The sequence below is a fragment of the Lonchura striata genome, chromosome 3 (assembly GCF_046129695.1).
Source record: "Lonchura striata isolate bLonStr1 chromosome 3, bLonStr1.mat, whole genome shotgun sequence".
In the NCBI taxonomy this organism is placed as follows: Eukaryota; Metazoa; Chordata; class Aves; order Passeriformes; family Estrildidae; genus Lonchura; species Lonchura striata.
Genome location: NC_134605.1, coordinates 59862627 through 60006805, shown reverse-complemented (window position 1 = coordinate 60006805; position 144179 = coordinate 59862627). Strand labels below are relative to the sequence as shown.

Sequence of the window (144179 nt, the reverse complement as noted above, 5' to 3'; positions counted from 1 at the left end):
TTAGGGTTTTACCTCTAGATTATTTCTATATGCAGAGCAGACTCTAAAAATGATATTTTCTGGTTCATTCTGCAGATGCTCTAACATCACTAAGCATGAAGAGTGATAGCAGAATATGTGCCAGTTTCTCAAGAAAATAATACAGCATCTTCCCATGCATGCCTAAAAACAGTAAAAGACTTATGGGTACAACAGGAGACACTTGGTCTCTGCTGCTTTCAGAGGCTTCCTAAGTTTGCACCACCCCAGCTGCTGTCTGCCATTGCCAGTACTTGTGTGGCTGCCAGTCTTTAATACCATTGGCCTGAGCAAATGTACTTGACACAGTACTAAACCAACTGCCCCTGCTACAACCTTGTCTTCATTAAGGTTTCCAATGTTGCAAAAACTGGAAATGGCGGCAATGAACTTTCCCTAGATTAGAAAATTCAGGAAGACTTCAAAGGAACTGCTTCTTTTTTCTTCTTTTGTCAGCAAGACTTGGACACTTTTGCTCAGAATCCCAATTAGAGGTACCTCCCAGAGCTTTATTTACTCTCATATTTCTTCTCGCACTGGTTTTAGGACCTTTGTTTCTGGAGAAATCTGCTGCCTTATTACAAACTTTGCTTCTCTGATCTGGCAGTTTCATTAAATTAAAAATCGATGTTGCCTTTCTTTAAGCAACATTAAATGTAATACATTTTTTGGTGTGTGTGCTTTTCCTGAATTTTCACTGTGGGACAAACACGTCCTAAAGAGGAGAAGGATGTAGAGAATTTCTTAAGCAGAGTAATGGAACATCTGGGTGGCCAAATAAAGTCTGTGTCATTCTGTATGCAGCATGTCAGGTGGTGATTTTCATAGTCCTCTGATTTTCACAGAATGGGTGAAGTTCAACACAATGTCTGATCCAACCTCCTTGGTCAAAGAGGATCATCCTAGAGCACATTGCCCAGGATATTTCTTGAATATCCATTGAAGAAGATTCCAGAGCCACCCTCACAGAAATGAAGTTTTTCCTCATATTCAAGTGGAACATACAACATTTTTGGAACATGTACTGTGCTGTACTAGCACAAAAGCCATTAATATAGTTTGAAGTATTTTTCTTGATCTCCTTTTCACTTCTCAGAGTTTATATCTAAATTTTGTGTAGGTGCCACAGTGATAAGTACTGTTACCAATCTGTTGTTGCAGTCAATATGCAAAATTTCTTTAAAGTGCTGATACAACCTACACGCTGTTTAAGAGATAGAAAGGCTGCAGTGTAGGAACTGCTGCCTATGGACTATAAATCCATAATCAAAATGGCTGTCTGAACAACTCTTGCACCATTTTGCTTCTTGGCATTCCCTAAATGATACTTTTATAATATTTGTTCTGTAGTCTCCCCATTAATCTGTTGGTACAACCATGAACAGTGTCTGTTACAAAAGAAAATAAGGGGAAATCTCCATTGCTAATTATAAACTATGTGATGTTAACAGAAAACAAGACATAAGGAAAAATACTTATGCTGCCTTCTTGTATGTAAAGATGTCTCCTTTTCAGAGATTTTGAAGAAAAAAATTAATGAGAAAAAGATCCCAGAAATGGCTGAAGTAAACATAAGAAAACTGCCTAATTTATTCCTGGTAAAATAATAAAACTGGTTTAGTTACATTCAGTTAGTTATATTTAGTGACTAACTGCAGTTACTCAGCAACATCATTGTGGTTTCTAAGTAGATTCCTGAGTGGTTCCTAAGATGAGTAGATTCCTGAGTGGTCTGGAAGCTGGTCCTGAAAATTGTCTCTCTTTCTTCCATGAAGTTTTCTTATAGGAAAGAAGAAAGCTTCTAGGAGGCTGTTTTCTGGAATGGAAATATATTTTTTGCCCAGAGGCTAGTTTGCTGGCAAGTCTATTGGCATTCAGCAAGGTTCCAAGGCATTGGATTAATGGCTGAAAATATCTTCCATAATGAATAGAAAGTATGCTACAGCATAAAAATGAACGGTAGGAGAAGATCATTTTACCTGCAATTTTACTGTGATAAAAATGCATAATTGATGAAGACACTTATCATGGACAATATTTTCAATCTGTTGGCACAGGACACTTCATGTGCCCAGTAATATCATTTGTATGCAGCATCTGGAGCTCAAAGTTACACAATTTATGCACATGCATGATGTGAAAGGTACCCTTTGGCATCACAGGAATGGATGCTGCCTCTACATTTGATTGCTGGTCAAGGAATGCCCCTTCTGACTGGGTACTTTTTTAATGTGTGATTCTGCTTTGTGCTTCTGGCAGTAGAACAGTGCAGCAGATTCTTTCTGGCCCCAGATTTGACATATAAGATACAGCCCAAAACAAGAGACGAGTTATATTGCTTCAGTGTGGAGGCATGACTTTTCTCACACTCCAGCTGTGAGGGAGGACAAATGCAGCAATCCCACTCTGACAGCTCTTGTATAGTAATTAGAAGCTGATAAATGTAATTGTGGGGGTTTGGAATTAGTAAGGTTCTGATCTTATAGACATTACTGGTTAAAGGACTCATTCCTATGACTGCATCTTCTGAATTGCTAAGATTCTTCTTGGTTACTGCTATAGTGGCTTAAGAGTTGGCCTCAAGTTAGGACATGTCTCTGTAGATGTGCACTGTTGGACTGTTTCATTAAAGAAAAGAAGCCTCTATTTATCTCTGAAGAAAAGGCACACCTTAAGGGCCTTTGCACCTTTCATAGCAATAGAAGTTGTGGAGTCTGGAGTGCTAAAGGAAAATCACAAAATACCAGAAAATCCTGAAGATGAGCAGTTTATGTAAGATAAACACAATTAATTTAAACTTTTAATTCAACTAGAGTGAAGGGGTGGAGGGGGAGGCTGGGGGAAGAGTAGAAAGAGAGGAGACAATCACATGGGACACCACGTTGGTCATGAAATGAATACCCACAGGTTATACTTTTCTTTTGCCTTTAGATTGCCCATTTGTTTGATTCTGTAGTATTGTTAAGTGTCAAAATCAAAGCCACAACATAAATTCCACTGAACAGCAGAAAAACAACTAGTAGTTCAAAGTGACTGCTGATGTGAAAAGCCTGTGTTCCCTTGATGTTGCTGCTTGGCATCACTACCGACTGGGTAGTGAAGCGGATAACAAATATTGGCATGGGTAAGTGGCAAGTGTTGCTGAAGACCTAGATTTTGTTCGTAGAGCAAACATCCACAACAGATGGAAAGATCCAACCTGGCAGGCCAAGTAGGGCTCAAAATCAGTTATGCCTAAAGAAATGTAGTTGAAACATGATTGTGTGGTAATAAAATAGAGGATGAAAGCCATTAAGGAAGAAAATAAGTTACTTATTTCACAGCTGTACCAAACCAACCAACAGAAACTCCAGAGGCATCTTAAATCAAGCAAAGGAGGTGTATCTTCTCAATTAGTATACAATCTCTGTTAATATGCCTAAAATGTTTCTGATTCTAATATACTAAGCAGTGATGAAAGCTTCTGGACTCCAGCTGGAGAGAGCTTGTGTCATAATCAAGTTTTGTGAGAGAAAAATAAATTCACACTTAGGTGAAAAAAGCTGTAGGTAACTATCAGATTTGAAAGGTATTTTCATGGGGCTGATAAATAGAATTTGGAAAATGTAAGCTGGGAGGGATGTTTTTTATTTATATTGGAGTCTCATGACAGCTGTGCCAAATAGGTTAAGGTCCCACCCTGGTCTCATTGTCCTCAACAGTTAAATGGATATTTACATCACCAATATAGTGTCTATTGTACATATTCCTAAAATCATCCATCTTAAGATCCTGAGATCAAGATGTGGGAAACCTTGCCACTTACAAATACTGAAGAAACTGGGGATGATTGTAAGTCAGTATAAATCACTAAACACCTTGTAGGATCAGATTCACCAGGATTATTTAAGTTTTTTTATCACAGTGTCCTGTGGTAGGAAGCCAAGACATTCACTGAGAACGCTTTGGAAAATGTGTATCACAGTGTGGCAGACCACGCCACGAGAAAGAGGACATTGGTTAACTAGATGAGTTCCATGCTAACCTCATGACTGAGTGGAAGCCTTGGCACCACTACTTCAATACAGGCAAATCAGAATATAGATGAGAATACTTGTAAAGGAATAAAGTCAATTTTCTGCAATAGTTTTGAACAGAATATTTCTTTACTTTCCAAAAATTCTAAGTTTCTACCATCCCTGACTATTTTCCTGCTATGTTTTGAAACTTTCCAATGGCAAAAGGATAGGAATTCACAACATAGGTACAAAATCAAATCAGCAACACTTACTTCCACCCCCCAAAAAAAAAAAAACCAAAAAAAAAAAACCCACACCAAAAATCCCCAGTAGCAATGGTACTTATGGTACTTAGCCATTTCTTCTCACAATTATAGCAAAGGGGGAAACTCACATGTTTGATATAATAACCAACCATTTACCTGTTTTCTGAAACAATAATTTAACTTTTTCAAAATAAAAAAACATATCCAGCATCCATTCTGCTTCTCTTCTTTAGGATATATGCTGAGTATGTTCTAAAGCAAGCTTTCCCAGGACAGAGTACTGGTGGCATGGATCACTTCTGGTTCCATTTGTGGAACACACAGGGCCAACCACAGAAACTGCTCCAATGGAAAAGTAGTGTTAAGAAAATATTCAGTCTTTCCTAAGTGTTCCAGCTGTGGTTCTGGCCTTCACTTTCTCTGTGAGGACAGTGCATATAAGAGGCAGTTAAGATACTTATATTTGTCCCATTCCAAGTGTTAAATAACTTTTCCTGGATACTCCTCCAAGTAACTGGAAGCAAGAAAGCAGCTCTATGCATCCTATCAATTATCTACAGACCATTAGAAAATTGCCTGCTCACTCCATCTTTGAGATTACTGCTAGGGAATAAATCCACTTCACTTGATTGTGACATAAAACTTCTCCAATAGTTCATGCTTATCAATAGCTCAATCCGCTACTATGAAGATCCAGATATTTACAGAAATACCTTTTTCTCATACTTGTTTTTAATAGGGAAGGCATTTGTAGCAGCTGAAGAAGACAGGAATATTAAGGTTGGTGTTAATATGTAAAAATAGCTTAAAGTTTCCTGACTGGGAGGGAGGGTGGGAGTGAGGAGGCACTTCTCTTCATAGAAATGTGTCACTGGAAGGATAGCAATAATGTGGTTTTGTGACACTTCTTCACAACTAAGAGATAAGTTTTTTATTCCAAATAACTGTGAGGTTTTTTTTTACACAGTCTCAGTGTTTCTCTCTTAGTTTGTCCACATATTTTTCTACAATTATGTGTGTTTTTGTAAGCACACATTTCCAGTATCTCTGAACTTGCTTCCCAGGGTATGACCCAATCATTAAGGCTGAACTAGTCAAGTGATTTAACATACGAGGATTTCAGGTAGGGTGTAACCGGAGGAGAAAATGCAGCCCACCCAAGTCTGAGACTGTGAATGCCAAGTGCAAGTAAATTTACTAGCAGGCTTTTTCCTTTTAAACCCAACCCCCCCCCCCCCCCCCCCCCCCCACCAAAACATATAATCAAAAGGTGAAGAGTTCAGTTATGGAACAAACAGGACCTCTTTAAAAATATGTAGCTGGCTCTAGCCAAAGACAAACTATGATGTCATTGGGTGGGAACTTCCCCTCACTGTATGCGTGCAACATCGGAGTGATGCGATGCAAGATGTGAAAAAAAATTACAGGAGTGATTTTAGTATATCTTGGGGTATAGTTGTTGCAATTAAACTGCAGTATCAGTGATTTTCTGTTTCATACCTTTGAATGTTGTTCATTTTCCACAAATTGGTGCCCACACAATTTTCCATTCCTAGCCATGCTATGCTCATAGCCAGACTGAAAGCTAATCTGATTTGCAAAGTTGTCAATCACAGCATTGATTAGATAGTAGATAATGGTGTTAATGCAATCATTAAATGGCAAGCAGCTTTTGCAATGTTTTCTTTGAATAGCTTGTGGGGCCCCATCTATGTTACAAACACAGCTGATTTGGGGAACCTGTCTACAGACAAGTTATCCTATACTGAATGTTAGCATTTATATTGATTGATCCTGCAGACAGTTTGGTACCTAGTTCATATTTATGTCTGTTTGCAGAACTGGAAACTGGTTTTGCCCACAAGAGATTTCCCATGCAGCCAGTTAGGCTTAGCTACCTTTACAGCAAACTGGTTGAGAAAAGGCCTTATGTGCTGCTGTCAGAAAATGTGTCAGAAAAATGTGTTTTGCAGAAAAACTGGTGCTTACCCTGATGTTTCTAATTCTCAGCATTCTATGTAAGACTCTTAATGGTGACAAAAGAAACCAACAAGGTCCAATCCTGGATTCACCCTATCACTATAAATCAACCTTTCTTGACAGCACAGGGGGCCTCTATTTTATCCCATAGTATGGCCATCAGTGTGAATCAACTAATTTACTTCTGCGAGCTTTGGCCAAAATAAGTTAAAGAAGCAAAAATAGCAAATTGATTATTTTTCCCCACTACAATATGGGCATAGAATTCCACACAATCTTTTCTCAGGATTGATTATTAGAAACCTAATTGGTCTGTGGTGAACTACATTATTATATATATAGTTCAGATATGTAGGTTCAGATAAAATATCTGTCTCTTCTTCATTTTGCTTTTCCAAAGGAGAATGGAATGAATGTTTCCTTTTTAATTAATTTGACTTTTCAATTTTGCTGATATAATTTTCTTTTTTATTAATCACACTCAAGAAGACATGGTGACTAGATAACAAACAGCTTCACAACTGGCATTGATTTTCAAAGAAATCTGTTAGCATTTTTCAAGTACTGTATTACAAATGCCAATAAGCTTAAAATGGACAAACTCATTGTCTAAGCCTATAGACTGCTAAGGGGAAAATGTGCTTCAAGAAGTGCTGATCCCTTTAAAATCATCTATCTCAAGTCTTTGCCTCAGGTAACTTTTTAGCATTACAAAAGCATACCACTATAGCCATGACATTGCCAAGACATCTGTGATGTCTTATTTAAAAAATAATGAATATCCCAATTTTCAGATAACATAAAATTTGTCCGACACACAGCCAAACACTTCACACTCATCTTTTTTAGATATGCATTATTCATTTTGTTTTTTGAAAGGAAGAAATTACAATGAATATCAATATTGGGCCCAAATATCCAATTTCAATTTTTTAGTACTTCATGATTGTTTTATTAGAAATAAAATGTTTAATCAGCATGGTTGCTCTACTGATATTTTATCATGACACTAACTTTGACTATTATCTATACGACATTTAGAAGTATTTCAGTTTTATACAAGTAAAAGCATCTTTCACACTTAAAAGTTTATGTGACTGGTTTATTGTTATTAATGAAAATTATTTTACTGTATGCAATTCTAGATTATTGTGAATTAGGGAGTGACATTGTCTTTTGGGTGAGTGCAACAGCCATTATATATATAAAATCAGAAACAATGTATTTGTTGACATCACTACTGTTCAGCCTAGAAACTCTCAGAAACTAACTTTTGCATTGTACATACAAAATAACATCTGTCCATGCAAGCTGTGCACAGACCAGGTTAGAATTCCTTGCAAAATCCATATGCACTACATAATTTCACTTTATTTGAAGAGTCTGCACAGCAGGTGTGTGCTAAGTATTTAAAGTGATTCAAGGGAGACTAGGAGTGCAATTCCCTGTTTGGAGCAGGCCTGCTACAGCATTTGAAAAAGAAGCAATAACAGCGTCAGCATTGCTCACAATGTCCTTTAGAGCCGAGCAGAGCGGAGGTGCCCCTGGCAGCTCCTTCCAGAGACAAGCGTTCCGCTGCGCTACTGAGCGGAGCGGGGAGTTTGCCTTGCCCTGAGACATGGCTGACTTCCCCTCAAATGCCCTCTCAGCCCGTAATCCACAAACCCCACTAATCTGCACTGGGGCTTCCCTGCATTACCATGGATTAGTGACGTGCTGCTGTATCATATAGCATATTTACGCACTGTTTACAAACCCTGGGCAGTTTAACCCATGACAAGCATGGGTCTGTAATCTCATGTGCTGTCAACCTTGTTTAGTACAAATATAAAAATATAGATATAAATAGTGTTATGCTTACTTCACAGGAGAGTTTTATACAAACTACTGCATGTATACTTTATAGCCAGCTTTTCACATTCTTGGAAAGGGAGGTTGAGTATCACTCGGCACATTCAGCCTTTCCTTTGCACAACAGCAGCCTCTCACAAATCTGTCAGGAGGCAGTGGTGTTCAGGGACTTCGCCTGGATTCCCCTTTACTCCACAACTCTTTTCTAGTGGCTTGGCTTCCAGCCTAGCAGTGTTACTTATTCTTCGTCTCTCAAATAAAATCTGTAAGCCTCTATCCTGCAGGAAGCCTGACAGCCTTAGACTCCCTGCTCCTGAAGGCTTCAATTACCCTGGTTTTTAAGGTCTACTAGTAGTCATCTGCCAAGCATGGCTCAGTTCAAAAGTAGTTGTGACTAATTCAAAAGGAGAAGCAATTTAAAGGATGCACTGAGTTCCTTTAATCTCACCATTTTTTTTCTCTTTTCACTATGCATCACCATTATATTGTCTCTTTTCCTTCATTTTCCTGTGGTGACCCAACAGAATAGTTACTGTAGAAAGATCAGGAAAATTGGAAGTGTTCTTTGCTAGGCTTTTCAAACTTCTTCTGAACTTCCTGGGCCAGATGTCTGGCACCTAAGGCCGTGGCCCCTCTCCTCCCCCTTCCACCCCATCAGTCCACAGTCTCTCTGTGCATAGCTCCCACATGCAGTTGCCATCACCAATGCAAAAATGTGCCCACAGGCCATATAGAAGGACTGGCAGCACTGAACTGTTTTCTCTTTTCAGTAAGCAGGGCCAGAGCCAAGCAGTGGGGTGCAACATGCAAGATGCAGCAAGGAGTAATAGGGTGTTATGGGAAGGACAGTAGGGCAACCATGCCAGAAGAAAGAGTAAAAAAATGCCTTCCTAAAAGTCTGCTTACTGATGTAAGTAAGTAAGTTACTATGGATAGGCACACAAACAGCTCTGCATCTCTGCACTTCACAAAAACCTATACTACAAATTCCCTAAGTTGTCCTTCTATAAGAAGAAAAAATACTATACCTGGAGATTCTCAGAAAGTCATGTCTATCCATTCCTTCAGGGCCCAGATGGGGCACCCCTTTTCCTTTTGTACCTCACTTGACACCACCTCTCTCCTCTGCAACCTCCTCCTTCTCCTCCTTTTCCTGTCTGACTGCTGCAAGACCCTGTATTCAGTCCCTACTCTGCTAAAGCTTCAGCAAAGTTATAAAATGTGGCAAGGACAAGCATAGTGGAGATTCTGACACTGGTAAGATGTACAAGCCTGAGTCACATGGATCACTAATTTTTGTGGCAACAAACTACTGACTATTGCTGTAGTCTTTAGTTTTAACGCTAATTTCACTATGAACAAATTGCTGCTTTTTCTATAGAATATATTCCTTCTCTAGGTACTCTGGTGGCTTGCTGTGCTGTATGTACCGTTTTTCATTAACAAACTTTAAATAGAACCAAAAGAGATGCATATTTCTTTCTCTTCTAATATGGATGTAATTTTACGTTTCTTCTTTGGTACATCTTACTTTTTACCAGGATTGTAACTACACTGAAGGCAGGAAAAGTAAAATCAAATGAGATTTGGGGTCTATGAATCTCTGGGCTACTTCATCAGAGTGTTTGGTGATAATTACCTCTTTCTTCTTCCCTTCTCATTCCCAACGCTTGGGGTATTTTTATTGTGCACACTTGGGGAGTTGGCATCAGGAAAAACTCACATGCAGCATGTAATGACAGAATTGAACTGTATTCTCTACTCTTTGAAAAATGCAAAGGGATGTACTGGGATGCTGTGTCTGTGGAATCAGAACCATTAATGCCTGTTGAAGTTATCATCCTTACTGAAGTTGTTTTTTTGCTGACTTTGTGCAGCAATCTTGGAGAGGCTTCTGTAACCTGCATCTCTGTTGAATTTTTTACTAGATGCAGCATTTACCAGCATTTCTGAGGAAATTTCTAGGCAAAATGAACTGCAAATTTGCTTTATATGTGACTCTGGCATACACTAAGAAAGCATCTACTTTAGAGAAGTAGTGGGAACACTCTTCACACAACATGCAGAAACCCTCTTATGATTTAAATGTGAACAGACCATGTATCTTTGCCATGTTAGCTCAATAATCCAAACTTCCCTCGGGCAAGTTGCCTGTGTGTCTAAACAGCACACATCTGTTCTTTTCCACCACTTGTTTACATGTTCTTCCTCTCTGTGTGCTTGCTCCATCCTCATTTTAAAGGCATTCCTTAATGTTTTGTTTATTTCCCATGTACATTTCACAACTGCATGTTCTAAGAGTAGTATGTGTTGAGTGCTGGTTTCATATAATTTATGATCCAGTGTTTGTTTTTTAATGTATTAGTGTGTATGAAGAATAACTCCATGTAGTCATTCAAGGTTAAAATCAAGCTTTCTAGCTTCAGGCTGACTGGGCAGCATTGCAAAATGCCACATTGCATGATAATGTATCTAATGAATCTACAGTGATACATACTGTAATACAGAGTAGGGGATTTAGGATAGGAGAGGAAAATCTAATTAAAATTAGCAATTTAATAGTGTCATCCAAAACATTAATATATTATTTTACTAATTTTTTACTAAGCATAATAACAGGAAAAATGTACACTGAATTAAGAAGAAACATAAATTTTTTAAAATAATGACATCTTCAGTCTTTTGTTCTCAGGTATCAAAGAGTCTGACTTTCAGAAATGCTGAGTAAATATTTGTTCAGTAGCACTAAAAAATAAGGTTGGATAGGTGAGAGGGAACTTCTGTAAAGTCCACCATTTTTGCAATGTTAGTATAATGTTGTACAAATACCAGGACGATGAAGATGCTTATTTTACCCTAGGACTGGAGTAAAATATTCATGCAGTTTGAAAATTGTTACTAGAGCTGCCCAGTTCAGAGAAGTGTCTTACACGCCTTTTAGCTTAACATTATTTTGTGTTTTCTTTTTACTGTTTAAAGTGTTCTACAATTAATAAACCAGATAGCCTGAAGTGGGTTGTTTGTTCCTCTACTGAAATGACAATGGGTGCTACCAGCGCTCAGCACAGGACTTGTTTACGTGTTTAGTCTGCTTGCTTATCATATTTGAGTGCTGATCAGTGCTGCTTTAGTCTCGTTTTCCAGAGCCTCTGGTTGCCAGCCTGGAGTAGAGCCTACAGTGTGGGTTTTTATGAAATGCTTAACAATGAAAGTAAAATTCAGAGAAATATTTTCCCCTTTTTTATGTAGAAATCTCAGCAAGAATATGAAAAAGTCTATGACATTAGGAATGGGCACATCTGACATTTCATTCCTGTAAAATGCGCCCACAGACTAACAATGCATCATTCAGAAAAGAAACCAAGTATTTCAAGGTAGAAACATAAGCAAAAAAGCATTCCTGTATATAAATGAATATTACTGTAGGAAAAAAGGTTTCTGCTGGTTGATCTGTTGAAATTACAAAACTCTATAACTGACAGAAGAGATTCAGTGTGGAATTAAATTCAGTGTGGAATTAAAAATCAAACACTGAGGAACTCATTGAGATGATGATTTGTGCTCCTAGTTTTTTTTCTTTTTGGGGGGGGAAGTAACTTAGCAATGCAAGTCTCTTCTATTTGTGATAGCTATAAAAAAATGCAAAAATGCTTTTTAAATGTGTATAAATACTATTGCATAATGCCATGTTGGTCTCTGATCCTTGTGAACACAATTATTTCCTTTGGACAAAACCCTCTCTTCATTAGCACTGAATGGTATTTGTCAGTCTTTTTCCTGTTTAGATAATTTGTTCAGTGTTGATATATTTAAAAACATTCAATTGGTTGGAATAGTATCTGCAGCTTTCCATCAAAGGAGTGATGGCAGTGGCTGTGGGTCTAAATCTCAAAGCACCACTCTGTAGACTTCCTAAGTGATTAGTACAGAGTATTATCGCTCTCCACCATCTGGCTATCTAATATGGAAACGATATTAAAGGAATCAGAAGACCTATACAGGCTTCATCACATTGGATGTACACAATGTCACAGCAAATATGTGGAAGCTACATTTAAAACAACAAAAGATATGCTTAAACATAAAAGAATTATTTCTATTTGCAGGGAAGACGTACGTCTGTCTTCCCTCATTTTAATTATTTGCAAGTATATAAAGCCATACATATGTAACCTGAGATAATGCAGCTTAGCACACTTAGGCAGGCTACATGTTTAGCATGCTAGGAGTGAAACCTGTTTAAATTAAGCATCTCATTTTGGTTGTGATGTCACTTCAGTTAGTTGATAGGTTTCTGAGGCTTTGATTCATCTATTCTTTAAAGGTTTTGAAGTTAAATGCTTTGGGTAAGGCGGAATTAAAGAATCATCAGAAATTTCTGTGCTAAAGCCTCACAATCCAATACATAAAAACTCTTGTAATTCAGTGTACTGTATATCTTTGTGTATAAAAATATCCCTTTATAAGGAAGAACAAAAGATACGCTTCTCCACTCCAGGAACATTACATGGAATAAAGAGCCTCTGAAAACCTCTGAAGCACAGAATGCAAGCTTGTGCTGCCAGACAAAAGTGAAAGCCTATCCTGTTTTCTCTCTCCCTGATGTAGTTGCTGTGTCAGATGAGGGCATCAGGGCAGATTCAAAAGTCAGAATGAAAAAAAGAGAAACAGTGCAGAGAGAAGTGTGGTGAATTTAGTCCTACAAACACCTAGGTTTTCCCTGTGCAACCCCAGCTATAGGTTTTTTAATTTGTTTGTTTTACAGAAGTGCAGATAAAGGTGGTAATTAAAAATGGGTTATCAGATTCCACTCATTTGTAGGTGTTGTGCTCCGGGGGATTGTAAGCCCCGTATCCGGCAAAGAGGAAAGAAGAAAAAAAGGGAGGTCTTCTCTCCTGTTTCCTTCAAGCTGTTTAGGAAGTTATTTCTTTACTTCTTTTTAAATGGTTTTTTTTTTATCTCACAATGAAAATCAGTTTCTTTGCCTTGCCAGAGAATCCTGAGCTAGTGGCTTTCTACTCATGTCACAAAAGTGCTGTAGTTGCTTATGAGGAAACAATGTTTGGCTGAGCAGCACAACTGTTAGAGTATGGTTTGGTAAAGATTTATGTCTTTTGGTTCTGAAATCTCCGTCCCCACTGCAGTGATCTCAGGTCCTCCTCCGTGGCACCTGCCTCAGACAAAAGACAGCATGAACTACAGCTAACCTGGAGGAAGGACAGTAGCAGAGCTGAGAAACTTTCCCTCTGCTAAAGAATTATTTTCCTTTCTCTTCTTGCTAATGGTAGGGTTTTTTTTTACAAAGCTTGTAAGGCATTAATTGTCTTTAAGATTACTATCCTCTTGCACATATTGCTGAAATTGGTCACTGACTTCAAATGATAAAGAGCAGTGGCTGACAGCAGTCACATGGGCCTAAGAAAACTAGGCTATCAAATCACTTCTAATATGTGGTTTTATATTTTATGTTCTCAGTGCTTTTGACCACAGTTCTGTGACCTTTGGCTATCTTCTTCATTAATTCCAAGGAGCATAGTAAGTAAGAAAACTACCAAAACACCATCTTCTTGTCCAAAATTTCACTTCTCTTTCTTCTCTATGTATCATGAAAAGAGCACAGCATCTTTTCCCTTTGTTTACAAGCTATTTATTATACACATGAAGGCTGTAGAACTGTGTAGCACTACTTTTGGCAGCAAAGGCAGCTTAAGTCAAGTTGATGAGCTTTGTTTACTGCTTCCAGTCTGATCAAATCTACATCGTACTTTGCATCCACAAAGAAGTTGTGTAGACAGAGCTGTGTCTGGACTCTAGGATAAGGTGGATCATTAAAATGAAACACATTAAAAACTCTACAGAATAAATTTTTTAAGGTATTGTTAATCCAATTTTTTTTCAGCATTCTCATTCTCATTTTTTCTGCTTCAGCAGTGCAGGGGCAAATGTGCACTGCTGGAGTGGGGAAAGGAGCTGGGAGATCAGTTTTAAAGCAGATCAGCTACCAAAGTGGAATAATTTTGAGTTATTCCTGAAGTGTGAAATTCTGTTCTGACTGAAGATACAGAAAGTTTGTCTTTTACTGCAGGGTGGGTAGAATTCCATCTTGGGCAGCCACAGCACCAGGGCAACAATCCAGGCCCTACTGACATCAGGAGTAAAATATCCCATGAATTCAACGTTGTGGCACTGAATAAATGCCAGTAGTTGCAACTCTGTTCTAGGAGAGCTGTAAAATCTATGAAACATTATCTGTCAGTTGAATCTGCCCTGCCATTACAAATTCCAATCATAACTATGGAAAAAACTATTAAAGGATCAAAAGATACAATTAAAATTACTCCATACTTAACTGTCCCAATCTTTTCAGAAATTATTTAGGATACAAATAACTTTCAATTCTACTGTGCCTACATTTGCATGCATAGTTTAGGCAAATATTTTAAGAGAGAATTTAAATTTTTTTGATAATTTTTTAAAAGCCAGTGTCAATTAGTACAGACTGTGACCCATTTTCCATAAAATTGGCACTAACAAGGCAGACAGGGACACACAGTTTGACAGTACTAAAGACACAAGTTTCACATACCTAAAAATAATCAGGTGCTGGCAGAATATATAAGGAGAGAGAAGAATTGTCAGCCTCTGTGCAGGGTTCAGCCAGTTCCTAATAACTTTCCATGTCTGGTTTGTAATGTACAGGACCTGCTCATGAAGTCCTACTTCTGGCAAAGATTCCTTTCCCCTGAGTAAGGAGCATAAAGCAACCCACACAGTGAACACTTGATAACAAGGCCTATGAAAACTAGCACTAGAAAACTAGAAAGATTTTGGTATGGAAATATGCATTTCCCAAACAACTTAGATACTTTATTTTCAGTTTACACGCAGAAGTATCAACATAGTCAAGACATTGTAATAAGCTAACTCAGTTAAATGTATTTATTCTCAATTTTAACTCATTGTTAGGCATGTACAGTCTATGGGTGAAAGCAGGAACACAACAGCAACAGTGTTTTTTCTGATCCTAAGAGGACAGTATTTTTGGCAGAAATTGCCTTGGTATTCCAAAAACTACTGTGTCCCTCCAGTGTGCTAGTGGTCTTGTATTAACTGTAAAATCTCTATACAGCATAATCACAGTAAGCATATACCCCTTTGTCTGCAAAGAACTTATCAAATAGTCTACTGTCCTCATTATAGAGAGGCAATATATACATTCCCTTTTTATGGTGTAAATTAGAGAAAGAATATAAAAATGCCACTTTCAAAAAAGCAGATTAAAATAAAATATAAACCATTTTATAATTCTCTAGAATTTTCCTTCTAGTACAGCTTTTATTACAGCTTTACATCCCAGATTTCTACCAACATAGATGTCATCTCATGCAATTAAACCGGCTCATTTTCAACAGTGTTGGATGCAAAGAATCACTTGGAAATCTTTATGAAATATACCTGGGGGACAGTAAATTTTTCAAGTAATAATACTTTAAAAGATTCAGTAATAGGTATTTATAATAAGACAATTCTTTTATGACATATGATTTATTGTAATTCTTATGTGTTTTTCTGAAATTATCTACTAGTAGTTTAAAATAAGATTTAAAAATGAAGGTTTACAAAGGATACCAGCTCTTTTGCCAAGGCTTGATACTTATCACACAAACAAGAAGTTACTTTGTCCAGTTCTCATTAGACAGATTTTTGTGGTGGCCATTTCTTTTGTTGTAAAGCAGAGAAGCTCCATCTGAGATAGACAGACTGGCATATACACCAGAGAGCCATATGACTAGCATTAAACGGCTTAGAAGATTGTCTTAGTGCATTATTAGTTCAGCAGTTGTAAGGATTATTGCTGTTGTTGTTTGGGGATTTTTTTTTCTGGCAATATCATAGTAAACAACAGTTTAAAGGAGAACAACAAAGTCATTTTGCTGGTGCTAACAGCAGTATTTTTCCAAACAGAAGGAGTGCAGGAAAAAACCAGAGATTCCATGTCTGCACACTACTAACACAGCATTGCCCACGGATATCTGAGCTGCTTTTGAATGACTTAAATTCACACTGGGAGCAGAACAAATTAATTAGTGCAGTATTCTCGTTGGGCTGTTTGCTTGGCTAAGAAGACCAGTATATTCAGCCAGATGCACAGCCACAGTAAACACAGCCATCCAGGTCCCAGTACCCAAGGCCAGTTGTTAAGATCTGGACTCTGCTTCTCTTGAGCCATGCAGGCACAAGTAATAGCTCCTGTTTAAATTACAAACCTTGCAGAAAAAGAAATCAACCTTCCCAGTATTAAGTACAAGACAATTAAGGCAGGCATTAACCATAAAGTCAAGACATCTAAGTTGTGTGCTAAAAAACAGAAGCTGAAGAGGAATTTAAGATAGGTTACACTGCAAAAGTTGAAATTGTAGAAAAAATTACCTTTCCAAAGACTTTCTAAACTATTGTACAGGGGAATTAAATTGCATTTCTCAAGGCCAAAGGAAAAAAAAAGTTCCAGTGCTTGAGACATAAGGTGAAATCTGGACAAGAATTTCAATAGTAAGCATTACAGTTTACATTTACAAGACTCTATCTTAGGGAAAAAGTTAACTTGTGCCTAACACATGACAGATTGAGAAAAGAGCTTTGAGAGGTTTGAGACAAACATAAAGCTTATGTGATAAGCACTAACTGACTGGCAGTAGCTGTGCCTCCAGGTGACGGAAGGAATATGGAGAGCAAGGACGAGAACAAACCGTGTTTAATGATGCTGCACATGGGCTGAAAGCCAGACATCCACAAGGAGATGGTCAAATTCAGGCTGAGATCATAATCTGAAAAATAGGAAGAAGAGAAAAACCTGAAAGTGCATTTGATAAAGATAGTAACTTGTTCATTAGATGGAAGAAATTAAACGTATACACAAAGGGGTCAGGGAATAAAACAAATCCTCCAAAGGCAATGCAGAAATGTGGGATAATCATGAGTCAATGTTATCATAAAAATCAAGTGAGACAAGGTTTCAATGGCAGAAGTTTGACCCTGATTTGAAAGATGTCAACTAACCACAAAGAGCAATTATGGGCCTTGGGTCATTTGGGACTTGAGTGAAAAGAGATTCAAGGTAGACAATGGATTGTAGAACATGCAATTTTAAAAGAACTTAAACAACAAATGTAAACAGAATATTGACTGAGGCTGGAGATGTAAGACATAACAATTACAAAAGCAAGTACATACAGGCCCCTTAGGTTGACAGATCCCATGAGAAATCAGTGAACTCTACCTCATCGCACTCCCTTGCTCTGAAATCTCCCTAATTATCTTTCTAATTACATGGATATGACAAGGCAACTGTCATCAGTGGTACTTCCCATGAGTCTCTGGAGTCCTGCAAATACAGTATGTAATTGGAAAAGCCTGCTGTAGACCCACACATAGATTTGACACATGTGCAGCTCAACATATCCTTCAGCAATTCAGTTTGCTTTTTTCCCCCCTTGTTTTTCTGCAGGTCCTTCTCCTCATCAGTTAAGGGAACAGATCCTTGCTATACTACATCACTTCAGGAAAGCATTAGTTCTTTCACTGAATGTAGCTCAAGTGAGGGATCCTATTACTGCATTCCCAACTGCAAAAGCATAAAGCAACCTTTTTCTGAGCATGATTTCACCCTTTTTGAAACTCTCCATGCACCTTACCTGCCTTAGAGAACTGTATTGTGAGGAAGGTCATTCTTAGGATTGTAGATACCACTTTGCCAAGACATAGCAGAAAGACACCTACATGTCCCATAGTATTATTTGTCTATTTTCAATTTGCTTGTTATTTTCAATTTTGATGCCTATATGTTTGCTCAAAATCTTGATGATGTTTTTAGGAACCAGTGCAAATTAGAAGGAAAGACAGCAGTTCTGTCACCCTGTCATGCATGGGGGACAGAACATGGGGAGTTACAGCATTTGGCCACAACACAATGCATGTATATCTCATACTGAATATTTTGAACTGAGTATGAGTTACATGTCAAAAAAATTCGATGATTCCCTGGATGCCCACCAAAAATAGAGTTTTTGATACAGTGTATTTTAATGTGTGCCTGAGCTCCTTCCTTTCAGTGTTTCAAAGCTTTCATGATTTTTAAACCGTAGACTGATTCTCTTACATATAAGCAAGTCTGACCCTCCTAAAATGAAAACCATCCAGAAAGTGAATAAAAATAACACCAAATAATACAATTTTTTTTTTCTTCCCTACATGGGTACAAGTTCTTGTGGTAAGACCAAATAGCTGTTTTGATCAGACCAAATGAACTACAGTTCGTCTGGAACCCTGGGGAGATGTTTTTCCCCTCCATCTCCTCTCTTTACACTAGCTGTATTAAACACCTGTTAGACCACTATCACAGATACATTATATTAGTCACATATTGGCTTATGGAAACAGACTGGATGCCTGACAAAATGACCCAAACATGGTTCTTTCAATAGGGCTGTTTAAAACATCATTCTAGACTGGATTGAAAGCTAGATGTACTACTGGAAATGTAAATGTTTTCCTCCCTTTCAGTTATTGAAGATCATCTAGTGCCAGAGTGTGAAAGTGAATGGAAATGTGGCTCAACAAAAGTCTGCAGTATTGAATAAGATCTGTATGATATAATCTGTTAAAGACATAACAGTGTGCTAATCTGGATAATTAAAAAAGTGTCTCTTTCCCCGTTAGTCAGAATGTGTTTTCTTTCATTGCATTTGTTTTTTTCATGCTTTGTCACACTAGAATGTGGACAAGAGTAAATTAATGTCATTGATCTAGGTTAAAATAATTATTGTAAATAAGGGAGCTTTGAACTGGTTCATCCTTGTGATTTTATAGATTAAAACCTTCAGCCTCAAGAACAGGATCAAGAAACTCCACCATCAGCAAATAGCCTCAGATCCATACATTCTGATGGATCCAATAAGTCTTAAGAGATTTCAGTGACAAAAACTGGATGCCAGGTGACATTGCTCCAAGTCTGAGTGGTAGCTGAACCAATGTTAGAATTGAGATCTCTCATTTCTGTTGAGGTCAGGGGTGCTTTTATTCTTCAAACAATAAGTTACTGTTTCCCTGAATATCTCGTAGGAAAGGTATTTTGAGCATCACTGTTTTTTTGTTTTAGACATTAGGTTAAACATAAATAGACATCTTAGGAGACTGCTGATGTGAGAGGTGAGGAGGATTTTTTTTCATGGTTACACCCAGCAACACCAGGAGTAAATCAATTTCAAAATTCATGTGAAACATAAAACAACACCGCTTAATTATTTCTTCCTAGGTAGGCTCTAACTTGGCAGGATCATAAAACCTACACTGCGTGACGTTTTCTGAGCACTCAAGCTTTGCAGCATTAGCCATAGCCATAGCAGGTTCTTCCATCATGATGAGAGTTAGTATAACAATCAAAAAAGGCTGTTTTGACTCAAGTGTTTCCACTTAGAGAGCAGATGTTGAATTTAATTATCTGGGCTTCAAAAGGCTTTGCCAGAACAAGTACTGGGCTAAAACACAAAGTGGTTTTCCTAATTCTAAACCAGGTGATAACAAAATTCAGGTCTTGATCCATTTCACCCAACTTTAGCCTTTTAAACAACATGCGGATTACAGGTTGTGTCTAAGCAAGACACAATCCTGGTTGTTCAGGGAGAGTAGAGCATGTCTAGAACAACTGTTTACTTATTATATGAATTACAGTTCACATAAGCCTCTGTTTTTATTGACTGGTGAAGAGTCATACATTCACACCTTAGGCTAAATGAGCAACTGTCAGAAGTTCTGATAGTGCTTGTGAACTAATGTCTGGGCTCCTCTTAAGAAAAACAGCAGGTACAAACCAGAAATGCATGAAAAGAGAATGGTGAGCTGAACTTCAGGAAGAATTCTAATATGTTCTGGCAAATAAGGAACATAGATTTGTTTTTTCTTAATTGGACAATAGGCTGCATATAGGTGCAGGAAAGATACTGCCTTTATTCCACAGGCATCCTAACTTGATAGAAAATCCATGGATAAGAGAAGGAAATAGATACAAAGCCACATACAAAGCCTGCATAGTGGTCATAAGTGCAGTCTGTTTGTGCAGTACCTGAAGCTCGAGAAGGTAGGAAGCCAGAGCTTAAAAAAAACCCCTAGTATCTGAAGGTAGAGACAGACAGAAGAACAAGAGAAGACCAAGAAACAGAATAGACCGGTGGCGTAAAATCAAGAATTTTCAGTTTAGTAAGTAAATACGTATTTCCCCCACCCACATCTGGAATAATATGAATTCTGGATTCAAAACTGCATTCTTTATTTGCTTAAGACTCCCAGTAAAGTGTCTTTTGCTCAAGGAATGCAGGATCTAGTTAGTGTCTCAGCTGCATGACTTCTGCATGTAGTTGGCCATATTCACTCAAACTTTTTAATTGCAGGCAGTGTCTTCTCTTACTTAAACACTTTCCATCTACTTTTTCCCTACACATGCCTGTTTTCCAAATCTCTTTTTCAGTCAGAAAAAAAGAGCAGCTCCAGGAAACTGAACATTCCAGATCAAACCTAACTTGACCTCTAGAGCTAAAAAGTGAAGTGGGTTTAGTAAAGTTCTAAAAAGTGTAATCTGTTTTTATTTCTGTGTACAGTCTCTCATATTGCAGGAGTGTGAAGGTTTCCTATCAAACTGAATGTTGTCTTCACTCTGCTGACTGGCATACTTAACGGTCTCCAGGACAGGCAACCTTTTGCTTAAATCCACATTATATGTGTCAATAATCAGAAAAACAAGACTGTGGTAGTCAAAATCACTTATAGTTATTTTCTATATTATAGTTTTGTTTGCATGTATATAAATATTTTTTTAAAAATGAAAAAGAAAGATATTTACTCACATTACAAAAGATGAACTACTGGAGATGTTCCATTTTATTATTTGTATTTGAATTACCTCACATTTTGGAAAATGTAGTGATGGAATTTGTGCTTCTGAGATAAAATTAAAGAAATTAATATCTTCTGTCAAACTGACAATGGAGCAACATAGGGAAGACTGATTTTGTTGACTAGAAAAGGATGATATAACTCTGGTACAGAATGAGGATTCACCTACATGATTTCTGGTGGATTTTCTGTGTTGAAAAGTGAAAGGAAGATTAAATTGGGAAAAACATAGATTGGGAAAGCATATTCTATGTCTGCTGCTTGAAGTATTTAAGACGAAATATTAAAACTAGCCAATGAGATAAAACTTGCAAGGTGAATGGGTAAAGCAATAAATTAGGTTTAATAAATGCTATGCTCAGGGAGCAAATTCTGTAGGAGTTCATGATAGAGATTACACCTAACAATAACACCAAGTGAATAGTCCAAGTTGGTAAAGTATGCCAATGGACCATTAAGTTAGTGCAGATGTGCATCCAGCCATTTTTGCCAAAACCCATGAGGCACTAGATGCAAGGCTTTACAACTGTCTTTGTTGAATATCATGTAGCAAGCATGTACTGTTCCACTTTTCCAGCCTATTGGGGTCCCTCTAAATGCCAGGCAATCTCTGCCATCATGCTATCCTGCACCTGCTTTCCCATTATCTACCACTACCTCTCTGTCAGCACACCAGCTTCTAGTTCTTCAGTTCTCTTCCAGTTCTCTTCCATCTTAAGTCTGATGGGACTGCTTCTCCATCCTTCAACTAAACCTAGTTTAAACCCATCCTTATGAGGGTGGCAAGCCAGCTGGCAAAGACATTCTGACCCCACTTTGTTAGGTGGATCCTTTCTGCAGCAACAGATGTCATTCCTCAAAAATCCTGGAAAAACCTGGAAGTGTCTGAAATACTACATTGACATTAACAGCATTTGTTTGTCTATGCTGATCCTTAGCCCATGTCCCTCATAACAGGTTGCTATTCAGAGGGTAGCGAGTGACGAACTGCTGCTCTTGGTAAGCAGTTGATTTATCAGCTGCTTTCTGCTGTTCTGTTCCCTCCCCCTGAAATGTAAATGAACTGCCTGTGATCAACAGATCATGAAAATATCCATTTATATTATTTTTTCATGTCAGATGTCAATCAAATACACTTTCTATTTATTAACTACATCTGATAGCACCTTCATGCACTCCTTCCTTTTATATCAGTTATTGTAGAGACTCCAGACTACTTGCTTTTTGACCTTTGCATTAAATTACCTTATCCTAGGTACCCCTCTACCTCTCATTTTCCATCATCTGTAGTACTGCAGCTCAAACTTTTCTTTGTTTCTCTGGCAAATCTCTAATTACTATCAGGTCACGGTCTGTTATTCTTCCTTACTTGTCAGAATACAAGATGCTGCATCAGCAGCAACAGTAATGAAGACTTGTTTTGTATCAGTTACGTACTCCCTTCTTATCACAACAACCCAAGCTTCCCCTACAGCTTCCATGCCCTCTCATTACAATACCCTCAACTCCCTCCCATGTCCTATACAATATCCCAATGTCTCCTCTAGGCTCCCTGCAACATATCCCGTTCCTGCCTTTTTACTACCTAACTTCCCTCAGTGAGTCATGCCCCAAATACTCCTAGCTCATAGCTCCCCTGTATCTCTTGCTTGACTAAGATAAGACATAATACGTATTGATAATATGTGCCGTGACCTACAGTGTAAGGAGCTGGCCAATACTCATGGATAGCCACTCTTGGAAAAAAAGACACACAGCACTGTTTCTTCTTTCCCTTATTTGGGAGCGAAATGGATCTTTCTTTTCTCCCAAACCACCCACTTTCAGGAAAGGTGTGGGAATATAATACCTCTGAATCCTCTAATACTCTACAGAATTTGCCTAAAATTAGTGGGTGGATAAGAGGAGGAAAGGTAGGTGAGAGGCTAACAGGCACTGGCAATGCAGTTGTGTAAGCAAATACAACCACAGAGCTGACCCTGCTTCCTCTTTCTGTCAGCGTCACTCAGCTGTCATAATGTGATTTTTTTTCTTTGAAGGGACAACTGTACTGCTGAGAGGTTAATCAGAAACTTTCTTTAATAAAGGCAAGGCCACAGAAAATTGATAAAGTGCTGGCTTCAGGCCAAACCTAAGCAGTAATGAAAAGCAGTTTCTGCCAGGCACCAGGTCAGTGACCTCAGTGAAACTTGTGCATTTAGTATTTGGGCAGGCAGAAAAATCACAACTTGTTACTTCATATTTCTAGTCCTCAATTGAACATTTCTCTCCAACACCACTTCTGTGATTTGTAGGGACAATTCATGGGAACTGCTACCAGCTCCAGCTGAGGTACTTTTCATTTCTCACTTCCTCTCATCCTGGAGGTAGTATATTTAGGCAAGTCGTATGACCAAAGAATACAGCTACAGGCATCATTTTAATGCCAGGCTAGTGGGTGCTGGTTACAGACAATTTTAGCTCCATAAAAATGCACTGCATTTTTATTTGTTAAGAGCACTATTAAATTCTACCTTAATTTAAACATCACATTGGTCTCTTCTGTCAATTTTACAAACAGAAGTGTTTTTTCCTAAAGTTTTCTTGCTGAAGATTTCTGCAAAAAACTTAATGAATTGATTTGGAGCCGTTTCAGATCCAAATTGCTTTTAAAATTCATATTTACAAAAAGACACTTAATTCCAAAAATATTTTCTTCCAGTATTTGATCTGTAACTGTTTAGAATCAAAGTTTGATGGAAGTATTGTACTTGACAATGGAAATGGGCTAGGAAGACATGAACACTTATGCATTTAGTCTCCTAATGATAGCTGATATTCAAATGAAATGGAAATAAAAATTGCCAGCAGACTCATCCAAAAGCTTCTCTTGGATCCCACACAACTTAGACTTCTGCATCACATCCATCCTTTGGCCTCTACAGAACTATGCAAATCAAATTAAAAATATATATGAAAGGCAAACACAGCTCAAAATGGATCACAATAATGGCAAAAGGAGCAGCCAAAGACAGGAACTGGCCCCATTTTTCACTCTTCTTTCAACCAGCTTCTAACCTCCAGCAGTTTCCTCCAACCATCCTATTTATTTGCTTTTTCCATCTCTGGAGAAACGGACATAAGCATTTTTTGTCTCAAACATTGTGACTGTTACAATGGGAAAGGTCTGATCTAAAGATGTAGAGGTGGGGCAGAACTGTTCTGACCCAGCTTCCTGCTTCACCTTGACACTTGTGCTCAGTGTCCCTGTCCCCACTCACCTCCTGTGGGAGGGCTCCAAGGGCTGGCTGTGCACTCATCAACAAAACAGGGCAAAAGATATGGTTTGTGTAAGAGGCTTGCACCAGGTTATCTAGAAAAGAAAGCAGGTCATGCCCTCTCCTGCTCTTTTCCCTCTCTTTGTCTTTCACTTTCTTTCTCGTGATCCCAGCTCCAGCCCCTCCAACACAGCAGGATCAGTGCAGGATCTGAGGACTGGTGATATTCTTTGTACTCTCCTTCCCTTTTCTTTCTTTATTTCCCCCCCGGCCCTTGCTTTGCCTGGCAGAGCATAGCCACAGCCAGGCATATTCTACCTCCCATACTGAACTTTGTTGTGGGTGTAGGGAGCTCACAGAAGTGTGAAGTGCGTTGGGCCTTCTGAGACAGCACCTTTGAGTGGTTTGTTTTGCAAGTTGAGAACATAATAAAGTGTATGGTATAAAATTAAGGACACTTTTGTGGAAATGTATTGTAAGGAATTTACGGGCTTGTTAGCCAACAACTTGAGGCTCAACAGTGGGCTGGTTGCCAAAGCTAAAAATGCAAGAGTTCAGCCTGATGACAATTTACAACTAACATCTAGTGATGTGTCATGACACTACCCCTTACTATGTGTTCACAAATGAAAGTAGGAATCTTTATCTGCATATACATCACCTGTTCCCTCAGATCTGGTTTACATGGATAAAGCAAGTAGCAAAAGCACCAGGTGGCATTTAGCTTGGCTTCTCCCACCCAACGCCCTGACAGGATTTGGCTTCCAAGAGGCACCAAGTCTTTATTTACGCAGGAAAAGACCGTCTCCCCTTCCTTCCTTCGGACAAGCAGCCTCTCCCATACACAGCCCTTTTTATCTGTCTCTCCACCGGTTCCAGCCACTCTTATAACCCTGTGCGCATACCTTTACATCCTTTTATCTTTCTTTGCCAGCCAGTTTTTAAAGTCTATTCGGTAACTTCAGAATTTCTATATTTATGCAATTTATTACCCTTGAGGCCATTTCCAACACGAGAATACACAGTCAGAGCAGAGCCCTTAGTGCCAGCGGTCACTGTGGCCGGGGCTGCGTGAAGCAGAGCACATTCAGAGCAAGACTGTCCATTCTCCGCTGCTAAATCACTGTTAATCACCGCTTTGCCGCCCTGAGCCACAGCCGGTTATTGTGAGGGACGCCACATCCCGTGCGCGGGGCTGGCGCTGGGGCAGCCGCTTCTCGCTGCGACACCGAGCGGGAGCCGCGCCCGACCCGCCCTCCCCGGCCGCGGCCCCGCCGCCCGCCGCGAGGGGCGCCCCGCCGCCCGGAGCGCGCCGGCCCGGCTGAGGGCAGGCCCTCCCGCCGTGCCCGCCGCGGAGCGTGCTGGGAGCTGTAGTTCCGCGGCCGCACGGGCCCGTTGCCCCGCCGCTTCCCCGAGGGGCGCGGCGGCTCCGCCAGACGCGCTCCGGCCCCGCGGCTTCGCGGCGGGCAGCGCTGTTCCCCCCGGCCGAGCATGCGGCCGCTGCTGCGGCGGCTTCTCCCCTCGCTGTGCTCGGCAGCGGCCCGAGCCCTGCTCGCCCGGCGGGCCGTGCCCATGGCGCTGCGGCCGGCGGAGGCAGCCGCGGAGTCGGCAGGGGTCGGAGGCGATGGCCGGAGCGCGGCCCCGGAGCACGGTGAGCGGCGCGGGGCAGCGGGCAGGGCAGGGCGGGAGGGACCCCGCGCCCGCCTCCCCCCGGGCTGCGGGCGGGCGCTGGGGCGTGCGGAAAACTTTTCAACTTAATTATTAAGTTATTAATTGTTAAGTAGGACTCTTGTTTATAAGGCTCTGGCGCTTTCCTGACTGCCCCGCTCGCTCCCTAGACTTGCCGACAGTGTATACATCCGACCTGACTGAACACTAAATCTACCTTTTTAACCCCTAAGTTTACTACTACTCCTTTTCTTCTTAGTTCCCTGTGTATGTGACCTGGCTGAATGCTAACCCTGCCATTTTTTCCACAAGAAGCTTTTATTATTATTATTATTATTATTATTATTAGTAGTAGTAGTAGTAGTAGTAGTAGTAGTAGTAATTCCTTAGCTATGTTAACTGTAGTGCCAGTACCAGAGGTTCAAAATGCATCGACACTAAGACCATCTACTTCTACAGCAGCTCTCAGTTAAACTGTCTCTAAATGATTTATTTGTTGTTAAAAGTATGAATAGAAAGCAGTGAGTGAAAGCTCAGCAAGAGTCAAGGAGCCCCAACCCTCTTGCCATCAGGCAGATGGGGCGAATGGAAGAAGGTCCCTTCTCAGAGAGGTGGAAGAATCTGCTCCTGGCATCCATTACTTCCCTAGGTCCTCTTACAGAATAGGTAGGAGGCTCTGGATCTGGAGGGTCAGGCAGACAACAGTGGAAAAGAAGGTTTATCTGGAGGGTCTTCCAGACCAATGCAGTCAACCAGGCAGATCACAAATACACTTATTAAGAAAAAAAAGAAGGGCAGCTATAGTGGCTGACTTGCTTCTGAGGGGAACTGAGGGCTCTGTATGCTGGTCGGACCCATTCCACAGGAAAGTCTGATGACTTCCTGTGGCCCGGGTAAGGGATATTACCAAGAGATTCCCTGAGCTAATTCTGCCCACTGGTTACAACCCTCTGCTGGCTGTCCAGGTTGACAGCGACAAGGCTGATGAGACATGTACCAAGGTAATGAAACAGGAGTTCAAGGTGCTGGGTTGTCTTGTTTAAGGGACAGGAGCATAGGTGATGTTTTCCTCGATTCCTTTGGTATCAGAGATGAAGGCCAGAAAGAACAGGAAAACCCATGTGATCAACAGATGGCTTTAAGATGGTGCCATTGGTGGAATTTTTTTTTTGTTTTGTTTTGTTTTTTTTTTTTTATTGTGGGGAGATTATGTGGCACCAGGCCTGCAGATGGTGTTCACCTGTCTAACAGGGGCAAAAGTGTTCTAAACAATGAGTTGGCAGAGCTGACTGAGAAAGTTTGAAGGGGGAAGGGGATGAGACAGGCTCACCAGGGACAAGCCTAGGGGCTGCATGCCAGAGTTAGGAATGAAATCAGTACCTAGCTGAAGTGCATCGACACAGTGCAGGCGGTGTGGGTAAGAAACAGGAGGAACCAGAGGCCATCGTGCAGCAGGAAAGCCATGATATAGTTGCCATCAGGGAAATGTGGTGGGGTGACTGTCATGACTGGAGTGCTGCAGCAGGTGGCTACAAGCTCTTCAAGGAGACAGGCAAGGAAGAAGAGGGAGGGGGTGTCTCTGTACCTCAGGGAGTGCTTTGACAGCACAGAGCTTGAGGATAGTGGTGATAAGTTTGAGTGCCTAGGGCTGAGAATCAGGGCAAAGGCTGGTAAGCCAGATATCCTGGTGGGAATCCACTACAGACCACCCAACCAGGATAAAGAGGCAGATGGAATATTCTGTAGGCAGCTGGCTGATGTTACACCATCACTAGACCTTGTTCTTGTGGGAGACTTTAACCCGCCAGTGTCTGCTGGAGACCCAGCAGTGGAAAGGAGTCAGTCCAGGAAATTTCTGGAGCATTTGGAAGATAACTTCCTGACACAGCTGGTGAGGGAGCCTACAGGGGCAGTGTCCTGCTATACCTGCTTTTTATGAACAGGGAAGGGCTGGTGGGAGATGTGGTGGTCAGAGGCTGTTTTGGGCAGAGCAACCACAATGCGATAAGAATTTTCAGTACTTGCTGAAGTAAGGAGGGGCATCAACAAAACCGCTATCTTGGACTTTGCTAGGACAGATTTTGGCCTATTCGGGACACTGATTTAGAGAGTCCCTTGGGAAGCAGCTCTTAAAAACAAAGGGGGCCAGGAAGACAGGACATACTTTAAGAAAGAAATCTTGGAGACGTGGGAGCAGGCAGTCCCTGTGCGCTGAAAGACAGGCTGGTAGGGAAGGAGACTAACCTGGCTGAGCAGGGAGCTTTCACAGGAACTTGGAGGAAAAACAGAGGGTGTATCACCTTTGGTAAAAGGGGCAGGCAACTCAGAAGTATTTCAGGGTGTTGTTAGGTCATGTAGAGAGAAAATTAGAGAGGTGACAGCTCAGAACTTACTCTGGCTACTTTTATTAGGGAAAATGAAAAGTGTTTTTATAAATACATTCATAACAGAAGGGGGCCAAGGAAAACCTCCATTCTTTATTGGGCATGGAGGGGATTATAGTCACCAAAGACGAGGAAAAGGCTGAAGTACTTAACTCCTTCTTTGTCTCATTTTTCAACAGGAAAACTTGTTATCCTTGGGGCAGCTGGCCCCTGCTGAACTGGTAGACAGACAGGAGAATCAGAATGGACCCCCTGTAATCCAGGAGGAAGTAGTTAGTAACCTGCTTAACCACCTATATGCTCACAAGTGTATGGAGCTGCATGGGATCCATCCTAGGGTGATGAGGAACTGGCAGAAGAGCTCATTAAGCCTATGTCCATTATCCATCTATCATCAGTCATGGCTAACCAGGGAGGTCCCGGGCAACTGGAGTCTGGCCAGTGTGATGCTCATCTACAAGAAATGCTGGAAGAAGAATCTAGGGAGCTACAGGTCTAGCAGCCTGCCCACAGTGCCCAACAAGGTGATGGAGCAGGTCATCTTAAGTATGAGCATACAGCACAGGCAGGACAACCAAAGGATCAGACCCAGCTAGCACAGGTTTAGGAGAGGCAGATAATCCTGACCAACCTGATCTCCTTCCATGACCAGATGACCCACCTGGTGGATGAGAATAAGGCTGTGGATATTGTCTACCTGGACTTCAGCAAAGCCTTCAACACCATCTCCCATAGCACACTCCTGGCAAAGCTGTCAGCCCATGGCTTGGACAGGTGCACTCTTCTCTGGGTTAAGAACTGGCTGGACAGCCAGGCACAGAGGGATGTAGGGAATGGTGCTGCATCCAGTTGGCAGCTGGTCACTAGTGGTATCCCCAGGGATCAGTGTTTGGTCCAGTCCTGTACAATATCTTTATTGATAATCTGGATGCGGAGATCAAGTCTTCTACTACCAAATTCACCGACAAGATCAAGTTGGGTTGATCTGCTGGAAGGTAGAAAGGCTCTACAGAAGGACCTGGATCGATGGGCTGATTTCAGTGATATGAGGTTCAGCAAGACCAAGTCTTGGTCCTGCACTTTGGCCACAACAATCCCCTGCAGTACTACAGGCTGGGGACAGAGTGGCTAGAAAGTGGCCCAGTGGGAATGAGCCAGCAGTTTGCCCAGGTGCCCAAGAAGGCCAATGGCATCTTGTCAATAGCCAGCAGGACTCAAGCAGTGATTGTCCCAATGTTTTTGGCACTGATGAGGCCACACCTCAACTCTTGTGTCCAGTTCATGGCCCCTCAATTAAGGTAGTATATTGAGTTGCTGGAGCGTGTCCAGAGAAGGACAATGGCACTGGTGAAGGGTCTGGAGCACAAGTCTGATGAGGAGCAGCTGAGGGAGCTGAGGGTGTTTAGCCTGGAGCAAGAGTCTCAGGGGGATCTTATCTCTCTCTACAACTACCTGGAAGGAGGCTGTAGCCTGCCCAGGTAGGGATTGGCCTCTTCTTCCAGGGAACCAGCAACAGGACAAAAGGACACAGACTTAAGCTACACCAGGGGAGGTTTATGTTGGACATTCAGAAGAAATTTTTCATGGAAAGAGTGGTTGGCTATTGGAATGGACTGTTCAGAGAAACATTGGAGTCATGTTTCTGGTTTAAGGAAAGACTGGACATGGCAGTTAGTGCCATGGCCTTATTAACAGTGTGGTATTCAGTCACTGGGCTCGATCTCAGAGGTCTTTTCCAACCTAATTGATTCTGTGATAAACCTATTAAACACATAAACATAGTGAAAGGGAACAGTGCCTGAAGATCAAGTCTCACTGTGATCTGTGATACTTACATGTCAAATAATAGAAGATTGTTCTATCTGAAACAATAATCTGAATATGTAGAGAAGGCAGCTGGGATCAGATATGGTTTGTTGCTCCTTGTTTTTGTGGTCTCTCCTTTATGAGGTAGATGTATCGTGATCTTTTTTTTTCCTGCTGGAACAGATGGCAAATGCTGGTGAAGATCAGCAGTCACTTAAATACAAATAAAGGAATAATGGATATACCTACTCATATATGAAATTCAGGCAAATGTAATTAAACATGCAATTAAGAAAAAAGAGAAAAAGAGCTTATCCTATAACAGCTTGATGGTCAAGGAGTTCCTACAGAAGCTAGCTTTGTACTCTAGGCTTCAGATTATGAACATTATGTCAAGAAGTCTGAAAAATCTTGTTTTCAAGTTGTATTAGTAAGTAGAATGCAACTCTTGAATTTTGTTGCTGATTTCTTTACTTAGTATTTTCAAAGAAGTGTGGGAGTTTTTTTTTTTTTTTGTAGAAGCACGACCTGTGCTTTAGACACAGTGCCTGTTCAGGTCAGTTTACTGAAAATGCATAGTTAATTACTTCAGCTGTGCCTTTGCCATTGTGAACAGACTGCATTTTGCAAAGTGGTGCAAGTAGGTTGCTTTTTGAGCAGACAGAGCAAAGGAAACCCGTTATCTGCAATAGACATCCCTCAGATTTATGCGAGTCCTTGTTCTGTAGCTGATGCTACCTTAACAAACCCCTTTTACTCTCAGCTGGTGATTCTGCACTGCTGAATTTCGAGGTTTTCTGCCCCTGCCCCTACTTGTTTGTGAGTTTCATGGACCTCTGTCTTGTCCTTCACTTTGAGATCTCTTTGGATCCACAGTTTTCTGTATGCTTGTGGATACCAGAAACAATGTTGTGTGTGAGCTTTAATCTAAATGTTAAGTAATTTTATTATTGCTTTAGCATCTGTTTGTTATGCATAGTTCTTTAGTGTCTGCAGAGGAACAAGTAACAAATCTAAATACTTTGTTTCCTTTGGATAGCCTGTGGGGATAAAGTTAGGTGTCAGGCTACAAACAGAGAGTGATTTATGCTTCCATACTTTAGCCTGGAGTGAATTAGCATTTAATCAGGTTGTTCTTTTATTTATCTTCCCTAGCATAAAATTATATGTGTAAGAAACATTCCACAGGGTGATAATCACCCACACTGGTTCTGAAACATTGATTTTTTACATGTATATCCTTGCATGCCTTAAGCACATAGTGTACACTTTTGCTGCTGAATTTTCCTCTTAGGCCAGATTTGGGCCATCTGCACCAGTCATGAGAGGAGCTTTGAAAGTGTGTTGTCTGTAGTAATGAGCTATCCTGGGATAAACTGCAAGTCTAACACACAGCTCCTCCCACTACAGTAATCCCATTGTGGAGTTGTCCCAAAAGAGTATTGCTGGGTTCCTGATTATATGCCCATTGTTTGATGCTAGAGAAGATTTTGCTTATTCTTTTATTTTAAGGTATAACTTAATATGCCAATGTTGGGGTTTACTGATGCAGAAGTGTGAAGCAGACATAAGGAAATGACTCATGCTCAGTTAGTAATCTTGGGAAGAAAGACTTTTTAAAAAACTAGTTAATGGACATTATTCTGTCCTGTCTAACTCAAAATATTCTGTTATTGTGGTATTACGCTAAGGTAGAACTTTATGTATATTTTTGTACATGCAAGATGTGTTTTCATTTACATTGACTTCCTTCTATAGCTCAAATACTAGAAGTCAGTTTTTAGAATATGAAATTCAGATAATTGTTGTCTAAAACATGCTATACTAAGTGGGAGATGCAGGAATACAGTAATCATCTCATTCCTGAATGACAAAGTCAGCTGAGAACCTTTTGTTATATGTGGAATGCTAGGATTCCCTTCCTGCTGCTTCTTCATGGCTCATTTTCAGTATGTTTACACTGGAATTAATTTGCCAATGTTTGTCTGCACTGAGTTTCATATGCCATTACTGTTATCTAAAGTGACGCTATGTGATGTTTGAAGGGTATTATTTTTTATGCTCAGTTACAATTTTGGTTTTTTTCAGTAATTTCATTTACTTGGAACCAAATGAGACCATAGGTTATTAAATTATAGAAAGCAGAACTCTTTTTTTTTGCTACTTCATATAAAATGTTGAGGTATTTTTACTGATCTGTTGAGAAAGAAGAACAGGATCCTTGCAGGGTTATATGTCAATATTTCTTTGCTGATAATTAATGAACTGTTTACTTCGTATATTGCTTATGTGTAATGTCTCTTAGCTGTTTTATATATCAAAAACTAAGATCCAGTGTGTTATTTTAAATATATTACAGATGGGCTGGAAAATATACAGCAAAAGAAAATCTTTAAAGAGAATAATGAAAAAACACAACAGAGTGAAGAGCCATGTGCTGCTGATTCAATAGATTCTCTAATGGCAGAAATGCCATTTGTGGACACAGATATTGAAGATGAATGTGCTAGTAAGTACATTAAACAGAAGTAATGTGAAAGCATAGACACATCATGGACTCAGTTCTTGGTCCTACCTGTGTTGGCAGGCTCACATGGGTCATGTACATGGAACAGTCTCCCTGAAAACAGGTTACAGTCCAGAGCATCTCTTATTACTATTCAGTCCTGCAGTACTTGAGCACGTTAAGAATTCAGCCTTTTGTTATCCTGTTGAGCAATGAGTTACAGAATAAAGAAATTTCATATGTCAATTCACATTGATATATGTGAGCTTCTGAGGTGATGGGTTGTGTGAGCTGTCCTTCAATATGTGTATTCCCAGCATGAGACTGGAAGTACACTTCTAATTGGACAGTGGATGACTGCAGCCTGGTGGGAGAGGGTCTGCAAAGGCTCAAGGAAATTAGCCAAGAGAAACACAATTATGTGTAAAGGAAGAACTGAGGACACACATATTTCTTTCACTATATCAGAAGGTATCTCTAGGAGCAGAGGAGGTAGAGAGCAAATCTGTCTGGAATTACATTTTCTTCTGGGCTGGATTTGGTTAATTTGTGCTATTGGTTGATTATTCTTAGTCTAGTACAACTTTTAGTTTTGATAATCCTATATATTACTGTGTTTTATATTTAAAAATGCAGAATGCATGGGATTTTTGAAGTTTAATATTGGCACTTCTGCTCTACAGTCATGTCCGTGTTCAAGTATGAACAATTTGCAGGCCTGCTGTCCTGCTGCATATGTTGAGTAAGGGAGGCTTGGTGGTTTGGAAGCCATGTGTCTGTCTGTGTTAGCAGCTTATAAACTCTGCTTAGAGGTGTAGGCTGTTAGTTCAGGTGTGGTACTTCACTTGTATGGCTACATTAATTCAGGTGAGTGTTGGATCCCAGTCAGACAGTTCAGAGCAAGGGCAGAGTAGGTCAGTGGGAAGACAGGCTCCAGTCAGTTGACTCAAGTCCAGCTCCAGTTGGTTAAGAGTGTCTTTGTTTAAATGTCTGTGTGCTGAAAGTGACTTTTTTTTTTTCCTCTTCAGTGCATGCAACTTCTGAACTAAGTATTAAGAAGAAAAGAAAGCGGACTATTGGAAGGGAAATTGAAGAAGATGTTGAGAGAAAAAAGAAAAAGAACAAACAGTATCAGCCAAATTATTTCATTTCTCTTCCAATTACTAATCCAAAGGTGATATTCTTTATTATACTAATATGGTATAACCAGAATTACTTCAACAGCTGCATGTTTTTCTAAGAACAGTGTTTGATATTGTGCAAAACATTTTTTTTCAGGTACATTTAAAGAAACATTTGCAGTCTATTCAATGAGTAATGCTGTGTTATGTAACATCTTTTTGTGAGTAAAATTGCTTTTCTAAAAAAGACTGGAGGAAAGATACTTACATTTTTATTCAGTTTGTCAGTCTTATGGATTTCACTGAATCTTGCTGAGATTTCCTCTCTGCAGTGTTCAGTATAGCCTATTTTGTTATTCACATAGAATAAGGGGGACATTCCTATTAAATTTAATAAGAAAAATTCTAGCTATATTTTTAGATTTCTTTATAGATACAAATTTTTATTTGGATCTGTTACTGTTTTAATTTGGCAGTTTGTAGTTTAGCATTTTACAGTAAAATGGTTCATCTTATTTAAAATTCGAACAACTGTTGTTTTAGTGAGATGTTGTTCACATTAATTCAGGAAATGCAACGAGCTCTTTAAGAAAATGTATTTCCTTGCAGTCACATGAGTTGTCTCATTTAGGCAGTAAATGAAAATGATTTATTACATGCTGCAGGTTGTCTCTGGTACATCTTTGATATCTTTTGTGTCTGAAACAAGGAAAGTAGGTGCCTTATGTTTAAAAAGTTGAACCCAACAGTTTAACAGCATTTGCAAATTTCATTTGTCTTTTTTTTTAGTATCAGAAACTATCTTAGATGATTTTTAAGTCATCCTGTATCTGTATTATCAGTTCTCTGAAAAAATAAATAAGATTAAGAAAATATGAAATGACACTAAAATACGTTTGAAAACAACACTGCAGTCTTTGATTCTTCAAAACATAATATGTGAAGAAGAGATTGTAAAGCCTGGTTTTATAAGATCCAGGATAGCCTGTTACAAATATTGTAGGATATCTTTTTTGACACCTTATTTTAAAATATCTTTTCTTCAAGATCTGTTTAACAGATTCCATGATTTAACAAGTGCAAGAACAATGTAGGGGTTATATAATCTTGTAATTGAGAATTCCTGCTGACAATCATTGCTATGCCCAAGAGCTGGTTGGGAAGGTCTTAAGTATGCTCAGTTTTTTATATGTGATTATTTATTCATATCATTTACAGAGGTAAAGAAACAACTCTTTAAATTTAATCTCAGAGCATTTGGGAGCTCCAGGACTTTGTTAGACAGTTTTGTTTATACTTGCCTTAGAGGTAAAGTTGTTCTGAAACTAGAAAATACACATTGGAATTTTTATAGGCAATATTAGCCAAAATTTAAATGCCTGTTTCTTGATAGCCAGAGTGAATCTGGTAATTGCTGGTAGTATTTCAGTTGGTAATGAAACACCTTTATGTTTTGAAGAGTTTATTTTATTCCAATGAAGTATTTTAAGCATTAGTGTCATTTATTTGTATTTTCTGTAGTTATTTAAGCTTTACACAGAGGAAATTTTTTAATAAAGGATATTTCCGAAACATTTAATCAGCTGTTCCTCTTGGAAAATGAACAGTTTCCTTGTTTTCTTTTTAATTGTTTTGAATCTTTAGAAAAGTATTGTTCCATTAATTTTGATTTATATTGAACTTTGCATTATTATTTGTATAAAACAAGTTAAATAGATTATGATAATTGTATTATTTTCTATTTGTTTGGGTTTGTTTTTTTTTTTTAAGTTATGACTTACATGATGTGTTATCACTTGGTAGGGTAGCTTTTCAGGGTTCTCCAGTCTTGACTATAATTGCTATTGATCTGTTAAATCTTAAAAGCTTTACATTTACTTTACTAGTAGTATCCTTGTAATAAGCAAAATGGTGTTATTCTATTGCTTCTCAGAATAATGTACTTCAAGTAATGGGAAAGGAGATCTTGAAATCAGTAGTTGAGGCCTTTTTTTTTAACTTTTTTTAAAAAATTCAGAGGGAGGAATTGTTAAGTGTGGTCAGCCTTGAAAAAGCTTTTGAATTATGTTAGGACATTTAAGTAAAAATAAATAGCATGGTAGCAGTAGAAATCTAAAACAATACTTTGTAAGGTAATGTAAATAACAGGTTTAATAGCAATATAAAGTGGGTCAAAGCTTATTATATAGCATTGGAAAAGTCCTAGTTTTCTTCATTAGAATAGTACACTCAAATGTTAATTGCAACTTAGATTTATTGGAGAAAACAGAACAAATCTGAAATTGTGATATGCATTGTGATGGCACACCTGTTTAATAGCTCTTTTGTTAGACTTTGATCGCATAACTTTAGGGAAAACATCTGAAAAACAAGTTTCTGAAATTCAGAAAAACTTACTTGAAAACTTTTTTTTCTTTCCAGATTATGTTGATTGTGTAGAGCATTGTCATTTAGAGAGAGAGAGAGAAAAAGAGGATGTGCTCAGCCTTATTTTTATTTTACCTATATCCAAAGGGCAGGATTTTTTCATACTTTCTTGATGGATTCAGCAATAACTTTTCTTTGGAACTGATAACTGGCTGTCTTTGGACTTAATCTTATTCCAAAGCCATATTATATTTTAGGTTTTTAGCTTTGTTTCCTAATAGAGTTTATGCAGCTATGAGCCTATCCATTGGGATTTTTTGGGTTTTCAACCTGTTGTCCAATTTTGGACAGAAAATTTGACATCTCGGAGGTATTAATTTCCTACAGTTTTTGTGTCATTGGTTCTTGCATAAAAGAGTGAGCCTTGAAAGAGCATGCTTTTGTGGAAGTACTACTAAGGAAGCTGTAGGAGTATGGGGATGTAGGGTATTGGCTGCTAAACTAAATGCTGAGTAATATCGATCTCTTTCAGAGCTAGGATGGTCTTTACTGCTCTGATAACACAATGCCACATCTGTCTTCTGTACTCTGAAGGGATTGTATGCTTACGTTTATATTTTTTCCTTTCCAGCTCACAGGTGCAAATTAAATTTAGAAGCAATAGTTGAAAAGAATAAAATTGTAATTACTATGACACATTTAATTTTTGAGTTTTGTTTCTTTTTTTTTTTGATTGAGCTTATAAACTTATATATTCAGACAATACATTGTACTTAATGGGAATCACATCTACCAGTTTTTTGCTTAAATATGGATTGAATTCCTCCTGTATCTGAGACAATGAAACTGTTATTTATCCAGGAGGAGATCAGTTCTGGCATATGAAGAAAGGGTGGTCTTATTACAACATGATTTATGATAAAATGTTGGTGGAATTTTCTTCATTCATCCTACACTACTTAAGACACGTGTGGTTTTGTAAATGTCATATCCCCTTTTCTGGCAAGTAGCTTTTACCTTCTATCCTTCTCCCTACCCTTGCTAGCATCGGTTCCTTTGAGTTATAATTTAATTGTATTTATATTACACTATTAGATATCTATGGCTTATTGGGTAAAACTTTCTGCATGGCAAAACTCATTTTAAGAAATTCAGTCAGAAAAATACTGAACAGTCCCATTAGATTGTAGGATTTTTTTTTTCCCCAGCAAATTTGTGTTCTTTATGATTAACAGAGCTACCAATATACATCAATGCTTTTTTTGTACCTAAGAGCTACTTGTGCTTATCTTATAAAAGTCAAGTCTGTACGGTACATTTGTGAAGTATTCACTACTGAATTTCAAATAAGTAAACAACAAAAAAGTGAGATTGAAGTTTTCAACCTGCTTCTTTAAGACTTTATAAACCAAAGATGATTTGACTGTAATGTTTTTGTTCACTGTTTGAATTGTTCACTTTAAGAAGTAATTCATTTTGTCAGATGGTCCAGTTTATTTGACTTGATCTAATTTTCACTAATGTACTCAAGAATTATTGCAGGTTTCTGGTACTTTGTTTTTTAAATTGCTACAGTACAGCTAGTATAATGTCTAGCACAGTAAACATTTTGGATATAATTTATAGAGCATGTATAACCATATAAATAATTTTCAATAAAAAATGTAATTCCAGTATTTTTAAAGAGAAAGACCGATGAAGTTAGAACTCTGTACCTGTTGCAAAGAAATTTGTCTAAATACATTTGAAGGGAATATATACATTATATATGTCTATTGGATAATATAATCAGAATTGCAAATCAGATATCTCTACAAATTATTTCCTAAATATTCTGGTTTTGTATGTGCTCGGTCCTGCAAAGATCAGGTTTCTTTTCAGTCATTTACCTGCGCATAGCAAGACAGATGTTTAGCAGGGTGGGCAGAGAAATTACTTGAAGAAACTTTTTGTTGGTATTACTGGCAGTGTAAAACTGGATGATCTTAACTTGCTTCAGTTAGTAATACGTATGGAAGGAAGCTTCTATTAAGATGTGATGAGGACTGTACAGTGATTTATTAATCATTCTATTTGTATACCCTGTTTGGGTTCACTCAGGTCAGAGGATAAAACTTTCTTCCCCTAGAAAGGTTTTTACATAAACATTTGTTTTTAGATTGTGTGCTTTCTTGTTCACTTGCATGATGGGATACAGTAATTGTAGTGGCTAACTGTTGTTTCTGTGTCTTCCCAGATTACTGGCGGTATTCAGGCTGTCCAAGATGCAATAATACAAAAGGATCAAAGGCTTTCCAAAGCAATGGTTCGCTCTGGCTCACTGCATGTCACCATGTTAGTGATGCACTTATCCAGTGAAGAAGAAATTAGCATGTAGGTATTTAATGGAAATTAAGTATATACTAGTATTTTGGCTTAATGTGTTCATAAAGAGACTAGCAGAGTTAACTGACACTTTTTTGTGCCATTAACAGCCCTTATTTACTAGAGTTATTGAATGTTTAATGTTGCTTTTAAAATGTAATCTTAATATTAGCCATTTTCATAACTTATGGTATGTCATAAGCTCTGAACAAAGTATGTGGTTTTCCCTTGCATTTTACCTACTGTGTACTGAACTTGTATGCACATATGTCATGTTTGCTAAAGTAATTATTTTAAAACAATGTTTTTATATAGGGGGCAGGGGAATTAAAAATCTGTTGAAGTGCAGATTGCTCATAAGAAAGCAAGAATCCAAGGAAAGCAACTACCAAGGAACCATTTGGTAGTCAAGGGCATGCTTCTCATAAGTAGAAGTATTTTGGCTGAAAGCATTTGACACATATAAAAATAATGAATGATCAGTATATCTAAATCAGTTGCCTTGTTTTTACATGCTTGTTTTCTTTGAATGTTATATCTTTGAGATCTCTATACTTCTACTGTGAAGATGCAAATTTGTCAGCATCAACAGTTTAATCTAAGGGGAAAGAAACAACCAGGGACAGAGAATAAAAAGGCAAGCAAAGGATATAGATCTGGTAGAATCCCTCCCCTCTCCATGTGCCTGATTAATGAGTAAACTGTGATAGCACCTGAAAATTGGTGAGAACAACCACCAGCTGTTTATGTGAATTTTTTTTTTAAAGGGCTTGAAGTACAAACTTTTAAAAAAAGGGGCATGGGATAGTTCCTCAAAGCACATGTGCCTCTTCATGAGTATTTTTTAAGAGCCCAAAACTGTATACCAAAACAAATATTCTCAAATTCATGATATTCTACTCTGTGAGCCCCTTCTCAGTTTCCACTCTCTGAATGCCACCGAAGCAGTGACTTACAGAGTTCTTCTCTGCCTCTCCCAGCAGAAGTCTACAGTCCAGGCACTCAGAACTGTCCTCTAGTCAGCAGCAGCTTCCTCAGAGATTCACCCCTTCCCTGGCCAGATGCCTCCTATAGATTTCTAGCTCAGCTATCCTCAGGTATTCTAGATTGCATGTTCTTTTAAATGAGATTTTTTAAAAAAAATCATTACTGATGTTTTTTGTTTAATTTTCTGGGAGATCTGAAAGAGTAAAATGCTGAATTTGCCTTCTTTTTGCTTCACCAATTTTTGATATGGTTAATGGAAAGAAAGGTTAATAGAAAGAAAGGTTAATGGAAAGAAAACAAGATCCAGGCTGGTAAACAAACCTGTGTGTAATGTAAGGGGAGAGTAATCTCTCAAACAAAGTGCAGCTAGTCAGCTGGGCATCTGAGAATTCACAGATCCTTAGGTTTGGATCCATTGAGTTGCTTAGATATCTACAGTTTTTCAACTGTGTTTGCACAATAGTGCCTCTGTCTATACAGAAATGAAATGTGTTGAATGCTATTTGAAGTCAAATGCGTGATAAGAATGTGCTAAACATAACATTCAATTCAGCACAAAGCCCTTTGTATGGTATTTTAGTACATACAGCTTTCACCCTCAAAATGGAAGATCTGTATTCTAGGCCGCTCTTTCTAAGGGAATCCAGACCTGCAATTCTCATGTCAGTTTCCTAACTGATTGACTGTGGTCTAGCCTTCATGAATACACTATACATCTCTTTTTTGTAGGACTGTAGGAAATCAAGAATGTGAGATTTTGAAACTAGAAAGAAAGAAAACAATCAAGACTCATGACTACACTCCCTTCAAGCCAGGAAGTTCTACTCTATGCTAACTGTCCATAGTCATGGGATCAGGTGCTAGAAATCAGGATGCCTGCCTTTGCAGTAAATGCCTAATTATGATATTATAGTGTCAAGATTTTCTTGCTAGTTTTCTGTTAAAGATTCTGTGAATCTCACCTTTGCATTACAAATAACAGATTTGATGGAGTTGAGTTTGGCTTTGTTTGAGAGATCTCTTTTTCTAACAAGTGATAAAATTAAGACTCAGAAATTTCTAAAAAGAAACTTGGTATATTTTAGGTGCTACATTATTTACATTACAACAATATAGGAAGAAAACAGGCACTGCTTCTATAATTCTAGCGTGTGTTCACTTAGAATATGCTGTTTAATTTTATTTTTTTTTATTTTCCTTTTTTGACTTTAGATCAAAGTGCTTGTGAACTTTTTGGGTATCTCTGTGGATTAGTTGCACTGAGTGTAATTACTAGTTAGTATTATAAATACTACTTGGTATGGAATAACAAGAAAATACCACTGTTGTGTTTTTAGCTATTGACTCAGTAGAAATGTTTGTCCTTGTGCATTATTCTTACAAAGCTATTGTTAGATGTTATGAAGTAGTTGATGGAATTCAAAAGGCAAGATAGCTAGAGTGAGATGACAGCTGTTTTTCTACATATTTTAGTGTTAGCAAAATTATAAATAAAATAAAAAATAAAACTAGATCTTTGCAGGAACAGTGCTAAACTGAAAGCACACTGCACTGTGTGGATTGACCTGTCATGGAACTCGTCGGGTAGGCCTAGACTGGTCAGTGAGTTCTGCAGCAAACCCTACAGTATGGAAATATAAATCTATGTTCAGCTGAGGAACAGAGCTTTCCATGAACTTTCTGTGCACTAGTTCTCAAATGTAAAAAATCCAGAGATGGATTTTAGATACATTCATTAATACTTAAAAGCCCTCTGCAAGCTTTAACTTAATTTGACTTAATGTATTTGGAATATCTGTACTTGTTTTGGACCAATTTTTAGGTTTGTGTTGGTAAATAAATCTATGCCTGCTTACATGTGAAGTAATCTGACAGGTAGAACCAGTATTAGATGGTGTTTTTGAAAGATTTTGAAGTACAGCACATAAGGAAAACACAGGAACAGGCTTGTCTAAGAGTGATAAGAGGGTAGGTAAGTGACAGAGACTACGCTTACAGTAAAATATCTTTGCCAAGGAACAAAGAACATTGGTGTTTGAAATGGTTATAAAGGAGCTAAAGTACTTCTAGCTCCTAGATTAAAGTCCTCTAAAAAGACCACAGGAGGGCTCTATCAATGAAAAATATTCTGTCATGTAATCAACCTTCATGTGTTTCTTAACTTGGCCTAGGTTCCAGTTAATGCACTGTTCAGATCAAGAGTCCACCTTGTTAAACACAATGGGAATGTGTAGAGATTCTTGGAATTGTACAGGCTTCAATGAAATTATTTAACCTACTGTAGAGATTGGTGATTGCTTTCATCCAGCTAAAACAGAAAAAGTAACAATACCTCTTCTGAGCATTTTTAACCTATTACTGCCATCTAGTGTTTATAAAGTGTGCATTGATTTGGGGAAGGGATTAAATTCAGGTTAATTGAATAGAATTAAAACTGTGAGATGTGAGAAACCTTTTAGAAAACACTAAAAATGTTTATGTGGTTTCTGTTTAGAATTCAAATCATTTTAAGTACATGTCAAAACAATTATTTCATGTAATTGTACATACACATGATGTGGCTAATTAAGATGATTATTAAAATGTTTGTACCCTGTTTTTACAGTTATAGTGTGCGTGCCTCTTAGTTCTTACAGAAAGTAAATGTAAATTGAGATTGTACGTCTTTTAATAACAGTACTCCATGAGCTTAATTATAATTTCCATGTAATTTTATCATGTAAGTAACATATAAGTAATGTTACATCTGTTTATAATTTAACTCTTCTAACTTAGACTGAAGAAGAATCTTAGTTCAATTGATGTTATCAGGAGAGGAAAAAAATTAATTTAAGAATTGAAAACTAAATGCTTCTGAGTAATCATCTTATTTCAATGGGATTCACAAAGTGAATGGGAAAACTGTCATGTTAGTATCTGGATGCCTCAAGGACTGAGATAAACTCTTTTGAGGAATTACACCCACTGCTAAGTCTGCTTTTATTATTTGTTTGGTTTTACAGCACAGTGTATGTACCACTTTATAAAAAGGTGGTAGTAATAATAGTAGTAATAAAACTGTAGTGATAGAAACTAGTGAAAAAGTACCACAGTAGATAATAAATTGGTACTAAAAAATCTTTGCTACATTTATTGATATAATGATTAATAGCAATATTAGCACCAGAAATACACTTGACATTGGTCTTTTCTCTCCTCTCAACAGAGCAGTTGGTGCTCTTTCTGACAGCAAGTTTTTTGTAAATGATCTCCTGAAAGGAAAAAGAGTGGATTTGTCTTTTCAAGGAATTGATCACTTCAGAAATCAAGTTGGATTTGTGAATTTGGCAGAAAATGATCATACAACGCTCCTTAAGGAAATAGCAGGTACAACTTATCAATCTAGTTTAAGTGTTTCAAAGACTTCTCAACAACCTCAATGAGAATGGAGCTCAAAGATAAGTTGGTGCTAATTTAGTCAAAATTAATTTACCTTTAACAGCTGTAAATGCTACATAATTAATTTCCTAGCCTACTTTGTGTATTTCAAAATGATGTTAATGAATTACAGACAGTACTGTTCTCTGATAACTTTTTACTTAGAATATGTAAAAAACATAGTGCAGATCTGTAAGTGGGATGTAAAGACTCCATGCTACCTTGTTTTGGTCCTATTTTTATCTGCTTATGAGTCTATACTTAAGCTATGTTGTTTACATAGATATTTAATAAAAATTCTCAAAGAACAGTACTGTCTGTAATTCATTGGTGTCCTTTGAAACTATCCCAGCAATTCCAACTATTCCTTGGAAAGATTCTTTAAAAGAGTTTTTCAGTATTGATGAATTATCTTTTGTGTTCTGAGGAATGTGAGGTCACACCATTTTTTTAATAGAGCAATAACCCATTTTGCAGAGTAGCAAGGACTGCTGCTGTCACACTACCTCTTTGCAGTCCAGTACAGAGGGAAAAATTGAAAAAGTCTTTATTAATACAGTGTTTTCTCTAGCAATTCATTAGTTTAATTTCTGAAGTGTAGCTGGTTTGACCTTTTACAAAGACCTCAGTTGAATTTATTAAGGAATCACTGTTTCAGTACTTCAAGATTATGTATGGCTTCTGCTATGTTCTAATGTGAATTTTGATTTCATGTTGTTATTTTGTGTTGTACATGAATGAAGGAGAAATATTGAAAACATAGTCAATAGAAAATAGATGAAGTTAAATTAGCCATTTAGTTCTGTAAATTATACAGAAAAATTGTTTGATAATGACATCTGAATGTGGTCACTGCATGTCTGCTAATACCAGTGTAGATGTACATTTGCCAGAGATGGAAGTCCAGGAAAAGCAGAGCTAATGTTAATCCTCTGTTTGTTCTGATTTCCTAGTTATTTCCCAAAACCCATTAAAAGATATTAGCATCATTTAATTATCTACCAGGAATAGTGTTAAACAGTTCTGACAGAGGTTTGAAAAGTATTTTAGTAACTCTTTGTCAAAGTCTTTTTAGAAATTGTGCGCTTATATGACATATTACAATTCCAGAACATTTTTAAAAACTGCTGCACCAGAGATTATTTGAAGGATTGTTGTGTTTTAGTCCCAGCTGACAGCTCAGTCCTGCACAGCCACTCGCTCACTCTTCCCCAGCCATTTGAGGGAGAGTGTTGGAGGAGTGAAAGTGAGAAAACTTGTGGGCTGCCATAAAGACAGTTTAATAGGGAAAGTGAACACCATGCAGTCAAGCAGAGCAAAACAAGGAATTCATTCACCATTTCCCATGGGCAGGCACATATTCAGCCCTTCAGTGATTCAGCAGGGCTCCATCACTAAGAGTGACTTGAGAAGATAAATGCCATCCTCCTTCCTTCTTCTTTGCACAGCACGATAGATGCTGAAAGTGATACCATACAGTATGGAATATCTCTGGGGTCAGCTGTCCCAGCTGTGTTCCCTCCCAGCTCCTTGTGCATCTCCAGCCTGCTTGCTGGAGAGGTGGGCTGAGAAACAGGAAAGGTCTTGGCTCTGTGCAAGTGCTGCTCAATAGTAATCAAGGCATCCCTGAACGATCTAGCCTCTGTTCAGCATAAATCCAAAAAATAACCCTATACTAGGTATTATGAAGAAAAGTACTCAGCCAAAACCAGGACAAATACTAAGTGCATTTGGAAAAAGTAATCAAGTGCGTGGCTTTTATTTTGATAAATACATTGTAAGTGCTGCTTGCAGGTGATAAAAGTGAATCCTGTTTTTTTACCTACAGGATTTGCAGATGTTGATTTTATGAATTAATGATGCATGTTATGGTCTGACCATGAGAGGGAGCTAGTATTTCACAAACAGAAAAACTACTCTTCTGTTTATACATAAAAATGTTTCATTTGCTTTTGATCTTTTGAGTTTAAGAAATACTGTTTTGTTGGCTTAAATACTTTGATAGTTAGGACTACACTGTAGTACAACTCTCATGCTGACATGCAGTACAACTAACTGAAATTTTCTTTAACTTTAGTTGCGTATAAATGACATTTAGTCTAATCTCTTCAAATTGATTTCCTAGCAGTCCACACTAGAGAGTGAGAGAAAAGGAAAACGAGTCATACTGCCCATCTTCTTCTCTAGTTACATAACAGTTTTACTTGAGCATGAACTTACATTGCCACCATACCAAAGCAATCTGACCCCTTCATGCAACCACATGGAGAATTCAGCTGTGATAAAATTAACATTTTTACCTTTGTCAGCTAATTTTTATCCTATTTAGCTTGCCCATGAATTTTATTGTATAGCTACATAACTGTTGGCAGAAAAGATAGGAGCAGTGTCAGGCATGGGGCTGGAGAGGAACAGTCTATTCTGACAAGGATGATAGTTTAAAGCTCATCAAAGATGAGCTTCTTTAAAAATTGTGAATCCACACATTTAGCATCCATTTGAGGGTGAATTGCATTGCCCTCCCTTCAGGCAGCCTAGGGAAATAGTTTAATTCAGTTAATTTAGTTCACTTTAGTTACAGATGGCTGAAGCTGTGATAAATGAATTTTGCCTCTTGTCAGTTGTTCTTAGGTCATTTCACATGATGAAAAAATTGGGAACTCAAAAGTATTGTAATTTTCCATTAGAAGAACTGATTTGTACGAAGTGAACAAAAAGATGGCAGTCCAAATTGCTGTTGTTTAGTTAGGTGGGACTGGAAGTATTCTCTGAAATGATGAAATGATTCTCTGAAATGATGAAATGATTCTCTGAATTCATACTGAAAATGAGGACAGCAAATGCTTTTAGATTTTAATCTACACTCTTTTTCATATTGTGCTAACACTGAATTACAATAGCTCTGATAAATAACTCACTAAAATGAAGCAATATGCTTATTGTGGTTTAAAAGAAGGTACTATCGCTCCCATCTTTTTGTGGTCATAACAAACTTGTAGGAAGTATTAGAATGGATTGAAGCCATTATAAGAAGAAAGTTTTATTAGGAAGTTCTACTTATGTTTCTTTTTCAGTTTAGGCCTTTACCTTTACATTGTCACTATCTTCTAAGGCTTAGCTCAGGTACTGACATGAGCACGAAGTGGGGATTGCTATGCCCAGCTGCCCCATGCATCCTACTTTGTGAACAAGCTCATCTTTCTTATGTATATGTATGTGGTGATGGAGAGAAACAACAACCCACACATACTCCTGATAAGTGCTTGAAATAACAATATAGCTTGCTGATACATGGCAGTGGTCTGGGACAGTGACACTGTAGAAATGTCTAATACACAAGCAAGGAACTACTGGGAAACTGGTCTGACTCTGCCTTATCATTTGGCCCATCTCTTAAGAAATCCTAAGAACTTCATAATTTTAGCATGGCTTAACATGATAGTTCTAATGGTAAGTTATCTCTGCTCAGCTTTTCTTCATTTACAAGTGTAAAGTAAAAAAAAAATCAATAAAAAGAATACTGTTTCTAAATTATAAACCTTTTAATTGAATGAACATGGTTTTGAGACAAGCAGAAATTAATAGTCTGGAAGTATACATATGTAGCAGGTTTCTGAATCTAATGAACTCTTTGGAAAGAAGATGGCCGTTTGTATTATGGAATATGGCTCAATAAGCAATTTTACTATGAATTGTTCTGTATTGATCTAGCTGTTGGATTTTTGAGCTTTTCCCATGTAAAGTGGTTCTGAGTAAGCTTCATATATCACATTTCCATCCTAATTATAGGGAAAGAGTTATCTAATGGATTCAGCTGCATTCAGCGTAAGTGGCAGATAACATTTAGTAATTTTGACATTATAAAAATGAGGTACAAAATGATATTACAGAATACTTCAAACTGCATGAAATGCAGTCTGAAAACTGTCCAAAAAATTGTTCCAGGAAGTCACTGTGCTCTAAAAATAGCTTCAACATTTTTTGGGTATACTTTGAAGCTGAAAACATCAGTCAGCCTGAGGCTAATAAAGGAAAACATAGATTTTGTTTGATTTTTCACTAAGTAGTAATGATAATGTCTGGAGGTAAGATGGAGGATACTTGTTTGTCAAAACCCCTGGACATTTTCTATTTTTCTCATCACTGGCCTCTAATTTTTTTTAGCTAATGTAATTCCCATCATTAACTTTTGTGTATTTGCCAGTCGACAGATCCACTTTTTTGCTGTCTCACAAGCCTAGAACTTTCTCTTGCCCACAGCATCCATGTGTCCTTTCCAGTTTCTGTTAAGTCCCTTCTTGTAGCCACTTCTTCAAAGAGCTTAATGGATATTAATAGCATTACATTGTCTTGTAACATTTCTGTGCTCTCAGGAAAACATTTATCTTTATTTCTTTTTTTCCCCTCCACTTACTCAGATTTCATTCTATTTTTCATTATTTTTGAAGAAGGAAACATTGTGTTAATTATGTTCATAAGTTACCTTAACCAGTAAAATGTCACTGTACTTTCTGTGCATGTTAAATTCTACAGAACTGGGGCTATCTAGTCCCAGCAAGCCCAATGTCTTGAGCTGTGATGTTTAGTATGTCTGTGCCGTGACAAAGCTGTGTGTGAAGTCTGATGCCCCTGAGAACATGTGTAGACACACACCTACACACAAGTAAAACTGTTAAATTTAAAAATGCAGTCTGCCTCGCCATGCTTTTCTCTTCTGACTCAGGTTTTCTTTGTTTTTTCTTGATTGGAATTGCCAGGTATGAAAGAGGATTTTGGAAAGATAAATTGACCAGATATCGAACAAAGCTATTTCGCACAAAACGAAGACAGGCAGGCCGGTGGTTCTGTTCAGCAGGGTGAAGTACAGGTGCCCAGCTGTCCCACCCAATTCCCACACAGTCACAGCACTGTGTGATCGGTCTGTCCTGCTGAGATCCCTGAGGTCACAGATCAGAGGCACATTGCCAAGGCTCTGCTCTGGTACTGAGCTCTTCCCGAAGTTAGGAGGGGACACCTGGAGAGGTGCAATTCTTCATCAGCACAGATCCTATTTGCAGACTGTCAGATAAGACTGCATGGCCTGAGATGTGATGACAGAAAAAAATGGAGTTTTCAGAGGGGAAAAAAAAAGACTGTTATGAACAAGACTGAGTCAGAACATCACATGGTAATGGTAAACCTGGGTCAAATAAGATTTACCTTTTGCTAGAACATCAATGTCAATGGGTCCCCAAATTGTGCTATTTAGAGAATAAATACAGGAGCCAGAGAGCTTAGTGAGGGTTCAGTGTCAATTTAGAAATGTCTCCCACAAACAGAATTTAAAATAATATAAGTAGATCAGCTGTACTTGTGTTACTTGCTTCCTGATGTGATGCTGTTTCTTCCAGGTGTCAGAAAAACGACTGTTAAACTATGAAGCAAAAAAATAATATATTTAAATGAACATACATTGTTTTGTTAAGGGCTAATTAAATTTATGTGATAGGATTGATAATTTTTCCACTATTTTGATTTTAGTTTCATTGTATGAGTGAGCTAGACCTACACCTAGTGAAAAATTGGAAGTTCTACTTGCAAAGAAAAAAAAAGCTTAAGGTTTTGTAATTTTTCTGTTTTTCAGCAATAGAAATACTTTATTTGCCAGTATTATTTTTATCACAGGTTTTTTCAATTTTATCAAACCCTTTTTTCACATTGAAAGTATTTAATCTAAAAAAACCCATAGAACATAATTCAAAAGTTGAAAATATTTAATCTAACAAAAACCCATAGAACATAATTCAAAAGTTACACTGAAATTTATTTCCAAGAAATTAAACATTACATTAGGCAGAGGAGTTGTGAAATAGTAAACTAGGTCAGTGTTGTCAAGTTGTTTTGGCCTGGACTGTAAACAGATAAACAGATAAAAGTAGGAAAAGTACATTAAAAGTAGGAAATTAGCTCAGAAGGCAACAGTGAAGCTTTAAAACACAAGTAAAAATCATCAGCACACCTAATATGTTTTCTAATACTGGCATGTAAATCCAGTGCCAATACTTAGAACCAATGAATTCTGTTATAGAGTTTTTCTGAAGATTCCCACACTTCTAGTGAGAGTGGCTGCTGAACAGTGCTAATGTTGAGTCTCTATTTTGATAGCAAAATCAGACAGCATGAACACCTTTCTAATTGCCATTATTTAACTGATATTAACTGCAAATGTTTCACATGAAATATTATATCCATTTTCATGGGAAATTGTATAGACCTCTGAAGGAGTAATATGTACCTTAGAAATTAAGTAGAAATCTCCCTGCCTTTTTGTACTAATCATCTTGTTTCTTTCATGTGAAGAACCCATGACTAAAAATTGCATTTGAAAGCACATTTTAAGCATTACAGTATGTAATGCCTTTGTGTTTATGCAATTTTCTCCTCCTGTCAGAGACTATGAAAAAGATATTTCAAGAAAAGGGTATCATGGCAGGAGAAGGAAGAGCTTTTAAACCACATCTCACCTTTATGAAGTTGTCAAAATCAACAGAGCTCCGTAAACAGGTAAGCTCACATTTCATATAGCTCAGCAGCAATCTAGAAAGTTTAATTTGGAGATGGACAGTGTTGTTTATGCTGTAGCATCATATTTGCTACTTTGAACCAGCTGAAGAGGTTAGACTTTAATACTTGTCTTTTAAAGAAATAATTAATGTATCTACTGTTTAAACAGTCCTGTACTGTAATTTACCACTCTTGATATTCTCGGTTCAATAATATCATGGTCTATTTTCTGTTGGGAAATTAGACAAGACCAAAGGATAAAAGTACTTGTTCAGAGTTGCAGAACTCTCATTAGGGGGTAGATTGTACACATGCAGTTTGTTTGCTGAGTTTTGCTACTGTATAGGAGAAAATGTGCAAATAAACAGTAGAATTTCTGTTTGGATTATGCATAGTAGGCAGACTGTTAGTTCCCTACTGAATATGGTTTGGTGAATTTCAGAGTAATGAGGAAAAACTATATTAATAAATATATAAAATATAATTTGATATATCTTCTATATTCTCTCTTGCAGGCAGTTATTTCTTGCCTATTAGGGTTTTTTTTTGACAAAATACACAAATACATGAAGATAAGATATAACTGTGATAAAAATGTATAGAAGCAATACTAATGTACCTTTTTTTTTAATTTAATACTAATTTAACTGTAGTACTGTATTATTTAACACAAGGTATACATCCATACATTTTTTGCTGACATTGTGTAGAATGTTTTATGTGATTCTTTAACATTGACTAGGAAAATAATTTTCAGAAAAAATATTTTAAATAAGAATTAAAGTACATAAAACTAATCTCTTAAGCTAATTTTTCCTCAATAATGGGTTAAAGTTAATAATTAAACTTTTAATTTTAATTAGAAATATGTCTAAAAATGCTTAAGGTGCATGTTTTAATTAAGTAGTGTTTTGAAATCAGTTGAGAGAAGGTAGTGATAATTGAGATACATCAAGAAAATTTGAGGGTATGCATACTTTTCTAAAATAGAAATAGACTTAGCCTTTGGATGCAGGTGGTATATGATAGATATTATATTTGTAAACTCACAGAAGCTTTTGCTTGAAATGTCAGTTGGGTTTTTAAAATGCTAATTTTAAAAATCCACAGATCTTCTAGAATATCAGCTCTTCAGTGATTTAACTGGTTAAAACATCTGAGACAATCAGAGTGGGATTTTTGCTATTCTGTATTTTTACTGTGTTTTGGCTGGTTGGTTGTTTCATTTACATTTATCTACCTTCCATGAAATACTAGCCAGGATACATCCTTTCTGTGTTCTGATATTCACTGCTGCTGACAGAACCAGGTCAATGTCATTCCAAATCATCTTCCTGAACCCTCCATAATGTTGGATAATGCATATGATCTACTGCATAGAAAGATACTACGTATTAAAAATCTGTACATTTTTCTGTCAATTCAGTGTGAAGTATAAACATCAGTCTTTACTACAATTTTTTCTTTCATTGTGTTCCTGCATTTAGTTAGATAGTTTCATGCACTTACAGAAAACAGTAAATAAAAATACGTATCATAAAAGGAGTAATTATTTGGCAGTACATTTTAATATGATGTCTAATTGCATTTTCAGGTCATACAGCAATATGAAAAGTAAGAAAAGGGAAGTGGATGAAGGTTACATGAGCAAGCTTATAAAAGAGCAAATAGTACTGAAGTGGTTGAGTATAGTTCTCAGCCATATCTTTATACAACTATATTAATTTTTTTTAAATGTAAGCTTCCTTATTTGAAACAGTAACTCTTCTCAATGACATCTAAATTCCACCAAAGTTATATTTTGGGGGAAAACAAATCTGTTTTTTAAACCTTAATATAACTGCAATAATTTTGAAATGCATGTATTCTGTAGAGATTTTAACTTTCCCAAAGTTAAAAATTATGTTTACAAAGCAAAGAGTTTGAGAATTCAGAATTAAAGATCTCAAGAAAAAGGTTTTCACTTTGAAGACACAAAATTAAGCTAACAATGGTAAATCTAAAAAACTTGGAAAAATATATTAATAAAGGATGAAAGTGTGAAATAAAGTAGATTAGAAAAGAGCTATCTGGCTTACTGTACCCCCTTCTACTTCTCAAATTAAAGGATTTATTTACCTACTCAGAAATGGGACCAACTCATTCTTCATGCTTAGTTGGACATTTCTCAGATCAGATGGGCCACTGAACACTTCCCAAAAACAGGAGGTATAGTGTGCTCCTAGATGTCCTTGTAGAAGGAGACAAAGGGATATAATTTTCTTGTACATGTTCAGCTATTTCCAGAATAATTTGAATGAGAAGAATCCTGGGTTAACATCACTATCTTCTATGCAAATAACTTAATGAAGCACAATAAAAGAAGCAACTGGAGTTTTGCAGTTGAAGATAATGTTTCCACAATCCTGTTTCTTTCAGGGTATGTTGTGAGGCACTTCATAAATGCTGTAGGACGTTTGAAGGTCCTTTGATACCTCATACTGCCAGAACTGCAAATGCTGTGAAATAAATTTCATAAGTAGAAGATGACTGACAGCTAAATTGCTCTGATGATATCTACTTATTTAGTGCAGAGTATATCCCTAGCCTAGACAGTGGTTGACAACAAGAAATGCCAAAATGATAAATCATGAATCTTTTGTATATTATATTATTTTGTATGGTGTATCTTTAAGATGTTGCATGTATAGGTAGTAAAAGAGAATATATTATTGCAAAAAATATTTGTATTGCAGGGGCCTGTTCAAGGCCTGATCCAGTGTTGCCATTCACTTCAATGGTAACATCATATTACCAGATATTAAGCAGACAGTATTGTTATGATTGCATTGGAAATAGCATGAAATATACAACTCAGTAATTTATTATTGTATTTTTAAATGTAAATTATATTAAACTTCTGTCACTTTCCAGTTTCATACAGAAATAGCATAAGGTACTTATTTGGTAATAATAATAGTTTGCTTTATCATCAAGGAGGAAATTCCACGCTGAAACAAACCCAAAGCAGTGTCTCTAATTACACATCTTTTTGATGTATGCTGATACTCATCTTTTTGCTATCTTCAGCCAGATATACCAGATAACATGTTCAACACTGATAATTACAAAGGGATTTATTTTTTTTTTTAATGTAAATTTTCTCTCAGTTTATGTGACATTAATATTTTTGGCTTCTTGAGATGACATATAGATGAGAGATGTAGTATGTCTTTTATTTGCCATAATGTAAGTGGTTAGAGCAAGTTTTGGCAGACAATAAGCTATCTAATATCTCCTCTGTCTTATTTACATGAGGAATATCAGGCACCTGCCCGGCTGCAGCAGAGGTTATTGCTTTGATAGTGTTTAGATATGGCTCTTGCATCATTAATTTGTTAATGAATTTTTCTTGCATGTGCATACATCAAATACTATATTCAGTAAAGATCCTGTGCATGACAAGAGAAGTGAAAGGGAATCCTCCCTTTGTGGTATTAATCCTCAAATGTTAATAATTGAAAATAGAATAGAAATTTTCTCTCTTATATTATGAGATTTGTCATTTTGCCTTTATTTATACCCATGTGGCATTGACACATAGAATGCATGATACAACTGTATCATACAGGACCTTAAAAAAGAGAATAGTTCTCAGTAAAACTAAGGTATTCCTATTTATTAGTCCACACGGAATCTGACAACCAACATTATTTTTATAACTAACTCCTGGGATCTCTGGCACGAAAAGGTGGTATAAGAAAAGCTACAGAGCCATTAAATACCTCTGCATTGCTACTTATGCCAGCCTCTGTTGTCAGTGGTTTGTATTGTAACAACTGTTAATTGTTGGTACAAGAGTCTGAGCCATGTATTTATCTGGAATCTTTTATGCTGATCCTAAAATGGCTGAAATCATCACTTTGGCACAATGTGAAACAAACATGTTCCTTTAGTAGTCTTCTAAGATCAGCAGAAATGTGTTGTGATTTTTCTGCAGTATATTCTTTTAATCTGAGGTTCCAGCAACAGGGACAGAAAATGCACAAAATGAGTGACCAAACAGCTGGAGGAGGTTCTTAAAATTCTTCTTCTTCATACACTCATATGATACACCATATTGCAGGGATATGTAAGTACTTGATTTAAACAAGAAGGAGGAAGGACATAACTGCAGACAGTTTGTTACAAGCTAAATGTCCTGTGAGGTGTCATGTCATAGTGATCATTCTTTGAAGTACTGGACTGTCCATGGTAGATATGATGCAGTCTATGTATTTACACATACCCTTGCTACAGGACTGAGGCTGCAGAAGGCAACACCTCTTTAGACATGAACTCTTCCAAGTCCACTTGGGGATCGTCAAGGTCTATGCAAAGAAACTTTTCTACAACAGACTTGCATTTTTCCATCCTATCACATTTTGAAGGATTATCAAGACGTTTGATAGGTTTTCCGTTGCGAATCAGTTCTGATACTTCCACTCCTCTTTCAATAATTTTTGCTGGCATTCCCGCTAATGCAGCAATATTGGCAGCATGACTAATGGTGGATATGCCCTGTTTGATCTGATAGAAAAATATCAATTCCTCTCCATCCTGATGGGTCTCCATGGTCAAGTACTCCAGAAGAGGTGTGTCAGGCAGGAGTTCTAGCTGCATTAAACTGTGAAAATTAGTGGAGACAAAGACCTGTGGACACTGTGTTCCTTGTCTGATCCAGTACCTCAGGACAGCAGCCAGAAGGGACAGGCCATCCAGTGTGTTGGTGCCTTTACCAAACTCATCAATAAGTACCAGGGACCTCTCTGTGGCATTGTTTACAGCCTTGGCAACCTGGTTAAGATCAATCATGAACGTGGAGAGCCCTACAGAAACTGATTCCCTGCTGTGGATTCTTGTGTAAATCCCATCAATTACTCCAATCTCTGCCTCTGCTGCCGGGACGTAACTGCCGATTAGAGCCATGAACACTATAAGACCTACTTGCTTTAAGTAAACACTCTTTCCAGAGGAGTTGGGCCCTGTGATGATCTTTATTCGTCTGGTAGCCTCGCCACTGTCCACAGGATTGGCCACGAAAGTCTTTGCACATAGTTCCATGAGTGGATGCCTTCCGTCCTTGATGTGGAAGCCGTGGCGGTGAGTAAAGCAAGGTCGACAATAGGCGTTCTCCCGGGCCATTGCTGCCAAGGCTAGCAGCACATCCAGGTGTGCAGCGTACTCAATCACGCTGTTAAGTACTTCAGACTTCTCCAAGATCTTTGTCTGCAGCTGGTGCATGATGAGTGTTTCCTGGTCTCTGATCTCACAGTGCAAGTCACCCAGCAGGCTGTCTAGCTCCTTGGTCCGGGCACTTCTGTAGTGCAGTTTATCGTCTGATAAGAACATGAAGTCCAAGCCTTCAATTTCAAAGTCAGTCTTATCCACCATATTTGGTAGGCGTGGAATGGAGAGAAGGAACCCAATCAAAGGAATGTAGATCACAGAACAGGAGGGAATATGATTGTCCAAAGTCTCCAGTTCTTTTTGTGCCACTTCTGTAAGGAAGCCTGGGAGTCCCATCAGCTTTCGTTTCTTCTCATCAATTGCGGCATCTACATTTGGTCTAATAGTGAAGCGGTTCTCTAAGAGGCTGCCTTCAAAGTCTACCACTTTGCTGATCAGGTTAGCAATATAGTGCAGATCATCAGTGAAAACACATGAAATAGTCTGAAAAAGTTCAATAGTGTTGGGCAGAGAACGACATGTGTCTCTAAGGCACACTGCATTATATGCTGTCTTATACAGTGCTTGCCAGTCACTAACTTTTGTGTTGGAAAGAGTCATTCTCTTCAAAATAAGAGGCACATTTTTAATATTCTTGAGGCAGTTTTGAAGAGTGAGGACGGTTTCATGATTCTGAGCTAGCAGGAAGAAGTTGATAACATCCAGCCGTTTGTTCAGCTCTGCCAGGTTCCGGGTAGGTCGTGTGAGCCACAACCTCAGCAGTTTTTCTCCCCATTTGCATCTGCAGCGGTTTAAAATTCCAAATAAGCTAAATCCTTCTTTAAGTCCACTGGATAGCTTGTACACAGAAGGATGAATATCACTTTTAAATATCTGCAGGACACAGTAAGTGTCTTGGTCCAGATTCACAGTATCTGACAGCACAAATTTTTTAAAGGCCAAAATAGGAACTGCTATACTGCTGTCTTCGAGTTCAACTCCAACCCTTCTTCTGTCTAGAAACTTAAGAAGTCCCCCTAAGGCTCGTATCATGAGTGGACTCTCAAAAGGTATTATTGAGGACAAATAGAGAATTTTCTCTGTGGCAGTCATATGGGATGGGATAAATGGAAATTGCCTAGACAGGATCCGTTGCTTGCTGACTTCTAGACCAAAATCTATGTTGGGAAACAGGACAATTTCTGGTTTTCCTATGTCTTTATCATCAGCAGTAGCTGTTAGGTTGGTCAGGAATTTGGCAATATTCTGGTCCTGTTTTGCACTTGTCACTATGCATTGAGGGTTAAGTTCCCCAATCACTTTTTGCAATAGCTTGAGGTCTTCATTATCAAGTGTGTCAGGCATGAAGTAGACTGAGCAATCTTCTGTATCATAGTAAGTAATTGCCAGCTGCCCTGCATACCACAGAAATGACATATGTGTCTCTGAGCTCTCTTGCTCCTCTTGCTCGGGCCCAAGCGGCGGTGGCAAGGCGCAGCTTGTGGCTGATGTGGCACTCATCTGTTGGCAAGAGGTATTTTCATTCACAACTCGTCCAAAACGGCTTGAGAAGCAGCTTTAAATGACAACAGGAAGTTAACAGGAAGTCAGTCTTCCATCACTGGGGAATCTGAGATGCTACTAGGAATTAACGATAAATGTTCAAGTGAAAAGACATGGCCACCATCGGCTTCCAAGGAAGGAGTAACAGAGCTAACTACCAGCATTAGTATTACAGTTTTCCTTTGTGTCCTTTATATTTTTTTTAAATAGGTGTACTTGGGTGTACTACACCCAAGTACCCATAAATACAGTAACATGCATGGACATGTATATCCATGCACAAAACCTTCTCTCAGAGGTTCGTGACACACAGCTGCGCTGACCACGGCTCCTCCCAGCAGTGCAGCCCCAGAGCCTGGCCATCATTTCAGGGTCGCAGCCCCATATTTATTCTGCACCATCACACAGCGACAGCTTCTGGGGAAGCACATAAGAGATCGGACGTACCAGTCCCTGTCAGCACCTCACTTCCAGTGCTCTCCCACTTCCCGACCTCCCGCGCTTCGCTCGCTACTCACCCTGCTCAGCACGGCCGGGCCGCTGGTCGCAGCGGCGCGGCTCCCTGCGGCCCGGAGCCGCGGTGCTGTTCCCTTTCCCTCCTCTCCGGGGGAGCCCCGCGCTCCGTCGGGCGGGTCCCTCAGGGGCCGGGCCGCCTCTGCGGCCGGGCCGCGCCCGCCGCGGGCCCGTGCCGGCTGCCCGGGGCCGCCTGACGGGCGCCTGGCGCTGTGCTGGGCTGTGCGTCTGCCGCACGGGGCCCGGCGGTGCTTGCGGCTCTGCTGCCTGCGCTGCCGCCGCTGGAGCCTCCCTGCTCCAGGGGGGTGGCAGCAGCTACGGGGCCTGCGTGCGGTTGAACTGCTGGCATCGCGGGCTGCACCTTCCCAGAGACATGGGCAGAAAAAACAGACATTGCAGGGCTGCCACAGGCATTCTCCTGGCGCTCTGGCAGTCCCGCGTTACTCAGCCGTGCCCTTCACAGGCATCATCCATTACAGTGCTTCCTCGAGAGGCTGGTGTCTTTCCTCCTTCCCCTTCCAGCACCAGATGCTTCGAAGTGTCCTCTCAAGTACTCTTGTTTCTCACCCTCCTCCATTACAGCTTATCTTATTATCAGCATCTGTACTATTCCCATGTTGTAACAGCTTTTCTCTTGCATCTCTACAGCTCCAGACCCTTTCAGTTAAGAAATGAGCCATGACCTTTCCATGTGTCTGCATTGCTTCATCCTTTCACATCTCACTGCAAGCAGCACTCCAGAAATTGTTCCAGTTACTAAAAATATAATGGTTTTCCCATGGTTGCTTTTCCAAATACCTTTCAGTGGTGCATCACAAGCACAGCTCAATTCCTGGGCCTTCAACATTTGATTAACACCTTAGCAAACTGTCTTTGACAAGCAAAATCCCAACCTCTTGTAAATGTTGTTTTTTTTATTGGAGCATGAAGTTGTGATTTTTATCTTTTCTTCATTTCATTGCAGAAGAACTCAGGGCTTCACATTTTGACAAGTGTTCTGGCTGAATAGGTCTTTTTTTATTACTAATTGATGTCTAACTGTATTTCCTAGAACTGTCAGCCAAAAAGCAAGGAATGCTGATTTAATGACAGAATAACCTTAGTACATAAGGACTAGCCTAGCCATAGAATATAAAATATTAAGGAATTGCTGTGAGGATGGAATAAATGTAGACTTCCACGGAGATGTAGACTCCCAAATTTCTATTTCCTGAAATTAAAACCATCCACCACTAGATGTCATAATTTCAGAGATTAAGGAAATGGAAAGACATTTGACCTTCGCTAAAGCAGACTTTACTTTTCACACTGATGAGCTGCCAAGAAACTGCAGGCAAACCGGGGCTTTGCAGTTGTTGGGGATGTAAAGCCGAGGGTCCGGGATGTTGGCAGGTTGTCTGTGCAAATGCATGGGGGTGTGCAGGGGGAGAGGTTGGAGAAGAGGACAACAGAGGAGGGGAAGGTGCAGGCTGCCAGAGCAGCCAGCCCTGGTTAAAATGAGGCTAATGGGGACACCTGTCCAACTGATTGCCCAACTGTGTATGGGGAGTGCAGGTGTTCACTGCCAAACCTCAAGCTGGGAGACCTGTGGGCTCAGTAAGAGGCCAGCAATCTGGGCAGGAGTGCTGGGGGACAGAGGGGCCATGACGGTGTTTCAGGAATGCACAAACATGTACATGGAGAGAAAGTCATGTCCATCCTACACTGCTGACCTTCTGTCCCTGCCAGAAGGATCTGCACTTGTGTCTCCTGTGAGCCCCATGTGCAGGTGCTGGTGAAGACAGTGACATCCATTTAGCCAACCATGTCCTTGTTCTTTCAGCTTGTGCATGTGTCTCTGGGACATGAAAGCAGCAGGCACATCCATCAAAGACTGAGGATCCCACATGCTGGACTGGACTCCAGCAGCCAGGCAGTAGGGAACACACCAATAGGAGCTGAAGCTGCTAAAAGCTCCTAATATTCCTTAGCATAGAATAATGATATTTAAATAGCAAACAGCATTACTGGGCGGTAGATTGAAGGAGAAAATACTGAATTTCTATGGAGATCATATAGTTTTAGTGACAATGCAATGCAATGAGGACCCCGTAATTCTTAAAATAACTACTGAAATTATGTTTTCTGAAAATAGCCTCATAGAATATTTATTATATTCTGCTTCATATATGCAAAACTGCTAACGAGTCCAATATTATAAATCCCAGAAAGTTTTTAGATTTACTGAAATAAAAGAAGTCTAGTGCTAGTAAAATACAACCATTTTTTTCCTGTGGGCTGATTTTAATGACTCAGAAAACTGCCCTTTATGACCATTTGAGATTGTTCCTTGTAGCAGCATGCCCAGTGATGACAGCAAGAATAATTTCCAGTTCCATGTTCCATGAACACTGTTGCAAACCATTGGAAGTTAAAGCAGTTGTAGCATTATGTATGTCTATTTGTTCCCCGCAAGACTGAAAAGAAAGTGGCAGAAAGGAGGACTAATGACACTTTTATTTTATTGTTATTTTCTGCAATAGACAGTTCTTCCCTAAAACGGAAGATTTGGAATATGATTATTTCTATATTTTTTTTTGCATTTTGAAGTAGTTTTCCATACTAACTATTTACGGTTAAAATGAAAACTATAGGAATTAAATATGAAAATAAAGTGTCCAAGTAGAATGCCTAACCGAATTTTATGTTTCTTTTTAAAGGTGAAAAAAATTGACTCTAGTCTGTATGATGATTTCAAAAACCATTATTTTGGAGATGAGATCTTGCACCGCTTTGATCTTTGCTCCATGTTGAAAAAAAAGCAGCCAAATGGTTACTACTACTGTGAGTCCTCCATTGTTTTTGGTAAGTACATAATAATTTTCTTCTCGTCAGTTACATATCTGAGTTATATGTGCAAAAAGCCAATTTTTCTGGAGTGTGTTAGTTGATTCTTGTAAGATCTATGGAGTCTGACAGAAATCTCTCCCTCATCCTTGGCTCTGCAGGAACTCTGTGCAGTGGTTCTCTCTGACAGCTAAAGTTTATGTTCAATTATCCATCTCCACAATCCCATTCCATTTTTCATCCTAAAATGAGTGTTTAAGATAAGTGAGATGTATCACTCCCTGGAGCTGCTCATCTCTCTGTTGACTTTAAAGACAGGCTGTGTGACTAAGTCAGATTAGACACAGTGCTTATAGATGATTAAAGCTAAGTGAAATGTCTCTGGTATGGCAGAGATGTGACCTTACTTTCATGTACTACATTCATGTACAGAGAGAATTGCAGTGGTACCACAGATTTGATAATAAGTCTTCAGAATTAGACTTTAAACATTGTACAGACACCTTGCTAGGTTATTACAGTGCTAGAAATCAGAATTATGTCTTCAGGCTTTGTCTGAACAGAAATACCACTGTTAAAAATTAGTGCTGGTTTCAGGACTACATGTAGGGCTTTGGCGACGATTTGGTTTCTCCCTTGTGGTGACTTCTTTGTGCTGCAGCATTGCTGCTGGAAGTGCTTACTAGTCTTGAGGATTCTTCTGAGGATTTAAATTAAATACTTAAGCATGCCAGGCACCTCTCACATTCTAGCTGCTGGTAATGTTTTGTTTGTGCTTAGGGTCACCTTTATTTAGCTTGGCTAAATCATTACCAAAAAAAATCAAAATCAGTACAGAGGAAAGAAGTATAGGATGTGGCAAAACTATTGCAAAATCCAGATCAGTCAAAATCAATATGAGATACATTTATACATATTTATTTATCTATGTATCTGTCTTATCACATTTATTACCTTGGGTTATGTATGTCTTATAGTTATGTTTATCTTTGTGTTTGTAACTATATATATGTCTTCTGTAAATGTTTATGCATTTAAATATTATTTATATGCATCCAAATGACTGAGAAAGAAAAATTACAAGATCATTTAGAATGGTATAAAATTTTTTGATTTGGGTGAAATTGAGACTCTGCTATTTACAAATATTTTTCAGACTATTCTGGAATATGATTAAGGAATTTGGTATATAACTAATTACAAAAAAAGAATCCACTAAGTAGTATATTTGGTAGATATATTTTTCCCAAACATTTATTTAAATCTGTCTTCTTGAACTTGTCCTGTTACTGACGTCTCAGATTGCTAAAATGAGACAGTTTTTCAGCAATGTTTTGAATGTGAGTCCCATTAAATGGTTTACAACAGCAGTCAATCAACCAGTATTCAAAGCAAGAATCAGATGCTTGTTTGGCTTTAATTCAATCCCAGTATGACCATGCGTAAAGAATTTATGTGTCATTTTCACAGGCCAAACAGAACTCTGCTTTGAATTATTTTTACATGAGCATTACATCTGACTTTCTCTAGCAATAGAGAGAATGGATGTTCTTCACTGATATTAGATTAAGAAAGGGCACTGTTATTCCCATTTTTTCAGTTCTATATGGATTTAGATGCATCTTAGTGAAATATGTGCATTTAATTTCTTGGTTTTGTACATGTTAATATATATTTATTTAAAACCAACAAGTAAAGGAAAACATATTGGGATGGAGTTTAAATTAGTTATTTTGTAATTTCAGGGAAGAAGAAATTGTATTTTAAAGAATTCTGAAAAAATTTATTTTGATGTGTTTTAAAATGTGATTTGGATGGGTTTTTGAGTAATTATACATAGCTAGGGCATTAAAACAGGGGAGGTAATGTAGTTCTATTAATACATCAAAAATAGTGAATTTTTAAAACTACTTAATAGAGACAAAGTACTGTATCCAGGCCTAGTTCTTCCTACCTGTACATGTATTCAAGCACTTATCTTTTCCTTGAAGCACACAGAAATTACAGAAACAGAATTTACTTGTTTCCTAGAGTTTGGTCAGAGTTGAGTGTTTTGCATTTAATAAGATAAAAAGATCTGAAGACAAAATAAAATAGACATTATAAAATATAAAATATAATATAAATATAATATAAAAACAATATAAAAAAGACATTAAAGTATTAGAGAGTGTCCAAAGGAGGGCAATAAAGATGGTGAAGGGCCTTTAGAGGCAGCCATGTGAGGAGCAGCTCAGGTCACTTTGTCTATTCAGCCTGGAGAAGAGGAGACGGAGGGGAGACCCCACTGCAGTTACAACTTCCTTGTGAGGGGAAGCAGAGGGGTAGGTACTGATCTCTTCTCTCTGGTGACTGGTGACAGAACTCGAGGAAAAGGCATAAAGCTGAGGTGAGAGATGTTTAGGTTGGATCAGGAAAAGGTTCTTTACCCAGAGGGTGGTTGGGCACTGGAACAGGCTCCCCAGGGAAGTGGTCACAGCCTGACAGAGTTCAAGAAGCGTTTGGACACTGCTCTCAGGCACATGGTGTGACTCTTGGGGTGTTCTGTGCAGGGCCAGGAGTTGGACTTGATGGTCCTGATGGGTCCCTTCCAGCTCAGCGTATTCTATGATTCTGTGGCTAATAAGTGTCACAGCACATATCAGTTACACATTTATTTAAAAGTCTGTTTAAAAATAGGGGAACCAAAAGAGATTGATATGAATAAAAGGCAGAAATACAGTACTTGCTGAACTGCATCATTATACACTGTGGGTAATCAGGCTTTGACAGGATGTTACAGAGCAGCATCCATTAACTTCAGCAGAGCCTACAACTGCACCAAAAACTTTCTCTATCTGTGTGCTAGCCCCACAGGGTATATGTTCAGGAATTAAAAATTGGTGTGGTAGTGAAGGTAATTTTGAAACTTCATCTTCAGAGTTCAGTCTGCTGTTTAAAGCAAACAGAATAGCAAGGCAACAAAGTGCCCTTCTATGGACCACCCACCTCATGGCAGCTGTTGTATGCCACCTCAAATTCCAAAGAAGATGAGTGAATGCTGGAATGAGTTGAGCTTTTCAATATATGCTCTTTCACCTGAATGATTGGTCAGTTTTTGATATTGTGGTAAAGATGTTCAATAGATCCTCTGACTGTCAGGAGGAGCATTATGTAAATCTTATGTCAAATATAACTTTAGCATTAAGTATCTCTCTGAAATATTTTCAGGATCCATTAATGAAGATTTTTGTAGACTTGTTTCAAAAAAAATTTGTTTGTAGTATTATAATGTAAAATTATATGATACATATTAAAGAAAGTTATCACATGCCAACCTGTTTTCTGTGATGTTTCTTCTGAGTGGCTTGTAAGAAGCTTATACATCAGACTTCCCTCATGCTATCTCTGAGGAAGAGAAACTGCAAGAAGTGTGTTGCTGGGTGGAAACCACCCAGCAGATTACTGTTACTTTCTGCACAGCCAAAATTCATATTTCTGGAATGTGGACCAACCTGGACGTTTAAAGAACTCTTACAGTCCCCCTTAATCCTTGCAATCTAGCAGTAGCAATATGGAAAATAAAATATCAGACTACAAATATCTGATTTATCTGCATAAAGGCATAATCATATGGTAAAAGGTAATGCTTCTTTCTGGTCAAGTAATAACTCAATGAGATGCCTTTTAAAGTAGCAGAACACTGGTGGATCAATTTGCTTTTCAGTGGATTTATGTACAAGTTTGGTGTCCAGTTCTAACCTTGTCACCAAGGTCATTCTGCAGTCTCTCTGAGATGGGAAACACCTGTAGAAAGTCATTCTTCTGATCCTAAATGGAGTGTCTAAGTCAGGATCTAAAAAGTGTGATAGCCAAGCTCTGAGCATAAGATACACTGCGTGAGCAGTTGTTAATATTTGTTAATTGACATGCTTGCTAATTACACATATGTGTATATATAAAGATACAAGTCTTCAACAAAATAGCAAAAATTTGCATTATATTTGCAGTCTTTATTTCTGAGAGAGATCAATAACATTGTGCGCATAACATGTTATAAAAAAAGTTAATTCTTGCCAATTGCTGGTGTTAGGCTATTAAAACCTTTTAAGTAACATTTTTGTTCCTTTAATAAAATTAATTGGGCTTTCGTGGTGCAGTTTATGCTTCCACATTACAATTCTAGCTGTACAATGGCAGCTGCTCAACACCCATGTCTCAAACAAAGAGTAAGATACTTCTGATAATAAGTTTCATATGAGCCCTCCAGACTGAAAATAAGTTTGTCAGCAATAGGTTTGGGAATACCCACAGGGAAAAAAGAATTACAGAAGAAAGAACAGAAGAAAGACTCATCTGTACCTGAAACAGAAAATAGACATGATAGTGTCACTCTATGAACTCTGAATAATACTGAGAAGAAACAGAAGACTGAAAATAAAGGAACTGAAAATCAATTGATAGTTGAATAAGTCTGCTCTTGATAAAAATGCACTTACAGTGTCAAGCAAAAAATACAGTAGCATTTCACCTTCATCATCAAGGATGAAGATGTTTCAAATACAGTATGAAATATATATAATAAAGTATGCAATATGAAGTTTTGCCAGTTTGTCTGAAAGGTTTTTGTAGTTGCATGACAGTGTCTGAAAGGGTTTTATAGTTGCATGACAGTGAATCCCTTTTTGTAAATAATGATGCATTCTTTAGTTTTACATGTTATTTGCCCTTCTTTCCTCTTTGCAATTTCAAAATTCCCTTAGGCTTGTTTCTTTCACTTAATTTTCTTTTATTGACAGTCTATTTGTAGCCTAGCTTCTACTTTTTCCAACCTATTAGGTTTTGATTAACTGTTTTTGAGATTCATGCATATCTGTGGCACTTCTACCAAATTTTAATTAATTATATGGTAGACATAGTGCTTCTGGATAAAAATGTCTTGGGTGGTTTCCCAGAGGCTGTTTCTTAACATTTGGAATTAATAAATAAATCACTGTTTGTGTTGAGTTTATCCAGAACTGCTGCAGTCCTGTGTATGCAGGGTGCTGAATAAGTATTTGCCTAAATAAAAAGCAGCAGGTATTGCATGCTAATCAGTAAAGTCTTTCCCTAAAGCACTGTTTCTCAGCTGAGTCATGTGGTAGAATATTGACTTATAAAAAAATGGTTCTCTTAAACATGGCAGAGAAAAATTAACATATTGGTTATTAACCTAGAAGCCATGCTCTTTATGGATGCTAACTAGAAAGTTGTGATCCAGAGGTTTCTTACACACATCAGATATTTTCCTAATGACAGCAGAGTGGTGCCCCATTGATTCCTTTTCACTACTTCTGCATTAGAACTTGATGGATGGGGTCTAGCAATTTATCTCATCTTGCTACACTGGGCACTTGCATCTGTATTTGGTAATTTTCTGCTATCAATCATTAGTATCGCATTTTTCATAATGAGATAGCATTTTTATATTTGTTTTGTAATATCAGTTGCAGCCTAAAAGCTGTATGGATACTTACTGTGTCAGGATAAGGAGAAGAAGCTAGTTAAGAGGGAGGTAACCAATATGGTTGGAAAATTAAAGTTTTCATTTCAAAGTAATATTTCATTGTTCTGAGGCAGATGCTAATATTTGAGCTTTAATGTTGGCAAATGTATGACAAATTCTTCATGAGACAGTGAAAGGGAGCTTCAAAGACAGGAACATGATGTTTAGAATTCAATCATTCATCTCCTAGTACTGAAAACAAGAAAAAACCTCATCACTTTCTATGATAGTGAGATTTATTTTTTGTACTTGATTATGAGATTTACTTTATTGTACAGGATCATTTTTGCTACACTCTTTCAAAATATCACAATGCAATTCTGTTCAAAAGACTTATTTCCTTTGTTTTTCAACAAGAGTATTTGAAGTAGTGATGTGTTTTTATGCCAGAGCTGTTATCAGTAGGTGAAAATAAGTCAAAATAAGATTTACTAAAATGGTTTTAAAAATATGTGCAAACAATGGGATAAAACTGATGAACTAAATCTAACAGGAGAGCACAAAGTCTTATTTGATGTCAGTAAGATTGTGATTCATAGCTGAAAATTCAGTTGAGTATGTTAAAAAAGCAGAATTGATTTTTCATAACAGAACATAGTGTGCAATAAAAATACAATTTAATAACATCCAGCAGGTTTTTAGTGTCTTAAGTACTTATGCTTTAAAGATATTTTCCTCAGCAGACTTTGGTGTTCAAACAACTAATTTATTTCTAAATTTAATATATTAAAAATACATTGAAAATGTGTAAAGCATTGATTTCAATATACCTTAATTGCAAAAAAGTAAACAGACCACTTAGGTGTAATATTTTTTATTGAACGGATCAGTAAATGTATAATATTTTTTCACTGAATGGATCAGTAGAAGATAATTAATTTATATTTTTAAAATTTTTCTAGCTAGCAAGGTGCTTTTGTTGATACGTATTACTTGTATAGTGTTGACATCAAATAAAAGGTATGTTTGATTTACCATAATCAAATTTCACTCTTTCTGCAATTTCTGAGAAGTCTTTTTCAGTAGTTTGAAGGACCTGGAATGAAAGGACAACCAGTTTTCCACTGCTCAAATATCGCCATTTTTTAGGTGTTTCTGGTTAGTGTAGAACTCTTACCCAGTGTGCAGCATGGTTCCAGAGTCTGTAGGCTTCCTACCTAATCCTTATGAGTATTCTAAATAAGATACGGTTGCAGCTCAGTAGAGGTCTGTACCTCAGGGATTATGACAAATGCTGACATAAAAATTTAGGTGTTGGGGAAAAGGGCTTGTTTTGAGTAATACCACAAGTTGCATTTCTCTTTCACAACAATACTCAGCAATTTATGAAAACGGGTGTTTTTAGGATAGAAACAATAGGTTTCATATTCTGACTGTGCATAAAATATTTTCAAGGCCGCTAATATTTTTAAATGTGCATTCTTTAAGTGAAAATAATTTCAAGATAAAATGTGATAGATTTTAAAGTTGCATTGTTAATGTGGCTTGTAGTGTCATTTCTTGTTTCCAACAAAGCCATAATGTGCTGTTTCTCATGGAAGCAGTAGAATGTAAGAGAAAGATTACATCAACCACAGGCTACGACATAATATCATTGTTTTAACAACAGTCTGCCAAGTTACTTTGTTTTAATCTGTTCTTGAACACAAAAGAGAGTGTCGTCACAGTACCTGCTGAATACGTAGTATGCGATCTTCTGTTTTTTAAATGAAGATATTTAAGATCTGCATTAATATTTGATGACAGCTAAGAGACCTGAATCTCCTCTCTGTTTATAGGACAGTTAGGCAGATATGTTGGATACAAAAGGTTGGAGATGTCACTCAAGCAGTAAAGACCTTTCTGGGAGGGTGTAACATGCAATTCACAAACTTGTTGCTCCATTACATATGTGAAGAGTTTTCATTTCTTCTTAATGAAGTATATCTGAGTCTGTGTGTCGTCCCTTTTTTGTCAGCCATCCACCCAGGGACAGTCCAGCATTGCACATAATCCTCCTGCCCCACACATACCAGAGGTTGTGGGGTTTTTACACTGTCTTTCATGCTAGTGGCAATTCCTTACCTGCTCCATTGCAGGACTGAATGTGCTAACCACCCATGGCATAAGCTATGTGGTATTACTCCAGTGTTTGATGTACCTCACTCACTTATGCTATGGAAGTGGCGGGGAGAACTTGAGATCACATGGAGATGACAATGCTAAATGCAGCTTTTCTTAGTGCTTCTCAAGTGTGGGTGCCCACCTCTAGGCTGATGCTATAATCTTTAGCTATGTACTAATTTCTGTACCAGCAGCTCAGGAGGTTTTCATGGCCAAAGCTGTGGTACCCACGCATAGGTTGAACATGCAAACATACTCATACTTACTAGACATACTTACAAACATCTGAAGGTAAGCTTCCAATTTTTTAACTTTCTAAACATGCCTACTCTTTATTTTCTGAGACAGTGTGGGTTCACACTGCTTGCATTCTGAGCAAATATCTGGGCATATGTGGTACTGAGCCGGAGTACGGAGCTTGACAGTTTCAGATGGCAGCACAGATTTCTATTCACCTGGATTTGGTTCAGCTATTGGTACAGCACTGTGTCCTCTCTAGACTGTGTGGCTTTACTTTAGGTAAATAGTTTACTTTCTGAAGTCCTAAGACATTATAGTTGACCTATACTTTTAAAAACCTCTGCTGTTACTTCATGTTTTGCAAAGAGCAGATTTGACTTATGGAATTCTGAGTAGCCATCCATAGCCTAGGGATTTCACCAAAAAGTAATTGCTGACTGTTTGAAAAACCTTTTGCCTTTTAAATCATTTATTTAGAGAAGCAGTGAAAATGGCACTAATGAATTTTAATACCTAGGCTGCCTAGCTTTTTTTTTTTTTTTAATATTTAAGATGTTTTGAATCAGAAACCTTAGATACTGAACTTTATTGGTTTAATCAAGAGAACAAACAAAAGCCTTTTTTACACATATAAATGCTCCTAATTAAATGCTTTTGGAAAGTGGGTCAAGCTGAACAGGAACAAAGCACTCTCTTATTCCAAAATAAGAGTGTTCACATATGGAATTATTCAGAAACAGCTCTTAGTACTTTAAAATTCCCAGGCAATGCTAATCTGTCTTATCTTTCAAATGCAGGCAAGCTCTATAGTTTTTCTTCCCCATTCCTATTATTCTGCAGACACAAAACATACTGGATGTTAAAATTTTTCATCACTTGATTATGTTGTTACACCATGTCTGAAAGAAAGGAGGATTTGTTTGTGTATCTTTAATATTAGAAATATTATTTTCACATTAAAGCAAGTAAAAGCAATAATTATTTTGCATGGGATGTACTCTTCCAGATTATTATGTTAAATTCTTTATTACCTTTATTATTGGTAAATTCAGCTTTCTATACATTGTAGTTTCCTTTCCCGATGTATACAGTATCTCAAATAACATATCATCCACAATCCAGATTATGGTTATACTGTCTTTTTCCAGCTGACTTGCAGTTAACTAATCAGAGCTTCTCTTTTTAATTTTTATTCCCAGACAAAAATATCTGGTTTAACTTTATTCATAATTCATTACTTGGACTGGTTTGAATGCACTTAGTGGCTATCTCCAGTCTTGGGATAGCTTTGCTTAATTTCTGAGAACACAAAACACATGAAGGTATGCTGTGTCTCCAAATGGATATTGAAAATACTATAGTACAACTCTTTCTATATAGGCATAAAACCCTATGCATTTCAGAGCAAACCAAAATCTATAATTTGAAATACAGATGTGTAAACCTTAATGCCCTAGTTATTTGTGAATTATTACAAATTTTTCCCAGATAAAGAATCATCTGTATTTTTACTTCTTTTCTGTATCATGGTGCCTTTTATTGGCTTATATGAACAGCTTCAACAATGTTGTGTTAATCCAGGTGCTTATGAGGATCAAGAACTAAAGTTTTAAAGATTTAGTTCTTTCTTGCTGTTATCTGTACTTTCAGTTTTAAACTCTCCACTTACTTTCAGTCCTTTTCTTCACTTCTTTATCTGTTTGGGATTTAAGTAGTACATCTTAGGTGGTAAGGCTCACCTAATGTCATTCTAAGGAAAAGAAAATTATCTAGGGAGAATATTGGTTTCTGCTAGTAGATTTTAAAGGTGAGAATTATAAAGTAGAATGCAATAGCTAAGTACAAAAATTTTTTGATTGTTTGAGTATATTTGAAGTATTTAGCATCCCTTTTGTTTAGAGGAGGATCTTGTCTAAATGAATTGTGCTGCACAAATACATGGAATTAGTCAGCTGTATACACCTGATAAGTTTCTCTTTTGTAGTAGTAGCTATTCTGACTGTTGAATTTTTATTTGAATACTTTTTTCTTTATGCTTTATTTAATATAGTGGAACAATCTGTAAGGGTTTGTGTTTTGTCACATGTATACATTTTTTCAATATAAATTTACATTTGTGCAAATTCAAGTGTAATGATCTGTCAGTGCAGTTATATTAATAACTTTATTCTAGTAGGGCAAATACAATAAGAAATTTACAAATCTTCAGACTCTCTTTTAAGAGCTGTTTTCCCAAACAAATTTTGGTCCACATTGTTGGCCCACAGTCTCTTGCACTATGAAATACAGCACATACTGAATGCATGATATCTACATGGGTAAAAAGTGTATTTTATAGGTGTATTATGAAAAGTTCTGTATATTTTCATAGGTGTATATTGAAAATTTTTTCTGTTTTGTATTAAAGGAGGGAATTGTTTCATATGCTTGTGTATAAATAAAATGTAGAAGTCAAAAAATGGTTTAACTATCTTTTGTATGAATTAGGCCCAGAATGAGATGCCTCCATTTCCAGTTGTATGGAGTCCAGTATCCCAGAGTAGAGTCAAGAAAGGCTGAACTGAATGCTTCATTGATCAAGCCAGGCATCAGCACCTCTTTGTCTTACTTTGATTTTTGAGTTAGGCATCTCACCCAACTGGGATCCAAAAGCTCTGCTTATGATACAATGGTACTTAAATCAGGTTCCACATTTTATTTTAGAGAGGAAGTACTTTTTCCATACATAGTTTACTTGAAAATGAAACTGGACATTGGGACGTTTTCTTCTCTCAGCTTGGGGAAATCCAAGCTCCCAAAGACTAGCATAGCCACAAATGGCAGCTTATCATGGAAGCTTAATGATGCACCAGTGTTCTTCAAGGAGCTTCACCAGAGCAGCAGAGAATTCAGACATCACAGAGCCAAAGAATGAGCCCCACTACTGCCCCAAATCAGACTGTTATGCTGTGATTATTTCCTGCAGTGTCTAGTCTTACAGAGGTCACAAGCCCAGTGCTAAAGTACTCACTGAACTCTTAATCTTGTGACTGATTTAGAAAAGGGAGTGTCCAGTTTCTGGATCCTAAGCCCAGGCTGTTCAAATAGAGCCAGTTCTGAACATGACTATTTCTGCTACTGGACAACAGGAGAATATGTGGGGTTTATTCAGTTTCTGGATGCGGATGCATGACTGCTGGCTAAATGCTCAGTTTGGTGCTTGTCTTTTTTTGGTTTTCATTAGAAACAAATTATCGATATATAGGATTCATACGTACATACATACGTATATACATACATATTATATTTATATTCCTCTGTGTATGTTTGCATGTTGGCATATAGCGCACATGCATGCATGCTTACAGTAAGGTGATGCAAAACACTGCTTTTAAGCAGCTCTTTTCTTGCTGAAATCCCTGTAATCAATTCAGACATAGCAGTGGGTGATGTTCGTTCACATGGAGGAGGTTAAAAAAAGCACAGCAGAAAAGCATTGAATATGTGTGGGTTTGGACAGCCTTTGTCTATGGGACTTGTATGGTACCTTGACATATATCCAAGCTGCTTCCTTCCAGTTGCACAGTAGATGAAACATGTACTATTGTTAGTACATGTTTCATTGAAATGTGCCTTTTCTTTGGAGACAGTTCAGAGAATCTCATACACGCATGTACATTTAAAGGCGCATATTTTTTGAATGTTGCATGTTGTTATGTTTTGTATGTGAGCTTATTTTTCAAGCTATGCTAGCTTTTGTATTCTTACATAAAAGGTTCCTTAGCACTTTAAAAATTCATGTTTAACATCATAATTAAAATACATAGATAAATCCTATTTTATCAATTAGTACAAAATGGCAATTTAAAAATCGGAACAGATACTGGTGGTATTACCAGTGATTTCTCCTCTCTCCCAAAATATTTGTCATTGCTAAGGATGAAAACAATGTCTGTTTCCCTTCTCAAGGAGTTGTACACTACACTGAAATTTTATGGAAATAATCAGAATGACACCAAACAAAAAAACTGTTTATTTCATCTAATACTTGCTTACACAAGTAAATTTTGTAAAGAAGTACCTTTCAATACATCGAGGTAAAAAGAAAGAATTTGTTATTTCACCGAGTTGATATTGTATCCTCTTGTTCACAGAGCAAATGCAGAATTACATTGCCTTTTTTATGACCTTTATAAATACCACTGTGTCCTTGGAGTATAGAAATATGCAGGAATGCCTGCTCAGTTAATTACATTTTACTCAGTTAATACAAGTATCTCAGTCTCCCAATTCTTAAATTCCTTTTTAAGAATTAAAATATTTTTCTTAAAATGGCACCATTTTTGTACAAATAGGTAATAGGTGTTCATATATGAAACTAAAATTCCATAACACCCTTCATATTTATAAATCTTAAATACTGAGATTGGAAGGCAATGAACGTATTTCCAGGTGAAGATACAGGAAGTTCTTCAAGCTGTAGTCCTAACTGGCTTATTTTTGAGAACCTTCTAGTAAATTGTAAATTGTTCCTAGCTGTTTGGACTTCATAGTTTTCTAGAACTTTGAAATTATGCACTTTCAGTGTTCCAGATCTTATATTACGTAGGTATCACTTTTATATCTTTTTATAGAGATGTGGTAGAAAATCACAATGCATAATCTTTGCTTCACTTCTTCTTTCTTTACAATTTACTTCTTCCAAGTATGCATAACATTCAGATTAATTGTTGTCAGTAATCTTATGTGAACTACAAAGAAATGTATCAATTTATTTAAAAATGCATATATTTTAATTTTAAATCTGTAAGCATATTCTGTTAATGTCTGAGTCTCTTGGGTAAGTCCTATAATTACATATACATTATTTTAGTGAACTCCAATATTTTTTCTCATCTGTAATTGGAGGCCAGTGAAAAACTGGCAGAACTATTTGTTTAAAACAAAATTAGGAGGCTGTTGATCTGTAGCAAAATAATGGCTGGGTTCTAGATTAAGTGTCTTTTAACTTTAGGACAGGACTTGAGTTTTTCGTTGCTTAGGGAGTTTAGAGAAGAATGTATGAAAGGAATAACAAGACTCTCTGCATGAGTAACCAAAATGAGTTCACAGTCATCTGAGAAAGCAAAAGCTGGCTGGCATTCCCAGTTATCCTTTTCTTTCCATTTAGAACGAGTTTCCTGCTTTGGTTTCAAGAAAATCTTGGAGGAGAATAGCGTAAGAAATGAGTCAGTGTTACTGCCTGTCCTGATCCTTTAGCAGAGTCTATCTGGCACTTCTCTTTGTGATGATAAATCTGGTAGATTCACACATAGGCAGTCATGGCAGTGTAATGCCTTTTAGTTAAAATTACAGCAACATTTACCCAGCTTTCAATCCGTTGGTGTGTTTGTGACGTGTTGGTAAACCATATGCTGAGGGGTCAACTGGAAGTGATAAATGCAGATTATTCACTATGCTTACTGCAAAGATATATTAATAATGAATGCATTTTTTGTGCCTGTTTTTGAAATGAACATTTCAAATTCCATGGTCTTTTCCCATTTCCTTTCATAGTGTAAATTTAAACAGTGTTAAGAAAAATGCAAAAGGAAATAAACAGCTTTTTAAAAGTGCAGTCAGTAAATGATTGCTGGACTAAATGTTCACAATATTCAAGAATATGTGAGCTAGATCCTGAAATATTTTCCAATTTCCAATCTTTTGTCTTTTTAGGAGGGAGTGAGAGTAAAGTTTTCCTGAAATAATTTTTATTTTAACTGGTATACTCAGAACAGAGCATAACAGTTTAGTGCATTTGTTGTCTGCAAAAGATTGTTCTTTGTTTATCAGTTTTAGCTGAACATAGATTTGAGCTTCATCTGGCATGTACTGCTTTAAGTGACATTGTGCATGTCAGATGAAAGCCATGGTGCTGCACATTAATCAGATAAGACAATTCAAACAAGAGGGTGGCCTGAAGGATCCGTACTTGGTTTTTATGTGCAACTCAAGATAGCGAGCCCTTTGCTGAGGTGAATGGGTTTAGATAGCCCAAAAAGATGATATTCCAGAAGGAATCTCACAGATGTGTCGTACAAGTGTGAGATGGGAATATTTTGCCTGCTGCCAGTGGCCAAAACATGAGCACTGGGGGAGAATTAATTGCTTGGGAGACTGAGCTGCTTTCTCATCTCATTGGCATGTAGGAAACTAGAATTCTCTGAGCATTGACTTTGGCCTGACTTCTTGCCGATTTTGTGTGTACATGCCAGTCAATCTCTTAAAATTGAGGATTGATTAGGACTGAACATGATCATTAGTCAGAGCATCATTCTTCCTCCTTGCTCCTTTTACAGACCTTTCCACTGTGGCTTATCTTTTTGAAGGCCATGTTGGCTGTGGAAGGCCTGTTGGCTGTGGAAGAAAAGGTTTTATTTAAGAATTTATTCAAATCTAGAAATTCATTTTCTGAAAGGTTTTGAAGTAAAATGTGCAATTTCAAAGGAAATAATGAATTCTTTTCTTTCAGATTATTTATTTTCTTTATAATCTGACCAAAGAGATTGGTTATGCTGTGTTCCATGTACAGTTTACTAAAGCAAAAGGTAGCACATGAACACATTTCAGTAAACCATATTAACATGCAATCTAACTGATGACATCAAAACTTTCCTTATTAATTGTGGTTTTTAAATACAAGTTGTACATGGATTCCTTTAGTGACTTTATACTACTTTCCTTTCCCCCACCCGCCCATCAATCATTAAAAGCCTTTGATACAGCCCCAAAAACATAGCTGTAATGCATAATAATCAGTATTGGTCCCTGCATTTCTGTATTTTAATGCTAAGTACTGTATTTTAATGCACAGTACCAAATACCTCATTTTCACTGGCATTCGGGAATAATATGGCAAAATGTTGAAGAATTACATAAAATACAGGGTATTTGTTCTCACTAGAAAGTCAGGGAAAAAACCTTTTACTACTGATTTCCAGAATTTCAAATAGCATAGGGCAGATATCTATTCAACATTTAGTTTTTCTTCAGACTGTAGATGTACATATTTAAGGAACCTTCTGCAGTTATACCATCAAGTACTTCTAAAATAAATGAAAACTTTTACAGAAAGGACCACCTTAAATATTAATACTGTCTTGACTTGTGTTCTTGCCAGCAGTTTTAAAAGCAGGGGAAAAGGAACTTCGTAATTTCTCAGAAAATTAACAAATGGGCACTGGAGTGCCAGATGTAGGGAAAAGCTGCAATAGGAGTGTTGCAACAGGAGTGAGAAGGGGACTGCAATAAGGACCTTCCTGTGTAACCTTATTCCAGCTAAATTTTGGGCACATTCAGTGAATTATTTATGTATTTAAGTATTCCAGACCTGAGAATAATTTTAGTAAAGAATGGTAAGGAAGAGCAACACATCTGCAATAAAATACTGACTACGGTCAGTGAGCAAATTGGATACACAGAACTGCGGTACAGTGTCAGTGCATTTCAGTGACTTTCATGACAGTCTTTGATGGCAAAGAATATTAGTAGTCACAATTAATTGTAATTTCTTTTTTTTCCTTTTGAAAAAAAGTGTATGCAATTTGCTTGTTCTTAGTGGAGAACTCATTTCAGGTTTTCTAACAGGAGTTGTTCTTCTAGTCTATGCACAACACAGCATTTCAGAAAGAAAATTTTAACATAATGTGATCAAAAATATATGCTCATTGCAAAATATATCTCACTGTGCTGTGTGCATAAGGCATTTTGTTTTAAATATAAAAATTTGTCATGTTTGAATGGGGAACAAGAGAAAGATGTACAACAACAGATCTATAACTTCTTTTTCTTGGTAGCAGGGTTTCCCAGTTCTTAAAAATAATAATTCAGAAACACTATATGTAATCAGGAAAATAAAATATTCAAAACAACATTTGGAGAAAAAAGCAAAGTTGTCTTAAAACAAGGCAAACTGCATAGTGATAATTTGTTGGAAATTAAGATTTAGCAATGTAGATGTCAGAACATAGTCATTAGACCCTTGCGACTGCCACATCTTATTCTTGTTTAATTTTTATACACATAGGAAAACCACCTATCATTATTTTGCTACAGTAAATAGTTTGAAAACAAGAGGAATCTTTTATATTCTCCTTAAAATTTCTTTGGTGCCCTCACAGTCAGTTTAACTTTCAGTAAACCATCATTGGACAATAATAGCTGTCTGTAGCCAGTGGCCACTTCATAGAATTGAGAGACTGCATACTAGGAACAGAACTCCTTTCAAGCCTTATTATCTCAGCTGTTCAGTTTCTTTATTTCAGAAGGAAAAAGCATGTAAGTACCAAAAATGCCCCCTTGACTTTTATTACAAATTTTTGCACACGTGGCATTTAATACTTTGCATTAAGATAAGAGAGTCAGGATTTTAAAGGGCGTTTCCCTCACAATAAGGAATGTATCCTTCAGTTTCTGGTCCTCATGTTTGTATAGAATCTTTCTTTTCCACCGAAACGGCAGGAACTACCTGAATATTGAATGCAATTAATGTTTAGGAGGTCTCAGAGGCTTAGGCTTGTAAACTGAGCCTTGGTGAGATCCTGAAGTGTGCGGAGGACCTTGCCCTGGTTTTTCACGTTGTCATTGTCATGGGACTCATCTACAAGTCTTTATATGCATTCTTGTACTGGCAAGCCAGTATGAAAGTTCCTCTCATACACATCCTCTCAGTGAGGCCAAATCACTTCAGGAATAGATGGGCTACCTTGAGATGTACACACTATAGGTGGTCACATCCACTCTACAGAGGAAGGTGCCATGATATGTTTGTGGTTTGCTCCCAGAAGTGCTGTATGGCTTATTCTAAACGTAGCTCTGAATGCGTTCCTGAGGGTAACAACTGTACAGTTTGCAGATTTGGTCCTGAGCCTTGCCCTCAGGTTCCACTAAAAATAGAAGGCAGGCTCATTGGTAGCTGGCATCCCAGCCTTTCCTGAAAGATACAGTGTGTTCCAGAAATGAAACTCAAAGGAATAGTGATTTGCAGTGAGTAGGAGCAAGATTCTCTCTCTAGAAGGCAGTGTTGTAAAACACATGCTAGTGGTGAGAGTTCCCTGGAGGATTTTAATGTGGTTTTAAAAAGCATAGCTAAAATATGCACTCATATTTTATAATGCAAGTGCCAACTCATTATCTTCTTTTTGTTTTTAATATTTCTAGGAATATTCTTAATCTATTGAAAGAAAATAACATACATTAAATTTAATTTAGGCTCATCATTTAAGTGTTTTCTCAAAAAAGTAGAATTGGAAGTGTTTTCAGAAAGACACAATTGAAAAATTGTTAGAATTATACAATGCATTACAAACCAAGTATCAGAAAGAAGTGGGAGCATAGTCTGCACTGTCAAACACAGGAAAATGTTTGCATATTGGCAAGTCCAACAGATCATTTATTTATCCCTGTTTTTTCTTCTAAATGGGGATTGTAATTTTGATTTGGTCCATGCTCCCAAAACAAAACTTACAGTGATATACTGCCTTCTGCACTCTGTGTGTGTGTATGTGTGTTTTATAGATAGGCTTGGGAACAGCTTAGGTTCTGAGTGCAGAAATACTTTTAAATTGAAATGCAGATCAGCTTTTCCTCCTCACCCACTTTTTACATAATTTGCACCACAAGCATCATCTAAAAAAAGCTAGGTTCCTTCTGATCAGCTGAACAGTATTCAGGAGCATTAAGAAGGCTGAAATTGCCTCTGCTTAAAACAAATACATTTTAGTTTCTCTTAGTCTTTATCTGCTGTAAGGAGAGAGACTTTTCAAGATTCAAAACCATAATTTCTACTCAGGGAGGCAGATAATTTTGTTTACTGGTTTTGTTTCAACCACTTTGTTTTGGCTAATCTGAACAGCCATCCTTGATAAAGGATGGTATCTTGCCATTCCTTACCTGGCAAAATTTTACCCCTCTGTTTCAATGCTAAGGTGTCCTTCATTTTCTCTGCCTCCCAACAAAATATATACCATTATCTTTTGGGGCCTATTCATTTTTAATAATGCTTTGGCTGTTTAGGCCTCATGTGGCTAAAATTATCATAATTCTATATCCAGTCACATGTGCCTGATACAGTTGAAAGCTTTGCTGCTCTGATGTAACTTCTGTCAAAAATGTACTTTGTATACCTCACCAAAATTTCAAGAGCTGTCCAAACAGAACAAATGGTAGGCCTTGAGCTATCAAAGCACTGAATATGTGATCAGAGCCACTTTTGTTATTGAATATCATATTTAAAATATTTAAGATGGACCCTACCCAGCTCTGGAGGTTTCAATGGACTTGATGGTCCCTACCCTCATCCTGGAAGTTAGAATGCCTGTAGAATGATGGAGTTAGTGTTAAAAGGCCAGGGCCCTCCTTGAATCCTCTGTTTCTTTCTTTTACCCACATTCATGCTTTTGTATTTTGTTAGTTTTGGCTGAAAGATGGCTTATAGATGGATGAAAGTGGTTTATCACTGATTGTGACTATTCCAGAATTGCTGAATAGATTATTGTTATCCTGACATCCATGGATTGCCAGGACTGCTTAAAAAGTGATTGGTAAGAACTGTGGTTATTGCATATTTTGACAGAAGAAATTTTGGGTTAAAGTACAAGAGTACTTTGTGCTTCTCATACTTTTTGGTTAAACATACTTGTGGAAAGATGAGAGCACCAGGAGCTCTGTATTCATTTAGGCACTATAGATAGTGTCTATAGAAGGAGATGATGCTTACATAAAACTGAAAATTGTATGTTAATGTTTGTTTTGTTACTTGGATGTTTTTGATTGTTTGGGCTTTTTCTATTTTTTAAGGTTTTTTTGGTTGAGAATATTTGGGGGGTTTGCCTAAAATGTTGTCTGTGTTCTTGGTTTGATCCTGAGCTGACTGGAAGATACTCTTAGAAATACACTCTTAGAAATACTTTCTCCATGCTTAGATGACTGTCTTTACTTATGCCCTCTAGTATTCATGTTTAATTCATTTATGTTGTAGAATATGGGTCATGTTCTTTTCCTTTTGCTCTGGGTTAGGCTGACAGGATCTCCTCCCTTGAGGCAACTACACAGCTCAAAGGAATTTCATTGACTATAGAATGTAAAAGTTGTTATAGTTACTTTAAAAACTTGTATACTGTCCTCATTTTTTATTTCTTCTACTGGAAGATAATAATTCTTGAAGCAGTAGATGATCTAATTATTGTTAATAATATAGTAGTAATGGAAAAGAATAAAAATTGTCACCTACCAACCTTATACATTTAGTTTTTTTAATATTATGTCACTTAAAGACAATTCTAATTGTCCAATTTTATGAAAAACCATGCTTTACAAATATGTTAAATATATTACACTTGTTCTTCTGAGATAAGCTGACTTATCTCTGTAAAAAATAATAAATATTCAAAGGATTTTCCAGTCTGAGATTCTAACTTTTGGGAAAACAAACATATAATTTATTGAATAAAATAGTAGTTTGAATGTGAAGTAATAGGCATTTTTGTGAAGAACTTCTGCCACTGGTTAAATTATTGGCTTTATGGAAAGCATGTAATATGAACTAGAACATTTTAAAAGTGTAAATTAATAGTAGCAGAATTAATACCTTCACCTGTGTGGTAACTGGATTCTTTGCTCATATTAATCTTTATAATATAAACAATAATAATAAAAAAGTCACCTGAGCCTTATGTTTTATTTCATCAATATGATGAGAAGAAGCTTGCATGCTTTAGCATTCTTCATATTAATATCAAATGTTAAGAACCATTGCTGTCACAGGCGGTCTGTAATGGTGTTCAAGTGTCAGTGACTGCAGGTGTCACCAGAGGAGATTTTAGATGCAAGATAAGGTCTTTAAATGAAAAGTAATTGTGGATTTGGTTTCTTCTGATTTATTTTTACTTTTTGAATGTAGAAAAAATTACTTGCAAAAGCAAATTGTCTGCAGTAACGAAAGGCTGTTCTTTCAAGTATACATGGATGATCTCTCAATGAAGCACCATGGTTTTTCTGGATCTCCTGGACAGGAAATTGTGTTGTGGTTTAACAGCAGCAACTAAGTACCACACTCACTTCCTGTCCACCCCCAGCCATGGTGAGGTGGGGAGAAGAAACAAAAAAAAAAAAAATTAAAAGCTGTGGGTTGAGATAGGAACAGTTTAATAATGGAAATAAAGTTATTGTTGATGATGATGATAATAATAATAATAAATAATAATAATACAAAAGGAGAATAATAAAACCCATGATAAATGAGTTATCAGCCTGTCCCCAAGCAGCTATTGGCGCCTCCCAGCTAACTCCCCCTGCTTCAGATACAGGTTACAACATTCTACAGTCTGCAATATCTCTTTGGCCAGTTCAGGTCAGCTCCCCTGGCTGCACTCCCTCCCAGCTTCTTGTGTACCTGCTCGCTGGCAGAGCATAGGAAACTGAAAAGTCCTTGACTGAGAGTGAACACTGCTCAGCAACAACTTAAACATCAGTGTGTTACCAGCATTGTTCTCATCCTAAATCCAAAATACAGCACTGTGCCAGCTATAGAGAAGAAAATGGAACTCTTTGGAAAATGGAATGGAATGCATTCCTTTATTATAAGCCAAATGATAGATCTGTGGGATCGTGTTTTGCTTATGTGTATGTATGTATGCTATCTGCCCATTACAACATCAACTTTAAAACTTTTACAACATAAACTTTTTTGCCAGGTTTCTGGTAAATTAATCAAATGTAGAAATCTTGAAATATTAAATATCTGTATTTTGGCAGAAATACACATCTAGAGAGAAGAGAGAGATATTTTATTAATTCCCACAATGAAGGAAAAATTGCAGTATGAGCTTGGGTTTTAAGAGCCACAGAGCATCAGGGAGTTTTGCCATTATGAGTGGCTGACCATGGGTCAGTCTTCAATACGAGTTCATTGGACACCAGAGAGCTACCTCTCAGCCACATGTCATGTACATTCCTTGTTGTTTAACAGAACAGCTTGTGCTGACAGCTAATTGCAGCAAAAACTGGGATATTCACATAGACTTATCCTGCAAAGTTGCTTTGATATCCAAGAGCATGAGCACCCCAACAATGTTTGATTCCTCTAAATTAAAGGAATCACAAGACAAAATAAGTAGAAAACTGGGTGGTTTTGGTTCTGGTGAGTGGAAGAATACTTAAACAAAATGTGTGTCATATCATTTGTTTTTACTGACTTGGCAGAATAGACTCAGTTTGCCAAAGCTGTACAGGCTGTGCTCATTTACTATCCTTTTTCACGGTGTATGCCAAACTTTCACTCTTAGGTGCTTTATCATTTGTTTACTTCCAAGTCAATAATGACTGTGTTGAGTAATGTTAGGACTAATACTAATCCTTGTAGGACTTCCTTTGATTCTTTTTTATCTTTAATCACTGAGGTTGCATTTTGTTAGTATTTTATTACCTTAGAAAATCCTAAGCTTAATACACCCACCAGGTGACCTTCATCACCCACGCTTGCAGTAACACACCACGTTGAGAAAGAAGAACTAGTAACCTGGAGTGAAGGTGGTCGGCTCTATTCCTTCTGAAGTCGGTGGCAAATCCCCACCACACCCAGAGCCATAATCCCAGTTTGTTTCTCAGCATCTCAGGCTAGGGCTGCTGTGCCGCTCCTCCAGATGCTTGAGCAGCTTCCTTCCTTAGTCTTGTAACTTCATTTGTCCTTATTGGGGGAAAGAAAGAGAGTCCATAAATTAACTATAAATACTAATATATATTGACATAAGAGGTCCTTAACAATATTTTCTCCCGTTTCTCAGCACACGGCCGTGGGGCGGAGGGGAGCAGTGATGGCAGGGACACTCAGCCCCACTGGCCGGTGCCGTATTTAGGGTGGCCAGACGGCTGCCTGGATTTTCTAGCGCCCATCCCTCCCGTAACATCAGGACGGGAAAGGGAGGAATTTGCTGTCTTTAAGCAAAGAAGGATTTTGCTGTCTTTAAGCAAAGGAAAGGGAATTTGCTTTCTTTAAGCAGATTGGATGTCAGGGAGACAGGTGCAGGATGCCAGTGATCCCCGGCCCCGCGGGCTGGGGCTGGACTGGCGTTGGGGCTGGGGCTGAGGATGGGGTTGGGATTTGGGCTGGGGCTGGGGTTTGGGCTGGGGTTTGGGCTGGGGCTGGTGCTGGGCGGGGGCTGGTGGTGCCGTGCCGGGGGCGGGGCGGGGCGGGGCCGCCGCTCGGTCCCCGTCTCCCGCTCGCTTCCCGGGCGGAATAAGCAGTTTTTGCACGGACCGCCGCCCGACTTCCAGGTTTTGCTTAAGGTGCAAGCAGAGGGGACGAGGGAGAGGCTGCGGCGGCCGGTGCCATGGGCCAGCTCTGCTGCTTTCCCTTCTCCAGAGGGGAGGAGAAGATCAGTAAGTGCGCGGCTGTGCACGGCGCTGGCTGCCGCCGCGGGGAGGGAGCTGCGGGAGCATTCCTGCGGGGTTTTTCCTTTTGGAAATTTAACTGGCTGCTTTTTAGAGAAGGGGTTGAGAAAAATGAAGCAATAATTCCTCCAAGTAGATGAAGATTTCTTTCTAACAGAGATAAGTGATCGGGTATAATTTTGTTTGTGAGCATTCTGTCAGTCCATTTCTGCAAGCAGATGTAGCCGAAGTGAGTATTTTGATTTTCCTTTTTGGCAAGTGCAGTTTAGTGTGAGAAATGAGAAGGTTTTCATGTTGTAAGAATGTGTATGTTGATGGTAAAGCTCATTAGAGACAGATAGAAAGAATGGAGATTTTGTTGATGTCAGTGTTGACAGATGACAAAGGATTTCCATTTGGGTGTTGGTTGGATGTGTAGTTTTAAGATGACCAAGTGAAGTCACACTTTATGTATGGATCTGGTAGCATCTGGTTTTGCTTTCAGTTAAGTATATCTAAGTTGAATCAGAGGGAGCAATTCTGATCTCTGTATCCTTTGGTGTACTGAGTCAAGCTAGCTAATTTGACTGGAATGCTGTTTCTGTTAAATTCTGTGCTGAAAATTATGTTTGCCCTAAATTTGGTTACACAATAAAATATTTGCTCTCGACTTCTTGCTCAGTGAAATACTTTCAACCTTTCTTCTAGAAGATACAGCCAAATTTCTGTCACATTGTGTCTGAAATCAGTTTTAACTAAATTCACATAATTCATTAGCTGTAGGCTAGAAAGTCCAGTTTTCTAATCTGGTTTATATTCCATTCTTGTTTCTCAGGAAGCTGTCTAGGCATAAATAAAGTGGGAATTTATATCATCAACTAAACAATAAATGTGTCTACCAACAGTGCAAGAATCTAGAAAACAGCCTCAAGAAGATGAGTTGGCAGTTATTTTAAAATGTTTTTCTTTCCCAGGTCATGGTATGAGAGTAAATGTTACAAATTTTGCACTAGGGAAATGACTAGGAACATTTTATATTTTGAAACTATTTTTTTCATCTAGCCAGTACAGAATGTCTTTATATGAAGAGCAAGTAGGTAGCACATCTCACTTCTAATATATGAATTGGTGAAGATGGACAATAAATACAAATTGCGTTTTTTAAATTGTTCTGTTGACAGAAAACAAGAGAAAGAGAAAAGCACTATCTTCTGCATCCTGCTTCTCTCAGTCCCCTCACTTCACTGCTTTTTAACTTTTCTTCTGACATCACCTGTCATGCACCAGCTTTCTTTGTGTGTGCTCTTGTGAGTGACTGGAACATATACTGAATATAACATTTAGCACAGCATGAGCTCAAACTACATGAAATCAAAAAATCATTCAGGAGTTGTCATTATGTATGTGCAAAGTCACAAAGGCTTTTGAAAGATGTCTGCTTTTGGCATGTAGCAACTGAAAGGTGTGGCATAACCCCTTGAGAATGTGGAAAGGAAGAAATGGGTAGTGAAAGGATGAAGAAAATCTGAAGCAAGGAGATCTGGCTATGGGTGAGGTAAGAAGGTGGTGTCTGAAATGAAGAGAATAAAGTAGATGTGGCACTGTTTTCCCAGTGTTCATGGCAGAGTAACATGACTGAGCAATCTTAAAAAGGGGAAGACAGAGGAAATATAGGATGAGTATGGTGAACGTGATTGGTTTTTCCCTTCATTCAGCACTGACTGAAGAAAAGGGAGAGAAGGGAAATTGCTTTCCTTTCATCTGGCCTCCCTCCCTCTCTTCTGCCACATCTGTTTCTCCCTCTGTGTGCTGAGAAGAAGCACTGCTGGGCATCCGGCATGGCCCCAGCTAGAGAAGTGGTTTGAAGCTGGCCATGAGGAACAGGCAGAAGGGAATGTGTCTCACATCCATTTTTCCTCTTCTTATCATACTATCATGGTGACCTCTAAACTAATTGTATTTAGAAATTAACCCAGGCTTTTTATTACTAAATTTTCCTGGTTAGGAAACACACAGGTGCAAATCACAATCATGTGGCTGTTGTACACAAGAAACAAAAAGTACATTATAAAGGTGCAAGCATGTGCAGTAAACAGCAGCTCACTATGCTACTTGATTCATTTCAGTTGCAGTGAAAATGTATGAACTTAGTTATGGTTTTCCTATAAGTTTTGTTTTAGCTGAGGTGCCTCAGCTTTGAAGGTTTGTTCCTTATGCAGTAAGGAATTTTTTTCATTTCATGTAAAGTATAATTTCAAAAAGTGTTGTAATTGTATTATCTGGTACTGTTGCATTGTACATCTTTTTGTTGAGTGACGTGAAAGCTTAGTGCTTTCATGGTGTGCTTTTTAAAATTTGAGTTTAAATCACAGTGTGAATTGAATTTAGCTTCAACTCAATCTACATTGTTAAAAAAAATAACCTATTTTACCTTAGTAATTAATAGGTGCTTATGATTGAAACACACCAAAGTGCTGACAAGTAGAAGCTGTATTGTATTATTACTTTTTAACAGCCACTTGCTTACATCTTGTATCCACACACAGTTAGGTATTTCACATCCCTTTCTAGTCTCTTCAAATTTAGGTATAGCCATGGAAAGCTTTTAGCCAAGTTTTGTGGTTATGGTAAGATCATAAGAGTGGTTGTCTGGACCAGATTTAGGATCTGTCTTCCTAACACGTGCCTAACATGCATTAAAGCCATTAAAAAGGGGAGGTGTGTAAGAAGGTGTTTCCTCAAAATTAAGTTCTAATGCTGCAGCAGTTCAAGATTTGTGGACTTTGTGAAGCGGGGTGGCATCCTTGATAATCGTGAGTATTTAATTTTTTTTTTCCAGTCTCCTCTTGAATCTACAGATGTACTATCTTCTGTCAAGAGGCTTTATGGCTTAAATATGGTTTTTGTAAAGAATCTTACTAGCCATGCTGACCTATCAAATTTCATTTACTGAATATTATCTTAGTAAGAACTATTATCTTAGTTTTTCTGCTACACTTGGTACAAATCAATTCTCACTGTACTCTGGGTAGATCTAGGGTATTCTGCAATCAAGGAAAGGAAAAAAGTATCTATTCTCACCACTGATTGTGGGATAGACACAAATAAAGCCTGAGTAGAAACTGTTAAAACTTAGACATGTAAGACTTTCACAACCTGTTCTTTCTGTTGTCTTAGTGAATGGTCATGTAACCACTGTAAGGCTGAGAAAGCTTTCTACAAGGATACAGACACTCAATTTAGCATGTTAAGTTCCAGTGAAGTTGGTTGGAGTTTCAAAACTTGACTCACTGTGTTCAAGGAGGAGCTTTTCAAAGAGTATATATTTTAAATAAAGATTAGTGTTTAGTCTAACAATTCTTTATATTTCTGTGATCATGAAGGAATTGCCTGCATGATAACCCTGTAGTTAGACCTTGTATTGATTTTGTTATATCAATGCTCAATAAGTGCTTTTTCATTTTGAAAATGGTCTCAAATTATTTTTAACTGCTTTTTGAAATCATCTAATTGCAAGTTTATTTCTGGTCTAAAGTTCTTTGTTTTAACTTCACAGCATTACACTTTTTAATCTGACATAAAAGAAAGCACTTTACAAAATAAGCATTGTTATACATCATTATAGCTGTATATGTGCTAGCCCATTTACTACTTGACAGCAAACCAAGGAACAGACTTGGTTGTATTGGCCAGAAATTGTTTAAAAAGACTGTTAAATATTGAATGCATACAAAATCCCTATATTATACAACTACTGATGTGAAAGAAGGCTGGTCATAAAATCAAAATAGCATATGAAACTTATTTGCATTCTAAAAAATGTGATTCTCAACTTTAAAGGGCAGAGGATAGCAGTGTGAGCACTTTTGCCTGTTTTAATTTAATGAGATTTAAATATTTGTTGTTTGATAGCTATTGTAAACGGACCAAGAGCAGCCATGCCCAGAAGGACTTGGGGATGCTGGTGGGTGAGAGGCTGGACATGACTCAGTAATGTGCTCTCACAGCCCAGAAATCCAGTTGTATCCTGGGCTGCATCCAAAGCAGCATGGCCAGCAGGGTGAGGGAGGGGATTCTGCCCCTCTGCTCTGGTGAGACCCCACCTGCAGTGCTGCATCCAGCTCTGGGATCCCAGCACATCCCTGCAGGACATGGACCTGCTGAAATGAGTCTAGAGAAGGCTGCCAAGATGATCAGAACACATGTCCTTCGAGGAAAGTTTGAGAGAATTGGGGTTCAGCCTGGAGAAGAAATGTCTTTGGTGTGAACTTATTGTAGCCTTCTGGTACCTGAAGAGGCGTGCAAGAAAGATGGAGAGAAACCTTTTACAAGGGCATGTAGTGCCAGAACTAGAGGAAATGGCTTCATCTGAAAGAGCATAGGCTTAGATCAGATATTAAGAAGAAATGCTTTATTGTGACAGTGGTGGAGCCCAGAATAACTGTGAATGCTCCTTCCTTGGCAATGTTCAAGGCCAGTTTGGATGGGACTTTAAACAACCTGGTCTAGTGAAAGGTGTCCCTGCCCATGGTAGGAACTAAATGATCTTTAAGGCCCCTTCCAACCCAAACCATTCTATGATTTTATTATTATATGTTAATACTCATAATGCATATTGAACATAGAGTGGGTAAATAGTTGTGGAAATGAGTAAATACAGGGTCTGGGGCTGTGTAGCCTATACGGAGGAACCAAGCAAGCTGGCAAGTTCCAACATCCAGCCAGGCCAGCAATGTGCAGTCCAGATCTTTTGGGCCTGACCAAAACCCATCTGTATCAAATTAGGGATTGTTTTTGAGGGTAAAGCAAAATTCAATGAACAGAATCCAACTACTTTATATAAGTCTTAGATTGATTCTGAAAATACTGAAAGTTACATTTGCAAATCAATGACTTGGTCAACTTTGCAGTTTGGTGTAAGTTATGATTTGTTTTGCATTTACATAGCTGTAGTACAAAAGTTGCATTGTCTGGCTTTCTGTCATGAGAGACAGGACAGGTTTGCCTACCACAAATAGTAAGTCAATCCCTGTTGTTGAGTAGGCCTTGTACATTTGCCAGGTTGTCCAATACTGATTGCTCCCTGTCCTGCGTGTTGTGTCCTTCTCAGTTCTGTTTTGTGAGGTTTTAACTCTTACTTGTTCAAAGTGATACCTGCTGTTGTACTATAAAGACACTATTCTTTTCCCTTCTTCTTCCTGAAATGTGAAAATTCACTCATCAGTGAGTCCTATTTATACTAATTCTTCAGTGCTTATATTCTGTCTCGCCAATCTCCCTGTGAGATGTTGTTTCTTCACTCCTACACATAAAAAGGTGCACGATGCAGATGCAAAAAACAAACAATTTGAAGGAAAGGTGCATTCTTCAAAATGGCATTTTGAATAACTTCTAGGTGTTGTTTGTCTTTTTCCCTCATAGAACTTCACAGTGCCTGTGATTAGATTGCTAACATTGTTTCCGTTCTCTATGGGAAGAAAAGAAAGGAAATTTAACAGTCTAAACCAAAACTAAGTATTCAATACTTACCATGTAAAAGTTGAAAATTACACAAGTATTCACCCTCCTGCAACCAACATTAGGTTTAATGACCGAGACAATAAGCCCAATCAGGGCCTGAAGACTGACATTAATTAATGTCGGTAGAATCATGAGTATCTTACATGTATGTCTATTCTTGGGTCTGACAGTGGCTGTCAAAAATAATCCGTCAGTAATGCAGCTAGATTTCTGAGAGAACCCTTATTATCTTCACACTAGTGAAGATAGAGATTTTTTTTTAATCTAGGAGAAATAATATGGTATTAAGTTCACTTTCACTGCGAAGAGGTATCAAGTGGATGATAGAAGGACAAGCTCTTAAATCAGAGGAATGATATTTAAGAAATCCATCAGAAAGTGGATGCCTTTTTGTGGCCTCAAGAATGAAGAATATAGTCATCTTGAAGTAAAGAGGATAAAAATACTGGTGACTGTGAAATTGGGAAGTTTTAAAAATTTTGTTGGATGTTTCTGTATGTCTTAGGCAATCCTCCTTGAAATTAAAATGTCTCTGTTGTTCATAAACAAAAAATGTCAAGGTTAATTTGTAGCTGTTCTAAAATACTGAACATTGTAAATTCTGCTAAAATTCTAATCCTTATATAATATACAAAGAGGTTTGAAATGAGGATGTATCTGGGGCTGAAGGCCTTATTTGGAGTACTATTTGCCACAGTGATCCATAGCTACACTATGCTGAGAAACTTCAGGGAAAGTCTTGGCTAAACCTGTTTGTATTAAAAGGCCTGAAGAATAACTCATGAGAAGATAGGAAGATATTTCATTTTAGCTGTAGCAAGCAAAGACTAGGATTAGCTAGATGGGACAGGTACCAACACTTGATCCTGGTATGAGAGGATGAGAAAGAAAAGAAAGTTCAGGAGACCCTGATGAGAGACTTCAAAATGGAGATGAGGTCACTAAAATTGGCTCCATGTTGATGGAGTTGGAACTTTAATGAACTTAATGATCACTTTTTGTAAAAAGTGTGTCAACAGAGAACCAATCTCCAGTGAATTGTGACTGAGAACTGCCCAGGCAACCATGCAGCCATTCTCATTATAATACTCTGTTTCCTGTCTTCCACTGATGGCAGTGGGAGAAAATGTCTGGTTAAGATCCTTTTTCAGCTTCCATCTAGGATGTTTCTGTGGGCACTTCACCACTGTGTGTTGTATCTGGACTGTCCATTAGCTTAAGTGTTCAAGGGCTATCATCCCTTCAGCTTAATTGCCAAATCATCACTCTGCATAGGTGGAAAAAATAAGTACCTTTTTGGCTATCAGGTGACACATCATATTGTTCAAAAGTATTTACACAGAATCCTCCTATATTATTGAAATTGTATTTATTTTCTACATTGAGGTCATGTTCTCTGTCTTCCATTCATGTGCTACTATTACTTTACTGTCAATACCTCTGGAACTGCCTTAGGTCCCAAACACTCCCAACAAAGAGAGTGTCTTTTTATATCAGTTTAATGACTGGCAGAAGAGGATATACATAACCTAACTGTTTTTTGCTCTCACCCTCACTGTAATTCAGTTCTCCTTACCCTGATGGGGGAGTTGTGCGATTTTTGGATAAGACTACCAAGGTGAAAGCTGGCTACACTTTTAATAACCCTGCCTGTAGTTTGTGGGATGTTGCTGCCATCTTTCATAGTGAGTTCTAGCAAGAAATATGTGATCGTGTGCAATACAGGTTAACCTGGCTTCTTACAGATAGATGTTGGTAGGAACAAAAATAAGCAAAACAATAATGGTTTGATGACCATAAAACCCTATCCTCTTCTAGATTAAAAAGTGCTGACAGAAGAAGTTGCAGATCCCACAGAAGCATTGCTGCTGCCATCCCTGCTTGTGTGCACTGGTGATCTGTGCTGTGTAGACTGATCCATAGCAGAGCAGGTTTTATGTGAGCACTCCTTTAATAAAGGCAAAAACACCTCAGTGAGATTACGTGTTTCTCCATTATTAGCTGACTAACCTGGATAATTTTGTTTTAAGCAAATTAAGGAATTCTTACAAACCGTGGACCAGCTGATGGTAAGGGTCACATAGCCACAGTAGCTTTTTCCATTGTATGACTGGATCTAGTGAAGAGTAATACGCAGGAGAAATACACAGGCTTAGTTTTGCACAGTGCTGAGCAGCTTTGATACCTTGTGAACACTTGCAAGCACACACACAGATGCTTCCTACTGCCAGCAGACCACACTGAAGTGGCAAGGAGCTGAAGCTTCTGATGCATGTGGAAAGGACTAGCAGAGTGGAAGAGGAGACATTGACCAGGAAAGCTGATTATGACATCTTTCTCAAACAGAGTATACTGCTCCCTTGGTGTAATGAAAGGGTTTTTACTATGTTTAAAATTGATTGATCCATTGGTACCGTGGATTAAACATTAAATCATGTAGATGTCAGATGTGTCAGCCTTTCTGCTAAGTGTAGCAGTCTCAGGATAGTGAAATGGTGTCTCTCTACCTGCCCTGGACTCAGATGGAGAAAACAAAGAAGACCTGCCTGATTGTAGCCAAGTGCTTTTCAGAAACTGCAGCAAAACCAGTTGGAAGGGCAAAGCTCTGAGAGGTGTATGGACTCTGTCTCTCCCTTCTGCCTACCCTCTCAGTTGTATTGCCTCGTATGGCTGCTGCTCCGCAGGGTAAAGTCCTGTACTTCTTATTGGTCGGCCAAATTCCAAGGTCCTGTCACATTTATCATGCTTGTATTTCACAGGAAGGTTATCTTCATGTTTGTGTGCTTTCCCATCCTCTTCTGATCTGCAAAGCTATAATTCAGAAATGTGTTTATTGACAAAGAAATGATTGTTAGTTAATGCTGGTCATAAAATATTAAGAAATATGAAAGAAAACTTAAAAACTGATGCAATTTTTTCTTCTGTGAAGGGCATTGTATGAGCCATCTGTGGATATTTAGGTAATCACTGTTTAGTCCTGTTATTACTTCAGTGGATAACTCTGTTATGGGACTTTTCATTGTGGGAAGATGAGAGACAACATTAAAACTGTTTTGTTTACAGCTGAAGGCTTCTTTGCTGATATGGGAAGCAAGCCTGTGATCCCAGTGAGTCCATACAAAGGTCACCACTGCTGGAACTAGTCAGCATACTTGTCAGGCTGACACAGGCTGCTGCTTGAGGGGGTTGTGGTTGCATTATTAGTTATACTATGGTTATGCAGTTTTCTGAGTGGAAATTAATCACAGTAAGAGGTGATGATGAGTACCATGCAGTATTGCTGCTGTTGTATGTGTAAAGGAAAAAAAATAATCCTCTGTCAAGCAGAGGAACCTTTCTTAAAGTGTTTATTTTACTGCACGTTGATGCAATTAATTATTTCTGTGTTTGGCTTTCTTGATTTTGCTCTCTATTTTAAAATTTATGGCCAAATAACATTTTAGTACACTTGGCTACAAAGTCAATCTATGTAGAGAAGTAATGCACTGGAAAGTTGCTTATGTGGAGAAGTTTCTAACCATGACATTAGCCAGACGTTTTGTTCATTGTTTCTGGAAAGTATTTAATTCAAAAAACCACCTGAATAAAACCAGCGAATTCCAAAGGAACAGTAGTATTTTCTTAAGCTTCTTACTGAGCACATTGATGCTACATCAGGTAAATTGATTGATGAAAGTGTGAGGAGACAGGAAGCTTCAATAGAGGCAGAATTGAGTCCTGTATTTCTTAGGTTATATAGATATCAGTTAAAATTCTGTCCCATAGGTGATTTCCTTGCCCTATAAGGGGGTGGGGGAGGGGAGATGAGGCACAAAAATATATCCGAACACTTCACTGACAATTGGAAAAAAGAAGCTTTATGATGATCTGGAATATGAGGAAATTCTGCTGCAATCACACTCATATAGCCCTGAGCATTACTGTGGCCACCAGCTGCAGTGGCAGATTACAGCTGAAAGTTGCATTTAAAATTCCAAACTGTGCTGCTTCTTGGTTCAAAAAGCCAAACAGACCAAAGAATAGCAAGTGCAATTTCTCATGGGGCTAAATATTTTAAATGCAATTAGTTTTTTTTGTAAATCTCCAGCATGAAGTTAGACAAAAAGCTTGAATAGCAATTAATAACTCTTTTTAAATATACTGTAATGATTAATCGCTTTTAATCTTTTATAAACTGGTAATAACTGACAATATCAGTTTGCAATATAACAAATAAGAATACATATTGCTTTTGCCCAGAAAATTTATTTCTGCGTAATAAAATAACTACACAGGTAATTTTTCTGGTAGTGGTAAAATCTCAGAAAAATTTCTAATCTCCAGTAACTGAATTGTCAATTTTAATAATTTTTATATTAACTAAAAATGATAATTTCAATAATAAAATACCATTTAGCACTGCAATGCTTGAAAGCTGTCTAAAAGGATGCTCAATTGGAATATTCAATTAGAAACAAGCTAACAGTGTTTAAGGATTTTTTGCTAAATATGCAAGTAAAACCATGAAAGTGAAACAGATTAACTGGGGCATGAATCAAGCAGTACTGAAAATGCCAAGTGAAACCCTTAGCAGGAGTAAGCAGGAATATTGCTGATTTATACCCAGCAAGGACCTGGCCTGCCAAGTGTCGTGGCTGTGACAGTCCACTGGCAGCCCCTGGAGTCCAGAGCTGCAGCGAGATGGATGAGAGTATCTGCCAGCCCATTTAAAAGCAGACCTTCTATAAATAATACCAGAAAGATTGGTTCAGATGGCAAGCCAACAAATTGCCAACTCCATCTGGAATCCTCTTTCTAAGTACATATGTAGCAAGGGAAGGAGCCTGGGTAAAATGCCGTTTGTGCAGCCCTGAGCAGTAAAAATCAGACTGGTAATCTGCTCTCTTGGCTCTTGCAGGAGATTTCCAACACGATTTCTTTAAGAGAGAGTGAGTCTGGAAAGAAATTAAGATCACTTTTAAATTTGCATTTACACTAGTTTTTCCAAGCCATGTGTCTGCTGCCATCCCATATTCTTTTTGGGTTTAAAAGGGAAAATAAAGGCCAAAAGAAAAGGTAAATGTACATTAACGTGTTGTGGGTGAGTTGAAGAGCGTAATTTCCCTGTATGCAGATGTTCAACATAAGAAGAAAAAGTGTAATGGATTTCTCATACTTCTATAAGTATGCAGGTTAAACATTATTGCTCATTAGTGGAAAATATGTTTGGTATCCCCACCATATGCACCTAGATATGAGATATTCAGTCTTTTAAGCTGTTAAAATGATTTATAGATCATTAGAAACAACATTGACACAGCAAAAGGAAGACTGGGTTCTCAGAGGAGCTCTGTTTGCTTTACTGTAGATATATTTGAATAAGCAAAGGCTACAGCATTATGTTTTTATTGATTTTCAGAGGGTAAATTACAGGTTGTTGCTATCAGATAATTTAAAAGCTGCCCTGTATTCCCAATGAACAATATCCAAATACCTTATTCTGTATTATGGAAGTACTATTTCCCTCATTCATTATTGCATACTCCTGTCTCAGTTTACTGAGATTTGTGTGTACTCTGGCACAGTGCCTCTGTCTGTTCACTGTACAAATTGTGCCACTCTTTACACACCAAACAGTAGAAGGAGCTGCATGGTTTTCTGTCTAAATGTTTAGAGTTATGAATTTTGCTTTTCCATTTCCTTACTTCTGCAGGTTAAAGCAGAACTACAGTAGTGAGATTTCATTGTAGTAAAAGAGGAAATGGAAATTCTGTTGTTCCCACAACTTTACTGGAGTCAGGAGCCAAATCCTGTCCTCTGGCATACATATTACTGTAGCTACTACTGCATTACTCTCTGAAACTGTTCTTAGTTCTTACTTCTGTTTTCATTTGTGCTGGCCTGTTTTGGAGTTACGATTCAAAACCTCTGCCAGGAGAAATCCACAGAAGTAACTGTTCCACAAATGTAGAGTTTGGCTCAATGTACTTCTCAGCTTTGCTACCTACAGACACAGCCCAGCTCTGAGACTGCTCTGGGTGCCTTGGACCCCAGTGCACTGCATGCCGGAGTGTCTGGGGCTGCACCTGTACACTGGCACTGCCTTGCCCGTGCCACCACTCTGGCATGGTTCTGGGCCTGGCAAACATCCTGGGCACTGGTTAGGAGTTAGCACCAACCCAAGTCCTTCCCCAGTAGGCAGTTTGGATACAGCCACAGCATTTCAGAGACCTGCTGGATGGGATGGACCTGACTTGCTCTGTGCTAACTGGCCTTAGAGGCAAGTACTGGTGTTTTAGAGCTCACCTGTGTAAACATAGGCAGGTGCCTCTGCATGAAACACCAGGTTTCAGAGATGTTTTTCATGGTACTGTGAGAACAGGTGTTTGTCTAATGTCAGCATAGAACCCAAGTTGAATTTTCCTTCTCTGTTCAAAAGTGATCCATAAGCAAATCCATGTTACAGCCAAACAGAAAGTGCAACATGCTAAACATGTTGAGTGTTACGTGAGTATATGTGAACACCTACCCCTTCAATTTAGAAGCTCATTTGCTTCGAGTATTGTCTTGCTATATGACAAGTCCTACTGTAACCTAATTCCTGTGATCTTAGAGTGGAGCCACTCACAATGTAGAAATTGTAGCATATGGATAAAAAAGGTATTATAAAAAAGAAATAGAATAGCCACACTTGAGAGTAGGAAAGTATTTGTTAAACAACCAAAATGTTGTAGTTGTCTGCTTCTTCCAAAGCTGACATTTTAAATGTACTTTTTCCCCTTTGTACTGTCTGATTTGTGATGTTTAATGCTAGGTAACTGAGTATTTTGTTTGCCAGTGGAGAGTGGTATTCCTGGTAGCAGGCAGGCATGTTCTAGCCTCAATTCCAGAAACCATTAAATTTTTTTTTTTTAAATTACAGAATTGATCTGCACAGCCTCCATTAAAGATGCCATATAATTAAGAAAGAGAAAATTAGTTATTTTGTTTCATTAAAGGTGTCTAGAAACTAGAATATGAACTAATAATCAGACTCTCAATTTTGACATTTCTATACTGATCTGGAATGATCGGGAAGCTGTACTTGGTCTTCTTTCAAAAAGGGGTGAAAACAGATTTCATCTGTGGAAAGGTTCACTTCTGGGAAGTAAAAAACAATCCCCAAAATCTACCTCTTTTCCCCTCCAGCAAGGTTGTGTTCCACCAGACCTATAACCTTTTAGCAGAAATGGCATGCATGCAGTGCTAGCTAAATCTGTCCTGGGAAGATCAAAGTAACTTTTGTCCTAGAAGCTCAAGAAGCTCATGGAGCAGAGGAAATAGATGTTTGGAGGAAGGACTGTGTTTCCAAAAGAATATAATGCTCATAACTTGAAGTAGGAGCTCAGGCTGTGCTTTAGAAACTGGCTGGGGAGCTCTGAGATCAGGAGGTAGCTAGTTTTGGAAAAAAAAAAAAAAAAAGAAAATAAAATCTTCAAAGCCAGAAGGCAGGAGGAGGAATGGTTAACATGATTAAGCAACTGTTAGTATAGCATGGGATTACTTCTATTGCATCATGTGAAATGAGAACAAGAGAGAACATTTTGTATATATTTCAGGGAAAGCTTCCTGTCAGTGACAGATGCTGGGCTGCAGAGAGTCTACATTTTGCAATGTTGTGACCAAGATTTTGAGATTAATGCAGACAAACAAAGAAGGCAAGACAAACAACAGGTCCTTGGTGGAGTGAGGGGTTGTCCTTTAGATGACATTGGTCTGTTATTATTTGTGAAATTATTATAGGCAAAGTGGAAAACAAGATGCCTTGAAAAGTATCATAGCAAGACGTACTGATGCCTTGTTCAGCAGCTGATTACTGATGGTTTAATAATGTTTTTTGCCAAATCATTTTGCCATTCCTAAAATTTGCGTGGTCCTGTTTCCATAAGCATCGAGAAGCTGGAGAACTGACAGAAGCTACTAGGATTTAGAGGAAATAGAGGTATATGGTTGTATAGCCTATGTGAATTAGCATGATGTCCCTGCCTATGGCAGAAGGCTTAGAACTAGATGATCTTTAAGGTCTCTTCCAACCCTAATCATTTTGTAATTCTGTGGAGCATGAGGATGGAAATTGTCTTAAAAGAAAAATGAACAGGGTGCAGGCTGTCCTTGAGCCTTAAGGAGCTAGAAACACACTGTACCAATGACCAGTTTGGGACTGCCAAACTTGTACAATAGTGAGTACTTTTAGACTTATAGTTCTGATGTTAGCATACACAGCTGAACTTCTGTCAGGCTCTTGACCCTGCCTGAATTGTTGTCCTGAATTGGTGTAGGGAAAATTCACTTCTTATTAGATATTCCCTCTGGATCCCAATCCCCAAATCTCAGAATACACCATTAGCTTTATCTTTTCTGCTGGTGGCTTAATCCCTTTGAATATCTGCCAATCTCAGTTGAATTTGATCTGGGCACTTGCTAAGTTTCCTGTGAGTTAAAATCTTCAGGCATGGATAATTCATTTCACCCACTAGAGAGATTGTATCCTTTTGCTGAGAGGTGAGTTGTCTTACCCTAAGTTTTTGGTATTATTGTGTTATTCTGTTTCACATCCTAGCAATAATTTTTAAATGACATTTTATTCAATCTTTCATTTTACTGCAAAGCACAGGGATTGAACAAAAACATATTAAGACTCAGCTATGTTTTCTGTATTACTTACTGTGGCTGAGTGCAGTCAGCAAATGTACATTTTTTTCTGTCTTAAAAATCCATTACCATCTACTATAGCCTAATGCAGTCAAAAAGGTTTTCCTTTCTTTCTCTCTCACATCCTCTTTTGCTTTTCACATACACCTCATTAATACACTGTGAAAGGTTTTCCAGCACAAAATGATGAGTTTAGTCATGCAGTTCTACAAACTGTAACCTTTGATGAGTTCTAGGGATTGAATCCCCTTCTAAAGTCGGGGTTTGCCTTTCTCTGTTAAAATGAAATTTGCTGTAGTGTTCTTGTGTTTTGAAGCACAGTTGATCCTCTGATTTAATGACATAAATGTTAATTTATGTTGGCCCCCACCTGTGTGCCCTATTCGTACATTGCTTGTGTGTTCTCTGCTACAATTAATCTGAAACATTTGGAAGAAGAGCCACATGTGATACAGCCTGGATCATGGAGTCACTGCCTGTAATCCTTGCTTCAGCACAAGTGAATAATAGTAATAATAAGTCCATTCTAAAAGAGGTGCATCATTTTACTTTGAAAGATCCATTTCATTCCCTTTGCCTTTTTTTAACCATAATCTTTAAAGAAGGCATAAAATATGAAAATAGTACAGGATTATACTTTAAATAAAAACATGATATGTGTTAAAGTCCGTCCAAGTTTAATCTTCTCCATCAGCAGCAGGATGTGTGGATGCCTGTGGTGCTGCACCCAGGCTGTGAGGAGGCCAGTTCTCAAAAGCTCTAGGTTACTGCTGCTGGTGCCCCACACAGTAACCCTCAGTGTATAGCTACACCTGCATTCATGGAGTTCAAACCACGTTGCATCGTGCTGAGCAACTGTTGCATGTGCTTTCCTGTCTCAGGAAATCTCAAAATCATGAATGACATAATCTGCTCTTGAGGAGAACCATTGCCCATTTCTTTCCTTCTCCTCATCCTTAAAAAACTTTTATTGGCCCCTCTAGTCAGGTAAGAAATGGGAGAACTTTTCTGTATGGAAAATATAAAGGCAAAGTAAACTAATGTACCAGCTTTTTACCACACAGTTCTGAACAGAATGAAAAGAAATGCAAAAACTGGTTATGGCATGAATATGCACCCTTTATTCTTTTAGTCTTTAATTGAGGAAAGGCTGAGAACAATACTGCTTTCAAATAAGAGGATGAAGAAAATATATGAAACTCCAAATCAGAACTGTTTAGCCTGATAGAAATAAAGGCCCAAAAGACCAGCTGGCATAAATAAGCAGTTTTATGCTGATATTATGGGACAGATTTAGAATTATTGAGATGCTAAAGAGGAAGGTGTGGAGCTCTGTAGACTATGTAGGTAGAGAGAATTTTTGTGAATGGAAAAAGGAATGTAAAGAGATGAGAACCATCAGTTTTAAAGCATAGTAATGAGCAATCCATTATGGTACAGAGTAAATTGGTAAAAATTGTGATGATTAGTTCAGTTTTTGGCATAGCAGACATATTTTTTTTTGATTGATTTCATTGAAGTGTTGCTAGAATAGTCTTTGACTCACTGAGTTTGAGGAAGTAGAAATATGGGGGAAGAAAGGGAGGGGGAGTTATTAGTTATTATTTTGCTAGAATGCAGTGTTAGAGCTGTAGGGATTTACTCTCAATAAAGAAATGTTGCTATTATGTAGGGAAATGGGGTTTTTAAGGAGTTTTATGTTTTCAGAAAGAAAATGGTTTTATAACTGTTTGATATTTAACATTGGAAGGATATGGAAGTAAGGTCCAGTGGTTTAAATACAGTAATTAGGGCTCAGCTATTCTTGATTTTTAATGGTGATGCAGACTCAAGAATAATATTAATTTTGATTATTAGGTGTTTGTTCACTAAATTAGGTTATTTGTTCTATTCATAAAGAACATAGGATGGAAAAAAATTAGTACTGTCTTCTCATATTCTTTCAATTATTTCTTGCCCAAGATTATATAGTCTGTTTTTTCATGTGAAGGATTAATTGCATTAAATTTAGTTCTATGGCATGGTAAATGTTTCAGGATTTTTTTCATCCATAGGTTTTGTTCTGCTATCCTCTAGCAACAATTTTAAAATTTCTGTAAATTAGATTAAGTGAGCTGTAGTCATACCTTCAGCATTCTTAACTCTTTATCTACAGTTTTTCTGATTTCATGTCTGAGGTCATCAAAACTACCATGACACAGAGCAATTTATTATGACTAAGCACATGCCTGAATTTGTTACTTATCTTGTCTTTGTAATATTTTTCTTTAGAAATCAAGTGGGACTTTTTTCAAGGTCATGTGGTGAAAGGACAATGGCTTTAAACTGAAAGAGGGTGGTGAGTCCAGAGGAGTTGGAAGTGTTCAAGGCCAAGTGTGATGGGGCTCTGAGCAGCCTGGTCTAGTGAAAGGTGTCCCTGCCCATCGCAGCAGGGGTAGGACTAGATGAGTTTTAAGGTTCCTTCCAAACCATATCATTCTGTGATTCAGTCTTCTTGCAAGTGGGTATATTTGGGCTTTTAGAGAGTGATAAAAGTTGAGGAAGAGCTTGTCCTGAAGATGATCCCAAACAATGTTTTATGGGTTCAAGGCCAGAGCATTTAAAGTGAGGCTTACACTTCTATGTACTAGTATTCTCCAAGTATCAAAAGCTTCACGTTTACAAACTTTTGTGTGGTTGAGCAGTGAATATTTATACAGCTACATCTCATAATATCAGTTTAAAAACTGATAGCAAATTCCAGCTTTCCATTTAAAGTGGAAGTTAGGTGTCAAACAAAAGGGAGGGAGGAAGGAACAAAACTAAATACATTATTTAAGGCAAAATCTATGATAGATAAAGGGGATTCATATAGGAAAGGCCATGATAAGTACTTAATGTTAGGGGGTGTTTTTAAATGCAATTTTAATTTATTTAAGTGTGTCTTGTTAGTTTTCCCAAAGCTGTTAGCAAATTTGGTCAGATCTGTGGACTTGATCCATGAAAGGAAAGACAGCAGCAATACTACTCATATGTTCAAAAACACATAACTTCATGTTTGCCTAAGAAGCTTATGAAGTGGGTTCAGTTCCTTCCAAAGGAAGATCCTGGGGGAAAAGGATTAGACCCATCATTTTGACTGCCTTTGGGTGCAGTTATGCTACCAGTTCAAACCTACCTAAGATTGTCATACCAAGAGAGGGGACTCTAACCTGCTTCCATTAGATTCAGAATCTAATTTAGTATGCTTACAGAGATGTTAAAAGCACCTTGCAGATAACATTTTTTTCATTATAATGATACAGTATTTAAAATTATTAAATAAAATTTAAATTATTACAGTATTTTATGGACACTGTTGGACATACTTTTGAATTACAATTATATTTTTTTACAAGTTTTCATCTTCCTTTTGCAGTTCAAACAGTATGCAGCTGTGTTTGACAACTCATGCTTCTGCAACTTAAATAATTAAATGAAAATGCATGTTGATTAAAATTTGACTTTTCTGTCCATAACTTACAAGTATATTCATAATTGCTTCCACCAGGAAAAGACATGTACTATGTGAGAGATTGTGATAACATGAGTTTGTATGGAGCCTTTATCTGAGCTAAGAAGGAAAAACAGCACAGGTTCAGCTTGTTAAGATTCACTTATTAACACTTGTTTAACAATCTGTCTTAGTCCAAAAAAGATTGCTTTTTCTAGTATACTTGACAGCAGCATGGAAAAGTCACAGCCAAAATAGCATCCCTTTGGAAGCTGTGTAGTAACAAATGAATCCTAAAGACATGACACTGTTCCCATAGTCCCATAGACTATGGGAAGGATAAGGAAACAGTAACAAGAAGTTAATGTTTATAAAATTACTTGCCTTGGCATGCTGGTTAGTAATGGTTTGATTTTCATGGCTGACAGGTCCATAAGCAGGGACTTTAAGGTTTTGCCAAAATATTTGGACTGTGGCAATTAAAATCTTTGTATATACCCTTTTCATTAGCGGCTGTGTTTTTGGGCTCACGCCTCCCTCATCTCAGTGACCTAGCAGGGTGATTTTCTGCCTTCAAGACCATCCAGCTCTGCCTGTGCTCATGGTGACCAAGGCTGATGGGGAAGCAGCCTATGTGTCACCCATAGTGTGTTACATTCTCAGTATTATTTCTGGAGGACCACTGAAGGCAAGGCACTGATGTTCCTGAACTCCTGTTCCAGAGTTCACCTTTTCCTTGGGAAAACTGGGAAGCCTGATCGATCTCTCTCTCTCTTAGGCTCTGAAAACAGCAAGAGGCTTCTCCCTTGGCACCATCATAGAGGGCAGAGGAACTCTTCTGTTCTCCTTGATCAGCCTGCTGACCCAAGCTGCCTTATTCCCTATTCCTGAGAGCTGCTGGCACTGGGCAGCACAAAGGGGAGTGAATAATGTTGCATGATGTTTGCTATCACAATCTGCCTCAATCATTTGGTTGTCCCATTGCCATCTTGCACAGTGGATGTTACTGTGGCTATGTGAAACCACTTCTGTAACTTGGCCTGTTTTCTCTACCAGAGTTTTGGTGCAAACAATCAAGTAAAACTCACAGCTTTTTAAACCATCTTGTTTCCTTTGGCCACTTTGCTATCTTTCCTGCCTATTGCACTAGACTTCTTATAAATTTGTTCAATTTAAGCTTTAAACTATATTAAAGGAATCAGGAATTTCTCTGTCAACAGATCTCTTTTAATAGACAAGATAAACCCAAGATATTTAATAGAACTCCCTGTATGCCAGAATAAGAGTCTTACATAACTTTTAAAATTTTGTTTGTTCTAGAGGCTCTTGCCTGCGCATCACATCCCTTAGTGCTTGCAGAGGTTTAGCAGATCACATCCTCTTTCTTCATTTAGAGGTGGTCACAACATTTATATCAGAGCTTCACAGGGTTTTATGAGAAACCAAACAAACTTTTGCCATGTTTGCCAAGTCTGCAGTTCAAAGGGTCCTGCAGCTACTCCTGTTGTCATTACTGAATCTGGCAAGAGTACCACTTTCCCTGAATAGCTGCAAGAGCCTTAATTTCCTCTTTAGTAGAAATTCCTCCTTTATCAGGTGTATTCCATCATGTGCCAAATTAAATTAAAAAACCTTTCCAGCAAACTAGAAACCATGTATTCAGCATGAAGGACAGATTGGTGTTGCCTTTTATGACAGTCCTGTATTTACAGAGCAATATAGGTAAACCTGAAGAAGTTTGTTAGATGTCTCACATCTAACAAAGGTGGGAACATCCAGCAACAGAAATGTCATCACCCTCATATCATAATGAGATTATAATTCCACCTTCCTCCCAGTGCCTTGTGTCAATTTCTAAAGTGACCACTTAAGAGACTTTTCATGCAAGTCCTTCTTAATTAACAAGGAAATGAGTTGTGACTTTCCTGTCGCTACTTGCCATGTTGATTAGATATGGGCATGTGCTCATATTTGTGTTCATAGTTTGTAAAAACTGTATTAGAAACAATTATTGGAATAACCCAAAAGGTAGATAGAGGCATGTCTGCTACCACAGCCCTCCCCAGGTCCCAGAACAGAACTTCTGCCACCCAATTTCTCAGCAGGTCTCGGTCATCTATTCAAAATACTAGGAGTCTCTTTTATAATGTTCCCCATGTTATCAGTGTTTTGTTGCCAAGAAAGGTTGTTGGAAGGAAGAACAAAGCCCAGTGTGTTGAGGCCACAAGGAAAGGACTGCAGAACATTGTCTTGGAGCATAGCTGGTAAAAGAATGCAAAACTGGCTTTTCCTCTAAAAGGGATCCCCTGTTGCTTCCTTCAATTAAATCTGTTACAAAAAAATCACAATCCATGGGCTAATCATATGAACAATAGAGGGATTCAAACTGTCCTACCTGTCTCCAAATCTGAGACACCTACATGCACTCTAAACAGGCTATGTCAGAGCTGTGAAAATGCTGTACCAGGACCATGATATGTGATTTATTCCAATACAGTGTTTTAAAATTCAGCTCACAATCTTGTAATGTGTAGGGGGATGTAGACTTGGAGAGTAAATCTAGTCCAGTAGAAAGATACTGCAGAGAATTTGAATCCAAATTTGGCTGTGGTTGCAGGCATCTGGTTCATGTCCATAAGTGCTAGCAGTAGGATGTAGGATCATAAAGCCTCTTTTGAATAATTCCGTGGAGCTGATAGTTCCCTTTGTAAAAAATTATGGTCATTTCAGGACGACTGGTATGCTTCAGTTTTAGTAATAAAAAAGCTGCTCAGCATGAATGCATTGAGGTACATTCACAGAGCACACTCTGTGAATTGGTTTTCATATTTTGAAAATTATAAAAGAGAATTCTGGGATAAACAAAATGAAAGGTTTTTTCATGTTTATTCTGAACAACCTTGAGGAGAAGACAGTGGAATTTTTTTTATTCACAGGCACAGAATTAAAGTAGTGTCACAATATTGATGCAAATCCAGTGCTGTGGTATATCTGTTCCCTTTTCAGAACAGAGATTACAAACAGAGCAAATGTGAAGTTTTAAACCTCCCTTTTGAATCTAAAACATTCATCTCTGCAATGACTTCTACAGATATTCCAGTAATTCCAATAATTTTAGACAGTGCACTCGAAGTGCACTGCTGCAAAGGAATTGTCTTCATCAAAGAAGCAGGCAAGCAGGAGCTGCAGCATGGGAGGAGATATGTAAAAAGGACAGATGTGTATTAAATTGTCAAGTAGATATAGATGCTCAACACTTATTTTTTATTACATGACCTGTTTCATCTTATCAACAGTCATGAATAGGAGCGATACGATGGTACCCAGCTACCTTGCTAGCCAACCATGGCATTGCAGACACTCCCACAACTGCTGTTTTGGGAGTATGAGAATAGAAACAGAGCATCAGGGAATCACATAGGCCTGTGTCCCTGCCCACCAAGGTGGCTGCACAGATAAATCCAAGCACAATCTTCGTGCAAGGATGTGCATGCATTTGCATTAACATGTCAGTCAGATGTCTTTCCAGTGGGAGTGCAGAGCTCTTAGGAGGTGCTACAGTCTTCACCCCAGACTTTTGATGAGCCTTGAATATCTCAAATTTAAAAATAAACAAACAAAAAAACCACAAGTCCATTCTTCTGTAGCTATATAAACTGAACTTATAAAAGTACCATTCTATAAAAATCTGATGTTTTTCATGCTTGAGAAAGTACCTATAAGTGAGCTACCTGCTTATTTTGAAATAATAAACACAATAGTAGCTATATGGATTTTATACATATATCTGTAAATGAGAACTGTTCTGCAGAAAGTATTCATGGGAGAAGAGCTCTGGCCTTTTTCAGACCATAATACATTATGTACTACAACTAAAATTACACTGTGAGTAAACACAATCTGTACTGTTGTGTGGTATCTGGAGGCCTCTGTGACTGATTAGTCATATTCTGCATATTAAGCACTAGAGGGTCAAGTGTAAGAGTAGCTGAGCACCATATTTCCCATTGATTTTTTTTTCTGAGTTGCATGGATAGATCATTAGCACTATGTGAGTAATAATTTCCGTGACCCACAAGCGATTCTGAAAAACAAGAAATTCTGCAACCTGAAACCAGGTTTATTTTAAATAATCATTAAGTATTTTAATTATTTTTTTCTAGTGATTAAATAGACCAGGGCAACCAAGACATTTTTGAGCATCTTTACTAGAAGCAAAGGAAATCCGTAATCAAAGGGCTTCCTTCAGAGGAGTGTGTGGGATCAATTCAGAAAAGCTGTGAGGAGATGCTCCTCATAAATACCTTGGGTGCCCTGGGAGAGAAGAGTCTGAATTAAGCCCCTCCTTCCTGTAAGTTAAAGGATAAACTTAGACCCAGGATTTAGAGATAGGAGTGATATGGTAAGCAGTGAGTCAGAGAATGTGGAGTGTGTAGCTGTTTGGGTTTGGGAATAGTGCCTCTGCTGCTGTTGCACTGGAGCCTGAAATATTTCTCCTTGGAAATGATAATTCTGTTTTTAATGTACTGTTACAATACATTCTTATCATGTATTCTTATATTTGGTTTTAACCAAAACTATGCCCTTAGATATTCTTTTTAATATCTTTAGAATATTTATCTACACTTTCTCCAAAACGTAAAGAAATGCTTTACCAAGATGTAGTCTAATGATTCTTCAGGGGGAGAGCACAGTTCTTCCTTGCCTGTACTAACAGTGCTGTGGAGGCCCAGAACTGGAAGAGCTACTGTTCCAGAGCAGAATGATCAGATTAACAGCTAATAGAGGCACTGCCTCTGAATATGAAGGCTTTTGTTTCCTTCTCTCTCTGCTCCTTGAATCCCCATATGAATTATGCTTTATCAGTGAAATCACTCCCAGGTTGTGCAGTACACTAGGAAGACTAATAGAAGTCTTTCATAACTGTTATCTAAATGTGCTGCAAAACTTTAATAAATTTACATATATGAAAAATGACAAATTTAGGTAATTGAACAGTACAAAGCTTTGTGCTGAGAGCATACAATAATGTCTCTTTCACCAGATGCATGTGACTAAGCAGCCTCTTATTGCTGGTTGCAGAATGCAAATGCCCAAACAGGACACGAAATGTATGACCTTTAAATACAGGAGGGAAACAGTTATTTACCTAGTGCAGGGGACTGTGAAATAGCAAATGGCATTGCCAATGAGAATTGGACAATAAAATTTGCCTTTTCTGCAACTAATTCTTCATAAAAGGAGGATTCTGCAGTAGGGTTGATAGTTTATTAGGAAAATGTTTCATGGAAAAGTACCATTTCAAGTTACATGTTATGATGTATGAGAATCCTCACTATGTATACGGTTGGTTTGTTGAATATGTTATTCATATGAAGTTTTAGCAAAACAGGGAAATGTTGGCTTCTTGTTTTTAGCCGCAAATATTTAAGAATGGACTGCTGGAACTTTCAATCCTTTGATGTTAGAGCTTTAACATCAAAGCTCTAGTGGCAGAAGAGAGTTTTGAGAGGAGGGACTATATGGTTTTTCTAGGTTTTATGCTTTGTTTAGAAAAATATATGTAACCTGTGCTTGGAGTGTTTTAGTAGTTTTTCCCGTGAGAAACTCCTGAATTACAAGCAATGAATAAATATATAGATTTAGATTTATTAAGCAAAATCACAAAATGGTGGCACCTAAATTTAGGAATGTTACTGAAGTGTAAATATGCTTTATGCTATACTTGATCCTGAGATTGGCTCATTTGGTCAGAGCATGGGGCTGATAATGCCAAGTTTGCAAGTATTATTCCCTTAAGGGCCATTTACCTAAGAGCTGGGTTTGATGATCCTTATGGGTCCTTTTCAACTGTTATCTTTGCTCAGATGTCACAGGTGACCATTGGCCAGAAAAAAATAAATTTGCACACTTACCCTTTTAAGCTGAATGAAGATTTATAATGTTAGCTAGTGGTTTTTGCTATAGTATTATAAGAAACATGAGCAGTGAAGTATCTTTGATCTAATATGCTGTACACATCTTTGTGGAACACTTTTGGTTTGAAGCTTGAGGTGGGGGGGAAAATCACTTTTTACAATCAGGAAGAGGCAGCTAATAATTTAGAATCCAGCTCAAGTCAGAAGCTTTTGATACAATGACAGCTACTGTCTTTGCATGCAATGAATTCCTTCTCTTGTCTGTTGTGATGCATAGGTGAAAAACAAGCAGCAGAGCCAGACGATGCAGAGCTGGTGAGCCTCAGCAAAAGGCTGGTGGAGAACGCAGTGCTGAAGGCTGTGCAGCAATATTTAGAAGAAACACAAAACAAAAGCAGGCAGACTGATGGGAGCCCTGCAAAAACTGAGGAAGCAGTGAGCAGCAACAAGAATGAGAGTGACAATGATAACAGCAAGTGAGCACTGTGCAAAAAGCCTGGGAGCAAATATCCCACCAAGAATAACTACAAAAACATGTTCTGCTCCCTGCTGAAATTTGAAAAGTGGTGCTGGGTGTCAGGCGTTCTGCATTGTGAGTCTCTTATCAAAAGTTTGTTCTGAATCAAAGGACACTGTCTACTGGTTTAATAAGTGCTTGCACTACTGAAAATCTGTCGAATGCTGGGAGGGATGGACAGTGGAAAAAAGACAAGAGTGGTGAAGCAGGCGGCTCCAGTCTTCACTTGCTCTGGATACCAAGAGACCCTTTCTTGCTTTTGAGGAGAAACTGAACATTTTGCATTTGTCATTTGGACTGTCGTGGATGGTTGTGGATGAAGCCTTGCCATAAGTGGAAGCGATGCCCTGTGCCTGAGGGTTTGGCAGCACTGCAGGGCTGCTTGCTCCATGTGAGAGCACGTGCTGTTTCCTAGTCAACAGCAGTCAATACCAAGCTAAAAATTACCACTGCAGATACCCATTGCAGATACTATTACACAGTATGTAATAAGGCAGGAGTTTCCCTTAAATGTGATGATGTACTGTTCTTTACATTCTGGTAGCATTTGTTGATGTAAATTATATTTTTTGATGAAATACCTTTTTATAAAAAAATCAGTATGGGTTAAACACTGAGCACTTACTACTGTCCAAACCAGATATGATCTCTTTATCTCTGTACATTAATGATTCTAAATCACATTAGTTGTTATAAAATGTATTATATTGTTTTCCTCTAGGAAAGAGCCATGAAGCAGACTTAGTAAAAGAAGCTTTACGCAGAGAAACGCAGGCCCTGTTACCCAGACTGAATCAGATAAAGGAGCTGTTAATGAGTCCTGAGATCCGTACAAAAATCAGCAAAGAACTCTTTGAAGACAGGCACAACTGTAACAGTAAATGGAAAAGTTGTATTGACTCTGAGTCTCCAAATGCATGACTGTAAATTGCCATTGTGGAAAATCTCATCAGGTTTTTTAAAGACAAAATATTGTGGCAAGAAATTTTTCAGGTTGGTTTGTTTGGGTTTTTTTAACTGAAAATGTGAATGGGTATAAAATGGTTCATGAAGAAGCATGCTGAAATACTTGCACAGAAGGATCATATTTCATAATAATGAAGTAAAGCTGCTTCTCAACACTGTATTGAAACCTGTTTGAGTGTGCAGGCATATGTCATGACTCCAAAGTAGAACAATACTGGTTTCAAATAGATCTGAGCAAACACTGTGCCCTTCCTTTATCATTGTAAATAATTCAGTTTTTTCTCATATACTCCTTCCCTAACAATGATGTACAAGTACTAAAAATTGGTGGTTTTAAATACTTCAAAATGTATATTTGGGAAAAAAATCCTCTTTTAATTATCTGCCTTTTGTATACGTACTGGCATTTTGGGTTAGCGTTGTATGTTTTTTATTGTTTTTTAAACAGCACTTGAATACTTGTATAGATGCTGGCATTTAGTTTCTGCTGATGTTTACACTAAAGCAAGAATGTTTTAAATTTCAGTATGAAATTCAGGCTCCACTGATCTCAATGGCATACTCTCATTGGCTTTAATGGAGTCAGGATGCTGCAATTAAGATTTCTCGTGCAAATAATATTCCTTGGGATAATATTTACCTTTTTACTTTTGTAGAACAGGGTTTTTATCTTTTGTTTTTGATGTTCCTCCATCTCTACCTTCTGCTGCCTGAGGTGGGGTGTCAGTTTGCTCTCATTGTTCCCTCCACACCGCCTGCAAGATTGACTGAAGATTTGGATGATGGACAACAATGCAGGAGTAGGTCCAATATTTGCAATTTTTATAAACATTGTCATAAAAGCTATATAATATGTTGTGACTGGTATCAGAGTTGTGCTGTTAGAGCAGCTGTGTGCATGTTCCTAATTTGTCTCAAGCACTGTTCATTTATCTCACGTCAGAGCTTTTTTTTCCTCATTTGATATGTAACAGTATATTCTGAAATGCATCTTTTACATGCCATGTTCACAATAAAATATTTTTCCTTTGCACTCTTTGTTTGTTTTCACCTGTTTCCAAATGGACTTGAATAAAATTAAGTGCTTGCAAGTAACAGGGTTACAGGAGAGAAATAGTGCTCCAGTGAATCACACCATTAAGTTGACTATAGGGTATTGTGCCAACATACTACTCTGGAGCTTGGCTACTGAAATCATGCAGATAAACTAGGCCCAAGTTATTATTATTTTCAAGAAAAAAGCTTTAAAATTCTTGGGATTAATTTATGTTCTGGGCAGGGCAGGTTTAGAAATAAATACTGATTACAAATTCCTAGAGGTCCACTCTTGAAGTGTGAGTTAAAGGAGTAGTCTCAAAATACTCTAGAATGATAGATTAAAAAAAAAATCTCAGTCTGAAATCACCCCTGGAGATCATTGGGAGGTAGCTTTTTATAGGCTGTCAAGCCATTTAAATCCAACTTGCACATAAGAACACAAAACCAGACACTCAGCTGTGAAAACAGGAAAATAATTTATTGTGTTATATCTGAATAATGAATTGTCATCTCCCATTCCTCTATACAAGTAATTTCCATCATTAAGGGCCTTTTTATATCATTCAGCTTGTAACGTTCTTATGTTTCAAGTAAAACTGTGGAAATTAATCACTAAATTTATGTCCAGGCACTTTGATAGGTGACCTCATTATTCGAGAGCTTGCTCATTCAGTTCCTATAGATGGCATCAAGAATAACAGCTCTGAAAAATGGTTAGGAGAGTCAAGGGCCTGAGCATAGGCATCATCAGAGATGTACTGGAGTGAGTCTGCCAGATATGGCACAGTTCTACTGGATCAGGAACTGTGGGATAGGGGACACCCCAGAGCCTCTAAAAAGACTCTGGATACCTGTGTTTAAGCTACACATGTTTAAGCAACCCAAACCCATCTTTAATTTTCAGATGTTTTGAGACTGGAAAATCAACAGGGCTTTTGCTTCTGAGCCATTCACATTCTCTTAATATAGCCTTTGCTTCTGGTTTTGACAAGAAAGACTGTTAATTTACTCAAAATTTAAAACAACTTGCATCTGGATTCATTTCCTTATGACAACCCTTCTTGCTTTCTCAAAGTTTTTTTTTCCACTGGCAGTGAAGCCTGACTGCCAAACTGAAGGATACATCTCTTCTATGGAGCTGTGAGATGAGCACTGAAGAACGCAGATACATAAAGACTGAACCTAATATAGGCAGGTGTGAAGCTCAGAGCTGCACCCACCAGAACGAATGTGTTGCCTTCCTCACACTTACAAGTCATTTTCAGACAACAATTCTGTTTCTTAAACAAGCTTTTCTTCTGAGGAATGTCTTAAGGTAGTGATGCACAGGTTATTCTAGGAAAGTGTTGGCATTTCAAAGCAGATGGTGCAAGTTTGTCCATGTTTTGTTTTCGGTTCTACCTTCCAGTTTGCTCATAGAGTATTTCTACACTGCTGATTGTAGAGCTGTCTATGACAGATTTAAAAACAGTAGCTCAGCTTCCAGGACTAATCTAGCTGGAGCTGCCCATGACCTGCTGAGAAACTTCCTGATATCTAGGTTTGGTCCAGACACAGATTGAAAAAATTGCCTAAGGCATGCATTGGATATCTGAGCAGCCCATGCCATAAATTCCCTACACTGTTGGGCTGTGCACGAGAGCTGTTTAAGAGTTGACAGAGTAACCAGAGAGACAGTAAATCCATGTAAGTCCTGACTAACAGACATCAATTCTCTGATGAAGCAAGGGAGGCTCTTGTGGAAACCCATGTCTCCAAGCACAGGTGCACGTGGCATAGGGATGCTCAGTCTGGTAGCTAAGGGGTAATACACCAGCTGAGTGTGCATCTAGGCCTTTGTGAGAACGAAGCTGAATGGTGTTTCTGAATGGACTGAAGGTGACCTAAAGCTAAAATGGATTGGAGCTTAAGGTCAGATTTGAATGCTATATATATCCAGATACACAGGTATTGAGACCCACGCTGGATAATGCCCTGTGTCTACTGAATTTGGTAAAATACTACTTCTTGGCAAGGTTATACAGTCTGTAAATTAGGATTCAAGAGGCTTCATATTACATATTTATAGAAGTTTCTGATTATAACTGTGCACACTTCTGTGTGTGCTATTTTAGCCTAAAGACCATGTGAGTGTGTCATGGATCAGAGTGTGAGCCATGCTTCATTTTGGTGACAAGAATGATACTGTTTCATTTTTATGTCAGTCTAGACATGACTCACCTATTCTTGTTAGAATTCTGACTTTTTAAAATCTTGAGAGATATCCTACACATTTATGTATTCAGCAAGCAGGAAAAATAGAAGAGCAGGGCTGCTGCCCTCAGTGGAACTTTTAAGTTGAAATTTAGTAAAAACACACATTTAATTTTTTTCCAGTTATGCCCAAGAATATGGAATGAAATGTAAACTGAAACTCTTTCACTGCAGATGGAATTCTACCTGCACAGCTGCCTGCAGCCCAGTGGAAGGCAGGAGGAAATCTGTTTGCCTCAGGTGTAGCCTGCTAGCCAAGCACCTGAGGGTTGCTTCACTCTGCTTTTAGCCTCACAGACTTGGTTTTGCACAATCTTTTTCAAAATGGTATTTTATCAATGAAGGCCCTCTGCCTCTGTTCAGCTGTTAGGGGTATATTGTCTTGGCCTGAAAAAATGAGGGGCTGAATTTCTACTGTGGCTTTCAGCTGTTTCCATCCCTCTGGAGGAGGGGAGTTGTTGTTGCTGAAATCCCAAAGAGATTGATGCCTTTGCAGAGACATCTCTGGTTTCATTCAATGGTCCAGAGGCTGAAGAGGGGCCTGCATGACTGTTCACTGAAGTCTTCATCTGGCAGTGACTGCTGTCTGATCCAGCCCAAAACCACCGGACAAAAGCAGCTCCCAAGGAATGTACCCTCCCAGAATTGGGATGGTGAATGGGTCAACTGTGTGATTAGTGAGCAGCTGGATTTTAGCTTCATGAAAGTTGTGTCAAGCCATGATCATGTAATAATATAATTTGTGAAAGCCTTCTGGAATTTCGATTCTTCTGTAAGTTTTCACATAGTGACAGGGGGTAATCTCTGAGACTGATGAAGGTGCATATGTTTTCAAAGAGCTCTTTAGTATCACACCATAATCTTCTATAGAAATGCCTTGTACTTTTTATTTCAGTTAAACAAAGTCTTTCCTGGCCTGGTTTCAGAGGCAAGGAGTCACACTATTCTTATGGGAAAGGAAACTTTGAACCATGGAAGTAGGAGCTGACATGTGTTTTACTCTGCTGTTCCTTTGATCAATAGTTTCTGTATAAGCAACTTCTTAGCATGCACTCATCTTCTCATTTGTATTCTCCTCATGTTAAGCCTTTATAATGAGAACATTTGTACTGAATGAAAATCAGTCCCAAGAGACGGCTGGGCTGAGGAATAAAACACACTCATAGTGGAGCAATAATTAGAACAGTACAAGGGAAAACAAAAAGCGATACGCCTGCCATTCCTGGCATAGCAAAAAGGGCACTATGCCATTGATAAGCAAATAATTCTGCAGCAAGAGACTGTAGTTTGACTGCTGGTTTGTGGTCTCTGGTCCCACTGCTGTTTATGTTCTTTGTTTAGTGACTCTTGGATGAAAAATGCATTAGCAGAGACTGGGACATGGAACTGTTTCTTCAAGGAACTCTCCTCATTGCTGGAAAAAAAAGTCCCTTTTTACTCATGGTGATTAAGGATTAAACCAATCCAAAATGCAGAATTATGGTAGTTAAGAGGAGGTAATTAAAAAATTACACATGGGGATTTCAGTAGAAGCTTATCTGAGATAAAAGTTGATTTTCTTTCATATAAGAAACGCAGAGATGATTTGAGGTCAAGATCGACTCTAGAAATTCTGGTGGGATTTTTTAAGCAAAACTACAGTTCGAATTAATACTCAGAGAAAGCATTGCATTTCCAGAATACTTTTTACTTTATTTTTTTTCTTTCCTTTTCTTAGCCATACAGAGAACTTCAGGCACTGAAACACTCAGAAGATAAGAAGAAAACATGCTGATATGATTTAACTTTAATCATAACTCAGAAAAACAAAGCATAACAGAAAAACAAAACAAAGAAGAAATACCAGCAATTAATGATAAAATTCAAAGGTAGCTGGCAGTGTGAAAAAAATTAGTAAGTCTAAATTTTTAGAAGACGAGAGGATGAAATTAAGAAAAACAATATCATTCTTTGCATCTGGTCAAATAATGAACACTTTTGTTTGTCACTCTGCTGTACTGTATAGGCAAATGTCCCATTTTGCAGTCAAATTTTCCAACCAGATACATCCAAGGAAGAAGGCTGAATGAGCATGCAGTCACTCTAGCAGAGCACTGAAGTGAAGGGTTACAAGAAATATTGCAGGATAGAGGCTAAGTCAAGGTAAAGTCAAGGCAGAGCTCAGGGAGATAATCTCTGGAGGAGCAGGAAGAAGCAAAGGAACAAAGTGTGCATTTGAAGCTCCATTTATCATTGTGTAGGCCCTCTGAACCTTCATAATTTTCAGAGGTTACCCCTTGTCACTATGTGAAAACTTACAGAAGAATCAAAATTTCAAAAGTTTTTCACAAATTAAACTAGTACATGACCATGGCTTGGAACAATTTTCATGAAGCTAAAACACAAGTTACTTTGCCCAACTTCTGGCAAAGTGAAATAAGTAGTCAAGTCCTTAAATGTGCAGAGAGCTACAGGGAATTAATTACAAATGATCTTAAATTCTGAGGCATTCCCTCTGCCAGCCAGCAGAGCAGAGTGAGCAACAAACCTCCCTCCTCCAGAAACAAATGGATGACTGAATGTTTGCAAATGGCTCAAGGTGATGGCTGTAGCATCAAGCCCTGTTCTTGCCAAGTGCAGGAAATTGGAATACAAACCTCAGGAAACTTATTTAGGTTAATTAACAAAAAGGGTCCCTGCAAAACCAGGCAGAATCATCAAGTAACTATGATAACTTGATAAATTAGAACCTTCTTTACCATTGTGCTCTAAAATTAGATGTATCACTGGACTGGGATGGATCCTATTTTTTGTAGAATGATTGCTAACAAAGGGAATATGTGGAGAATGGCTAAATTTATAATTCTGCAGAGGTAAGGAAGGTGGTTCAAAAGTGAAGGTGCAAAAAGGAAAAACCATTAATTTCTTAGTTAAAATTAATATTTAATTAATATTAATAATATAGCTAATCTTAACCCCTCCATCCATCCATCCCAGTAAAACTTCAAGTGCAGGGACAAGTCTAACACATATAGTTCCATTGAATTTAAAGTATAAATATATGCTAATCAAGGAAACAACTGAAACTGCTTTTAGTGGTAGATGTTGAAAACATAGAAAAACAGATTCATTGCTCATCAAGGTAGCATTGCCAGTGACCTGCCTGTTACATATTTATTCTATAATTTTCCATGTAGACATAATAATACTTTTTCTAGAGATACAGGAAAGGCACCAAAATACAGAGAACACCCACTTAATTTGTACCTTAAGATTACAGAAAAGGAAATTAAGTAATACATCTTTTGAGAGACTAGAAATTAATTTTCTTAGTTATATACTAGACAGTTTTTGTACTTCCAGACTATAACAGTCTATTTTGAGACTATTTTGAAAATAACATGGAGAAAGTACATTATGGAACATCGCTGGATTTAGTAATGGATTTAGTTACAGAAAAGATTAGTACAGTGAAGCCACAGATCGATTTGTCTTGTTTTGTCTTGTTGCCATCCTGTAACCTCAGACTCTTGGAAGACCATTTTCATCTCTCATAACTGCAGAGACGCTCCTTAATAGTTACTTACTCTCTGGGTTTTGTACTGCTGTAGTATTTCTAGATCATCCACATGAACTAATAATTTATATACATTCACAATTTACACTAGTGAGTGTCATGGAGTAACAGAGGCTGAAGGCCATGGGATCAAAGGGAAGGAGGTTCTTCTCTGTAGTCAGTGAAGTTGCATAGGTCAAAATATGTTATGGCCTCTCTTTCAGCTCAGTTTGTTTGGGCATCTTTAACCAGGAATAAAGACTCCACAAACTGGACACGCACAACTCAAAAGCATAAAGTGACTGTTTATTACCTAACACATTAAAAAGTGGGGTTTTACAAACTACTATGCTAAGCTTTAACATGCTCCCCATCCCAAAATCTCTGCTGGTTGGGTGGCCATGAATTAGGAAGAGAGGGGTCAGTCTCCATAGTCCTCTGGACCAAAGTCTCCGTGGTGCAGAGCTGCCATCTGCCACCTCCTCTGGCAGTGCTGGTCCACCAGCTATGAGAGCCAGAGATTCCTGCATTGCTGACCTCCTGGACCCCATTGCACATCCCTCATCCAGCCTCCATCAGAGCTGTGCAGGACAGCTGTCAACATTAAACCTTGTTCCCAGGTTGGGGGGAGCCACAACGTGCCCAGCAGCCTCACCACATCCCCATCTGTCATGTGGGCTATTCTCCACAGCAGCAGACATTTCCATCCAAATACTACATTATCTTATGCATGGGTGCATTAATGTTATTATTTGTATTCCAGACTCAAACTGGTCCTTGCTAGAATTAGATGAAGGAGGTTTCAGAGAAGTGTTAGCTAACATTTGTTAATCATTATTCTTGCATGTAATCTCAGACCACTTGGCTCTGACAAAATATTGGACATTTTCCTCACACTGTCTACTTCCCTCGCTCCAGAGAAATCCAAAAAGAAGCTGGCTTTAGCCACAGCTGGCCCCAGAGGATTAGTCATAGAGGCACAGGAAGCCTATGGACAAAATCAAATGGAACCCTATGGCAATGGACACTGACACACAGATAAAATCTTCATATTGCATGTAGTCGTCTCCTTCCTCTAGTTTACTTGGAAGTCATCCTGCAGGGCTTCTTTGGTGGGGGCTGTGCTACATGGGAATGCTCAGTTTGGCTGTTTGTGAAATTCATCCTTCACTAGCCATGTTATTTAGATTTGGAGGTTTGTGCAAGACCAGTTTAAAAATAAACACAAGCCCAAGGTAGACCTAGCACAGTCTGGTGTGAACATGTTGCAGCACCTGTGTTAAACTCTCCTGATATTAAAGAAACTTCATAATTCTATCAACGCTTAGCCTGGAAGTCACACAAATATATTAAGAAGCTTTTAAAAGAAATTAGAGTGGATTTAGCTGCTATCTCAAAGTTTTATTAATTGTATAAGCAGACACACCAGGTTATGCAAAAAGCACTTGCATGCACTTTGTGCTGCTGCTGCAGAAGTCTATGTCATGTAAGTTACTTGACAAGAAGAGTTTTGCTCATTCATATGAACACCACAAGGTGCTTCATTGGAGAGAAAAAGGGGCTCAGAGTAGCAAGACACCCAGAAGCTGAGCAAACCTGGGCTAAGAGACACCAGATCCAGAGAATCTGAATTCAAACCAAAGTAATCATCATCAGGGACTTTCATCACCCAGATTTCTCCATTGAAAGGACAGAGAGAGAAGTAGAATCCCAAAACAGAACCAGTAAGTATTTATTAGGCACTTGTTTATAGAGTGAGCTGCTGGCATTATGTCTAAAATAGACCTGTTTTTAATCAGACTACTTTAGAGTGTGTCTAGAAATGGAAAATGCCCTTGCTACCCAAGTGAGGTAAATTTCCCCAGCAGTCTATGGGAAAAATAACCAGCGTGTCACATTTGCATTAATAGAAATTAAAGTATACTAAGGCAAATACTGAATAGCTTTAGAAACCTTGTTCTGAGCCTCTGGGATAAACACTGTTAAGCATGCGTACAAATTCATTCCACAAGTCACAATGTTGCTTTTTTTAAGATCAAAAGTCATGCAAAAAATTATGCAAGAATATTCAGCCAAGTTTTTTATGACAAAAAAAATATTAGAGAAACTCAACATTTTTTTTGTCTGTTTTTGACTGTTTCCCTTATGGGCCCACTCCACCTGAGAATATTCTGTGGTTTCAAAGCCAAATGAGACTAGGAAACCTAGTTAACAGGTAGCACACATAGCTGTAGCTTACATGCATTAAAATATTTCTTTAAACAAAAAATTTCCTCCCCCGCTTTACTCATGTGACTGTAAGAACTAGCACAAAGTAAGAGATAGCACAAAGAGCCATGTTCCCACTTGTAGGAGCAGTGGCTGCTTCAGCTAAGTGTTTCTTTCCCTGGCACATCCTCCCAGTTTCCAACAATCAACCCTTAAGGGACTTGGTGAGTGGGAAGTTGCATCTGGAACTGGAGGCTGTGATTACTAGCCTGATTAGCAAAAATGAAAATTATTTCCAAAGAGCAGAGAAGAGACATAAGATAGTAATAAAAGACAGTTGAAGTTGTAAGTGAATTAATGAGCAAAAGAAATACTCAGGCCTATATCACAACAATACTTTGAGTGCTGTTTGGTATAGTCCTAACACTCATAGAAACAGAAAAATTGGCTGAAAAATGTGGAGTTGGGTTGCTCTTATGCCCTGCTAGGCTCACAGTGTGCACAGGAAATGGCCAGGCTCATACTGCACTGTGGTTCTCAGCATCCTGTAGCAAGGCTTCCTCAAAGCTCTTTGATGCTCAAACTAAACAGCTGTCCTTGTATTGCAGTGCCAAATCTGAACTGTTTGGTTGCCAAGGTCAGGGAGATGTTCCCAGAAAAAGGTTGGTGGGCAGCTCTGTTTTCCAGTAGGATATTGTAAATCCTCACCCCCTGGGATGATTTGCCTCCAGCTGAGGCACCATGGCCTCCAACTCAAGAACAGCCATGTGGTTGTGCCTGGCATAGGTGTGGTGCCTTGGGAAGATCACCTCTCCACAGGCAGGCAGTCTGGGTAATTTACATCCTCCCAGGGCAAATGTACATCAACTAGACCAGAGAGTCAAAGCAATACTTTGGACCAAATAGATAATGCATGATAGATTGTTATTGCAGAAAATAAATACTTATTTTGAAAGAAAACCTTTTTAGTGTGCTATTAGATCAGGACAAAATGTTGCCTGAATAATAATTACAATTGAAATTACACTTTTGTTTTTCCACTCTGGGGTTTGGGGGTGAAGTAGCATTGCCAGAGATAGGAGAAAGTCTGGTTCTTCTTAGTGTACCAAAGCTGCTAACTGGAGAGAATGTATAATTCATATTGCTTTTCTGTTATGCTCCCTTCCTATTTATCTTCTGTTAAATAATGGTCCTTCTTGAAGACATGCCAGCAGGCTGGGTGTGTGTTATCACTCGGTGCTTCAACAGCCTGGATCCTATCAAAATATTGTGTTGCATTAAGGGACATTAGAGGAAGCTGGCAGGGTGCAAACAGAAGAAGGGTTTAGTATACAGTAGATAATCAACCTGCAGAACCTACTACAGAAGGCTCTTGTTGGTGGAAAACCTTTACAAGTCTTGCGGGGTGAATGGATGACAGAAAATACACTGTGGGTTGATACTGAAACCACAGCCACTTTAGGAAAGCCTCAGCTGTAAAGCTCTGTCTTTTAAAATATGAAATTTTATTAATGTTTCATTTGGCCAGTTTGCAAAACATGTGACCTTTTTTACCCTGACTTCTTGGGCTTTGGAAAATTGCTGTACTGTTCATTTGATCATATACAGGAAAAGCATTGTTATCAAGCTGAGATTGGATTACCAACAAAATTACAATTGTCAGCTTAGTAAATTCACAAGAGCCTACTCAAGGTGATAATACGTGCAGATTGCTCTATTAAAGCCCAAGGAGATTCTCATGCTTCAGCAGTATTCTTCCCACCCCTGGCACAGAGAATTATCCTCATCTCTTGCACCTTACCTGAATTTAGAACTCCTTACTAACACAGAAAAACTTTCTATTTCTCTTCTATTTGGGAGCATGTTTTCTCACATGGGAACCATTTTATATTATGTATTTTTATCCTTGCTGGCCCATTGTTACACCTCTTGTGTCCTGGGACAGACCTTCTGGACTGATGTGACTAGAACTGAAGACATTGTTATCATTCCAGGTTCATATATAGTCTGGCATGATTATGTTTTCTTTTATATTTCCTATTTTTTTCCTAATAATTCATAACATTCAGTTAATTTTTTGATCATTGCCCTGAACTAACGTGAAATTTTCAGAGAAATACTCACAATGATGGCAAGATCTTTCGCCTGGGTAGCAATAGCTCGTTGGCAGACCATTATTGTGAATGTGTAATTAAGGTACGTTTTGCATTGATTTGTATTTATCAGTATTTAATTTATTCAGCCACTGTGTTATTTATTGATATTCTCACAAAATATTTTTACAGGTCTTGGTAGACTTAGCTTTGATTACTGTGATTAATTCAATGTTACCAACAAAAAGTGTCTTCTAAGTCTTCACTTTATTTTCACTACATTCCTACACAACATTTCCTATTACTCTACTAATTTTATAATCATAATTGTTGAATTTCTTTAATGCACTTTGAGAAGAGACATTGTTAAAATGACTTGATGATTAGCTCATCTTTAATTGTATGCTCATTGGTATCTTCAAATAGCTCCAACAGCTTTTACTCTAAAAGCCATGTTGGTTCATTCCATGTATGACATATTTATCTATTTTCTGAAGTTTTCCCATTAATCTGCTCAGTGGATAAGGCACATTTATCTCCTTGTAATTCTCAAAATTTCCCCTGGGGTTTCATTAAATATTGATGCCACATTTACCACTTTCAAGTCCTTGGGATCTGAACTAATTTTAAGTAGTGGGGTACAGCGTGGACATTTCAAACCATCCTAGAACTGAGTCATGCAGAAATTACTCATGTTACGGATTTCACCATGCATGTTTTGCTGTATTGCTTCATTTTGGAGGAAAAGCAGTGCAGATTTAGCACCTCATCCACCTGCAGATGAGCAGCACATTTCACTTGTATCTGTTGCTTTCAATTCCAGGACTTTTGGATTTGCCATACTACTTATAATGTCATGACAGGAAGTAGTAAGAATAAGCACCTGCTGCCAGTGACCTCAGTGGACTGTAGAGTGCCCTTTCAGCTGGAAGATTTTAGTGGTCCCTGTGCCAAAATGTACTGTGAAAACTGTGCTAGATCCATTATCAATACAAGTGTAATAAAACTGGCATGGATAAGGTAATTTTCCTGTATGAGAAGCTCAAAGAGTTGAGTCCATGTGCAACTGCTTACTTCTCAAATCAACAATTACCAGAAGAAACTTGGACCATACAAATCCTCACAACCAAAAAGAAAGAGGGTCCTTCTACTCTTTCAGGTGAACAATGTGGCTGACAAATTCTCCCAAGAATGGGCTCACCTCAGAAGAGAAAACAGAGATCCTAGAGGAGGCAAAATGGCAATGGCTCTCTCCTTTCATACTTCTGCCAAAGCTCATGCAAGTGAAATTACAGCACAAATCCAGACAGCCATTCATTGTAGGAAGGAGGCAACGGAAGAACTTCCAAGTATTATAACAGTTCTTTACTGTATTTAGATTTGATCAGTTTGAGGGGTAGAAAATAAGGTTCTGAGAGAGAAATAATTTAACAAAAAGAAAAACTCTGCATGCTGAAGGTGATATTTTATACAAGAAACTTTGTTTCTGGCCTTCAAAAAGAAAGATGCTTTCAATTTCCTGTAATGCTAGACATTTTGCACCATCTGGACTTATGTTGCAGTTTTCAAGCAGGAGATGTTTTCATTTCTGTGTAACCTTCATATCTTAGTTACAGTGATCTCTAAAACTCAGCTACAGTAATGATATTGTATAAAATAGACTAAATATCAAGCATCAAATACCAGATTGATTTTCTCTTCAGAGATTCCATTTCTTTAATGTGCAAGTTATTTTGTCCTTGCAAGGAGTCTATTACAGCATTTTCCCTTCTGCTGGTGATGGAAACAGAACCCTGTTCACCCATGGCTTAAGCCCAAATCTGCTACGTGTACTGGCAATGCTGCCTGTGATTTTAACAGGAAAGCAGACTCGAAAGACTCAAGGTCCCATCAAGCCTTTGAGGGATGTGGCAAGAGTAACAGATTCAAGAATGCAATTTAAGTCTTCATTTTCAAGTTTAGAACTCAGCACTAGGGAAGATCTTTGGGATATACCGATGTAGTTTTATTGACTTGAGTTTATTTTACATCAGGACAAGCCTACCTGAAAATTTACATTTAAGATCATGTTTTCCACAATGACAGAGACATATCCAGACAAAAGATTTCTTATATATATTTATATTATACATATATATAAATATATATGTATCTATAAATACATATATAAACACATATATATATTTAGACACAGTCCACAGCACAAAACTCATTTGCAAGAGTACAAATGCTTGAACTTCAATTCGCAGAATCTATCATCTAAATATTTAAAGTAAATTCAGAGCAAATGCAACAGTCTCATGCCTCCAGTTATCACAACTGCCAGAAGTTATCCTGGCAAATCCACTTAGAGATAACAGTAGGTGTTCAGACACACAACTGAAAAAGCACCTTAACCTTGTGCCTGCGTTAGAACAAAGTTTTCCTTATGATTACTTGGATTTCCTGCTTCCGTTTGGGCTGAAACTGCTTTGGGAACAGTTTCACTCAACTATGCAACAGTTTCATTTGTAGCAGCACCAGCAAAACAGAGAACAAAACATGAAAAAAAAGTAACTTAGCAAGTCCTAAAAATCCCATAACATTTTTTTGGCATTAGTTACTATTTTGAAATTAAAATCTGAAGCAGAAACCTTCCTTTAAGGAGGAGCTGTTCATAGTTTTCTTTTCTTGGAAAGGTCTCTTCCCTCAGAAAAATTCTGAAAATACCAAGAAACAAACATGTGATTTCCCTAGGTTTGTCCATCTGGGCAGCTTTGTTCAGCTAAAATATTCTTAATCTCTTAAGCGTGACCTGATGCCACTTCTTTGCAGGCTGCATGAATCCTCTTCTGACCTTGCAAATTGAGTTTATATGTATACTGATCTACAGCTGCTGTTTGCAATGCCAGAGGCAATTCAATTGTTTGGTACTTTCATTAGTCTCCTATTGATCGGTTCCTCTTCCTCCCTGCTGTGCACAGAAAAGCACATTTCCTGCTGCTATTTGCTGTTTAACAAAACCCTCTGTTTTTTTGCATTTTGATTGTATTTGATAGTAACCTGGTTATTCTTAAAGCAGCATTTTAATTTAATATTTTATTTAAAGCAAACTTTGAAGCAACTTTATATGGCCCTGGAAGTTCTACTCTCAACTCTTAGTCAATCACTTCTCCCTCCCAGCATCTATTAAACTGAGTACTGGGCTGAGAAGTGGGAGGCTTTCCTCACCTAGCTGAAGGCATTCCTGACAAATACCAGAGCATGCCCTCTAAGGCTGCTGTCCAGCATATGCTGGGAAGCACAGCACCCTCACACACTGTGGGTGCCATCAGCTGGGACACTGGGACCTCTGAGGTCTCACAGAAGATGCCATTTCCAGGTGACCGCACTGGAGTCAGGGGAGAGAGCAGCCATGGTAAAACCCTGACCTGCCTTGTTCTAGTCAGGGGTGTTACACAAGATTACTATGATAAATTACTTTAAAACAAGTTCTTTTTCATGCTGTAAAGCCACAGCACCCCCATCCCATTTCTCCAGCTGGTGCCTTCTGTCCTAGGACATTTGCTGACCCACAGAAAAGGGAACCTCCAGTTTGGAGGCAGTGTTCCTATGGCAGCTGTGATTGCCATGGGGGACACATCTACCTTCTGTTTTGTGTTTTGCTCCCATTCTGTGGCCATCAGAGAGTAGGACTTTCTGTTTTCAAATTAAAACTCTCATTTACATCAATATTTTTTTATGACATTAATTTTGTTTTTATTGGGGTTTTGAACATTTGAAACAGCTTGGACATCTATAGGTCTAGGAGAACATGTTGTTTAAATGCTCACTAGCACAGAGGAAAAAATAACTTCTTCCACTTTTTTTTTTACAGTAAGTCCTAACATTCATACCATATCTTTTAAACATATTATTTTTAGATTGTTGATGCTTGCATTCAAGGGTCTTTAGGTGAGTTACTTGAGCAGTGACAAGCTGTGAGGTCTCCCAAAAAACCTTAGGGGCAGAGGACAGCTGATTTTACTAGACAGGAAAAACTACACTGAGCTTCCAGGTCTGTGTGTTTTCATGTTCCCCAGCCTGCACAGAACAGGACTAAAGTCATTGGAAGTGGCAACATGCCATTTCATCAGTGCTGAATCCTTCTGCCAGAATGACTCAACTTCAGCCATGTGATGTGTAACTAAAAATAGGAATAAGCATGGGCATTGATTTATGGTATGAAAGATCAGATATTGAAAGTTAAATTGTTACAAATTTTCTTTTAATCTAAAAAGTAATAGGAAAGACATGAAAAATCTCCGATATTGAAGTCCTCCATTGCAAAGGCCTATCTTGGTGCTACTGGAAAATGTCAGCTGAATTTCTGACTCAGTCTCCAGCAGGGAAATCCTCCTGCCAAAGTCACATGATCCAGCATGGAAATCCCAAGTGTCATGTAATATATTCCTGAGAGTAAATATCAATATAGAAACTGTCAATCTTTTTTTTTCTGGCTGTTGCCAACCACTTCCCAGAAATTTGCATTCATCCATTAAATTTGTTTCCACAGACCTCTTCTTTTTCCTCAGCCCTAACCCCTGCTGTGGTTCAGGCAGAGCTATGCTTTGTCCACCTGTGAGCACATGCAGGGGCAACCAAGCTCCCTCCTGCCACAGAAAAAAAACCTCTCCCTGCTGCCATCAGTGGCAAAGCCACTGTCTGGGACAAGCTGTGTGACACACAGCTGCAAGGTCCTGTTCCATATCAGATAGTGATGAGCAAGAGGAGTTACCAGAGCAGGGTTAAAAACAGTGAAAGCCTTAGGGAAGGGTCCCCAGCACTAGCCCCTTTTCAGCTTTGTCCCAGTGACACGAGAGCATCCTGGGGTGCTTGGGGTATCTCCTTATCCTGAACCCAGCTCTGATGGACATCTCCTTTCCCTGCCCGCATGCTGTGGTTTTGACCACCATGGGAGGGCTTCCTGGAGGCAGGAGACCCTTCCCCCTGGCTGGGACATCCCATTTAGATCCAGAGTTGTCCAGAGATGGCTTAATACAGTGCAAAGCACCTGCCTGTGGGAACAAAGTCACTGAACTGGTCTTGGGACAAGTTCTTCATCTTCCCTCAGGGAAGTTGAGTGCCTCATGAGCCACAGGAGTTCCTGAGTTGGCTGAGGGCCCTCCAGCCCTGCCCCATGTTGCACTCACCACCTCCCTACAGAGCCCCATTATGCCATCTATCATTTAAAATGACATTCCAGTAATGCCCAAGAACCCAAGTACTTGGTAGCATCTGGAACCCTGGGGGTTGCTCCTAGGTGTACTTTAAGGAATCCAGATGATTCTAACAAAAAGGACTGCGTACAGCCACACAGTCCTCTGCATTTCCAATCTTTAAAACAAATACAATTCTCTGCTAAAGCTTACACAAATGAGGAAGTTTTAATTGTGTCCTGAGAAAAAACAGTATGATCCTTACTGCCTTGAGAGTTCAGGTTTCTGCAGAACAAACCCTTTCCTTCAGCTCCTCTGCCCAGAGCTCCTCTGCTTTTTTTCATCCTCACTTCACTTTATAAAACAAGTCCTCAAACTCCCTGTGGATGAGGTTTAGCCAAGGAAACATGGCTCCGGGCTTGCCATATACCTAGTGCTGAACATGGCAAGGGTTTAGTGTCTTGTGGTTGGTTTGGGAAGGAGCAAACAGAGCAGAAGAAATGATCACAGTTTATTTGGCATGGAATGAACCCCTGGACTCTGGGGTAAAGCACCACTCAGGGGCTACAGACTGCAAGTTGTGCTATCCCACTTTCATCCAGTGCACATGGGTGCCTATTGGAAGTGGGATGACAAAACCAGAACTAAACAAGCAAAGAACCCAAATAATCACGTTTTGAAGAGCCAGAGCTATAAGGCAGCTTGGAAACAAAATGTTTTCACACAGGCTGAAACAACAGTAACAATACAATGCTGCAGTTACCACATGCAAGAACTGGCTTTGTAGGAGTGCTCAACTGAGGCAGACCAGCTTGCACACAGGTGATGGATGGATAAAAAGGACACTTACAGAAACCATTCCCAACAAACCGTAGCAGATTTAAAACCTGCTGCAAGAGATCAAAGCCAGCAAGTATTATGGGCTGGAGAGAAGAGCAGAGATTCATAGGCATTGCCCAGGTTTTAGATTCACTGCATTAAATGAAACCTCTAGACAATTACAAAAAATGCATCATAACCAAGTGAAAACAAGCCCAGAACATTCAGTGCATTCAGTCCTGCCCCACTGACATGGTGAAGGATCACCCAGACAAAACCAGCTCAGTTTTGCATGGACAGCTGGGGTATATGACTCTGGCACGTGGGCAGCTGTAGGTGACAGAATTGCAGGATGTCCGTGTCCTGCCTTTGGGTGCACAGCCCCTGAAAAGGGGAAACTGTTTATCTGAAGTAGGCTGCAGATCACCAAAATAACACCTGTCAGACATCTGAAAGCTTTTACATTTCAGCCACCATCTGGACTAAAGTATCTATGCTGAAAGGCAGCAGATCAGATTTTAGGGAGCAGTTATTTTCCTCTCTCCAGGGTGTGGAGGGGTCTTGCCCATGCCCAGCAGCAGTGTGGTGTGACAGAACTGCTGTCACCGGCTCTATCTCCCTGCCCCCTGCACTCACACTCATCTTGCATGGCCAGCATGCACTGTGGATTCCTGCTCTGTTTTCCTACAAATAAAATACATTCAGCTTTCTCTGGAAAACAGCAAGAGATTTCTTCATTTCTGTAAGCAGCTTGTGCCACTAAGTGCCCTTGGTGGTAAAAATATGATCCTAATTGCTAATTGGATTTCTCTGGATTTGCATTCCAGGAAGCTTTTTTCTTTTTTATTTTTTCCTCTGATAGCTTAAGGAAGCTCTTTATAGCTTTTAGTTTCCACTTGGAAAGAAACATTCATGCTGCAATCATGCCACTATTACTACCACAGTTATCACTTGGTAACTGAAATGAACGGAACAAATGCTATCAGAAGTGATTCTCCATTTTTATTTTTAATTACTACTTTTCATAGAACTTGTGGCAAGCTGCTCTATATATATTGCACTGCATTATTCACAATTATATTATTTTTAAAACTATTGGCACTATATTATCACCCTTCCACAGCATCTGAAACATCTGTTCTCTTAATACAGAAACACCTTCTCACCAAACTCTTTTAGAATGTGGATTATATCTAATTTTAATTTATTATATCTGATTTCAATTTATTCCCCAAGTTTTCTTAGCTTCCTTAGGAGTTACTAGATAGAAAAAGTATCTTCTTACCTATGGGACAAAGGTCATTTCTTCACAAGCTGCAGGTTTCCAGTGTACCATAGGAAGGCGATCATACAAAAAAACCCCAACAAAATCAAAAACACAAACCAAAAAACCCAACCAAAACAAAGCAAAAATCTCAAAACCCTTATTCATTCTAATAGGATACAGGCAGCTTGGAATATTCCAAATACAGAACAAAACATGGAATAAACATGCAAGATTTTTAACATATTCACGGAGACAAAGTGGTTGATTAGTTTTCAGTAGGATTCACAGGTATCTGCACCCACTTTTCTGTAAGTCCCTCTAGTTTTTGGTATTAGGTGGAAACATTAACAACAGGCAGAAATTTTAAGATCACTTATTGCATGCCACCAGTGGGGTTTGCATCACTTTGAGCAACACAGCCATGCATGGCCAGTGCCTGGGAGACCAAGCAGAAGTGATGCTACTGCTATTTATCATGTGTTTTCTTTTAAAGCAAAAGATAATTTAAAAATAGTAAAATTATTTATAGCTAATGGATACCACCCACCAGAGCACACAGAGAGGTGTGTGCTCAGAGACACAGACTGCTCTGAGGATTCCAGCTTAACTGAACATGAGGCAGGTCCAGCACAGCATGTAAACAAATTTCATCTTATGGCTCATTTTTTCAGTCACAGATATGGTTTGGGTCCTACCAGCCTAGAACACAAACAAAATAAGATCTATGTTAATCCAATAACAAACCCTCAGTATACTGTCTCAGTTTTGTTTCAGTCTCCGCTCTGGACTGATGTTGAGGAGGTTTTTTTGCTTTAATGCAGAGATCTAAACCAGACTGTGTTATTTCACCATTCATTAATTCAGCCTATTTATTTGATAAGAATAAGAAATTGGACTCAATGTGAAGACTAAAAAAATGAAGAGATTCTATTGGCCATAAAAGTTGATCAGGCTTTTTGCAATTCAGTTGATAGATTTTGAAGGCATATTTAACAACTTCAAAGGAGAAACAGATCTTTGAACATGCACATCTCTGTTACACCAAACCATTGCTTCAGGCATTGTTAGGAAAATACTGCAAGCACAATTAAGTTACTGGGACACTGTGTAAATGTATTCCTTTGGATTTTTCCCCCGGTCTATTTCACATATTAGAAAATCTATGCAAGGTTTGCCCAAAGATCACACAATTGTACAGCTGAGTAGCATGTGCAACTATCATAAAGAATGTATATTCAGGAAGGGAAGCTTTTCTAATTGTTATGAGTATAGTGCAATCTAAAGAAACAGCAGTCATATTTTTGTAAATGCTTACCAACATGCTTCTATCCTGAATGTGAAAGGAAAATGCATTTTGCCAGGAGTGATCCCAACTCTTTTTGTGAGCAGCTAACACCAATGGCAGAGAAAATGCTTGGAACTTCTTCAGAGAAATCCTGCTATTGGAGATCTCCAACCATGCTGTCCATGCTTCCAGGTAAATAGTTTTTGTGCATCTGAAAAATGTGTAAGGCTCAAAGGCTGGAGAAGAGACATGCCAGAGTCCCATGTATCCAGCAGGTAGAGCAGAGATGCCTGCTACCCTGGCAAGTGGAGAGGGGGTGCCATGAACAGGAACAAAAAGCCATATCCAGCACCTGTGTTAGAAACTGGGAGTGTAGGAAAAAAAGATGCAGAAACCTCTGATGGATCATTAATCTACTCCCACAGCATGATTAGATCAGTTGGGTCAGTTTTCTACAGGCTCCATATGATTGAATTAGTCAAGGATAAGTCAGATTATTTCTGCCTTACTGCCATCATTACAGTGCCGTAAACATATCAATTAAAAGAGTTTGCTCTGACAGGATTCCTGCTGTTACTAATTCAATGGCTGCTATTGTAAAGAAAACCACCTCAGTGGTAGCCCTGAGGAGGCTGTGGCAGCTGAGTGCGTTGGAATGCCTTGGCTTGTGAGCTGAGGAATATCTCTCTTTTTCCCGGGAAGAGTACACATGACTGGCTGTGATGTAAAGGAAGCAGTCATACAGGGCCAAGACCTCAGGTTTGGGTAGCAAAGATTTTATCTACACCAAGTAAGAAAAGTCATTTGTGCTTGCTGTTGAAAGTTTTGGGGGCATTTCCCATCACCATGGCTTGTTACCACCAGTTAAATCAGCCCCAGTGCCATACCACCCTCCCAGCTGGGAAATAACTCTTTTCCCTGGACACTCAAGGAATGTATTACAAAGATGCAGTCATACCATCACCACAGTGTCCACTGGGCTTTTGAGACTTAAACATGAAGACCATTTGGTCTGCTCAGCAAATACTTTGCAGGAGAAAAATCTTCAGACTGAAGGAGTCTCATCTGAACTTCCTCAAAACAGTAACAAGAACAATGGTGTGGAACAGTGCCACAGTTGAGACAGCCACGATATGTGTAACCATACAATTTCAGAAAGCTTCAGCCCATACAGAATAACACCATACCTCATCAGAAGGCTTCACATGTCTGCCCATGCAGAGCAAGCAACACCACATCACCTCAGAAAGCTGCAAGCATCTACACCTCTTGTTCTTTAGCCCAACCTTTTATACGCCTCATCTTCATGCATTGCACCTGTGTGCCCTCTGTTGCATTGGTGATTGGTCAGTGCACTTGGCACTCCATGGCTCATTGCTGTCAATGCTGCTCACCTGCTTTTCACAGCTGCAGCCCACTGGGGATGAGGCTCGGCAGCAGCCCCACTCCCAAGTTGCATAAACTGTGTGCCTACAGAATAGCTGTACTAGCATAAAAATAATATATGAAGAAATCCTTATCTGAATAATCGTGGGCGAGCTAACAGCTCACTGATCGCAGAATCATAGAATTGCTAAGTTTGGAAAGGACCTCTAAAATCATTGAATCCAAGCATTAACCCAGCACTGCCAAGTCCACCACTAAACCATGTCCCCAAGTGCCACATCTAAATGTCTTTTAAATATCTCTGGGGATGGTGACTCAGCCACTTCCCTGGACAGTCTTTCCATTGCCTGACCTATCTTTCAGTGAAGAAATTTTGCCTAATGTCCAATTGAAATCTTCACTGCACAACTTGAGGCCATTTCCTCTTGTCCTGTCACTTGTTACCAATTAAGGTTTCCAAAAACTGGAGGACGTTTCCAAATACTACTCTCTGAAGACTCGTAGTTAAAATGCAGATCTGTGCTCTGATCTGGGGGTTATGAGATCTTAAGGCTTTCCCATCAGTCACCCCACATCAGGAATATTTTGTTATGTATATTGCTTATGATTTTGCAAACCCAAAGGGTGTGTGGGACTCTTAAATTCTGAATATGCAATTATTTGCATAAAATACATACCTCTTCCAAAGCACACTAGTTATCACAGACCCTGCAGAATGGGTGGATCTTTCTCTCTAATGCCTGAAAACTGTTGAATTCACAAAGCAATACTCAGATGGCATAATTATTAGCATTACAGGCTGATCCCCTAAGCAAGAACTGTGGAAAGAGCCCTTTGATGAGAGGATGGCTGCTGTAGCCAGGGGTGGTCTGGCCTTGCTATCACAGACTGACTCCAGCTGATGCCTTGCCAGTTCATTGATGCAGCACATGAAAGCACTGCTGCACAGCTCTGTCCATCTGGGTTGAAATTGTCACTACTTGTACATCTTGTCTATGTGGGTGGTCACATTTATCACTCAAAGAGTGCTCCTATCCATCATATTGTCCTTCTTTTCAAAGCTTTCTCTGTGTTTGCTCATTCTCCCTGGGCTCAGAACCAGTTTGTATTTGTATCAGATATTTCTGCCATATTTCAGTGCACTCTGCCAAGGTGTTGCTGGAACGTGAAGCCGAGGTTGCATTTCCCAGGACAGACAGACCTGTCTGGTTGCATTACCCCTTGTGTCGCTGCATCACTTCATCCTCTCCCATGGCATGTGGTGGCACGAGGGAAGCCTGAGCCACAGCACTGCTTTTTCTCTAGCACTGCCTGTGGTGGGGACCAGTAGCAGCTGCCCAGCACTTGCAGTACCATTAATGCTGGGTAGTGCAACCTTTGCTGCCCTTCAACAGCAGAAGTGCCTGAGAGAGAAGGGCATGTACTGAGTGGGAGTTTGGAACATCCAGGTATGCTGGAAGAGGATACTGGCAGCAGGAGTAGCAGTGAAGGAATCGCTGCTGTGACTGAGATAGAAAAAGTATCTTCTTACCTATGGGACAAAGGTAATTTCTTCACAAGCTGCAGGTTTCCAGTGTACCATAGGAAGGCGATCATACACAAAAAAAAACCAAAAAACCAACCCAAAATAAAAAACACAAAATAAAAAACCCAACCAAAACAAAGCAAAAATCCCAAAACCCTAATTCATATACATGAAGATTTCTATTCACTTTCAGGAAAAGGGCAGGAGTATCTCTAGTCAGGTATGCTCAGCTTTGGTAACTGGTTCATTTCTACTGGAGTCTGAATCAGGGTTGCTCATATTCACCAGATTACTCTTGCCTTTATCATGACCCAAAAAGAAAAAGATATGACTCAGGCCAACTTGAAAATTGTAACCAAAAGAAAGCTGTTTTAAAACCCTTCACTTTAAATCTGAGTTTTCAGTACAGGGAATTAATACTTGTCAAGTCACATCTAAAGCTTTCAGAGGTATTTTTGCTCAAGGATGTCTGCTACAGTTTTACATTTTCCCACATTTTCAGTATTCTTGCTCACCACCAAGCTGGCTGGAGACAGCTGTGAATGAGGAGGACGAGGAGGTAGGAAGAGAGCAGAGCCCCGGGGGGAGCTGTCATAGCTGGGAAGCTCCATCTCCTCAACAGGGACAAGAGACACAACTGTAAATTCTGACAAGAAGAAAGCCCTGTTCAGGCCCTGGAGAGGCAGCCTCTGTGGTGAGCCTCTCCCTGAAGGGAGGACACGGCAGTCCAGTCCATGTGGTAAGGATGCAGCGTGCCCCAGGAGATCTACCTCCCACAGCACTTGGGGACCAGGCTGGTCATGCAGTGTGCTACATGGCTAATTAGGGACTGTTGAAGAATGCAAACCTACAGAGTCTAATTACTGCTGATTTATTGCATCAACCATTCAAAATCAAAGAGTGAAAGTGGAAAAAAATACAACATTTTTCAGCAAGTGAAAAGTATTGAATTAAGCAGATTGTCTCTCACAACCACACTCCAATCATGGTGTTGCTTCTGCATCTGCTGTGTAGGTTTAGCTGGAAGTGTTCTCTAGGGACAGGAAGACAATTAGACAAGTACCTGTGAAAAATGTTGATGTTGGTTGTTTTGGGTTTTTTTTTGGTCTGTATCAGATAGAGCCAACATGCTATGGAAACAAAAACGTGGAATTGCAGCATTTGTTAGGCTGGAAAAGACCTAAGATTATCAAGTCCAACCCTTAACCCAGCACTGCCAAATCTAACACTAAACTGTGTCCCCAGGTGCCACAACTACACACCTTTAAATACCTTTGAGACTGGTAACTCAACTCTTCCCTGGGCAGCCTGTCCCAGTGCTTGACAACTCTTCCAGTGGTGATATTTTTGTAATACCCAATCCACACCCCCCCAGCACAGTTTGAGGCCATTTCTTCTCATACTATCGTCTGTTTTTTGGGAAAAGAGGCACAACCCCACCTGGATAGAACCTCCTTTCAGGTAGTTGTAGAGAGTGATAAGGTCTCCCCTCAGCCTCCTTATCTCCAGTCCAAACTCCCTCAGAAGTTTCATCAGACTTGTGCTCCAGACCCTTCTTCAGAAGCCAGGGAGAACTTGACTTTTTCCCTGCTGCTGACCGGGACTGTGACACAGAGCAAAGCGCTTCTGGGCTTTTTCTTCTTTCACATATGGCACTGAAAATACTACAGAGTATCCACTAAATCCAGACATCCCTCACCGCTGAAGTGGGATCAGGTGGTGGGAGCCATTGATGCTTTTTATGTCTTGCTTGCTCTCCTTTAGAAACAAAATTTCATTCTCATTTGAAGATGCATCTCATTGCTTTCACCAGTGACACCAGACCTTTTTTCCCTCTTTTTTACACTCTTTTTTTCCTTTTTACCATGTCACTGCAATTTCACAGCAAGCAGCTGAGAAAAAAATGTCTGAATGGCTCTTGGTTCATGGGCAGGCCCTGCTGTGCTGGAGTGGCAGTGCTACAAAAGGGCTAATTGCAGATAGGGGCCTGCTGAATAACATATGCTGAACATGGAGCTAATTTCTTGTGCCTTTCCCTAAGACTCCCTTTCTGCAGTGCCTGCCTAGTCTATTCCAGCAGTGCTAACAGAGATTTTTGTGAAGGGACAGATGGGATGGGGGCAAGAGTCTCACTCTGCCCAAACCCTGTAATGAAGGTTTCCCTTCAGTGAAGTACTTTCCCTTTGTTTGCTCAGGTCAGGCTGCTTGGGTGGACAACCGTGCCTTTTGGCTAAATACTCCATTTTAAATACAAGATCCCCAAACTGCAGATCAAGGGTATCCTTAGTCCTCAATAGACCTTCCAACATAGAAAGTAATTTGAATTTAAATCAGGGTATAAAATGTAGTGTATACTCAACAAAGCAACTGAAGGCAGGCTGAGAAAACATAAATGAGCTTCATTTTAGTTGCTTTCAAGTTCCTTCTGTATGATCTTTTCAGTTCTTGTTTACTGTAATCAACATCCATCTCATAGCAATTTGTAGTCAATTGTGCACTACAGTTTGTTCAACATTCAGAGAAAAACTGCATGTTTCTGAAACCTGAGGTAAACTCCACAAATACTTAGAATTCTGGATAGAAGATGAAAAGGCCTCATAACAGGATGCATTGTTCTGCTCCAGAAAAAGGTATTGGGAAGATGTGGCTCCAAGCAGTTTTTTTATACCAAGATTATTCCAAAGACAAAAAATTTCAAAATAGATTCAATTCTTCAACCATTGTGGGCTGTGGCAGGCTAAGTCACCTGGACTCAGCACCTCCCATTGGAGAGGTTTTCTACTGAGCCTCTTCCTCGTACCCTTCTCGGAGCCTTAGGGTTGGTGAAGGAGAAACATATTCTGCTGTGAGTGCAGGTGTGGTGTGAGGAGAGCAGAGGTAGCACAGGTGAATTGGTGAATTGGGTCTCCTGATGAACTGGAGAAATACAAGAATTTTGACCACTTTGCTCAGCTGTAAATACAGTGCAAAGTGCATCTCTTGGCATCACTGTTTCTGTCCACACTGCTTTCACTTCTCATGCAGCCTCCTTCATGCAAAGCCAGGTTTTATTGTAGGAAGAATAACAGAGGTGGAAAATGCCTGGTGTTTAATGCTCTGTTATTTTGACTTCATGATTGCTGCTTCAAGTGTTGAACGAGCGCTTATTGCTGCCAATACCAGGTGAGAGAGGCATTAGTTTGAGCTCTGCCAGGCTGAGATCAATGAACTCCCCCACATCCTTACACTTCTCCCTGATCACAGTTGAATAGCTCATTAGCCTTGTTCCAGCCATTATCCTGGCACAGTGCTTTTTAAACTGATATGGTCCTTCCTTGTAGCAGTAATGATGTGTTTGTTTGTAAGGCATCAGGCACAATTACGGGTCTGCCTCAGTCGTGAGCAATAACGAATGTACCAAAGGTCAGCACTGCTGCCAGGCTCCATGTGGCTGTAAGTAGCAAGCTTGGTATGAAAAAGCTATTGCAGTTATACCCAGATAACCTGATCCTCTCAGGTAAATACAGTGAGATGCTATCCCGGGGAGAAAATGGAAAATGGAGCAGCCAGTGTGAAACTGCAATTTCTAGGGGCTGAACAGCATGTGCACATCTTAAGCGGTGGCTGCAATTCAAGAAGGGCATTCTCCCTGCAGGACTTGGCATTACTGAAAATTTTCAGGCACTGAACTGGTTTAATATCTTGAGACAGGCTGTGATCCAATTGTTCTCTGCCTCCACGTAAAAGATTCTTAGTTTCTATGCATACTCTTTTTCCCGGAGCATAGGATAACTTAGAATTTATGATGTGCTCAGGGAAAGCACTTTTTTGTGGTAAGCCTGAAGTGTGACAGATCTAACTTTATCAATTCTTATCAGATGCATCCATTCTTATCAGATGGATCAGCTACTGCCTCTGCCCTGGGCCGACAACCAGCTCCTTTTGCTTTGCAGCCAATAATGTTTTAAATCTTCTCTAACTCCCCAAATGCCCAGATCCTTGCATAAACAAACCCACAAAGCTAGTTTGTGAGAAGTCAAATTCTCCATGGAGGTCTAAACACTCTGCAACTGAGAGACACATATGAAAGCTGCTTTGGAATAGCTAAACCCATTTAAATCCATTTAAAAGCCTCACAATTAAATTTGCATGCAGCCAGCTACTGCTCTGTCTCCCCTGAGTCACAGTGGGCTTAGCAGGCTGGGGAAAATCAGGGCCACTTTTTCACCAGCACAATCCCAGTTGGTTTTCTTCCCCACATTTACCCAAATGAGCTATGGGAAAAAGGCACTGTTGCCAAAGTGCCTTGGTGGGAAGATGATGGGGATAATTCAAAGCAAGCAAAGTACAAACAGACCCAAGAAAGTGATGTGAGCTCAGTAATCTCTCCCTGACAGGAGGAACCACTGAGCAAAGGGTGCCGAGGACCGGGTGTGCCTCCCAGACGAGGGCACAGGGGTGGATGGGTGCAGCATGCCCATGGAGGGGCTGCAGGATGCCGTGGGGCTGGTGGGTGCCTGGCACTTTGGGCAGCACAGTGCCAATGGAGTGAGAGTGTTGCTGGGGTGGGGTCAGCACGGACAAATGGAGAAGGCAGCAGCTAGAGCCAAAGAGCAAAATGTTGTTGATTTGGGGACAGAAGAGGCCACATGTTAACTGGATTCTCAGACACCTGCAGCAATCACTGATTCTTATTAAAAAGCTACTGACAGCAGAGGTGTCACTTGGGTAGCTCTTTGTCTTAGGAGACAGAGAGGAAATATTATCTTTGCCATGCAGATTTAGGGTCCCACCTGTCCTTGTGTGCAAATGGTCCTTATTGAAACAGATGCTGCTGTGGGTTGATAAATTGCCAGGGGCTTGTCTGCCTGTGTTAGAAAAAGAACATCTTCCTGCAGCTACGCAGAAATCCTGAGGTTGGTTAAACAGCATTTCTGTCTGCTTTCAGATATGGGCCAGTGCCATGTGTGACGGCAGCTGTGTGTTCCCAAAACATTTCCGTGCAATTAGGTTGCAAGGAGACAAAAGCAGCCAGCCAGACTGGTTTCTCCCTTACTCTGCTCCAGCCTCAGGGACTTGCTGTGTGCTGACACCAGCCTCAGCAGAGATGCTGCCTGTGAGGCTTTCAGCTCATTTTCTAACCCAACCTTTCTTCCTAACTCCTGGAGCAAGGAAGGAATCCATGTCCCTCTCTCACCCTTGCCCTGCTAGCTTCCACAGAAGGCTGATCAGCAGGTCACTGAGCATGTTTTTGTGATTTTTTTTTCCTAGTTATTATGAACATGTTCATAGCAGGTTATTGCGGGTTTCATTCAGGAAGGAGAAAGTAAGACAAGACACTGTTTCAGTCTGAAAAACACAAGTAAGGAAAGCATGAGTTGTCATTCGTGCTTTGCATTCTGAAAAACCTGTGAATTTAAAAAGTTATTTTTACAGCATCAAAACATAACAAGACATCTTTTAGAGAAAAAAGACTAACCCCACCTTGACCTATGCTGTGTGTGTCAGAATGTATGTTATGCTTTTATCCAAGGACATCAAAGTGCTCCTGTGCTCCCATATGAACTCTGTATTCCCTTCAGTCTCCCAAATGCCCTTTGTCCCCCTGCATTGCGAGTCTTGCTGCTCCAACAAGATGCAGACCTGGCTGCTGAATATGTGCTTTGCTGGATGTGTGCCTATATTATTATCATATTGAAAGATACATGCCTATCTTTCAATAATCTAGATCAATGATTATTAATCCTTCAGCTGTTCAGAAATACTATCAGAACAAGCAGTTTTAGCAGAAGAGAGCAAAGAAGGTGTGTGCTTGCATGCGTATTTGCTACGTTGTTCCTTCAAATTCTCCAGGCATGAAATCATTACATGTCTAATTAAGTGGCAATTACAAAAGCAACACTCTTATTAGTCCCTTTGGCACAAGGGATGTCTCTAGATGTTTTTGATCTCACAATTCCCAGAATCCACTGAAATCCAAGGTGAATTCCTCAAGTTTTTTTTTTGCTGAACTTCAAAGGAATCAGAGTTACCTCCAGTGGGATGATGGCAGGGATAAATTCTCCAGGCCAGTGCTGGAGAGGCTGTGTTTAACTGGCTAGTAGTAGTGGCAGTAACGCAGCCACTGTGGATTCAATTTGTGGAATATATTACAATGGCAGTGTGAAAAAATTACTCTTAGGTTTTGCAAATTGATATGCTAGAGCTTTAAACTAGGATAGGGCAGGGCCAATTTACACTTCAAAACTCAAACTGTGCCCTCAGATATATTTGCCAAGCTCCATCAGAAATTAATGAGGACTTGGAAATCAAAGAAGCTACAATTTAGCTTAACTATTTAGATAACTAATCCATTTGACTGTGGCTATTTTACATCTTTCACAACTGTGGCTATTTTACATCTTTCACAACTCAGTTTTTCAACTGAGTTTCTGAATGTTCAAGCTGAGGCATCTTAAGTCGAAGAGGCAGTTTGATTGCTTGTCCAACAGAATTCTCCTAAAATAATAGATATCAACAAATTAAATAACCCTCAAATCTCTGTGATCTTCAGAGAAGATCTATGTGTCCAAAACCTCATTTCTTTTCTAGCTAAGCTACTTCATTCAGTAAAAATGTCAAGTCTGCCTACAATCCTTGTCTTATCAACATACGAGTCATGTCACTCATTGAAATGTTACTGATTGAAAGTTTCCAGTTTTCTGTGGAGTGAGGTTTTCTCTCCATGTGTTCCTACTTCCTCCTTTTTTTATATCAGTATTTTGACTGAAAACAGTAAACTCTTCATAATTAATAGACTGGCAAGATTTTTTAACATAAATACAAATCTAAAACAAGCTTGATATTTTAATTCATCTTCTCATACCACTAAAAAGAGCAGTGGAAAAGGATGAGCAGAGAATTTCTTTTTCATTTAGACCCATTCCATAAAAGGAAGTGACTTAGAGCTGGTCTCAGATATTTCAACTCCTGTGTTTTTGTATCAGGTTGTGCCTAGCTTTGAAACAGGCAGAAATTAATTTCCAGTGAAAGATTTTCTAAAGTGGTGTAAAGTGACATAAAGTGAGAGTGCAGGAATGTGTCAGAGCGTAAACACAGTGTTACCTTTCCCTATCCCACCTTGCTCTAGAAACAGGGATTTGCAACACTGGCACAAGCACTGTGGTGGTTTCTTTAATGCTTGGACTGCCTAGAGTGAGGCAGAATTAAGAGGAGGATCTCAGTTCCCATTATTTTTTTTTTTTTAATCTAACCAAGTATTTTTTAAAGCAACTTTTGTTTTTGCTGCTGTTTTCTTTTAGAGATTTTTACTGTGATGATAGTGCACCACTTATTCTTCTCTTTCCCCTCTGCCTTTCTCTGCCTTGATTTTTGGGAGTTTGAGAAGCTGCTGCTGCCACAGATCTTTCAATGAAAAAGATGGGAAATTAGTCTGAGGGCCTTCCACATGGCATAGGAAAGCAGGAAGAAAGAAGCATGGCATTCAAAGCTACAGCTGGAACAGCATGAATAGTTCTATACTACAACTATAATGCACTTCTGCAGTGTTGGGATGCTTGAGCCAGGATGCTTCCTGGCTGCCACAGCTTCCCATCAGTGTTTCTGGAAGCTGAGCTGTCACTGCTGCCTTTTGGCTTCTCATTCACATGCAAGGGCCACGCTGCCACTGTTCACCTGTGTCCTGTCACACAACAGCCGCCTCTGCTTGGAAGCTCCGTGATGCTGAGGGTCAGAGGAAGATTTTGAGTACAGCTCTACCTGATATTTCTTTGCATTTTAAAGCCTAAGACAAATGACTGTGATAGCAATTCTGAGGTTAGGATGTTGGAGGGGGGGGAGGCATTCTTGGTGCCAGAAGAGAGAAATAAAATAAAAAAAAATTCAGCTTCTCCACTTCTAAAGAAACTGCAATCATTTGATGTATTCCAGGGCAGGAGAAAAAAAAAAAAAAAAGCAATAAAGGAAGATATGAGATTTCTGGATATTAAACTTGTCTCAAACTGAATAATACCACAAACCAAACAGGAGAGGAAGTGTGGGGTTTTTTTTGTTGTTTTAAGGAAGGTCAGGCATGAATTTCTCATGTTGACATGAGAAATCACCAAATATATTTACTATACCAAAGTAGATGTGCAAATGTCTTAGGTGTAAAAAAATATTTCTCTTATATACAAAGATACTTGATAATAGCTTATCTGGGTTTCAGAAGCAGCAATAGGCCCTGTTGTAGGTCTTGGTCACCCAGGGCCTGCTCCTGCATGTCAGTGCCCAAAGCCATTGTGTCCTGCAGCTCAGCTTGCCAGCTTAGCCTGTGACCACGCAATTGACTCACAGAGACTTTCCTCTGTGCTAAGCCAATAAAAAATATTCAACTCTATAGGGACCCCAAGGGTAAAGGGACATGCATATACTAAAAGAGGAGGAGTAGGAGCAGATGGGAGATTTAAGGTTTATAATACAACCTTTGACACTTAACAACAAAGCACTTCAGGAATCCCCTGGAGCTTGATGCCACTAGACTGTAGCCAAGCTGTGAACTGTCTTTAGCAGCACAGCAGGAAAACGTGACTTTTTTTGTCATAACAAGGGAAAAAGTTGAGTCAGTTCACATATATTGGTTAATTAGAATCAGTAAAACTTCTGCTTTCTCTCTAAGAAAAGAGTTTTCCAGGAAAATTAAATGCTATGACCACTCATTTACTATTCTCTTGCTAAAATACTAATTTACATTTACTTAATCTAATGTAATAGTACTCATTACTGGATATCATTGAAGAGCCATGAAATATGTACACAAAGAATGTGAAGAAAAGCTTACAGTATCTCTCAAAGATACTGTACAGGATACATCTTATTAAAATGCTACACTGAGAAGCTGTCATTTTTATGGTGCTGCTGCTAATTGACATTTCCTTTCTGGAAGTAGGAGCACTGTCACCTTTCAGGGCTCACATCAGTATTTATTACCATAGAGACCATAACAATGTCTCCTTACAAATGTTTTGAGTTGCTTTTCCTGCTAGCTACTTATTTTCCTGAGCTATTGGGTCATAAAATAATTTAAGATGGAAAGAGTCCCTGGGACAGCATGACTTATATCGTGTTGTCCAGAGCCTTCTGCAGTCTATTTGTGAATATCTTCAAGGATGAGCAGTCCACAGTGCTTCACACCAGCAGGTTAATTGATGATTTGAGTCTAAAGAGGACTAGGCAAAATGTTGTGTTGTCATTTATCATTTGCCCTCAGCTGGGCCCTGCCTACTTCCACGGCTTTGTCCACATGCAGCATTAAATTAGTGTGCCTTACCTTTCCCCTGTGGTCCTGTAGTCCAGGGCTCGGAGAAGCCACAGTATGATGCTGACATCCCAGAGCATATTCCATGTTCCCTGTCCTCCTCCTCAGCCTGATGGCACCTCCACGCCATGGGACACAGCAGAGCTGAGGCACTGGGCAGCACCCAGGAGCTGCTGAGTGAGATAAGTGGAAAATCATTTGTTCACTGTGATATACTCGCTTACCTTGGTTTGCATAAGAATGTACTGGTGTGTCTTTGAAATGCTTATTTGCTTAAAAGGTGATAAGGAGGTTGAGATTAGAGTCCTGGGTGTGTGTATCTGGTCTGCTTGCTGTATCTCAAAAGAAGAGACTTAGAAGCTATCACAACGACCAGACTCAGACTACATCTGGAGAGTCACGCCTGCAAGGAGAAGGGGGGGGATAAAAGGAAGGTTGGGACAGAACATTTTTGCGCGCCGTTGGTGGAGCAGGAGACTCCCCGGCCGCCCAGCACTGTGCTTTGCCTGCCTTACTCGCTTGCTATTTTCAATAAAATTGCTTTATTGAATTAAGACACTTCAAATTGTCGTGTCACAATTTATAACACTGAGCACGCAGACCTGTCCCTGTGCCTCTCCTCCTCGTGTCCCTGCGCCAGCCTGAGCCTCTTCAGCTGGCACATTCAACGTGGAGGGAGGCCCACAGTGAGCTATGGTGGGTTTTACCCAGGCCATGAGAAACATGAATTAGTTTTTAATATCTTAATTTCAGAATCTGCTTCTCAGCCTTGCTGAACTGCAGGCTGCAGTTCTGAGATGCCCTTTGCACTCCAGATAGGAGGAGTAGATCCTCCTCAGAAACATTAATATGTATTGCTCTCAACATTTGACAGCTGTAGGAAATAAATCTATTGTTGCTGCAAAATATTTGCTTCCTGAATAAAATGGCAATACATATATGGAATCCCACTGAGCTTTAACAGCCCCATGGTTCTGAAAAGCCACCTGGATCTGGTGATTGAAATACTGATGAGCTTGGTGAATAAAGCAGTAATGGTACAGCATGCCTTTCAACATTCAACTTGACTGCTGTGTCTGGTGTATTTACAGTGGCTAATCCCCAGCTTTACAAATGAAACTGAATTCCCTGGGGCACTGTGTGTGATTCTTTGTTCTTGTAATGGGAGATGCTGAATTGATGACAGCAACCAGCTGTACCTCTAGGCTGAGGAGGCCACAATGCTTTTATTTATTCTCCAGGTGTGACCAGCTTGCAGCCAGCATGGCTAGCAGGGTCCTTGTTAACCCAAATCCCTCAGTATCTGTTATAAATGCAACAGTGGAAGAAGTTTCATTACATTCAGAATGAGTCCACAGCACTCTGAAGACTGTGTTGGTGTATCTGCTACCACAAAGCTGAGATCCTGGGGGAGAGCTGGACCTCTTCCAAGAAAGGCTTCAATAACATGGGAAATGGAAGGCAGGATGAGAAATACAACAATTGAGAGCAGACTGCAGAAGATGGATTATCAGACAGTATAAATTCTGCTGGCACCATGGATGTTAATGACTCATCAGGCCCTTTTCTTCCTCCAGGCTCAGTTTGAGTAGAATATTGATTGCTTTACAGTAAGTTCTTATTTACTGCAGCCAGATTCAAACACAAAGCTGCATGATAATTTGGAAGTAGAATTAGAAGTTTTCTAGAAAAAAAACCAACATATTTTACTTAGGCTCCAATTCCATACAGTTAGCCCTTAAACTGTTCTGTTTTTAAGGCATAAGCAAGAGAAAAGAAGAGAAAAGAAATCCCACAAAAGTGATCAGAAAAACCACAGACATTTCTGGTAATTCTGTCTGCATGTGTTGTCGCAAAAATAAAACAAATCACCATAATTTTAAAATCCCCAGGAACTGGTGCTGTAACTAGAGGAGCGGGACTGCAGAACTGGCATTGTGTCACACACATCAGATGGTTGAAAATACATCAGGCTGAGTGTCTGGCAGCACGTGGCAGTTGTCAAAACCAGGACAATGTTTGTGTGCCTACAAGCTGTCTTCTCCATTTGCCTTTTTGACTCCTGGAGGGGTGAGCAGAAACTGAAATACAGAGCAGAGGACTTCAGGCAATGGCTCTGATGACTCCATTTCCCCACTTTTCTGTGCAGGTAGTGCTGTAAGAGCTTAAGCACATGAAGTATTTGTGCATTCCTGGATGTAAAGTGGCACTGAGAACACATCTCTTGACAGAATTCACAGTCAGTGTTCATCCTTTTTTTCTGATGACATGCCTCTTCACAGTGGAAATAGTCTCAAAACATAATTGATAGAAAGACATATTCTACTGTGTACTAACTTGTACTGCCTGCTGGTCCAGGCATATTCTGTGCACCTGAGAAATGATAGACCATTATTTTGTTATTTCTGTTTTCTCCCTCCTGAATTTTCAGTGGACTTAGGGCAATTCAGGTCATACAAACAAAAAGTTATGCTTTGCATCAGGGAATTGCTGAACCTCAACTTCCAACAGAACACATGGGTAAGCTAGTAAAAACATGGAAATAAAAGGCTTTAGAAAGGTCAATAAACTGCTTTTATGCAGGAAGTAGTAGAATTTTAACCATAATTATTTTTTTCACCATGAATTATTAACATATGCCATAAAAAATGTTATAAACAAAGGACAAATAGGACATTCTGAGAGAATTTCAGATTTTGATATTTTCACCTAAAAGTTACTCTCTTTAATGATACAGCCATTAAAATAGAGGTATCCATAAAAGCTGTTAAACATAAGGAATGTTACTCTCTTATGGCTAAATTAAAATCCAAAGAGACTGAATCTTGCCTGTTCCTTATGTGATAATGACTAAGTTTATCATTTTACTATTATGAACAAGAAATTAAGCTGACTGCTCATGAAAGTAGTCAGACAAACTGGAGTATTACCTGAGTGTCCTCTACTGAAACTATTCTTCTAAGATACTGAATACCTCTGCCAAAAGATTATTTTTACAAATTTAACTCCTGTCATAAATACTTCTCAAGAAGAAAAAAATGAAATTTTCCTTTCCTGGAAAATAGTTTCAAGGCATATTTTCTGAACCTTAACATCAACAGCAGAAGTCTTGCTTTGCCTTGTTATTTTCTAATAGGCTGAGCAACACAACCATTAGCTTTGCCTTGGTACAAAAGTTGTTTTAAAGAGGTCGTAGAGAGGACTTAGTTGTTCTGCAATGTTTCCAGGTTTGCCTGACTCCAGGGAAAAATAATTCCAACATTAACCTGGAATAAATTAGGAGGAAACTCTCCAGCAGACAAAGATTCTGATTCCCACAATTAGAATGGGGAGCAATCTGCCTTCCCAGGCATGCAGGCTTCTGAACTTCCAGTTAGAAGGAATCCTAACCTGGCCTGAGTAACACACTGAGGAAGAGCAAGAAAGGAAAAGAACAAAGCCTTGACTAATGCTTTCAGCTCCTTTCCTTCTCTAGACTGCAGTTTATATAAATGCCAACAATGACTTTCATTCCTGAGGCTATTGATTTCCCCGGCACCCTGCCCTTAAAGCCATCCAGGCAGAGAATTACCCGTGAGAAAAGAGAGAAAAGATAGACTGTAATTGAAGGCAGCCACTTTCATAACCTCTCAACTGCTACAGACCAGAGCAAACAGCCTCACTTTGTTATTGGATTTTAGAGGATATCAGCAGCTATGAGGATTGCAGGTGTGGCTATTTGGTGAGGCCATTAGTCCCCATGGGGTTCAACCCTAAATTTGATATCACCTCACAGAAGCATCCCTGAGGTACCAGCTCTCAGACTGCAAAAAGGTGAGAAAAGGCTTTTGACACAAGTCATCCCAGCCTTCTTCCTAGCTCAGCCTCCTGCACAGTGAGGTCTCCAGTGAGGTGTTTGAAAGCTTTGGTTTGCTTGATTCAAACACCAAATAAAGCCCTAGCCCTCATCTGAATAACAGCCCACAAGCCCAGTCAAAGGTGCAGACAACAAAATCCCTCAGTTAGCCATTAGCCACACTCCTGGTGGTGGTCAAACCCTACTGAATGCATGAAAAATGTCTGGGCTTTGTGAGAATTTCTTTATAACCTTCACAGAAACCATGATTTGGCACAAAATCTCCTCAGAAAGAAATTAAAACCCCTTGCTCCTGAAGGTAATCAGACACTTCTCACCCATTGGATCCTGAAACCATGGTGAAGGCTGCCTCCTCTAGAGCTGAGTGGGTGAGGGACAGCCCTGGCACAGAGCATAGCCAAGTACCTTTAGCATTTGCAGAGGTCATACCCATAAATTGATTTCCCATGGAGCCTACACAAAACAATACCCCTGAAAGCCAAGAGAAGGGTGAATGATGCTTTAAGTTCTCTCCAGGCTGTCACTGAGGTTCTGCTCACTCCTAGGGTTAGGGCTGGCAGACAGAATAGCAGAAGGCTGCAAAGTGATGTAAGAAGAAAGCCAGGGTTGATGACAGCCAAAGGATTTGCCCCTTGTGAAGGACAGACCTGCTTCCTGAACTTAGCAAGATGCTCAGACCAATTTTCCTCAGGTCTGGAGAGAATGGAGCAGGTACAGGAATGTGTTAGCCTAGGCTTTTCTGTTGCTTGGTTTTGTGGAAGGTGTCTGCACATTGTGGTGGAGCTATTACCAGTGGTGGCATTAGACTTAGAGTAGAACGTGGAAAATATTTCCAGAAGAGAGGTGGGGTCTGCTTCTTCTATGGGATAAAGTGAATGATGGAGAGATCTGGCAAAGTTTAGTGCCTCAACACTAGTTGTACAAAAATTCCAAAAGTTATACTGTGATACTTTGCATTGACTCCATTGCTTTAGAATAATTTGAGCAGATGTACATATCGAAAAGAAAAATAACACATCTGTGTGCTGTGCAGGCTGAACATGACGTGGATGTAATTAAAACTCTGCACCTGCTGCTTAAGTGATTGTATCAATCTGATAGGAGCAACCTTAGAGCAGTTAACAGAGGGGCCCGAGGCACAGAATTTCTAAAGGTGATGACAGCTCTGCTCTGACCCAGTGGGTGGGGAGGAGAAGGTGGCCAAATGCAGGGCAAACATCCATGGCCTCCTGTGGGGAAGGGGGAGACACTGCTTTCCAGGAGGGTTTCATGGTACAAGGAGTGTAGGGGCTGTCTAAACTGCTGCTCTCCAAAGCAGGGTGTGCACACATCAAGGCTGCACAATACAAGCCATGAGGGGGCAGAAAGAAAATAATTTTAAATTTTTTAAATACTAGTATAGTTTTAACAAAGCTATCCTTCAGCCTTCTGATATGGAGCCAAACATCATCATTTCTTCCCAGTCAGGGTTGCCTTTTTTACTATAGTCTGTGGTGTGTCAGTCTGTGTCAGTAAATCCCTACAACTGAGAAAAACTATCTACAGTTGTCTCTTTTTTCTCTTCCATGCACGTCAGCCCAA

The 144179-nt window shown here is 38.7% G+C and overlaps 2 protein-coding genes across 3 annotated transcripts; one reads left to right on the top strand and one right to left on the bottom strand.

Moving 5' to 3' along the window:
• Positions 1–25806: 25806 nt before the first annotated feature.
• On the top strand, positions 25807–107915 carry AKAP7 (A-kinase anchoring protein 7). Of its 2 annotated transcripts, none has more exons than XM_021540700.3 (8): positions 25807–25966; positions 32533–32682; positions 33708–33853; positions 38404–38540; positions 42724–42884; positions 49366–49478; positions 59441–59585; positions 105677–106751. In XM_021540700.3, exons 1-8 carry the CDS (start codon positions 25807–25809, stop codon positions 105877–105879), a joined length of 1215 nt encoding a protein of 404 aa, XP_021396375.3. In that variant the 3' UTR covers positions 105880–106751. The 2 variants fall into 2 exon arrangements, with proteins under 2 accessions (XP_021396375.3, XP_021396376.3); XM_021540701.3 differs by having other exon boundaries at positions 25850–25966; positions 106638–107915.
• Positions 53530–56236, bottom strand: MSH5 (mutS homolog 5). Its single transcript, XM_021540699.3, has one exon. The coding sequence runs from the start codon at positions 56184–56186 to the stop codon at positions 53751–53753; it is 2436 nt and encodes an 811-aa protein (XP_021396374.1). The 5' UTR covers positions 56187–56236; the 3' UTR covers positions 53530–53750.
• Positions 107916–144179: the final 36264 nt, after the last annotated feature.

What these genes read in the sequence shown, in the direction of transcription:
- AKAP7 (XM_021540700.3), top strand. Translation starts at nt 25,807, where the DNA reads ATGCGGCCGCTGCTGCGGCGGCTTCTCCCCTCGCTGTGCTCGGCAGCG. An exon ending in GAGCGCGGCCCCGGAGCACG is followed by an intron (nt 25,967 to 32,532) that starts GTGAGCGGCGCG and finishes AATATATTACAG; the next exon opens with ATGGGCTGGAAAATATACAG. An exon ending in GCTCCTTAAGGAAATAGCAG is followed by an intron (nt 42,885 to 49,365) that starts GTACAACTTATC and finishes TCCTCCTGTCAG; the next exon opens with AGACTATGAAAAAGATATTT.
- MSH5 (XM_021540699.3), bottom strand. Translation starts at nt 56,186, where the DNA reads ATGAGTGCCACATCAGCCACAAGCTGCGCCTTGCCACCGCCGCTTGGG.